Consider the following 144179-nt stretch of genomic DNA (forward strand, 5'->3'; position numbering starts at 1 on the left):
ATGGCTTTACTAAAATTTCCTTAGAACTGTACCACAGGCTGTTTTCCTCCCCAGCTTTCCTTCCTTCCCTCTTTTCTCTACTATGATTAAACCATTCCAATCTGGCATCTCCCCAAGCCTCCTCTGGCTCTGGCCTTCACCCACTCACCCTCACAGGAGTCTCCCCAGTGCATCTCTTGCACTCTTCTGCACATCTAACCCTGTCTTGGTGTCTGCTTCTCAGAGAGCCCTAACTAACCCAGAAATCCTCACTGGAGTATTAATTCAGGTGAGAGGCACCAATGGGTGCAGGTTTAAGCTTTGATGAGAAACATGACACTGACATAAGTCTTGGATTGTCTTCCTAAGTCGTTACTTGTCAAGCATAAAGGGAAAATGGTGCCTTTATAATGGAGGAGGCCGACAGACTTCAACCTGACCAGGTGATGAAGGTTAATGTCACCAGTGGTGGGACGGGTTGATGTGTGTTCTCTGATGTGTGAGAGGCGTGAAGAATCACTTCTGTGGTATTCCCATCCAGCATGGATGGTTTGAGTCTGGTCATGAGGGAACATTCATGGACCCCGTTTGGGGACATGCTACAGAAAAAAAGCATGAAGCTCACAAAAGGTAAGGAAAGACTGAGGGAAGGTTTCAGATTGAAGGAGATTAAAGGGACATGATCATTAAATGTAACATATATGATTCTGAATCGGATCCTTGACCGGAAGAAAAGAAACATGGTGAGACCAGTTGGGAAGATTTGAATGGGGCTGTGGAATGGATAACGGTGTTGAACCAATGTTGACTTCCCCTTTGGTAGGTTGTATACTAAAGAGGTGTCTGTGCTTTGGAAAATACACAGGGGAAGGCTTTCAAATAGTTCAGGAAGGGGATGGTCGTTAATAAAGGGTACAGACACACACACACACACACACACACACACACATGCTCACATAAGAGCAAATAAGGGGAGTGTTAATAATCAGGGGTATCTGGGTGAAGAGAACGAGGGAGCTCTTTATGCCGTTCTTGTATCTTTTCTGGAAACTTGAAATGATTTCAAAATAAATTATGAAAAATACATTAATAAAATATCAGTGGCCAGGCCCTGACCCAGGCCAGTTCAATCAGGAACTGCCAGACCACCCGGGGATTCTCTTTCAAACTCCCCTGAGGTCTCCAGCATGTGCGGAGGGGTGGGAACCACAGCCTCGCCACCTCAGCCGCCATCTACACTGACGTAATAGTTGTCTTCCATCTGGAAACTACGACGGGCCCAGGCTCTGCAACCAATTCAGTCTCCATCTGTGATGGTTTGAGGAGCTCTAGACCAGTGACTAAGTTTAGCAGTCCTGTTATCATCAGCCTTGTTCTGCCCTTGATGTTTGAAAGTGGGCTGGGCCTTGGCCATTATGATGTCCTCTTGCCTCGTATCCCAGTGACCAGCGCTTTACGTTGGCTTCCTCGGGCCCCATTTCCTAGTTCTCCCAGGGACTAGAATCCCATTCCTATTCTCCCCGAGAGGGCGAGGGACTGTACCACCAGCTGTCAAGGCCCTTGGATGACAAGTGTCTTCTGGCCTGCCCACTCCCTCACTCAGCCGGAAGTCTTTTGCTATTCTCCAGCCTGTTCTGGGGCACCCCTGCTTTCCCCTTCTGGGCCTCTGCATGCCACTGTCTAAGCTCCTCCATGCCACCTGTCACAGACACTGCCCACCACCTGCCACTGAGATCCCCTCCAGAACATCTGCCTCACAAAATTAGTTAATGCCCTGCACACATTCATTCCCACAGCACTCTGCATATTCACTGCCAGACGCGCCTCACATTTTAGTGTTTAATTGTCTGCTTTATGCAGTAGATTAAATTCCACGAGAGAAACAGCTACGTCCTACTTATTGCTACATGCCCAGTACCTATTTAGCATATGGCCCCAAGTCCATAGTAGGTACTTGGTAAATATTTGTGGAATGAATGAATGAATGAATGAATGTCTAGTGTCCAGATCCAGCCTGACCCTCTTTAGCATGATCAGTCTCATCACCAAATATCACCATTCGCATATACTTGGACACAAAGCACGATGGGACCACAGCAAGGTCAGCGGTTGGGGAAGCCTGGGGTTTAGTTCCCCACAAGGCAAGGATCTGCTGACTTTTTAGGCAGGCGTGGTGAGCCAGTCTTTCAGGAAGAATATGGCAAGGCGCCTTTAAAATCTCTCTTCTTGAAACCAAGAAGACAGTGACACCACTGGAGTGAGGGGGCATCCCACCATGACAGAGCATCTTCCGCAGCTGTAGAGATCTACAAAGGGTGTCTCAAGGATCTTAATTAAAATGCAGATTAGAGACTTCTCCTAAGGTGTGTTGAATCAGAATGTCTGACCCTGGGGTCCAGAGAGCTCTCTCTCTCTGTCTGTATCTCTGTCTCTGTCTCTGTCTCTGTCTCTCTCTCTCTCCATATATATATATATATATATATATATATATATATATATATTTAAGTAGGCTTCATGCCCAGTGTGGGCCTGAACTCATGATCCTTAGATCAAGACCTGAGCCCAGATCAAGAGTTGGACGCTTAACCAATGGAGCCACCCAGGTGCCCTAGGGCTCTATATTTTTAACAAGCTTTATGTTAAAGCTGCATTTGGAGAAATTCTGAGTAGAATGAAAGCAGAATCCACTTTTTTCAAGATGGGATTCTGGCATGAGCCAGGTTGGATAGCCAGACTCTAGCCATGAGTTGGGGGGGATTTGAGGTTGTTTGTGGAAAGCCTGATAAAGAATTTGAAAGCAGGAGGACTTTTTTTTTGTTTTTGGTATGCATATGTGTATTTTGATTTTCTTGAATGCTTTTATTTATTTTCACCTTGATTCTTTTTCCTTAAAAAAATTAATAGACTTTATTTTTTAGAAGAGTTTTAGATTAAAATATTTTTTTTAAATTTTATTTTTGAGAGAGAGAGAGACAGAACACGAATGGCGGAGGGGCAGAGAGAGAGAGGGAGACACAGAATCCGAAGCAGGCTCCAGGCTCTGAGCTGTCAGCCCCCGTGCGGGGCTCGAACCCACTAACCGTGAGATCATGACCTGAGCTAGCGTCAGAAGCTTAGCCGACTGAGCCACCCAGGAGCCCCTAGAAGAGCTTTAGATTTGCAGAACAATCGAACAGATAATATGAAGTTCCCATGTCCCCTTCCTCCCCATCACAGTTGCCCCTATTATTAACAATATGTGTCGCTGTGGTACACTGACTGTAACTAATAGTTGTAATTAACGAACCGTTATTAAAACATTATTATTAACTAAATTCCATAGTTTCCATCAAGGCTCACTCTTGGTGTTACACATTCTGTGGGTTTTGACAAATGCATAATCTCAGATATTCATCATGGTAGTATCGTGCAGAAATATTTTCACAGCCCTAAAAATCTGCTATGGTTCACCTACTTACCCCTCCTCCCTCCCCTGCAATCCCTGGTAACCACTGATCTTTTTACTATCTCTCTAGTTTGGCCTTTTCCAAAATGCCATATAGTTGGAATCATACAAAACATAGCCTTTCACTGAGGGTTGATGGGGGGTGGGAGGGAGGGGAGGGTGGGTGATGGGTATTGAGGAGGGCACCTTCTGGGATGAGCACTGGGTGTTGTATGGAAACCAATTTGACAATAAATTTCATATTAACAAACAAACAAAACATAGCCTTTCTAGATGGGCATCTTTCACTTAGTGATATACATAGAAGTTTCTTCCCTATCTTTTCATGACTTGATAGCTCATTTCTTTTTATCGCCGAATATTATTCCATTGTAAATATGTGGCAGTTTGCTTATCCGTTCATTTATTGAAGGACATCTTGGTTGCTTCTAGTTTTTGGCAATTATGAATAAAGCTGCTATAAACATTTGTGTGTAGGTTTTTGTATAATTATGTCTTCAACCATATTGGGTAAATACCGAGGGGAGTGATTGCTGGATTGTACAGGAAGACTATGTTTAGCTTTGTAAGAAAGTGCCAAACAGTCTTCCAAAGTGGCTGTACCATTTTGCGTTCCCACCAGAAATGAATGAGAGTTCCTGTTGGTCTGTAGCTTCACCAGCAATTGGTATGGTCAAGTTTTCAGATTTTTGCCATCCTAAGAGTTGTCCATGGACCGTTAGTGTTGACCTTTGTTTCATTTCTGTTACGAGTAATTTCACTGATTTTTCAAAGAAACAGCTTTTGTTTTCATTGATTCCTGTTTTCAATTGCATTGTTTCTGCTTTACTTTTTATTTATTTATTTTTTCCTTGGTCTCAAGTTTACATTGTTCTTCTTTCTCGACTTTTCTAAGATGAAAGCTTGGATAATTAATTTAGGTCTTTCTTCTTTCCCAATATAGACACTCAATACTATAGGCTTCCTGCATTTGCATTTAGTTCAAAATATTCTGAAATTTCTCTTTAGAGTTTTTCTTCGATTCATGTGATAATTGGATGTGTGTTGTTTAATCACCAACTATTTGGGGATCTTCCAGCTATTTTTATGTTATTGATTTGTAGTTTAGTTCCACTGTGGTCTAAGAGCACACTTTGTATGATTTATATTCTTTTAAATTCGTTAAGATGTGTTTTATGGCCCTGAAGGTGGTTTATCTTGAGAAATGTTCTACACAAGCTTGAGAAGAGTGTATATTCTGAGGTTGTTAGATGAAGTGTCCTATAAATGTCAGTGAGATCCAGGTGATGAACCTTGGAAATCAAGCCCACAAGACAAAGTCCCTGGCTGGTATGTGGAAACCACTCATGTCCTTCCTAGACCGAATTGAAAATTCATTGAAGGGGAAAGGAATGACAAAGACCCAAAGAGGTACCAGAATTGATAGTACCTTCTGGAATCCGGGCATCTTGGAATTGCCCCTGTCATTTGCCAAGCCCACTAGTAAACCCCAAACATTTCCTTTATCTTCTCTTATGTACTTGTGTATCTGGACATAGCCTTGCAAAACAAAAATTTTATGAGGGCAGAAGTCAGGCCACTCCACCCACAGGCTCAGAGTTGGCTTCGGTGAGGACAGCAGCTCCACGTCCTACAATGTTCTACTGCAATCTACCATGGAGATCTTGGGAGGCCTGTCTGAAGCTTCCAGACTGGCATACCTCAGCTCCCCGCCCCCCCCCCCCCCGCCCTGCACTGTAAAATCCTTGAAGCTGATGGCTGCTACCCCAAGGGGAGCAACCCTACTATTCTTTTGCAAGGGCAATAGCTGAATAGCATTGCATGAGAAGGAGGGGACTTAAATTCTTGCGGATGCAACGAGAAAGATGAAATACAAATGTAAACATTTTAAAAATATTCAGCATAAGAGTCAAGGAACCCTACCTTCAATTTACCTGCCTTAAAAACATGTATTCTGAAAAATGCTCAAATGGGCTTCTGGCCAAGATAGAATAATGGGGACCGGATTTCTCTTATCACCTGACATAACTAAAATCATGTGACACAACCAACTCACTCTATGTGCCTAAGAGGAATGAAATCATCTGTCCATACACATTCTGGAACACGAATGCTTGTATTAGCTTTGTTAGTAATGGCCTCCAAATGGAAACAACCCGAATGTCCACCAGGAGGTAAATGGATAAACAAATTGTGACACGTCTTTACAATGGAATACAACGCAGCAATGAAAAGGAATAGAAATATTGATCTCTGCAACAACATGGATCCATTTCAAAACATTTATGTGAAGTGAAGGAAGCTTGACAAGACTAGAGTTCATATTACATTTCTTTTAAATAAAATACATGAAAATGAAAACCAGTGTCTACCGACAGAAAACAGATCAGTGGTTGTCTGGAGAGCGTGGGTGGGATGGGAATGGGGAAATGAGACGGTGGGATTACAAAAGGGTTGGGGGAAACTTTGGTGGGTCAGGGTTATGTTCATTATCTTGATTAAGGTGGTGGTTTCACAGGGGCACCCATGTGTCAAAACTCACCTCTTTTCGCACTTAAAATCTATACAGTTTATCATAAGTCAACAGAGCTGCTTAAAAAATTGTTCTTATTCCACATTATCTTTTGTTGTTTTCCCCCTTAAAAAAAAATGTTCAGGGGCGCCTGTCTGGCTCAGTCGGTAGAGCATGCAACTCTTGATTGAGAGTTCGAGCCCCACACTGGGAGTAGAGTTTACTTTAAAAACAAACAAATAAATTGGGGCGCCTGGGTGGCGCAGTCGGTTAAGCGTCCGACTTTGGCTCAGGTCATGATCTCGCAGTTTGTGAGTTTGAGTCCCGTGTCGGGCTCCGTGCTGACAGCTCAGAGCCCGGAGTCTGCTTCGGATTCTGTGTCTCCCTCTCTCTCTGCCCCTCCCCTGCTCATGCTCTGTCTGTCTCTCTCTCAAAAACAAACATTAAAAAAATTAAAAACATTAAAAACATTAAAAATGTTTTTAAACATTAAAACAGGCAGAGAGGGAAAGATTAGGACCTGAGGCCCCTGGATGGGGAAAAACACATATTTTGGAACAATGCTGGGAGCCATCTCTCTCTGGCATAAAGTTCCTCTTGAGAATGTGCGGCACCTGGGTGGCTCAGTCAGTTATGTGTCCGACTTCGGCTCAGGTCATGATCTCATGGTTCGTGAGTTCAAGCCCCCCATCGGGCTCTGTGCTGACAGCTCAGAGCCTGGAGTCTGCTTCAGATTCTGTGTCCCCCTTACTTTACTTTACTTACTAGATTACCAGTTTCTCATAAAAGGATGTGATAAAGTTAATTTGTGTATCGAGACCCATAAAATGGAGGCTGCCCCAGTGGCCCTGCCCACATCACAAATCTAAACCCGAGTCAGCCTTCATGTATAGGATGCACCTATTAAGGAGTCCTGACATACACTAATCACAAGCCTCCAACTCAGCTTTAGCTAGTTTACCTTAACCTAGAAAGTAAAACCTGCTGGCCTTAGAAGGAAATGTCCGGCCTCCTAGCCAACCACACTCTGTTTCTGCACAGCCTCCCCTCTAATTCTATATAAAACTCACTCTTGACCCAAATCTTTCAGGAATAGTGCTTCACTGCTTGTGAGGCACTTACCCCTCCAATCTATGGATTGTTTTCCCTAAAACAAAGGATGTCAAACTCAGTACTAAGTTATTTTTCTCATTTGACAGATATATCTCAGGAATAGTCCAATGGACGGGATGCACAGGGCAAGGTATGGGGGACTAGGCGGGGAGCTTCCGTGCCTTATGTGAGGGCACCACCCTCTCAACACCTCCAACCGGGAAGCTCTCTAAACCCGTGGTTCAGGGATTTTTACGAAGGCTACATTATGTGGGCATGATTAATGGTATGATCATCCATTGGTGATTGACGACATCATCCTCCAACTTGATTGATGACATCATCCTCCAACTCTCCCTCTTCTCTCCCAAGGTCAAGGGATGGGACTGAAAATTCCAACCCTCTAATCACAAGGTTGGTTCCCCTGGCAACCAGTCCCATCCACTGGTCTTTCCAAAAGCCACCTCATTTTAACGTGAACTCAGGTGTCATTGAAATTTGTTATGAATAACAAAAGACACCCACTTCACCTTTATCCCTCTGAAGCTATTTCAGGAGCTGGGAACAAAATTAAATATAACCGAAGATATCACCGTAGCTCTCATACAGAAAATTATAAGGGTTTTAGATGCTGTGCGTCAGGAACTATGGACAAAGACCAAAATGTGTGTTTCTTATTATGTCACAATATCACAACCCTCATACACTTTTGGTGGGAGTAAGCAAGTGGCTCAACATTTCTGAGGGCAGTTTGACAATAAGTATCTAAAGCCTTAAAATGTGCCTAACCTTTTAAAACGTGCCAGTCTGTTTTAGGGATTCACTCTGTGGATACCTCCTGTCTTAGAACATGAGAGAGACATAGTTTCAAGGGTGCTGATTTCAGCCCTGTTTATATTTGCAAAAAAAGTTATAAACAACCCATATGTCAAACAACTGGAGATTGGCTAAATAGTTAATAATATGGTCACGCAAAAAATAGGTTCTCCAGAAACAGACATGGAAACGCCCTGGGGGTACATATGTGGGAGGGAAACAGAGATGGCAGGATTGGTGAAAAGATCAGGCATGTGGGCCCAGTAAAGCTTTGGCCGACCCGAGGAGGGGGCTCAGGCTGAAAAGGCCAGGGTGTTCGAACCTGCCCTCACTCAGCCACTGGATAATGAGCAAGGTGGCAGGCCAGGTGGCCCCGTGCAGCAGAGGTCTCCCTGAAGGAGCTGAAAGTTGGACGGGGTCTGCTGACTGCACACGGCAGGGCAGCGCGTCCTTCCTCCAGGGCATCTGGCCAGCAAGGATGTCCCTATGCACCACCGTCCTGCTTCTTTAATTCCGTATGGTCTGCTTCCTCTTCTCTTTTCTCTACTGACCTGCAGAGTCCATCTCTTTATGAAGTATTTGTTTCTTTTAGAAGTTCCTTGTAGAAGCGTCCGGAGCAAAAATGCTATTGAAATTAACGGGAAAGACTGTTAAGTAAAGGAGATTCTGGAGAGAATTCCGTGCAAAAAAATTATCGTTACACTCACTGTAACTTGAATCTGATGGACCGGACAAAGGACGGTGATGAATAACCATAGGAAAAGCAAACCTGAGAGTTCCCTCCTTTCCTAGCATTCCTGGGACGAGCCTTTGCTCATGAATGAAGAGCAGGGTTTCCCTCTCTGGGTTAGAAGTCATTGAATTGGCTTCCTACACTGTCATCCTCCTGTCTGGATGCAGCCAGAGGCCCAGGGTATGGATGTATTTGTTTGCATTGTGGCGGGGGTTGGCAGGGGGAGGGGGGTGCGGGTTGGGAGGTGTTTTTACCAGGACCAAGGACACAGGACAGCCTGTGTCTGCTCTCTGCCTGGGGAGAGATAGGGTGACACTGGGACCAGCCAGTAGACAGAGCGTAGAGCCCACCTGGGAAGAGAGAAGATTAGTCTTAATAACATCAGAATTCTGGGTCAGGCAATAAAAGCTAGAACTATTACAAAAGAGTACTGCTAATTATGGAAGGAGACATGGGCAGGTGGCTGTTTCTGTCTGAATCTCCATTAGAATCTTATTATCAGGCAATGAGTCAAATGCAGAGTAGTGGTTTGCTAAACATAAGATAAAAATAAACTAGAGTGAAGCAGTCTTTTCAAAAACTGGAAATTCTGACTACGCCAAATATTAGCAAGGATGTGGGTCAATGGTATCTTTATTTTGCTGGTGGGAGTCTTGCTGTTAAAATATACGGACGCCATTTGGGGTTCTCTCTCTCAGTGTTGGACATTTGCCTTCTCTGTATTTCAACAGCTTCACCCCAAGAATGTACCCTCGAGAAACTCTTGCACATGTGCCCAGGAAATAATGTGGTACGATGTTCATAACAACACTTAGAGCGCAAAGCTGTACACAATCAAAATGCCCACAAACTAGTGAATAGATAAATAAAATATGGAATATTATTTGGCAATAAAATGAAGTAGTGATTCATGCTACAACACAGATGAATCTTGAAAACATTTTGCTAAATGAAAGAAGCCAGGCGCCAAAGGCCACGTATTGTATGACTGTTTATACGATATGTTCAGAGTAGGCGGGTCTCTAGAAACAGAAAGTGGATTAGTGGTTGCCAGGGGCAGGGAGATTGAAGGGACTAGTAAGTAACTGCTAATGGATATAGAAAGTTCCTTCTTAGTGTAATATAAATGCTCTAAAATTGACTGTTGTGATGGTTTCACAACCCTGTGAATAAATGAAAAACCTTTAAAGTGCATAGTCTAAACAGATAACTTGTGGGTGTGTGAATTGCATCTCAATAAAACTGTTCACCAAAAAAACCCCCCAAAAAAACAAAAAAAAAACCCACCCAAATGTCCAAGAACAGGAGGATGAATCTGTACAGTGTATATTTCTGTAACAGAATATTGTACAACAATGAGAAAATGAATGAGCCCACAGTTACATGCGTCGGCATGGGTAGATGTTGGTAACATGGTTGTAACACCGCCTGGGAACCTCGAGTGAAAACAGTCAGTCCCGGAAACTATACAGAGCGCAATTCTCTTCTTAGAAAGTTCAAAAACAAAGTCAGACTAAGCTATCCATTATGTAGGTGAATATATATGTGATAAAACGGCAGTGAAAGTGAACGAAACAAGGCAATGCGTAAAATATGGTAGATACAAATGGGAGCGCTGGGGTCGGGAAGCAAGGGGGCAGGGATGCCGAAGGACCGATGGCAATGGTATATCATGACCGACAAGTGTTAATAAATCAAATAAATAGCATGCATGTCCCCGCATGCTATTCGTTAACCATGAATTAACGGCAACAGCGTTATGCGAAAGCTTGAAATGTGTTCATCGCTGTCGGTGCGGTCGGTATCTTATTTAATTTTCGTCAGGCCCTTACGAGTTAGGAAGTATTGCTATTCCCACTTCATAGACAGGCAACCGAGCTTTAGAGAGTTCACACGACTAACAGTAGTGGAGCCCGAATCCAACTCCCCCACCTGTCAGACTCCAGAGCCCTTGTGAGTTACTCTGTCCTCTACTGACCACCCGCTACCCCGACCGACCCGCCCCACAAGACAGCAGCTCAGACTGACTGGGTCCATCAGGCCCCTGAGCAGGATACCACCAGTGGGATCTGGGGGAGCCGTGGACACAGAGGGCTAAGGAATTTCCTGGCAGGATATTGCATCGAGACAAAAAAGAACGCCTATTAGTTTGGGAAACGAAAAGAGCAATGAATCATGGGCTAATTCAGGGTCGTTATTAGAAACCACTGCTGGAACAGAGAAACCTTCTAGGAAGCAGAAAATTAGGTGCAGAAAATTAGTGACGGCAAAGCCTCTGTGCCCAATTCGTGGGGCCGAGGGCGGACCGCCATGGACCGCCATTCAAAGAAGCTTCTGAGGGGCCCTTGTCTGTTTCTGTCAGAGCTAGCCTTATTCCATCCAGAATTAAGGTGAAGAGTTAAGTGGCAGTTATCGAGCTGTCCTCTGCATTGAAGCTCACTTCACTCACCTCACTCACCTCAGGCATCCTCTCCTTTCTGGTCTTCATTAGCCTAGAAGGTTCTCCGCTGACCTGAGTTTCTCATCCACACAGGGGAAGTGCCTTTGAAGGAGCCTCAGTGAGCTCTAGCGGCCTCCTCAGCACCAGTTAGGGGCTTTGTCAAATAAAACACTCAGGCCAGATTAGGGAAGGGCCAAGTAGGGAAGGGGAGCGGGGAGCGTGAGTGGAGTGAAGGAGTCTTTCCAGGCACCTGTTCGCCAATGCTTTTTGGATCAGTTCAGTGTTTCCTGCTCGTTGTCAGCCCACATGCCTCTTAATCTACTTGAATTTCTGTTTTGAAAAGAGGGCGGGAAGAGCTGTTGTGCAACACTTCAAGAGAGAAGCCCTGATAGACCCTGAGGGCATAGGCCCCCGGGGTGGTCTCTCTACTGTTCCACGCTGTGTCCGGAGTGCCGTCCACACTCTCTGAGAGCAGAGGGAACACGCACAGAGGGAAGGCAAGCCTTCAAGGGCACCGCGATACCAGATCACAATCCCAGAAGGGAAGAGGTTGACCCAGAGTCCGCACCACGTGTCACTGACTATATTGACCCATCAGTTCCCGGTAGGGAACGGTCCTTACGAGTGAAGGAGAAGTCCGAGTTCTTATCCTCAAGAAACTTGTATTACAGGTGGTGAAATGACACACGGCGAGGCGAGGTTCATTTCCGCATCACCAGCCAGGACTCGTTCGAGAATGCTACCATCCACCCAGAAAGCAGATACTCCGGGCTTCAGAGCGTAGGGAACATTCTCCCAGAATACCAGGCAATATGTTCTTCTTTGATAACCACATCCGTGCTGTCAAAGTTTGACTATTGTCTCTGTCTTTGCCACCTGAGTTTCAGAAGTTATAGTTCAGGAAGAGCTTGGTGTGAGTCTTCACGGCTTGGAACAGGGCTCCATTTAACTAGATGAGCGATTATTAGCACCGTGGAGGCCTCCTGCAAAGCAGCAGCAATGCCAACGGTCTTGCTAATTGGATTGCTTTTTAGGAGCAGAAATGGGCTCTGGATAGAGGCCCCGAGAGCTCCTCCTGCTTGTCTGGAGTCTGGAGGCCCAACGGAGTTTGTGCGCTCTGAGGGGCCAAGTCCTGCCAGCCAAAGCCAGATTAGTTTTGGGGGTGGCTCCCATATGTGAAAGCTTTGAACTGAAAAGGATTTGGTCTCAGGGAGACAGATGCTGCTCGCCTCGCCTCACTATCCGTTTTGGAAGACGGCATAGCATCTTCAGTCCTGAAAGACTTTCCGTGTGGACGAGACCCTCCCCCCGTTGTCCCCAGACACCCACAGGTGCCATCCAGAGGGCTCCCTGGCTCAACCCAAGGAGGCTGATGGTGCTCTTAAGCCATAAGTGGGTGTCACAGCCACAGGTCTCCATAGCAACCTTTCACGCAGAAAGAAGGACATTTGTAAATATGCATTTTGCAAGCCCCCTTTTTCGATTTTAAATATCAACCTTTGGAGAACAAGTTGCCTTGCCAGCTCTGTTCTGCTACTGGAAGAGTGAGAACGAGGAGGCTTCTCATTCGTCCTGTTTGCTCGCAACTCACTGCAATCAATTGGTAGATGCCCCCTCGAGCACACTTTGCGGGCCCAGGGCCTCGCAAGGCGACGTTGCGGACACAGCAGGGAGGGAACGTATACCCAGCCCGGGGCTCACTCAGCACACTGTGTCACCAGCAGCCACCGGACCACAGACCTCCAGGGGGCCGCCTGGGCCCTGGGGCCTCTGATCAGCAAAGCAAACTGCCTTGGCTGTTGCCCTTACGGGGCCCTCACCAGGGTGGGCAGTCGACTCACCAGTGGAGCTTTGGTAAGAAGATCCGTGGTGGCACAGGGTGGTAGGAAGTGGGGAGGGAGGGATGAATAGGTACAGCAGAGAGGATTTTTAGGGCGATGAAAATACCCCGTATAATACTTCATGCCTTTATACCTTTGTTCAAACCCACGTACAACACCAAGAGTGAACCCTAATGTACACTTTAGGCCATGGCTGGTTATGACGCATCAATGCAGGTTCATGAATTATAACAAATGTACCCCTGTGGTAGGGGATGTGGATAATGCGGGAGTCTTTGCATGTGGGGGGGGGGGCAAGGTATATGGAAATCCCTTTTCAATTCTTCTGTAAACCTAAAACTGTCCTGAAAAACCAGAGCTTTGTTTAAAAAAAAAAAAAAAAAAAAAAAAAAAGAGGATCACGTAGTATATGCTCAATAAATAACTTTGAAAAGGACAGCAGGAGGGCAGATGAAACTGGCATTTCCTCTTGATCTCTCTGAGCTATGAGCCTGCTGGCATTTCATTCGCTAGGCATGTGGCTAACTGGTTCTTTGAGTCTCTATCGAATCCATTTGATCAAAAGTATGTAATTTCATTCTGTCGTTAGCAATGAACAAATAACTTAAGAGCAAAGCGAGCAAGCACACAAACCGTCTCCCCCAAACGACAGACGCCTTGTCCTATCCCCAGACACGTTGATATGCCAGAGCTGAGGTGGTCATGGATATCTGCGTGTTAAAAAGCTCCTCAGGGGACTTGGCACATAGGCCTCCGTTAAAGCAATCAGGTAGGCACTCCTGGAAAAAAGAAAAGAGACCTAAAACTGCAGAGGCTCGAACAGATGGGGTTGCATTTTTCTCTCTTTTAATAATCCAGAGGTAGGTGGGCAATTCCAGGGCGGGCAGGTGAACACCCTTCGGGCTGTCCCGGAGGCAGGCTCATCTACAGCGTGGCTCGACCACCTAGAGGGAGCCCCTATTCTATGTCAGTCTCCGGCCTAAGGAAGGGGGGTCGGGAAAAAGGTAGCAATGACCCGGAAGAGGCATACCTTCCCCTCACTCAGAAATGACCACACAGCCGTACCTTGCTGTTAAGCGGGGTGGGTGGCTAGGAGATGCAGTATTTGTCTGGGCTCCACAAGCTAGCTGGAGGTTGGGGAGGAGAGGGTGGGGACTGGGGACACAGTCACAGCTGCTGTCTCAGGTGCCCAGGCCCTACCCCAGGCCAGCTAAGTCAGAGTCATTGCCAGTTCAACCCAGGTGTCAGGACTTTCAAAGTCCTTTCTACAAAGAACAGTTTTTGAGACCCGGAGGCCACAAACTTCGTTTCCCGGGAGAGCATACGGAGATTTCTGGAAAGCTGGCACAGAGCTGTTGGCTCCTGGAGGTCCCAGCTGTCCTGGGTGGTCCACAGATGCAGTAATTCTGTCATTTCCAATGTACAGCCAGCCTGGACATAGCTCGAGCTCTGGCCTGTCATCTCTGTCTGGGTCTAGGTGAGCAGAGGTGTTACAGCCCACGCTATAAAACCCACTCAGACAAATTACCAGCCGGTGGCCTAAGGTGATCAGCAAGCTTTGCACACGCTTCTAGGGGAGGTGATAATGACGATAAACCCAAAGAACAAACTCTCGGAGAATAAGCCTGTCTAGAGGTATTGCACCGTGATGTTCGAGGGAGCCCTGACTCTGAGCCCGGCTCCCCCTAGCCATGGCCTTTTTCCTCGTCAGTAAAACAGAAACAGTGATAATCACGGCTAACATTTACGGGGCACGTAGTGTGTGCCAATCATTTTTCTAGGTGCTTAATGGATAGCAACCAATTTAATCTTCCTCCCGATCTTATAAGGCAAACACTAGTGTCTCGTCCTATTGTATCCACGAAGGAACTGAGCCACAGAGAGGTCACATCCAAGGTTACACAGCTAATAAGTGGCCCAGGCAGGATTTGAGCCCTGGTGGTCTGGCTTCAGGGTCCATGCTCCCAGATCTGCTGATCCCCTGCCTAGAGAGTAGCTTTAGGTCACGGCTTTGTCGTGAGGAGTGAGTAGATTAACGGGGACCAGTCAAGTCTTGTCGCTCCTAGTAGATGTTCTTTAGAGGAGGCTACTCTTATTAAACTCACAAGTTGATCTGTAGCTCTTAAAATTAGGATGTCCGGGGGCGCCTGGGTGGCGCAGTCGGTTAAGCGTCCGACTTCAGCCAGGTCACGATCTCGCGGTCCGTGAGTTCGAGCCCCGCGTCGGGCTCTGGGCTGATGGCTCAGAGCCTGGAGCCTGTTTCCGATTCTGTGTCTCCCTCTCTCTCTGCCCCTCCCCCGTTCATGCTCTGTCTCTCTCTGTCCCAAAAATAAATAAACGTTGAAAAAAAAAATTAAAAAAAAAAAAAAAATTAGGACGTCCGTTGTCCCAGGACCTAGTGGAGTGCCTAGGACATGGTAGGCACTCAGTGAAAATGAATAAAATGTAGAATTGTCTTCAGAATCCCTCTCTCCCTCTGTCTGTCTCTGCCTCTCTCCCTCTCTGTGTCTCCCTGTCTCTCTCCTCTTCAGTGTCCTTGGCGTTTGGAGCCACACACGGTTCCTTTGTGCTTCTGGGCTGGGAGAGGCAGCCGTCAGGGGACGCTCTGATAACCACCGTCTGGGCTCCAGCTGGATCTCCCCTTGAGCTGTCGCTCAGCTCTCAGTGAAGGATTCCAGAGCAAACCTCCTCTCTCTGTGGTCCTGCCCACCCTTTCTGGGCACTCAATTTGGACACAGTCATTTATTTTGTCGCTTCTGTCTGAAACTTTACAAAATTACTCCCTTAGCTTCACCCAAAATACTATTTCTTGTCCTGAAATAGCATCTTACACGCTCACCAGGATTTTTTTTCTCTTTCCTTTTCCTGGGCTGTAAAGTCCAAAAAAAAAAAAAAAAAAAAAAAAGGCACAACGTCATAAACCGTGAGAGCATTTTTAGACATTGTCTGGGCCTCGCCCCTCATTTGCTGAGGAGTCATCGGAGCCAGAGACAAGGAACCTTCCTTAGGGTGTCACTAGGGCCTCAGGGAGGGGGCAGCCCTTGAATGCAGTGACCTGGACAATCAGTCCAGCCTCGTTTCTCCGACTCAGAAATTACGGGCGAGAGGCCCAGCCCGAGGGAAGTTGGTCTGCCCCTGTCCTCACGGCTGTGGCCCTTTGTCCCCCCCCCCCCAACCCCCATGCCTCATCTCAGTCCCATCTGAAATATTGGGGTCCTCTGTCCTCTTTCCCCAACTCAGAATCAAGCATGACTCCTCCAAAGAAGAGGTGGTCAAGGAAATAGAACGAGATGCGACGTTTTTCCAAGTAAACTGTTCCAGGAGGCTTTACTAAATCAGTGCTTTTTATTTGGTGTTTCAAATGTTGTTTCTCAGAGCCTCCCAGTGAGGGGTGTGGAAGCGGCTATCACCGCCTCCCCCACAAAGCACAAAGAATCCAAGCTGCCACCTTCCTGAAGCTATTTTTATTGTTGAAGCTTTTCTGGGCCTAACATTATACTCAGGGTTAGTCAGAAGCCGTGGAGAACGCCTCTCGCTGTGCAACCCTGGGCTGCCCCAGAGCACAGCTAGGCCGGAGGGGTCACTCCCCCTTCAGAGCACAGCTAGGCCGGAGGGGTTGCCCCACGGGGCCGGGAGGCCTGGGGTGGCTGAGAACCGAGGGACATGCTATGGGGCAGGCCAAGCAACATGCGGACAGGGTAATGCCCCTCAGGATGTTGTGAGGGGCTGCTCACACCCGGGTTTCCCCCCTCTTTGCTCCCAGTACTATTGTTCTGAGTGCAGAACAGTGAGGCGAGACAGAAGACGGGTAAGAAAACAGGATCCACACCAAAGTCAAACCCAGGCCTCCTGACCCACCACCCGGCCCCCTGCCGTCCCGCATGGCAGGGATCGGTGCCATCTCAGGCCTGCTGGGCACTGTCGGGACGGACTCAGGGGTGGGCAGGGGCTCTGGCAGAGTTTGGATGCATCGGGGATTAGGTTTGGGTAAAACTCACAGGATTGAAGCTTTACATACAACCTTTTGTTGATTTTCCAAACTGAATTGTTGTTATCTCCCACGAACCACGCTTCCGACAGAAGAGAGAAGATGCTTAACCCAGAGCACAGGAGCATAAGAAACAGTTTTCTGTTAACGAGAGAGAGGCATCCATGTCACGGGGGCTTATTCTCAAGCATCTGTTAGTTTGGGTGAGCCACCCTGCAAGGCAAGGGAGAGACCCGTGCTGTTCCCGACGGCGCTGGTCCATCCGTGCAGGCTCCAAATACATGAATTACGTTGAGACAGGTCACGTTCCCACGTCTTCTGCTCCTCTCTCTTTCTGCTTTAAGCAGAGGGCTTTGGAGCCATCCCGGTTTGTGGGAGAATCTTTCGCCCTTTGTTTCACTCACATCCTTAATAAAGGGAAAAAGCCAAATCAGTAGTGATACACAGAACCCTTTGCTACAACCCTCCTCCCTAAAGAAAAGCTTATTTGATTTTTGTTGCTGTTGTTGTTAATTTTATTTTTTTTTATTTTTAATTTTTTTTAATTTTTTTTTCAACGTTTTTATTTATTTTTGGGACAGAGAGAGACAGAGCATGAACGGGGGAGAGGCAGAGAGAGAGGGAGACACAGAATCAGAAACAGGCTCCAGGCTCTGAGCCATCAGCCCAGAGCCTGACGCGGGGCTCGAACTCACGGACCGCGAGATCGTGACCTGGCTGAAGTTGGACACCCAACCGACTGCGCCACCCAGGCGCCCCTAGTTGTTGTTAATTTTAAATCAGGTATTGCTCAAAGTTGCTGCCGTCTCGCACATTAGCAGAGCCTGGGGAATTTAAAATAATCCTTGCACCGTGGGCATTGAGACTTAAACATCAGTATTTTTTCTTAACTCTCTAGATGATTCCAAAAGACAACTGAGTAGAGAGCCAGTGACCTGAGCCAGTGTTTTCTCAGACTTCAGCGTGCAGACGAATCACCTCGGGACCCCAGTAAAGTAGACACGTTGATTCAGGAGGTCTGGGGGTGGGGTTCCAGAATCTGCAATTCCACCAGGCTCCCAGGCGATGCCAGTGAGGCCAGTCTACAGACCACACCTTGAACAGGTGAGGTCAAGGTATACTTGTTGGCCCCCAGTGTCAAGTGATTCATGAGGGAATAGAAAATATTGAAGCATCTCAGGCAAAAGGAAGGCTTCCTTATGGCATAGGAAGGGAAGACAGTTCCCTTGAGGAACTTCCCCCAAGTTGTTAAGAAATGATTTTTTGGGGCCTGGGGCACCTGGGTGGCTCAGTCGGTTAAGCGTCTGACTTCAGCTCAGGTCGTGATCTCATGGTTTGTGAGACAAGCCCCACAACAGGCTCCACACTGACAGTGTGGAACCTGCTTGGGATTCTCTCTCTCCCTCTCTCTCTGCCCCTCTCCAACTCACTCTCTCGCTCTCTCCCTCAAAATAAACAAACAAAACTTTCAAAAAAAAAAAAAAAAAAAAAACGATTTTTCGACTTTCTACATAGATGGTTTATAGAAGAATCTGGCCTTCCATAATCCAGAACGTTCTAGACCAGAGGGACCTGGTAGGTCACAGGGGTCAGTGTTTCCCCAATCCTAGTTAATTATCAGAATCACCCAGGGAAGCCATCTAAAAATTTAGATTCCTGGGATCTGCCTGAATAGCCTGTCACTAAACATATTATTATTATTATTATTATTAATGTTAATTTTTTTATTTTTGAGAGAGAGACAGAGAGTGCGAGCAGGGGAGGTGCAGAGAGAGAAAAGGGAATAGAAGATCCGAAGCGGGCTCCGTGCTGACAGCAGAGAGCCTGATACGGGGCTCGAACTCACGAACCATGAGATCGCGACCTGAGCCAAGGTCGAAGGCTTAACCGACTGAGCCCCCAGACGCCCCTAAACATATTTTTCAATAGCCAATCTAAGTTCTGACAGATTTGGGACCCCTGCTAGAGCAGGCCACCCTTCCTTCCTTCCTTCTTTCCTTCCTTCCTTCCACCCCAGGCCCCACTTCCTGCTTCCTCACACATCCACATTTTATGGGAGGTGGATGAGGCTGCCCCAGGCAAGGGCTTCTTTGCAACAATGTGGGTACTTCCTGCCACAAGAAGAAAAATCTGAGTGCTAGACAGACCTTCTTAAGGGTCACAGCCATTTGAGGACCCAGATTCTGGCTGATAAATCCAGGCTAGGAGTCCGCCTTTGCTTTTCTGGACAGACAGGTTAATTTTATGAGACAGTAAAGCCAACAGGCAGGTATATAGATAGCTCATAAAAAAGGCCGCTTGACCCGACTGGAGGAGAAGGAGATTTGTGCTGGTCAAGACAGCCATACCCACTTGGAGAAGAGGAACCTCATATCCCCTCTGGCTGGGCACCTACCCCTCCAGTTTACCTGGGTTCTGGCCCTGGTGGGGGTTTGCTCTCCTTATACAATTCTCCTGGGATCCTTAGGCCCGTTCAAAGACAGGGGGCAAAGATTTTCAAAGCCTCATGACAAATTATAGTCATGGTCCTAACCTATGAGTAGAAATGCTTCTGCGGGCCCCACTGGGACTTCCCCCAGCCTTCCAGCTTTGTGTCGTGAGGATCCTCTGGTTCTACGTGTCTGTGTCATGCCCGGCTCTGCTCACATGGAACATACAAGGGAGATGCTGACGCCACGTCTGTTTGGTACCTAACACCCAGACACGGTGCCTGGATGCCCCCACCCCGGCCAGGAACACCACCTGAGTAGGACTGAGATTGTGCCACAATTGCTCACTCGTGTGATTTTTTTTTAATGCTTACTTAGTTATTTTGAGAGAGAGAAAGAGAAAGAGAGAGAGAGAGCACGCACGTATGTAAGCGGGGGGAAGGGCAGAGAGAGAATCCCAAGCAGGCTCCTCGCTCAGTCAGGTGCTGGATGCCGGGCTCGATCTCACAAACTGTGAGATCATGACCTGAGCCGGAATCAAGAGTCAGACACCTAACCCACTGAACCATCCAGGGGCCCCTCATGTCACTTTTCTTAACCAATAGGCTTGGAGTGCCTGAGATTTTTTTTTTTTTCATTAAAAAATATTTATTAGGCATAAATACTCATTTTAAGTCTTAGTACATATTTAATCATTCATCCATATATTTATTTTCTGAGCACACACAATGTATCAGTAAACACGATGTATCTGTATGTTTCAATGCCATGATCCTATTAGGTGGGTATGATTGTCTTCATTTTTCATATAAAGAGTCTGAAATTCAGAGATTATGAGCTACTTTTTCAAGATCACACTTCCAGAAAGCCGTTTAACTGAGGTTTGAACCCCGATCTCTCAGGCTTCTGAACACCTTGTCCTTCCCTCACATCAGATTGCCTAAAAACAAGAGCCTCTCTCCTTTTGGAGATTGAGGAAGGTAGCTAATTGTAAAAATTTCTTGTAATTTTTTTTAATGTTTGTTTATTTTTGAGAGACAGAGAGAGAGAGAGAGAGAGAGAGAGACAGAGCATGAGTGGGGGAGGAGCAGAGAGAGAGGAAGGCACAGAATCCGAAGCAGGTTCCAGGCTCTGAGCCATCAGCACAGAGCCTGACGTGGGTTTGAACCCACGAACCTTAAGATCATGACCCGAGCTGAAGTCTGGTGCTTCATCGACGGAGGCAGCCAGGCATCCCCGTAATTTTTTTTTTTATTTTTTTATTAAAGATCCTTATTTGGCAAAGACATGGTCAAGCTGAAAGATATACCACCAATTGAAGCTAGTCTCAATGCATACCATCTTGCCATTTATAATTCACTGCACACTCATACATCGGTGAGTTAAAATCTGTGCGTATTATTTTTTCTGAAAAGCCTTCCTTGAGCCTCCAGTGAAAATCAGGGCCCACCTTCCATTATTACGTAGCCACTTTATTTCCTCCTCCCTGCACAGACTGCATCCCTGGCAGTGTGACACATGCTGGCAGGCACAGTGCTGCCTGTGGCCAACTTAGGGATGGACGGAGGGACGGGATGACAGGAGTCACTTGCTGTATACTCCTTTGGGAAGTATTTATACCTCCAGGTTGTGGGTCTATGTCTCTAAAATAAACTTATTCGGAATCATTTTAGATTTGTAGAGAAGTTGCAAAGATAGTAGAGTTCTCACTCAGTTTCCCCCACTGTTAACATCTACCTTACTATGGCTCATTACAATGTCAGGCTCATTACAATGTCAGGTACATTTAAAAAGCGAGGATTTGTCTTTTCCTATGCAGTGTGGGTAACCACCGGTCATGCAGCCAGAAGGCTCGAGTCTCGGGAGTGTTGGTCGGAGTTGACCTTCGTAATCTCCGTTTTCCCAGGGCACCAGGAGGATAATGGGATGACCTTGCCAGGGTTTCCAGGGAGGATTAAAAAAGACCATGTCCATGAAAGCCCCCAGGATGCTGCGTGGCACACTTTTGAATATGAACCTCTGAAATCTGCCTTGAAACAGAAGTTTCCATCAGGCTGTGTTTAAGGCATGCTGGGGTTTCCTATGCATGTTACTCTGCATGCCATCCCCCATGCAAGGCTGAGCCCTACTTGTGTTTGCTTGATATACTCTCTACGTTCGTCTCCCTCCTCCTTCCTTCCCTCGTGCTCTCGCAATAAATACTGTTTGACGAATTCAGGCCAAGAGCAGTGGCTCTCAACAGAGATATTGTTTCCTCTTCTGGATTGCATCCGTCAAAGTTGCTGGCCAACCCAGGTGGTCCCAGCCAAGCCGAAGGGTTGACACCGATGTGCGGCCCATGCATCCTGAATTCTTAAGCAGAAGAGAAACATTGAACCTGAAGAGATGGCCAAGGTGGTAGAGTTGAAATCATTTCCAAATCTGCCCTGTTACTGGTAGAGAGAGGAAGGGAAGGGGGGAGCAAGGGGGGCTGGGTAGGGGATAGAAGGCGCAAAAACAGACATAATTAGAAAATTTGGGCTCTGACATTTTCCTTACCCCCCACCCCCCACCCCCCGACTTACTTGACGTCCCCTGAGCTAGACGCCAAGCTGGCACATGTGTTTTCAGAAATGAGTAGGATACGTGAACACTTCAGAATGTAAAGGACAGTCTTGAAGTGCACGCTCGGTGACTGAGGCCGCCTGCGTCTGCTCTCACACAGATGCCCTCTGAAAGAGGTACCTCCTTTGGGCACATCTCACCTCGCCCACGAACGTCCTGGAAGCCAGCAGATGCCCGAAGAGAACATGGCTTGGGTCTGTGCCTGCGTAATGAGACTTCACTTTAAGGCATTCTTTCTTGTTTATCCCAGTCCATTAAGAAGATTCCACTCCAAATGAGTAGTTGCTGACCCCATTAAAAACTGTCCATATTCCTTAATTAGCACAAAAGAACTTGAAATAAAATATTTACATACTGCTCTTTCTTTCTTTTCTTTCCTTTTTTTTTTTTTTTTTTTTGTAAGGAGAATGGGGTTGTCCTTTGATGCCTGCTTTTCCTTGCGTGCCCAGATTTTTAATTGGACCACTCCCTGCATTTTGGGTCTTTGGCTGCAAGGCCATATGGGTGGAGGAAGTCTGGGGTGTCTCCTCAGCCAGGCAAAGCAGACGGCCAGAAGTCGTAGGAAAGCGATCTTTCTGAAACGGGAGAAATAAGACAGGGAAAAACTGTAAAACTCCCACTGGCAGCTGCCTTTCGAGTAGGGTGTAAAAAGAACTGCTCTCAGCCACCTTTGGAGGAAGAGAACAAAGAGCAAAAGGTTGCACGCCAGCGTTTTGAAGAGAACTATGGCTAATCTTAAAAAATTACCACACATAGAATGTTCTAGAATCTAGGTAGGTGCCCCGCCCCCCCACATTAAATACAGTTTGAAATAAACCAAGGTTTATGGAGGTTTATTGTGAACCAAGATGTTCCTACGTGCTACCTGTTGAAATGAGGGTTCGCCTATACTCGGGCAGAAGTAGAAAATAGAGCTGTTTCTTGGCACATCTAACTACCAGTAGGTAGGAAAGGGCTTTGAGCGTCAGCTGTACGTTGTGAAACGGTGTTTTGGGTGCTTGTTTCTTCATTCCTTCTGGGAGGATGCAAACTCTTGCGGACAGGCTCTCATGCGTTCACTGTGCTCTCTCCTTCCCCTTTCAGCTCTCATTTTCCCTCCTGTTGCCCTTTCATTTCTGGAAGGCCCCGTGCTCTACAGAGAAAGGTAAAAAGCAGGGATGGAGGGGCAGGGATGGTCAAGGGTCGAGGTTCAAAGGAAGGACACAGAAGAAAGTAGAGAGTTGGTAAGAACAGCTTTGGCCTAGGAGTTAAGAAAGTGAGCTTTAGGCTCAGGTCTGGCACTAAACGACAGCCACAATAACGATGGTAATTTAAAATATGAATAGCACTTACTACATATTGAGCATTTACTACCGCCCAGCATTATTTGAAGCACTTTTGTTTGTTTGTTTTGTTTTTGTTTTTAGAGGGGGGGGAGGGAGTGCAACCTGGAGAGAGGAGCAGAGGGAGAGAATCTTTTTTTTTTTTTCCTTAAGCTTTTATACCTTTTATTTTTTATTTTTTTAAATTTATTTTATTTTTTTTTGTTTATTTATTTATTTATTTATTTATTTATTTTCAGAGAGAGAGAATCCTAAGCAAGCTCCCCACTCAGCATGGAGCCTGATGCGGGGCTCGATCCCACAACCCTGGGATCATGACCAAGGCACCCAGGTGCCCCCTGAAGCACTTTATTTTTTTTAATATATTTTTCAACGTTTATTTATTTATTTTTTGGGGACAGAGAGAGACAGAGCATGAACGGGGGAGGGGCAGAGAGAGAGGGAGACACAGCATCGGAAACAGGCTCCAGGCTCTGAGCCATCAGCCCAGAGCCCGACGCGGAGCTCGAACTCCCGGACCGCGAGATCGGGACCTGGCTGAAGTCGGACGCTTAACCCACTGCGCCACCCAGGCGCCCCTCCTGAAGCACTTTAAATTAACCAGTGCGTATGAGGGAGGTGGATGCAATTGTGCCCATATTACAGATGAGGACACTATAGATCGGCCCTGTATTTTAGCAGAATGTAAGAACCACACTAAGGTGCCTGAAAAATAAGTCAGACGTGGGGGAACCTGGGAGGCATTATGCTAAATCAAATGAGCCAGACATGAAAGGAGGAGTGCTGTCTGGTTCCACTCGTATGAGGTAAGTGGAAAAGCCAAATTCACAGAGACGGAGGGTTGAATGGTAGTTGCCAGGGAACGGGGGCGGGGGAAATGGGAGTCGTCGTTGCATGGGTTACAGAGTCTATGTTTTGTAAGAGGAGACAGCTCTGGAGACGGGTGGCCGTGATGGTCACACAACACTGTGAATGTGCTCAATGCTGCTGAACAGCGCACCGAAGAATGGCTGAAATGGTAAGTTTTATGTTACGTCTTTTACCGCAATAGAAAAGGAAATGAATGAATAAATAGAAAAGATTCTTATTATTCATTTGTGACTTTGTAAGATATGCATGTGTTTGAAAATTAGATGCAGAGAAGAACAATCAAATTAAAATAATGCAATTCTGGGGGTGCCTGGGTGGCTCAGTTGGTTAAGCGTCAAGACTCTTGGTTTCAGCTCAGGTTATGACCTCATGGTTTGTGGGTTCAAGCCCTGCATCCAGCTCTATGCTGGCAGTGCGGAGCTTGCTGGAGATTCTCTCTCTGCCCTCTCCTCTCTCTCAAAAATAAAGACACTTTTTTTTAATGTTTATTTATTTTTGAGAGAGTGCAGGTAGGGGAGGGGTAGAGAGAGGGGGACAAAGAATCCCAAGCCGGCTCCTTGCTGACAGCAGTGAGCCCGACGTGGGGCTCAAACCCACAAACTTCGAGGTCATGACCTAAGCCTACGTCGGACGCTCAACTGACTGAGCCACCCAGGCACCCCTAAATAAACACTTTTTTAACGTTTATTTATTTATTTTTTTTATTTATTTTTGGGACAGAGAGAGACAGAGCATGAACCGGGGAGGGGCAGAGAGAGAGGGAGACACAGAATTGGAAACAGGCTCCAGGCTCTGAGCCATCAGCCCAGAGCCTGATGCGGGGCTCGAACTCACAGACCGCGAGATCGTGACCTGGCTGAAGTCGGACGCTTAACCGACTGTGCCACCCAGGCGCCCCTAAACACTTTTTTAAATGTTAAACGTTTTTTACCTGGAAGACCTGACTATAATTATGATTTCTATCCAATCTTTTTCTTTGTGTTCATCTACCTATCTGGCTCTCTCCTGTATATATAGCAATGCAAATGTTTGAGTTCACACTATAGAAGCAGTTATTCATTTTACTTTCTTTCTCTTGACATTATATGATGAGCATTTTCCAAGCAATTAAAATTTATCTCTAAACATAATGGTAATGGCCGCACACCAGCTCAGGCATGCTCTCATTTATTTAGCCCTCCTTCTGTTTTTGGACATTTAGGTTTTTGCAATTTTCTGCTTTGTAAATAGCTTTACAGCAGTCCTCCTAATGTGCTCATCTTGGCCCTGCCTCTGATTATTTCCTCAGCCCAGCCTTCTAGAAACAGAGCTACGGGGTCAAAGGACAAGTCAATATTCAAAAAGCCTTTTTACTAATTCTGCATATGTGTTGCGTGTGTGTGCGTGTGCGTGTTTGAACTAGTTTCAGAAGTCCTTCACCTGCCCTTTGTTCCTTTGGAGACCTGGACTGTCAACGTCTTTCCACCATTGCTGGCTGAGTGGTCCTCAGTTTCCTGCTCCCTGGAAACTACCTTTAGGGAACACATGTTGGAACTCTGCTCACCCCTTAGTCCAAAGCTAGAGATCTGAGCAAAGGAGGTCAGCTGGGCAAAGTGAATTATACAGGGTCTGAGGTTTTGTTTGGGTAAACAGGGCTGCTATCACAGAGGAAGGTGTGAGGTTAGGGCAGAGCTCAGTCCCCAGGGCTGTGCACTGAAGCATTCGGCAAGCTTCCTGCTTTGTAAGAGGGAAAGGAAAGCTTGCTCATGCTTCCTTGACTGCTGGAAACAAGTGGTTAAATGTAGCCTGGGCCACCCTGGCCTTTGGGCTTCTCTGCATTATGTCACTTACTCCTAAGTCATGCACCAGCCCCAACCCTCATAGGGGAAATGGTCAATCTCTGATCCCCCAGGCGATTTTTGGTTTCAGAAACCCTTCTTGCGGTTTTTCATCAGGGTCTGCTGACCTTTTTCTCATTGTTAACTGCACTTCTCCTATGTGACTCCTTTCCAACCCCTCAGATCTCCGCTCAAGTGTGATTTCCACGTGGAAGCTTTAGTGACCCTCTCAAACGAGATCAACACCCCAATGTGCTTTTTGTCACAGTGTGAGTCAAAGTTTGTTATTACGCTAAGTTGAGTACTCATTTGATTCACGTATCATTTAATGTTTTCATCCAACAAATATTTTCTAAGTGGCCTCTGTGTGCCAGGAACTGTTTGTGGGGATTGCAGAGATGAGCAAAACCAGATTTGGCTCCTTTCCTTGTGGAGTTTATAGTCCAGTGGGAAGAAAACAAATAAAAATCGGATTCCGATGTTCAATAAGTGTTATAAAAAAGGGAACGAAGCAGGTCCAACGACAAAGATTGGTGGAGGGCCCCAGTCAGACAGAGCAACCATGAAGACGGGAATGGTGAGAGCAGAGAATCGTGGGGAGAGCCCGGAAGAAAGAAGGAGGCACAGGAAAGGCACCGAACCCGGGCATCTGGGGCATCTGAGGAACTGGAGGGCATGGAGGGAAGTTTTTGTGTGTTAGGGGAGAGGGACACGAGACGGGGGAAGACAGGTGGACAGGATCGGAGTGGGCTGATGGAGAAGGGCAGGAAAGCAGGGCAAAGCAGCTGAGTGGCCGAAAAGTGTCCACGGGAGTTGACAACATGGCCGTTGGTAAGGACCTTAACAACATTTTCCGGCAGCAGCCAGATTGCGGGAGGTTGAGGAGGAAGTGGATGGTGAGAACTTAGAAACTATGCGCGTAAGAAGAGAAGTTAGAGCCGTGCAAAGGCATACAAAAGATTGGGTGGGCCAATGGAGTAAATGAAGTCAGTTTCCCTGATTTTCTTTTTTTCTTTTCTTTTTTTTTTTTTTTTTTTTTTGGATGGGAGATGGTAAAGCATGTTTATAAGCTGTGGGGATGACTCAGCTCTGAGAGGCAATAAATGGGGAGCTTAGTCCTTGAGAAGATAGGATGGGATGGGATCCAGAACAGAGATGAATAGATAAGGCTTTTAGAGGAGGCGAGCCACCTCATCCATTTTTTGCCACTTGATTATGGAAAATTTCAAACATATAAAAGTGTAATGAAACCCCAGGTACCCATCACCCCTGTGTCAACACATGGCCAAATGCATTTCGTCTATAATCTCACCCGGTTTATCACCCCTTTTCCCAGATTATTTGGAAACATATCCAAGACACTATAATTTTCCACCCATAAAGACCTCAGTTGTATGCCTACAAGATAAAGGCTTTGAAAAAATTACAACAAAACCTATCGCGTTGAGTAATTAGTAATGCCTTTCTTTCTTGTTTTAATAGTTAGTAATTTCTTAATGTCATCAAATATCCAGTCAGTGTTCCAATTTCTCTGTCTCTTGTATGTTTTTATCTTTTTTTTTTTTTTTTTTCCCAACGTTTATTTATTTTTGGGACAGAGAGAGACAGAGCATGAACGGGGGAGGGGCAGAGAGAGAGAGGGAGACACAGAATCAGAAACAGGCTCCAGGCTCTGAGCCATCAGCCCAGAGCCCGACGCGGGGCTCGAACCCACGGACCGCGAGATCGTGACCTGGCTGAAGTTGGACGCTTAACCGACTGCGCCACCCAGGCGCCCCTGTTTTTATCTTTTATCGCTGGCTCGTTCAAATCAAAACCAAAACGAAGTGCATATGCAGAATTGGGTTGACATCCCTTTTAAAGTCTCTATCTATAGGTTTCCCCCTCCCTTTCCCCCCACCCCTTAACATCTGTTAAGAAATCAGACTTTTGTCTTACAGAATTTCTCACATGTGGGATTTTGCTGATGTGGTAGCCAAGGTGTCATTTAACACTTTTTTTTCCTCACTTGTAAATTCTCTAAACTGTTGGTTTACGTCTTACCTCTAAAGGCTTGTTCAGATTCAGGTGTGGTGGGGGTTTTCTTGGGGTGGGGGAGGCAAGAGCACCTCCCAGGTGGTGCCATGCCCTTCCTGGGGCCTCAGGAAGCACTGTCATGCTGGGTTGCCCTGCATCTGGTGATGTCAAGCTTAGTCCCTCAGTCGGATGTTGCTGCCTGCTTCGCTCTCCAGAAAGCTCGTTGGCAGGTATTTGCTAACGGTTTTAGCAGTTACAGATGATCCGTTATTTCGTTAGGAATTACAAAATGATGCGATTCTAACCCTGTCATTGTGTCCTGGCTTGAATTATGACCCCTAGATTCATATGCTAAACTCCTGCCCCCATGACCTCAGAACCAGACTGTGTTTGGAAATAGGGTGTCTGCAGATGGAATTAAGTGGAGATAAAGTCAGACTGGAGTGAGGTGGGTCCCCTGCCCACTACGACTGGTGTCCTTAAAGGACATCGGGACACAAAGACAGACACACATGCGGGAAGAACGCCATCCGAAGGTTGGAATTATGCAGCCACAAGCCCAGGAACTCCCCAAAGCTGGGAGAGAGACCTGGAACTACTCTCTCCTGAGTGTCTTCAGAGAGAGCAGCGCGCCCTGCCGACACCTTGATCTTGGACTTCCAGCCTCCAGAACTATGAGGCAAAACATTTCTGTTGTTGAAGGTATTTGGTTTATGGTACTTTTGACAGCAGCCCTGGGCAACTAATGCACATTTCTTCTGCAGTTTTTGATAGGGCTTTACATCTTAAAGAGAGAGGGAGCGCTCTTCCCTCGTCAGGTATTTGGTTCTTCTGAGGTGCAATTCGTACAGGCAAGGCAGGATGTGTGCGTGGTTCGTTCCCCGTACTCGCTAGTTTTCAAAATATTGAATGGTTTCCTAGTATCCGCCAAAGGTGACCAGTGAGGTTTTATACGTATAAACTGTAAATCTGAAAATAATTGATATATCTCAAACTATTGAAGTTATTCATCTTATTGATGATCAAATTGCCTTATCTGTGACAGCACAGAGCCTGACAGGGGGCTCGAACTCACTAACTACGAGATCATGACCTGAGCGGAAGTCAAATGCTTTACGGACTGAGCCACCCAGGTGCCCCATGGCCTCTATTTCTTTTTTAATGGGAAATGATATTTAGAGACTACAATCTGGCTACTAGTGATACTCATTGCTACCAGGTTTATTCCTGTTTCCAGACCTTTCTGGTGGATAGAGCTAGAAAAAAAACTTAAGAGAAAATACATCATGAGGTTATGATACTTATTTCTTACACACTGGAATTCTTAGTTCTTAGTCATTCACTTTATTTTAATAAATTATTTGGTTTATTTCACATATGTGTCTGTATTCCAATTTTATTATATAGTTAAAATACAGAATAGTTGAGATATATGTATGTGTGTATATATATATATATATATACACATATGCATATCTATATACATAGATATATACACAAAGACACACACATATATATATATACTTCAAAATAACAATACCAATATGATTATTAACAATAATATTGTTGAAACAGCTTAAGATTTCTTTGTGACTCTTTTAGTCCTTGGGATATATGTATATATATGTGTGTGTGTATATAAGTATCTCCCACTAAAGATGTACAATCAAACTACTAGGTTTTAAAGTCATCTGACATAATTTTTGTCTGTATGGTTAAGCCACTAAATTTATATACATTTACATCGTTTTCTTTTGCTTTCAACATTGGGGGGGGTGCGGGGAATATGGTTTTGTTTTTGATTGAATTTTGTTTCCGAAGACATTCAGAGGACTCCTAAGTCAAGCCTATGAAATAAAGATCGCCTAGTTTATATTGTCTCCTTTGTTGTCTGGTTTCCTCCCTAGGTAACACACAGGTAACAATTTTGATTAGTTTTTTGGTTCCCCCTTTCATTAAAAATGTAAAGTTATAGGTTTGTAGGCAATTTTCCCCTGTCCTAAGATGTAAGGTAACATACCTTATATGCCATTTCTCCATTTTGCTTTTTTCACTTAACAACAGATCCTAAAGATCTTTTTTCTCAAAAAATTTTTGACATTAATTTATTTTTGAGAGAGAGAGAGAGAGACAGAGAGAGAGAGAGAGAGAGACACAGTACCCGAAGCAGACTCCAGACTCTGAGCTGTCAGCACAGAGCCCAACACGGGGCTCGAACCCACAACCGTGAGATCAGGACCTGAGCCAAAGTCAGACACTTGACCGACTGAGTCATCCGGGCATTGCCCTAAAGATTACTTTAGAGTAGGGTGTAATAGTATGTCTCATTCCTTTCTGAGATGCAAGGTTCTCCGTGGTATGGATTTGACGGGGCCACGCTTTCTTCAACTAGTCCCCTAGTGAGGCACATCTGGGTTGTTTTTTCCCGTCTTTAGCTGTTACAAGGAGTATTGTAACAAATAGCTTCGTGCGTAGACCTTAGCGTATTTTTGCCAGCCTATCTCAGGGATATTTTCCTGAGTGGGATTGCTAGGTCAAAGGATAGAGTGCATACGTAATTTGGTTGAATATTGCCAAATTCCCCTTCAGAGGAGCTGCGTTAGTCTGTGTTCCCACCAGCGGTGTATGAGAAGGCCTATTGTCCCACAGCCTCACCAACAAACTTCTGGATGTTTGCCAGCATAACAGATGAAAATGGTATTTTTATTCCATTCTAATTTGCATTGCTTTTTCTCATTTCACTAGTTTTAAAGGGAGAAGACACGGAGAAGTCTGAATACAAATTTGTACGTTTGGTGTTACGTGGATGTTTGCCCCTCTAAGCCCAAAGCTCCATAAAGGTAGGGCAGAGGCTGTTTGGCTCACTCTTGTATCTCTAGGGCCGAGCCCAGGGTCTGACACAGAGGAGGCACTCACCAGTGTGGAATGAAAAGGGTGAAGGAAGGAATGAATGAATGAATGAATGAATGAAAGACAGGAACTGCTTTTTGGCCCATCTCATAACCACACGAGGCTATCTTCAACACCTTACCTTCACCTTTTTCTTCTCACACCTATAATTAAGGGAGCCCTTTGGAAGTCCCAATTAAATGTGAGTTTCACACGAAAAATAAAGTCGCAGAATGGACTTGCCTCATACCCCGTCCATGAAGTTAATGAGTTGTGTGTTTTTAAGTAAGGGGTGGGATGGGGTACAGCAAGAAAATGTTACTACTGTTGACAGATACTGGGCAGACCAGCTTGGCCAGATGAGCACTGGCACAGGAATGACGAATTGCTGGCTTAAGGGAGGCGATAATCTCCATGCAAATTCCCTGCCTCTTCATTCCATCCCATTCACAGACTCCCAGAATTGAAAGCAACTTCAGGGCTCATTGGCTCTTGCCCCCTGGTCAAGGGCATTCAGGCACTCATCCAGCCTGTCCTTCCCTGTCCGTCTGGGAGAATGAGGAGCTCATCCCAGGGGGCGGTCCTTGCTACCTGCGGCTGGACTAAGTCTAAAGGCTCCTTGACATCTAGCCCTCCAGAAAAATTCGTTATCTTACCATTTGTATTTATCTCTCTCCTGCCCCCCACCCCCTCCCCGAAAATCTCAATTAGCTTTACCCTTTCCTTAAATAACATGGCCCTTCACATGAAAACTCACTCCTAAAACCTCCACCCCTTCTTCCCAGCTAGACACTATCCAAAGCTACATTTCCTTGACCCCATCAAAATTAAGGATTTCCACTTAATAAGAAAGTCATGGGGGCGCCTGGTGGCTCAGTCGGTTAAGCACCCGGCTTCAGCTCAGGTCATGATCTCGCGGTTCGTGAGTTCCAGCTCCGTGTTGGGCTCTGTGCGGACAGCTGGGAGCCTGGGGCCTGCTTCGGATTCTGTGTCTCCCTCTCTCTCTGCCCCTCCCCTGCTCGCACTCTGTCTCTCTCTCAAGAATAAATAAACATTAAAAAAAAATTAGGGGCACCTGGGTGGCTCAGTCGGTTGAGTGTCCGACTTCGACTCGGGTCATGATCTCACGGTTCGTGGGTTCGAGCCCCGCAACAGGCTCTGTGCTGACCTCTTGCTCAAAGCCTGGAGGCTGCTTCGGATTCTGTGTCTCCTTCTCTCTCTGCCCCTCCCCCGCTCACACTTTGTCTCACTCTGTGTCTCAAAAGTAAATAAATGTAAAAAAAAAAAAAAATTAAACAAAAATTAAACAAAAATCATAGATGCAATGAAAAGGCAAATGACACATCAGGACAACACATTTAAAATGTCTAAACCTGAGGCGCCTGGGTGGCTCAGTCGGTTAAGTGTCTGGCTTCGGCTCAGGTCACGATCTCACGGTTCGTGAGTTTGAGCCCCTCATCGGGCTCTGTGCTGACGGCTCAGAGCCTGGAGCCTGCTTCGGATTCTGTGTCTCCCTTTCTCTCTGCCCCTCCCCTGTTCATGCTCTGTCTCTCTCTGTCTCAAAAATAAATAAAACATTAAAAATAAAATTAAAATGTCTAAACCTGACACGGTACAAATATCTACAGTGTCTAAGGAATTTTTGCAAGTCAATTTTTCAAAACCTGAATAGATCAATAGGCCAAACACTGGTCAATTCACACAAGAGGAAACCCACAATGATAAGCAAATAAGAACTGTAATAAGCCATGACTTTATACCTATCTGGCTGGAAACAATGAGAAAGTTGGCCGATGACAGGTCATGGCAGGGCTGTAAGGAATACAGGACTGTCTTGTGATGCTGGTGGGAGTATAGATGGGGGGCAGCCCTTCTTTAGGACAATCCAGCGGCACTCGGGCACATGCACTTACCTAGGACCCGGAAACCATATTCCTGGGAATGCTGCCAGAGAAAGTCTCACACTGGTCTCTGAAGGAAGGTGCATGGAGATCCTTGTCGTGACCTTGATGGTGGGAACTGAGACTTGAAGGCACTCCAGCTGTCCATCACTAGGGGAATAAGGAAGGGACATGTGGTATGGAACAGAACACAGAAGCAAGGAGAAATGAAGCAGGGGTGCAGTCAGTTCTCATTAGTCGTGGCAGTTGCGCTGTATAAAGTCGCCACAAACATGGAATTAGCAAATATTCAACCTTTGCTCGTAGAGGAAATGCCGAGTTGGAGGTTCCTACAAGCCTCTAGTCACAACAATTTTTTTAAAAAGGGGTGTTTTTTTTTGATGTTTATTTATTTTTGAGAGAGAGAGAGAGAGAGAGACAGAGTGTGAGCAGGGGAGGGGCAGAGAGAGAGAGGGAAACACAGAATCTACAGAGCCTGATGCGGGGCTCGAACCCACAAACTGTGAGATCATAACCTGAGCCGAAGCCGGGTGCTTAACTGACTCAGCCACCCAGGTGCCCCGGTCACATTTTTGGCCAGCTCATCAACACAGAAACTTACTTTATGTGTGTGTGTGTTTTTTTTTTCTGTTTAAAGACACCTTATTTAATCCATATTGTTGATTCATTGAACAGCATTCAATGTTAACATTGAACTCATGGCTAACAGCTCTGTAACCCATGCCTGAAGGAAGCTTATCTCCGTGAATTTTCTGCAAGGCATATCGCAGGCTTCTGGCACTGAGGAACTCTAGACAGCCCTTCAGCACTATGTTTGGGACCATTTTATACAGCAAACCCATCAAAAATGCACAGAAATATGAAAAACTGAGCACCAAATACACCACCAAAGGGACTCTGGATTTCACAGCATGAGAGCTGAAACCGGAAAGCAGTGTCTTTGTTCTATCGCCGCTGAGAACGTATCTGTCGGTGACTCACATTTTTTTTCTTTACCCTGCTCATGTCCGTGACTGACCATGGGCATGCTCTCAAGCTCCTCAAGTATTGATTTGGGGGTTACAAATAAATTTTTGTGAGTAGGTGAATTTGCAAACACAGAATCTGAGAATAATGAGGATTGATTGTATACTTAGCAACCCTATTAGTTCTCACCATCTAGAATTGAATGAAAAAAGCCAGAGAGAGAATCAGATACACGGTACAGTACTATTTATGTAAAAATGTGTACAAAGCAGCATCACACGGTTTTCAAGAGCCCACACATCTCAAGGGATACACGTCACCCCCTTAAAATGGTTGCCTCCTGGGCGATGGAGAACAAAACAAGGAAATAAATGAATCAACAAATGAGAGACATCAGTGTGCCCAGAACGGAGTGTGACTAACTTACCGCCCTTTTACCCCCTTCCCTTTCTGCCACTTTGTGCTTTGCGATGGGCCCCGAATCCCCATATTGTTGGCCCTTCCCTTCTCCAGGCTGAGATTCTTGAGGACAGGGACTCTGTCTTTCCTGTCTGAATATCATCCTTCTAGAATAGTTTCTGGCATATTTTATTTATTTGCTCTTACTTATGTTTTGATTTATACCCCTACTCCATTTCCAAAAGGATTCAAGACTGCAGCCAATTAAGGCTGGATGCGTTTGCTGAGTGAATACAGGCACGAGTACCTGAATGAACAGATGAATGGGTGATTTCCAGGGCTTTTCCGTCACATTCTGATCTCCTCCTTAGAATAAGTCCCAACATTACAAAAGGAGATGGCTAGTGCGGAGGAAGGTCTTATGTCCATTGAAAGAGGCTCTCCCAAGTCGCAATAATGCAAACTCGCATTGCATTGGCATTTTGGACGCTTACTGATGATTCATATTCAGCTTGATGTGACTCAAACCTTCCAAGTCTTTTCCCCAGGAATCACATTTGTGTAGTTGGCTTTTTTCTTAACCTGCTGGATGTTATTCTTTTAGATAAAAGCTAGATGATAGATGGATGATAGATGATAGATAGATAGATAGATAGATTTCGCTTTAAACCATCAACGCAGAATATTAAATTGGTTTAAAATTTATTTCTGTTTTCCAGTATATTGGCCATTCCCTCCCCCCAAGTTCTGTGTCACCTAAGGTTTAAGTTGTTGATAAAGCCTAGGATGGGGCGCCTGGGTGGCGCAGTCGGTTAAGCGTCCGACTTCAGCCAGGTCACGATCTCGCGGTCCGTGAGTTCGAGCCCCGCGTCGGGCTCTGGGCTGATGGCTCAGAGCCTGGAGCCTGTTTCCGATTCTGTGTCTCCCTCTCTCTGCCCCTCCCCCGTTCATGCTCTGTCTCTCTCTGTCCCAAAAATAAATAAACGTTGAAAAAAAAAAAAAAAAAAAGCCTAGGATGACAGAACAGCCTTGTGACAGGACATGTGTCACCTCTGGGAATGCTGGCCTCTGTTATTTCTCGTAGACATGTTACACCAATCTTCCGTCACTTAGATTGAATTTCTCTTTCTCTCTTTCTCACATTACCCTTCAGGAGAAGGATAGTGTGAAAACTTTGTAAGATGCCCATCTGAAATCCAGGTATGGTCCCTCCACACCAATCCTCGGATCTATCAACATGATCCTATGCCATTGAGCCAGGGAGTGGGAAACACACGCTCCATTGTTGTACAACACAGCACATCACCAATAGGGAAACGAGGTGACACGAGCACTCACAGTGAGTATTTATGAGTACTCACCCAAGGACCTGAAGCATCCAGGTCAGGGAGATGGTCAGCGATAGTATCTGGACTCAAAGCTTGGGCTCCTGACTCCATGCACGAGGGACTCTACAAAATGTCCTGTCACTGCAAGAGAGATCGAGCTGACTCCTGGTGACTGCTCCTTGCTTTTCCTCTATCGTTTGATTTTTTTTAAGTTAACTTATTTATTTTGAGAGAGAGAGAGAGAGAGAGAGAGGGCACGCACAAGTGGGGGAGGGGCAGAGGGAGAGAGAGAGAGAGAGAGAGACAGAATCCCAAGCAGGCTCTGTGCCATTAGCCCAGAGCCCACCACGGGGCTTGGACTCACAAACTGTGAGATCATGACCTGAGTTGAGATCAAGAATCAGACGCTTAACCAACTGTACTACCTAGGTGCCCCTCAATCTTTTAAATAAATCTCCCCTAGAGTATTATGGGGGCTTCGTTTGATATCAGAAGAACTAAAGCCCAGGGAGTGTCCAGGGCTTTAAATAAACTAAGTCCCTAGACCAGACACATTGCATTCCAGAATACAAAAGCCACCTTTCTATGGGATCCTATTAACATGGTGGGCGAAGGCCATAGCCCGAGCACAATTTTTGGAGAAGATTGAAATTGAGTGGACTTCTTTGAGGAATGGGAAGATTTTGACAGAAAGAAAAGCCTTTAAAATGGAAAATTGGAATGGCAGTACAGAGCTGGGAACGCATGGTCTGGACAATTACAAGGGGCAAAGGGACAGATGGGTCCACCTAATTGGAAAGGACGGGGTTAATCAGAACAGCGGGCTCCAGAGGCTCTAACTCCAGGCATGTTTCTCTCTGTCTCTCATCTGTGCTTAGTTTGCCCTCTCCTTTTTCAGAAAGGTCGCCCCAGAGACTGGCAACCTCAGCTATCACAATCCTAGTGGAAAAAGAGTGGCTTTTTGCCGATAATTCCAGAAATGTCCCAAGAAGGGCTCTCATCGGCTCCCCTCAAGGGAGTATCTTGAGTTGCTGGATTTAGCAAGTGAAAATACAGGATGCCTCATTAAATCTGAATTTCAGATTAAAAAAATGAATAATTTCTTAGTAGAATTATATCCCCTGTAATATTTGGGACATATGGAAGAAATTACTTATTTACCTAAAATTCCAAATTTAAATTGGAATGCAATTAAATAAGCATCCTGTATTTTACCTGGCAGTCTTATCCATGCACCAGTCCCTGTGGCCAGACAGATGAGGCACTTAACTAGTCCACCCTGGGTCACATGCCCATACCTGGATCCTGGGTGTGGGTTCGGCCCCATCCATTTGTCCCGTCCCCATTGTTCCATTCTACATATAAGGGAGCTGAATCACCAGAGGCCGGTCATTCCCTCAAGACCACAAATAGAGTGGATAGAATCTGGCAGAGTTTGGGGAGTCCCTTTTTGGACCTGCTCACCATCTTCCTGAGAACTCTGTGTCTTTGGAATCGTATTATTAGCTCTCTATAACGCAGCATTTCAGCTTAGAGAGAGGGGACCAATTCCTACGGACACTCAGGGTGTATCTACATTTTTGTTTCTGGCAAAATCCCTAGTGAGGTGTTCTGTTGAAAGATAGGAATATTTTCTGAAGGTGGATTTAAATCACGAAGGAAGGGGAGCTGGAGGAGAAGTCGGCAGACTCGAGGTTCAGTCCTGGTCTTGCCTGTGACTTCACGTTCCCTGTTGAGACGGGCTGGGGACAAAGGCTGCCATGTCTGGTGAAAGCTGAGAGCCCCGTGTCCACCAGGCACTGTACAAAGTACCTCACCGCTATCCTAAGCGAAAGGCCTCCCTGAAATAAAGGAGCCACATCCCAGGGCCAGCTTTCAAACATAGTCACCACAGGTTATAATAATTTCCTGACAAATGGAAGTAAAACATCTTGAGGAGAAGACTTCCTGTTCTAATTTGCCTACTAACTTCTCACGTGCCCCAACGCCTTCCTTGTCCTCGTAAGGCAAGTGTTAGAATCCCCGTTTTCCAGAGGAGACAACTTTGACTCCGTAGTTTCTTACCCAAAGTAAAATCTATTCACTGGCACAACAGAGATTTAAAGCCAGAGGGGCCTGATACCAAAGTGCTATGTTCTTCTCCTGCACCGAACGTGCACCTCCAGGTGACGATGGGGAGGGAACCGAGATGGTGGGTGTTGACGTGGCGTGGGTCCCCTGCAACGCCACACAAACATGGGACCCACTGCTAAGCTTCACCACTCGGCGGGACAATTCGCCTTACTGACAATCTTCTCCTGATGGAGGACAAGCCATTGTGCTACGTGGCCTTTGGAAAGTATCCCGCCCTCCACAGCGGCCATGACAGGAGAGCACGCAGGGAGTCCAAAGATGGCGGAGAATTGGGGCCATGGCTGAATCAGATCAACTGACAGAGGAGAGCAGTAATGGCCAAACTTATTGTGTGCGTGAGCACCGCATCTCAGACAATCCTGTACGCATGTGCGATTCTTTTTCCTCCAGGCCTCACTGTGGGACAATAAAGCACTCAAGTGAAAGTTGCCCAGGCTTGTAGCTCTTCAGCCTCGTCTGCCCCCTGTCCCTCAAGGCCTCTCCTCCCCGGCAGCTTCTGTTCCTGCCCTTCTGTCCCCGTTATCCACACTCTAATGTTCCCGCCCCTGGCGTGCTCTGCCCGCCACAGGGGTGCTCCCAGCCTGTTCCCTAAGTGATTCTGGCTCTTTCGGATGAGGCTTAGAAACTCCACAGGTCTTTGACGTTTCTTTTGTGTGCAAGGAGTTCAAGCACGTAAGCAATCTTCCCTTATTTTCTCCTTAGTGACTCAGAAACAGAGGAGGGGGATGCTCTGAGCTCCAGCCCCCGCCACGCAACAGCACCGGGTGGCCCAGAGGTGGCTTAAAGGAGTAAACCACGCCTCTCCCCTACCCCCCGTGATTTCCATCATGCGCCCCCAGAACCAACCCCAGAAGCAACAATCGAAGCAGAAGTCGCATGCCTGCTGTGCACACTCAGAACCCCTTCCCCCGCCCCTTCCAAGCACACCACTGCCCTCCGCCCTCCCAGTTAGAAATCACCACTGCCAAAGTCACCCAGGCAGCTCCCCCAAAGCCCCTCCTTCCCAGCGTGCATCGGTTGCCCCCGTTAAAGGCCAGGTGTCATTTTACCTGCTTTCTGCACTAACCTGAGGGGAGCTCTTGTAGTCCCTCCACCCCTGTAAGCCACAGATGTGACATGACATCTCCTCTAGCAACTGAAGTGAGTGTCGCCGCCCAGCAGATTCTGATCGGCAGTAGTAAACGTTAGCAGGCTCCTGTAGGTCAGACCTGAAGAGCAGGCCAAGGGCAGGGCCGTGGGCCTGAGTATCGCACAGTCTGAGAGCGGGGCCCCACACCCGGCCCTGAGCAGAAAAGACCGCTGACCGGCCTCCCCCGGCCATGACCTTCCGGAGGCACGCCAGCGCCTGGCACATGGAGGTCATGTGATGAACGGCTGTGGAGTCGAACGCTCCAGAGGCATGAAAAGTGGGCCTGTTGTTAAAGGAAAATGAAGAAAATCGATCTCATCTAAGATGCCCTGATTTATACAACAACCACAAAAGGGAACCTAGTTTGAATTTTAGGGGCTATTTTTAGGAGCCAGGGAAGTTGAGAAAGAACAACACTGCGGAGCCCCGGCTGAACTCTGGCCCTGACCAGCCCCTTGGTCTCCTTCCTGGTAAGCTCTACGTGAACCCTAAGTGAATTCAGCCCTGCCATGCTGTAACGCTGATTTTGAAGTTGTTCGAAAAGATACACACACGTAGGTACATGGATTTTTTTTTTTTTTTCTTTCTCGTTGGTAAAGTAGGCCGATTTTAAATTTTTTTTTTTTTCAACGTTTATTCATTTTTGGGACAGAGAGAGACAGAGCATGAACGGGGGAGGGGCAGAGAGAGAGGGAGACACAGAATCGGAAACAGGCTCCAGGCTCTGAGCCATCAGCCCAGAGCCCGACGCGGGGCTCGAACTCACGGACCGCGAGATCGTGACCTGGCTGAAGTCGGATGCCCAACCGACTGCGCCACCCAGGCGCCCCTAAAGTAGGCCGATTTTAGTGCCTCAGGCCACTCTGACCAAAAGTACAAAACCTTCGTTTTAAGTGCCCATACGGTTTTTGACTTTGCAGGCTATAGCGGAGGCATTGTGGCCTGCCGGAAAGAGCCAGGAGCAAAGAACCCAGATATCTGCATCCTCGCCGCCTCTCTTAGACCAGCTGACTCCGAGCTACGGGGCAGTAACTTCGCATCTCTGAGTCCCATTTTCCTCGTCCACCAAATTTAAGAGGCTTGGATTACAGGAGCTTTGAGGTCAGTTACTACTGGCTTTCCCCATAAGTAGGACCCTCCCAAGTGGCGTGACTGGTGTTTTGAGATCACCTTCTCCTCCCTCTTCTCCATAGCCCTTCCTCCAAGGTTAGCAGCGGAGAGCAACCCCCCGCATGGGCACCGGGGCTGTGTAAGAACCGTGCCGAGGGCTGCGGAGGAACGAGGGCCCAGGGGTGGTGGCCGAAGGGGAGTCCCTACCCACCACCAGGAGCTGTTAATTTGCTTTTAGCGGTTGTATCTTATTTAGCTCATGTAAGAGCCACTTCCTGGATCAAAGCAAAGTGTCATCAGAGAAGGAACACACACCGTGGGGTGAAAGAAGGAAGAGGTTCAGCCTCCCTTGGCGCTTGCCAACACCTGCTACTCCAGCACAATGGAGAAAAGAGGTTGCTTCCCCGGACAAGCTCCTGGGAATCTGGAGGGAGCTGAAATTCTTTTTAAACTGTCATACTCCAATGAGGGAGATGCTGCTGCCGTAAATAAAATATCCAAAAGCCTGGGGACTAGGAACAGGGAAATTTAATGCATTGGTTTGAGATTCTTAAGTGAAATTCAGGGGAGAATAATCAGGGCAAGAAGGTGCGGGGGAGGCGGCGGGGGGGGGGTGGGGGTAGGGTAATGAGCTGGGAGCAGTCTTCCTGCCTCCAGCGAGATGGCCTGAGCCGGTAAGCTTTCTTGAAACCAGAAAGCAAGTGACAGGAGGAGGTGGGAATCTTGGGCTCCCTCCCCAGACACTGCTGCTGAGGTAGATCCAGGGCAGGGGCCGATGCCTGGCGTGCGGGGTGGGGTGCAGAGAGAACGTCAGCCTTCCCAGCTCCGTCACTCTCTCCTGATGCCTCCCTTGTCATCAGCTCTGATGTGGCATTATTATTTCTTGAAGACTTTAAAATACTATTTTTACCCCGAGCACACTTTTTTTCCCCCTTCCAGAAGGAACAAAAGGATCACAACCCACATGCTCCTCAAACTGGCAGTCCTGAGAAAAGGCAGGGCTCAGATTTACATGTTGAGGGAGCTCTAGCCCCACGTTCCACCCCCTCCTCATTCCCACGGAAACGCAACTGAAAGGAGTGCCACGGGCTTGGTATTGTGAGATACACAAGCAAAACTAGTACAAAATGATGAATGATGGGGCTTCACAGCCAGTGTGATTATCAGCAGCAATTTTGGCCGTTAACAATTAGTGTTATATTTCTGCTCATAGAAGAGGGGCATTCTCTCTTTCTTTGTGATCTCTCTCTTGCACCTGTTTCTTTCTCTCTCTTTCTCTCTCTCTCTCTCTTTCTCTCTCTCTCTCTCTCACACACACACACACACACACGCGCGCGCGCGCGCGCACACACACACACACATGGTTTGGTAGTCTGGTTTATTCCACCACAAAAACTCTGTTCTGCTTTTTCATAGTTCATATTCCCAACATCCCTTAAAATGTTCTGAGGCAACTAATTATTACGGGGTCATTGGGCAGTTTAGGAAAGTCTACAACTTGCACTCGCCATTTTTTCTTTTCCTTCATATAACAGGTGCTTAGGGATCTTGTTCAGAAACATCAACATGGTGTTTGTGTTTTCCTTGTTCCCCCACATGACTAGGCTGGAGTTTGATAGTGGAAGTATTTATCTCTGATGTGTACGTAAGAGAGGAAGAGATTTAAATATATGTATATATTTGTGTGTCTTTTTTTTTTTTTTCAGAAAAAAAGCTGCTGTAAACCACACAACAGCCCACAGTCTGTCTAAACTTTCTGAGTGTCTCTTAAAATGGAAAATATTAAGAGTATTACTCATACATTCATTTTAAAACTGGAAGGCAAAAGGAGAGGGGATGATTCATTCCAACCCCGGAGACAAAGAACAAATCAAAGCCAGAATGACTTCTTCTCCCAGGCCTTTGAACTCTGGATGAAGGACTTGGTGTTCCCTGTGGGAACTGCACTTGGGCCATCCCCCAGGCCCACTCAGGCCTCACTGCCCTCTCCCAAACCCTGGTCTCACCACTGCCACCCTCACCTGAGCCCAGTCCCTACTCCTCTGAGAGTTCTTGGATGGTAGCTGGCTGAGACTTCGCATGCGACAGACAGCATGTCTTGGCTCTTTACGAAGGGGCTCCCTGAGCACCTGCTTCCTGGTGCCCTGGGGAGAGCTGGAGCCAGGATCCCCTGCTGGGGGGTCATGCTCATCATTACTGCTTTCCTTCTGGCACTCTCCCTGATGCCCTGGAAATCGCCTATCAGTGGCTGTGGGGCCCAGTAGACGGTCTGGCTGAGCTCCTGAGACTTCCTGGCCCTCCAATCCACACAGCCATTAAGAAACAGAAACAAGAAAGGCCCTGAAGATGAATGAAAAAAAAAAAAAAAAAAAAAGAAAAAGTACAGACATGGCTTATGGAAAACCCATTATTGGATATTTGCTGTGAAGAAATAATAAATCAAGGTAATGATCCTTTGAGCAGACACCTGATAACGTTTTTTGGTAAAGATAAGCCAGTGTACCTTATAGAAGGATATTAAACAGATCCGTCAACCCCAGGCAAACTACGTTTGCTAATAAACTGACAATTAATAGATAGCCCAGAAGATAAACACCATTCAGGGATGGGCTGCTAAAAGGCTAGTGTTTAAAGGCAAGGAGAAAATGAAATTGAAGGGTCAAGTACCCGATAAGAAAGGGCTCCAGCCACAAGTATCAGACTCTGAATTCCCTTTACCAGAAAAACCCCAATTTCCTCTTGAAATGTCTGGCTTGTGAAGGGCTAATCCCGCTTCAGTGTTTTTGTTTTAAAGGAAACAACGTCCAGTTTGTTGTTGACTTTCTAAACACATAACGGCACCTGGAAAGATCGTATATTACTATAAAATAGCATGACTTAAGGCAACCTCCCAGGAGCATGCAGAGCCCATACATCTGAGGCACTTTCTCCTTGGTTCTTTGTTCACAGCCAGAAACAGTGTTGAGCCAGGGTTGGACTGCAAGCTCATCGGCGCATTTATTAACTGTGGTTTCGGTTTGTAAGTCTATGCCTCATGCTAATTGTTTAAGTAGGAGCTTCTTTTCGATCGCGTTCCATCAGGAACTACTGATTTTCACGATGCTCTGATTTCTACACGCGGGTTCCTTTTTCAGATGTGATGGGCAGCCAGGCAGGCAGGGGAGGGCCCTCCGTAAAGGAAGCGAGCGCATCCCCGGAACAGCATGGCTCATTGCCCCCATCCTTCCATTGGCCCAACCTCCTCCTCACTACAGCTGGGCCACAGCAGCCACTCTTGACATGAAATCACTCCTTGTCACCAGTGTTGCTAGAACGGTCTCCATGCCAACTCCTGCTCTCAGGCCCCTGGGAGTGCCACTGGAACGCTGCGGAAGGCAGGTGTGCGTTGTCTTTGTTGGCCTCGGCCTCCAACGCGTTTGCCAAACAGGCAGGTGATCAGCTGGTGCCCTTTGTCCGACCAGCACCTTCTTTCCGGCAGGCTTGCCCAGCAGGGGTGAGCCCGAGGAGGTAGCCTCTCCGTATCTCAGCTCCTCTCTTCTCTGGTCCTCAGTCCTTGCCCTCCTCTGCCTTCTCAGGAGGTATACATGCATCGCCCTCACCTGAGTCGTGGCCAGGCAAAGCGTTCCCTGTTTCCTCCACTTCTGCCCTCTCTGGAATCAAGGAGAGGCTTCCTGTGGGGTTACAGACAGGCCACTCCGTGTTGGCTGTGCCTTCACAATCCCGCCCCTACTTTGACTTTTGCGCCGCCCTTGGGTTTGGCCTACTGGCCCTATCTGGCACTCTGGGCCCCCGGCAACAGTCCCCTCTGCCTGACTCCCTCCCAGAGGAGGTTGCCCTGTCCTCTGCCCTCCGTCTGTCTAGCGTCACCTTTGCAGATGGTCCCCGGATGTCCTTGTCTGCCTGACATCCAGGTCCTGACCTCAGCTTGAGGTCTCTGTCGCTGTGTTCGTCCCTTTGAGGGGACTCCTTTTCTTTGTTCTAGACTTCCTAAGGCTAAGTATTTGGCCGAAGTACCCAGGGAAGGTGATCTTCCCTGCCCAGGCGTGCCTCTGAAGCTGGGTGGGTTCCCCTGACTCAGCTTGATGGGTGGCTTGTCTCGCTCCCTTCCTGTCTGCCCCGCGACTGGGCCGGAGCCACGACCTGGAGCTGGCCTTCCATGTGGACAACATTTCTGCAACAGCCATCTCCTGGAACGTTTCTGCAAATTTCTGCAACAGCCTCCAATTTTCTGCAACAGCCATCTCCTGGAACGTTCCCAGATCGGCCAACGAGGGGCTGAAGATGTGGCCGCCTGGCTAGCACAGGCCACTTGCCACGCTAGCCTGAATGTGCTCTCGTTCACAGCGTTAGCGTTCAGATGCGGTATCTGGGATGCCCCGATGCCATCGAGTCCTTTCATACCCGCTCCTCATTAGCACACGTTCTCCTTTCTCTCCATTGTAAGAGAGATAATATAGCCGCGTTCTGATTAATAGCGGAACAGCCACTGTTGTCCATGGCAACAGACTGCATTGGAAGGTGCTGTTTGGTAAACACAGTGAGTTTGAATTGTGTGGGTGTGGGCTCACTGTACCTGGGGTGGGGTGGCTCGGGGGGCGGGGGGGGGGTGGCCCCTTGTGGGATCTTCGCTAGATCTCTTCTCCGTGGAACTGAGGATCTACACGCAGACATGTCTTGCGTGCACAGAGAAAGAGCCTAGAACAGGTGCCCTGAGGCCATTTCCCACCATCAAAGGGGAAGACAGGGAACTGGCCATTGGGAGTATTTAGTAAGTGCCAAGGTAAGGTCTTTGCACGCATCCTCTGTGCAATCGCCTGGCTCTCCCAACAACCCTGTGCGGTAGCTATGGGAAGCCCATTTCCCAGATGAGAATCCCAGGGTTCGGGGAGGGTCCAGCAGCCGGCCCAAGGGTTTGCGTGCTGGCCCTGCACTAGCCAGCCATGTGACCCGGGGCAGCCCGATGGGTGCTACCTTGGGGATCAGAACCAGGCCCATCCGACCCGGGTCCATAACATCCCACTACATCATGAGCGGGGACGTTTTCTTGAGCCTGGCTTCTCTCGTCCCGACCTCTCCCACAGGCCCCAGTGTTCTAAGCAGCGTTGCCCTTCTCCTGGGGAACCTGGCTTCCAGTTCAGTTATTATCAAGGGTCGGTGGATACTTGAGTCCAGGAGGTTGCTCGCGGACACTGTAGCTTCTGTGGAGGCGGGGTGGAGAGTATCTAGAAGCGAAGGCTTTTTTTTTTTTTTTTTAATTTTTTTTTTTTTCAACGTTTATTTATTTTTGGGACAGAGAGAGACAGAGCATGAACGGGGGAGGGGCAGAGAGAGAGGGAGACACAGAATCGGAAACAGGCTCCAGGCTCTGAGCCATCAGCCCAGAGCCCGACGCGGGGCTCGAACTCACGGACCGCGAGATCGTGACCTGGCTGAAGTCGGACGCTTAACCGACTGCGCCACCCAGGCGCCCCTAGAAGCGAAGGCTTTTAAACAGACGTGGCCAAGGGCAGGTTGACAGGTGAGGAAGTAGGCACAGCCATGGAAGCCACGAGAAGCTGAGAGAACGTTGCTGGCCGCTGGAGCAGGTGGCTTCGCGCAGCGAGTCTGTGAGAAGTGCGGGAACCCACAGGAGTCGCACGGGAGAGTGCAGCCCACAGTGCCTGGACACGCCAGTCTGGGGCAAAAGCAATTAGGCCAGGAATGGCGGGACCCAGCGCAGTAAAAATACCGTGTGCTCCTTCTACCCTCAGCATCCGATTATGTCTGTTTTCAGGCGGAGCTACTCTGAGCAGACTTGTACCCCAGGAGGGGACCGGAGTGGGGCCAGTCCCGATGGACAGGGAAGCTGGCATCACGAGTCAGCTGCAGACCCGGGACGGCCGATGCGGGGAGAGGGCTGGGCCGGGGGCGGAAACAGGGTCACTGCTCCGAGTTCTCTGGTGCCTCCAACAGCCAGCAAGGCCCTGGGGGCTAAAGGAGAACTCACACAGTAGCCAGAGTTGTTTGGGGTCCACAAAGTGTTTCATTACATGCTTGGAAACATCTCTAAGTTCACTCTATAGGGAGACATCAGTTTTTTTTTTTTTTTCATTTTTTTTTTTAATTTATTTTTGAGAGAGAAAGAGAGAGAAAGAGAGGGAGAGGGAGGGGCAGAGAGAGAGGGAGACACAGAATCCGAAGCAGGCTCCAGGCTCTGAGCTGTCAGCACAGAGCGTGACGCGGGGCTCGAACCCACGGACTGAGAGATCATGACCTGAGCTGAAGTCGGACCCTCAACCGACTGAGCCACCCAGGGGTGCCCCGAGGTGTCGGTTCTTAACCAGTCACGGGGAACGGGGCTCGGGATTTCAGGACAGCATGAGGTAGCAAAGAGCATGTGGGCTTTAGAAGTCAACAGACTCAAGCTTGAACCATGGCTCAGTCCCCAGCCACCAGTATGAGCTGAGCCTTGGTTTCCTCAGCTGTAAAAAGGGAGTGGCTCATCTTTGAGTTATCCTTAATAGATCGCTTGGGGAAGGTCAAGGTGGCCATTCAAGTCAGTGCTGCGTAGCCCAGGAGCCTGGACTGGCTCGAATCCTTGGCAATTTCCCAGACCTATTCTAGACCCAGGGACTTCCCAGGAGAGTCTGGGGCCCAGCAAAACGCACAGGGTAACTCACTGCCCAGCCAACGACTCTGAAACAAAGTCTACAGAAACGAAAAATCAGAGAGAGTCATGGAGGGAGAAAAAAGGGAGGGGGGCCTCAGAGAAGAGCAGGTGGAAGGGACAAACCTGAAAGCTGGCAGGGGCTTGCCCGCTGATTCGCCCTTGCGTTCACAGGCCACCAACTCCACCTTGTGAGTTAAAATAGACCGACCCCCTAGAACAGGACGAACCCTGGTGGGTCAGCTTTCCAGCCGTAGAGGCCACTAGGGGATGCCTTGGGAACGCGTGGTTTTGTCTGGCACATCAGTCTTTGCACATCACTGAACTCCTCAAGTTACGTGTGGTTCAATGGTCATTTGGGTTTTTTTTTTTTTTTGAAAAATTTTTTAATGTTTATTTACTTTTGAGAGAGAGAGAGACAGAGCACGAGTTGAGGAGGGGCAGAGAGAGAGAGAGAGAGAGAGAGAGAGGGAGACACAGAATCCAAAGCAGGCTCCGGGCCCCGAGCTGTCGGCCCAGAGCCCGACGCGGGGCTCGAACTCACGACCCGTGAGATCGTGACCCGAGCCGAAGTCGGATGCTTCACTGACGGAGCCACCCGGGCGCCCCAGGTGTGGTCATTTGGGTTTTTCAACAATGTTTATTTATTTATTTTAAGAGAGAGAGGGAGAATGCAAGCGGGGAAGGGGCAGAGAGAGAGAGAATCCCAAGGAGGCTCCGCAGAGCCCAAAGCAGGGCTTGATCCCACAAACCCCACAGCGCGTGACCTGAGCCGAAATCAAAAGCCGGATGCTTCACTGACTGAGTGATCCAAGAGCCACAGTCATTCCGCTTTTATTGCACAGCTACTGTGTGCCAGAAAATGTGCTAAGCAGTGGGGCTAGCACAGCATGAGCGGACAGGTACAGGAGCAGACGGGGAAGGTAGAGAGGGAGGGCGGAGAGGAGGGAGGAAACAGTTTACCTAATGTCTTTGCTGGTCTATTGATTGAAGCCTCAAAAAGGAAAGAGGAGAATATACCTGAGGCAATAATGGCCCATAGCAATATTGGTATTGATGTCAGTTTTATTTTTAAATAACTGTACATGTAAATAGAATCCAGGATGTTTGTTTCTGGAATTTTCTATCTGAGCTGTCAGAGATGAAAGCAACTAGGGCATGGTTGATACCCAGAAAGGCATAGCTGAGATTTGGGGCTGAAAACATGTGCTGCCGTTAGCATAGGCTGACTTAAAACTGGGATAGCTTGGCTGTGGCTAGAATTCTGGGTTTTGTCGTCCGTTCTCAATAGTGATTTTTAAAATGTGACTTGAGAATTAGACAGAAAAAGCCTTTCAACCAAGGCTGCACATTTGATAAAGATGCCAAATCACTCTGTGGGGAGATTTATAATTCAGTCCACTACTGCTGTATGTCTAGAAGCAAACAAACTAAGTACTTTGTTGCTAAGGGGATTAATTAGTCAATATTTATAAAGGGCTTTAAAGGTTAAAAGTGCTCCATAAATGTAAAGTATTATTAATATCACTAGTAGTTCTACTGTTTTTATATCATGCGGGAAGACTTGTTCTTTAGCCTGGTTGTGGATTCTTATGGTAAAAACGAAAAGGAGAACGAGAACAGCAAGAATTCGCAAAAGAACGTGGCTTACTGGCTTTGTCTACTTTGAAGGAATTTCCATAACTGAAGGCTTTTTTTTTTTTTTTAATTTTTTTTTTCAACGTTTATTTATTTTTGGGACAGAGAGAGACAGAGCATGAACGGGGGAGGGGCAGATAGAGAGGGAGACACAGAATCGGAAGCAGGCTCCAGGCTCTGAGCCATCAGCCCAGAGCCCGACGCGGGGCTCGAACTCAGGGACCGCGAGATCGTGACCTGGCTGAAGTCGGACGCTTAACCGACTGCGCCACCCAGGCGCCCCGAAGGTTTTTTTTTTTTTAGGTTTATTTATTTTGAGAGAGACAGAGACAGTGAGAGTGGGGGAGGGTCAGAGAGAGAAAGAGAGAGAGAGAGAGAGAGAGAGAGAGAATCCCAAGCAGGCTCCACGCTGCCAGCACAGAGCCCGAGGCAGGGTTCGAACCCACGAAGCCGTGAAATCATGACCTGAGCCGAAACTAAGAGTTGCACGCTTAAGTGACAGAGCCACCCAGGTGCCCCATAAGAAGGCTTTCTTGACGTCTCATCCGACACAGAAATACACGGCCCACAGTTCTTTTTATTTGATACGTTGGTATTGTGCCACCCCCCGCCCCCCGCCCCCGCCCCGGCCTCTTCCATCAGTCTTGCTTTGTCTAGGCAAGCTGTTGGAGTTTTTGAAAATTGGGTCTTGCAGCAAGAGAAGGGGCTGTCTGTGGTCCCCTGCTGAATGCCAGACTGCCCAGAGAGGACACCCAAATTGTCCAGGCCCAAGGGGATCTGGCCTTCCCCACACAGCAGTCTGGTTGATGTGCAAATGATGTCTTGGTGGGCGGCTAGTGGGGGCAGCTTCCCTCACTGTCACATACAATGCACTGCGGGGCTTGGTGACAGCCTAGCCAGGTGTGACCGGGATAATCCCCAAGGCCTTTGGAACGTGAATTATTTTTTATTAACGTTAATACCTAAGGTGCGTTAAACAGACGAGGGAGGCCTTCTAGGGAGCCTCTGGTTACATCACGTGTAGGTTTAAAGAGTCAAGCACGAGTCCAGGGGCCCGAGGGCCTGAGTTGCACGGATGGGGAGAGAGTGGAGCCCTGGAACATTCTCAGGAAGGTCAGGAAAGTTTCTTTTCAGCCACCTGTAATTCTGGTGGATGGCCCAGGAACAGAGGCCAAAGGATGCATGGGCCTGGTGGGGACGGCGATCATCGGTCCCTCCTTCACCATGTGCCGGGACACTTCTTTGTTATCGAATGTATCATGTGCCCAGGTGTTACCTGCCAGCCGACACCCTTCATGAGACTCAGAGGGAGTGAGGGTGAGGAAGGCACATAAACAGGATCAGAAAGTAAGCACGGTGGGTAGGGATGGTGGAAAGCAGACATCGCAGAGCACGGGATCAGGTCTAGTATGGAACCGGCTTCTCTCAAGTTTCCAAACGAGGCTTCGGCTGCCAACAGGCCTGCGCACAAAATTCACTGACGAGGTATCGAGGATCCGTGTTGGCAACCGAGAAAAAAAAAAAAAAAAAACGCACGAGTACAGGAAACCATACGACCGAGCGCCAACCACCATTTTCCCGTGTCTTGCGGGATGCTGCACTTTGCCCGCATCCTGATCTTCTAGGTTTTACGTAGGCCAAGCGAAAGGTGCTATTTTGGGGAATGTGATGGAGCCTGAGGCAGATTCACAGACGAAACCATCTTTCAAATTACCAGGATCGTTCTGGTAGTCGCTGTCAGAGGCTTTCTTGCAGATGGCTGAACTCTCAGGCTGTCTCTTGAAGAAGGCTGAAACGAGAACGGGTAGGTTCTGGGCTTGGCATTCGTTGAAGGTTCGCTGGCCAGTGCTCCTTTCCTGCGATTCTCCGAGACTCCATCATTTCCTAACAGTCAGAAAGACCCACACGATGATCCCTGAAATCCTCTTGTCTTCGAATATTTAGCCATCACCCTTGACACGTGGTGTCCGTGCAATTTTAACATCTGCCTCATGGCAAAAATACTGCAGTCACGGCCGGTCCTAAGATGCTGGACTGAATGTCAGGAGAAGGAGATGGGAAGGGACATCCGGTGGCAAACATCTCACAGAGAAAGGAAAGTGGGGGCAAGCCAGTCACCCCCTCTCCCCTGTTGATGCGACTCTGTACCCTCCATCATGGGAAGATGGCCTCTAAGGTACGAAGAGGTAGAACCTGGAAGGGAATGCTAAATAGAGGTGTTTTCCATCGTCTGAGCCTTCCTTGTTCACGGCGCCCACTTTGGAGCGAGGCTGGAATTACCCATACCTTAGTTCCCAGACTGCCATCGTGTTCAGCGGGCTATGATAAAATAAATAAAATCACTAAGAATCCAGCAAGGCAGAGCCCCTTTATTCTCTTTTAAGACAACCCATGGGGCGCCTGGGCGGCTCAGTCGGTTAAGCGTCCGACTTCAGCTCAGCTCACGATCTCGCGGTCCGGGAGTTCGAGCCCCGCGTCGGGCTCTGGGCGGATGGCTCGGAGCCTGGAGGCTGCTTCCGATTCTGTGTCTCCCTCTCTCTCTGCTCCTCCCCCATTTATGCTTTGTCTTTCTCTGTCTCAAAAATAAATAAACGTTAAAAAAAAAAAAAAAAAAAAAAAGACAACCCAGAACCCAAAGGGACCTGGCTGTTGAACACAGAGCTCCGGCACCCCTAACAACGTGAATCTGTCAGTCTGTCACCTCCCCCTCGAGTTTTCACGTGTTCGCGTCAGCAAAGGCTGATGAAGAAGGCTGTCGCAAGTGACCACACAGCAGCGGAAATAGAGCTGATGTGTGTGTACGTGTGTGCGCCTGGGTGCCCGCAAGCGTGTGCACATGCCCTTCTGTGCGTGCAGGTGTGTGTGTGTGTGTGTGCACGCGCACGCACCTGTACAATAAGAACGACAGGCCCTCGCAGGCAGCGCAGGATGCCGTGACGTCTCTGACCGCCAGGCAGAGGAACGGGCTGCGTTTGCCACTATTAACTTCCTTGCTGCTGGGCCTCTTGCCTTGACCGTTTTTATTTCTGCTGCCCCAGTGGCAATCGTTTCTTATTTTTCTGTGGAGGTCTGCTCTCCCAAGTGAGACAATAAATTACTTGAGAAACCAAGATGGTGTCGTATGTGGGGTGCGATTATGAGACCGATCCAAGGCAGCGCTTCCTGATCTTTGTTCAGACGACCCCCGACTCCCAGGTCGCTGTACAATTCCTGCTTCATTGTGGCTCCTGGAGTAAGCCAGGCCGTGTCTGCAGACTGTCATGAAGGGTCCAGACCCCAACAGCCAGCTGTCAGTGTGAGAACAGTTTCCTCCCCTTGTCCCTTCTGGCTGGGGTGGTAATGGCTTCTGCTGTTACTGCCCTGGAGGCCTGAGCATCCTTCGCTGGCTCCCTTAAGCCTGCCCACCCTCAGTAAATAGTCAACCCAATTAACTTCCCTCGGATGAATCCTTTGAATGGGACGTCTCTTCTGCCCCCCCCTGCCTCCCCCAAGCTGAATGATAAAGCCATGAACTGGGAGCACCTTGAGGGCAAGGCTCTGCCTGATTCATTTTTGACCCCCAAAACTTAACAGGGTGTCTGGCCCATAATCAGATCAGCCACAGACGCTTGTTAAGCAAACACTGAATGAAAGAAGAATAAATAAATCGCATGAGTGGATGGTCTGGTAACCGCAACGGGGAATGAGTCAGTGATGTCTTACAGCACAGTAACGGAAACGCAGCCCCCCCCATTCCTGGAGGTGATGAGAATTTCAATAGGAAGGCAAGTGAAACGCTTCATTAAGATGGCTCTGGCATGTCCCATGGCCAAACCACATGGCAGCGAAGGCGTCTGTCAGTTTGCATCTGGAGCTCCTCATTCAAGCCTCAGGAAGAGTAGCACCGTGCTGGAAACATCCTCGAGCTTCCTGGCAGATAGAAGTCACACTATGTTTCTCTGGAATGCCAAGCGTGAAGTGAAAGGCAACTGGAGAGGCATGGCTCCCCTTGTGTAGGTAGAACAAGAAAGAAGGAGGAGGAGGGAGAGCAGGCCATCGGCTATGAGGTCAGAGAAGAGAAAGATGGCTGTCTAATCCGGAATGTACCATCTCCCTCTCTGATAGCTGCTGAGCATAGCCTACTCAAAGAGAGGGCAGATTTTAAGAGTGAATGAATCCCGTTCCTGACACGCACCTTTTCGTGTGTGTCCTCCATGGGTCCTGTCTAGGAGCAGAGCCACTGTCCAAGCAGGGATCTCCTTTGGGTAATCCTTTTTGTGCTGCGGCCTGGAAAAGAACTGCCCGTGCCAAGGCAATTCTCGAAAACGTCCTGTCCTTAGAGGCCTCCAGAGAAGGTGGAGGTTGGGGCACTATTGGCCATCACGCCGGAAAGAGAGTGCCCGGCTCTTACTCTGTAGGAAGGGGACTGAACCTCTGTGATACGTTGGGTCTCATCTCCCCCGAGCCTCGTTTCATCAGCCCCCACGGGCCCTTGGAGGGCAGTGGTGTCACGGTGGCCCCGCCCACTTGGCTGTGGGCCCTCTGTGCGCTGCCCCGCCCACTTCACCAGACCCCTGGGCTTCCATCACCAGTGGCTTGTTATGGGTGAAAACAACCCCATGGGTAACGAAGCTAATCAATGTGGGTCACAGCGTATTAGACTCTGTCAAATGATCTGTTTTGTCTTGATGCTTTAAAAGCTCTTTCCTGACCAGAGGCTGCCATCAGTTCCACCAGAGTCATGGGAGTGTTTGGATTCACAGCAATGGGACTGTCTAGCCATTTCTTTCTTTCTTTCTCTCTCTCTTTCTTTTGCACATTCACTTACCCTTTAGGGAACCGTCTTCTCGCGGCCTCTGTGGATCTTATGATGCTACCTTCTCAAGAAGAATCTCATCTATATCGAGCTGGACATTTGGGAACCAATCCTATTACAGATATACTCAAGGAAGATGATTTCATTATCTCCCTAAATAATACACATCATCTTAAAGAGCCTTCTTTATTACAGTGTCTTAACCCATTTATCAACCGATTGATCGATTTGCCAGGCACTATTCTAAGTGCTCTGCATGTTTTAACTCATTTCATCCTCAACAGCCGTGATTTGTATACTATTGTCATCTATGTTTTCAGACTAAGACTCTCTGAGGCTCAGAAAGATTAAGTAACTTGCCCCAAATCGCACAGCCAGGAAGTGTCACAGATGGCGTTCATACTCCGGGGTCCCAGCTCCACAGCCGATAAATAATGATCCATGATGCACTGTATTCTCCTGTTTTGGGAAACAAATCTTTTATTCGGTATGATTTTACTGGAAACAGAGAATCCACTGAATAGTGTATCCCTATACTACTTTTGTTTAGTACGATATCTTTATTTAAAAAAAGTGTTTAAAATGTGGTTGAAGGACACAGTAATCCATTCTAACAATGGAGGGAAAGTAGGCTGTGCTGTCTGTCAGGGGGATGGGCAAAGACAATTCTCCAGGACCACTGGATACTGCACCTCAAGCATCAAGGGCAGTCAGTGAATAGTTGTTAAACGAACGAATGGGTGCGTGGAGGAAAATAGCACACCGCCGAACTGAGGACACAGGTAGCAGCTAGGAATTCTTGCCTTCTAGGGAATGAATGCTCTCGGCTCTGCAGTGGCTTGGGGTAACTGGGACCCTAGGCTCCGGGGTTGGAGTAAAGATTGAGGCCTCAAGTTCAAGTCCAGGTTCTCACAATGTGCAAAGACACCTGCCCTAACTCTACCCTGAGACCATGTTGTGGTAAAAAAAAGATGGTGAGGGGTGCCTGGGTGGCTCAGTCGGTTAAGCGGCCGACTTCAGCTCAGGTCATGATCTCGCGGTCCGTGAGTTCGAGCCCCGCGTCGGGCTCTGGGCTGACAGCTCGGAGCCTGGAGCCTGTTTCCGATTCTGTGTCTCCCTCTCTCTGACCCTCCCCCGTTCGTGCTCTGTCTCAAAAATAAATAAACATTAAAAAAAAATTAAAAAAAAAAAAAGATGGTGAGGTTCTGAGACTTCGCAAAGTTAGTCTTTATGATGTTCGTGTGTTTACCCTTACTCGAGGAGGTACCTAGTGTCCTGGAGAAGCGGTCAGTGTCCAGCTTGTGACTTTAGTGACTCGTGTTGGAGCAACATAGCTCTTTGAAAAGGCACAGTAGGACAAATGTCATGTTTTCTGAAGCTAGATCGAGATCTTTCGCTTGTCAAACATAGATACGGAGTCAGCCGAGCTCCAAAATGGCATTTACCATCCTCCCCCCATCCCAACAAAGACCCCTCACAAAGCAATTAAAGCTGTAATGTTGACTTCACAACACTAAAAGATGGAGGCCACCCAAGTGTCCATCAACAGATGACGGATAAATAAAATGTGCTATGTGCGACAACATGGACGAAACCTGAGGGCATTCTACTACGTGAAATAAGTTTGGGAGACAAAAACGTTCCGCACGTTGGTGGCGTAACAACCTGCCTGTACTTAGCACCACTGAACTGCATACTGACAGATGGTTGAGACGGTAAGTTGTACGTTGCGAACGTTTTGCCACAACTAACATCAACGATTCCTGAATTCAAGTAAAATTGTCGTGAGATCCAGTATAATGTTCCTTCTCCCACCACCAAGAACCCAGGTCCCGCCCACACAGACCAGTGGGCTTCCCTGGGAGGGCTCGAGGACATTTTGGCCACCCTCATGTCCTTGAAACCTCATGTGCAGTGGCCTAAGGGAGTCTCGCAGTGATCCTTCGACTGCCCCACGCTGCGCGGACTACAAGCTGTAGAGCTGGCCTAGACTAAAGGGCTTGCTGTACGCAAAGCTCTTCAAACAGTGCCTGGCACGTAGGATTGACGGAAAGAAGAGGCTGCCTTGGGAGGAGCGACAACTTTATATTATAGTGCCTAAGGATTGAAAGAAAATTGATTTGTCTTTTCTTTTTTTTTTTTAAGGCAGACTGTCACAAGCAGCACCTCATTTGGATGTGTCTGGAGTCTTGGAAGCTTGACTGCCCCACATTCTCCTACAAATGGGCCTTGAGAGCTTGATTGAACGTTCTAGCAGGGGAGCGCAGAATTCAGATATGGTTGACCCGGCAACAGTCCTTCACCATCGGGGAAGGTCATTCCCTGTGACCTAGCATGCAGCTTAGGGAGGGACACACGTGGAACGGTGAGGGAGGAAGGGGACGCCCACCTGGCCAGCCAGGTCAGCCAAATCAACCCTGGAAATCAATGGTGTGACAGATGTCCCAGTCAGATAGGCCTCACCGCCTGATTGTTTTTTTTTTAAGTTGTGTTGACTTCAAAAACCCCAGACTTTCGCCCCATACCTCTTTGTCACGTCTAGGGGATACGAGCATTGTTTTGTTTATTGTTTCCATTTAAAACTGAGAAGCCGCATTGCCTCCACATTTCATATTAACAACTTACATTAAAATGTATTTATAATAAAACTCCAGGGGCGCCTGGGTGGCTCAATCGGTTGAGTGTCCGACTTCGGCTCAGGTCATGATCTTGCGGTCCGTGAGTTTGAGCCCCATGTTGGGCTCTGTGCTGACAGCTCAGAGCCTGGAGCCTGCTTCGGATCCTGTGTCTCCCTCTCTCTCTGTCCCTCTGCCCCTCACACTCTGTCTCTTTCTCTCAAAAATAAATAAACATTAAAAATTAAAAAAAAAAAAACAACTCTAACCAACAGGAACATAGCTACGAATCTTGAAAAGCTATACTCTGGGACGCAAGATGAAACACACACACACAGATAAAAATGTATATAAAAATTCTCCTTCCAGGGTTAAATTCCGAGACAGGTCCGTCTCCGGCCCACAGGCTTTCACCATAAGCCAGGAGGAGAAGAGAGAAATTTGGGTTCTGGCTCCAGCTAGATCACATGCAAGTCACTTTGCCCCCCTAGAATTCTCTTTCACTCTGGGTAAAACGGAATTATGAGATTCACTCCTGCCCCTTCTCAGTCTGATCATCTGTAACTCTGTGATGTCACCATGCTATTCTCTGTGTTTATGCAGCCAGAGATAAGATGGGATCCTCAGTTGTCAAAGCAAGATTAGGAGAGGCTCAAAGTTCTTTCCTCACTGGGCAAGAAAGTGGAATAGCCCAACAGTTTAGGAGGATTTTTAACAACAAGAGTTGAAATAAGGAGATATTTCTGTTTAATCGTCTTCCAGATGAAGTTTATATCTTCTGAGCATTTTTAAATTAAGCTTTCTTTTAAATCGTTTAAAATAGGGGTGCCTGGGTGGCTCAGTCGGTTAAGCGGCCTACTTCGGCTCAGGTCATGATCTCGCAGTCTGTGAGTTCGAGCCCCGCGTCGGGCTCTATGCTGACAGCTCAGAGCCTGGAGCCTGTTTCAGATTCTGTGTCTCCCTCTCTCTGACCCTCCCCCATTCATGCTCTGTCTCTCTCTGTCTCAAAAATAAATAAACGTTAAAAAAAAATTAAAAAAAAAATAGCTTTCACCAGTCTTCAATACTTTCTTTAAAGTGTACGTAATTTCCATACCATTTAAACAAATGAAGAGAAGTGCAAACAAATTGTTAATGTTTTGTTTATATACTGCTCACAAGGGTTCTCTTTCGGTCAATGTAATGACAATCTGTCTCCAATATTTATGGATGTTTTACGCTCAGGATTTGCGTTTGTCTCCCGTACTATGGGGACAGAAATCTTCTATGGGCACAAAGATTTGTAACCAGTTTCCTTGCCAGGTAGCGAGTTGTACTTACAAACTGGAGTTTAAAAGTTACCAAAGTGAAATAAATCGGGTTAGATTGAGTCCATTCGGAAACTTTATTTCATTTGAATCACAGACTCATTATGAAGTCAGAGCACTGCTCGTCTGATCTATGACAACTTCTAAGACCAGACTACCCTGGGGTCCTGCACCAGCTGAATGCAATGCTCTGTCCCCCTCTCCCAATGAAATAGGTTGTATGTGAGAAGTAGCAGCTAGGTGTGCAGGGGGTTATTAGAAGAAACAACTTACGCTGGCTCTGTAATGGAGGAAGGCTTCTAGAAGAGGTGGCAGCTGGGAGCATTCTTGGCAGCTGGGATCATTCTTTAAAGATGAATGGACTTGGTAACTGGAGAAGGCGGAAACGTCCAAAGCTGAGGAAACAGCATGAGCAGAGACCAGAGGTGTGGCCTTGTGCGTCTGTTTAGGCTCCTTTTGGAACCGTGGTGGAGCAAAGAGCGATGCGGAAAGATGGCCCTGGAAGAGTGAGAAAGAGAGAGAGAGAGCCGGAACGTAAGCAACCTTGAAGGCCACACTCAAGCGCTTGCTTTTCACTCGGTGGGTGATGGTGAGGTTTTGGAGAAAGGGAATGAGCTAAGCTTTAGGAAAGTAGCTCCAATGATGGTGTGAAATCAGAATAATTAAAGAGGAAAAAACTTCAGGGCACGTTACATTTGGTCCACAAGGTAAAAAGGAATCTTGCCTTATCAATCAATCCAAGTCAGGAAGAGAGTTCCAGCATGGAAAACTCCTTAGATTTCAAATGCTGTATCACCGTTTGGGCCTTTTCATTGTCTGGGAAGCAGGGTACTTGCTGGAATTTTCCAAGAATGTTCCTTTCATAAATGCTCATGTGATAGTATTGAAAGCAGAGGTCTGACTTGGAGGCCCAGAGCTTGTGAAATGCCTCTGCATGGTTTGCCTTCTCCTCTGGTTTCTAGCTTTATATTCATGGATTCCAGGAGCAGCTCTGGTATTATGAAAAAGCCATGATCAGCTGAAGTTGCCTGTGGCAGAGAGAAAGAAGACTAAGTTTCTGGGGTGATGCGTGCGGGGGTGTCTGTACCATGCTGGTCAGGTACAAATATACCTCCATCATCTCCATGAGCAATGGTTTTTGTCTCATTGGTTTTCATACCCACGGAGTCCTGTCTGCAAGGCTATCGGAACCCATTTCACTTCTTTTGATTAATTTATTATTATTATTATTTTTTAAGTCGTCTCTATACCCACCATGGGGCGTGAACTTACAACCCTGAGGTTGAAAGTCCAGTGCTCTGCTCACTGAGCCAGCCAGGCGCCCCCCCTATTATTATTATTATTATTTTTTTTTTTAAACTTTGTTGGTATTCCACTTCCTTGGTCATTAGGCACAAAGACCTCTCCGCGGTGGTTAGTTGAATATGATATGACTGCACGCACTCTGGGCACTAGCTTTGGGGTGGCTGGTATTGACGAGAGGAAGTTTCTTCTCTCATCTCAGGGGATGTCTCCTCCCTCCAGGAGTCAGGTGTGCCAGGACTGGGATGGACACGACCCTCTCCGCCTGCGTCCCACCCGTTCACCTCTTCATGGATTTATTCACCAAGTACTTACTGAGCCTTCACTGTATCAGGCACCACAGCAGGTACTCAGAGAGAGTGGGAGACAACCAGGCATGCTCCCTGCCTGCGAAGAAGTTCACTTTTAACCAATAATTCAGGCGTGGCTAGTGCGTACCGGGCGGGGGGAGGACAGAAGCCACGGTAGGGTGGGGACACGGCTCAGGGGAGGGACAGGAGTTTGCTACGTGAAGTAAGGATGGCGAAGGAAGGTCAGTTCTGGGCAGACGAGAGCAAAGCCAAGGGTCTGCAGGAGACAGAAAGCGGGTGGTGAGGACCCGAAAGATATTGGGGGGATGGGGGGCAGGGCAAGCAGGGACCGCAGAGGTGGTGGACAGGCAGGCAGGTACGTCACCGCTGTTGATATTAGTAACTGTATAACTCAACTCAGATCACGTTCCTTAGCCTCTCCAGCTTTCGTTTCCTCTCTGTATGATGAGATTAGGGGCAACAGACCTAGGCAGACCACCGATGGAACGCTGACATAAGCGGAATGCTTGGTAACCAATAAATAATATGAATAATAGACAAGGTAGCGCATGGAGTATGGTAAGTCCAAGTTATATAAGCTACATAGCGAAAGCTGTGTATAAGCTACATGGGCTCAGTTTCCCATGAATATCCCTCTGTCTCCCATTCGATTCTGTTCTTCGAGGGTGGAGGTCAATGGCCCATTCTTCATCGTTTCCCTCTCCGAAACTTTCCCCGGGCTTGGCAAATGGTGGCTGCCCAGTCAATGTGTGTTGAGTGAACTTTACTAAATTTTCACTCAGTCAGCCCAGGATGGGTAAGGCAATTCCCGCTGGCATAGGTCACCAGGGACGTTTTCGGACTCACAGGATGGGAAAGGATGCTGAGAGGTTACCTCATCTATCTCTGCCTCCAGGCAAGCTCAGCAAAGCCCGACAAGAAAGATGAGCCTTGTTCTGCTTGCTAAGGGAGGAGAGGGAGTCTAAGGTGAATCCTTAACACTCCTCGTCAGGAAATCTTCCTTACAATCCATCTTAAAGCTCATGTATTGGTCATTACCGTTATAGCAGCACTTTAGCTGCTGGTTTTTATTATTATGGGATTAACTGGGATTGCTGTGCATGTCCCTAGAGGCTTTTTAAAGCAACTGTTTTAAAAATTGAAAGCACCGTCAGAGAGCAGAGCTAATAAAATGTGCTTGGTGGGTGTATCCTCTTTAGCAAAGTTGCATACCTCCAGCCCCCAGGACTGGTAAAAATTAAAGATTCTCCCATGCTTCAGCACGGGAAGAAAAACCAGCTTTGATTTTATCGTCCACAATTATTTGGAATCACCTTGTCACGGTGAAAAGGGGGGGATGGGGAAGGAAGAACGTCTAGCCCTCCCCTCTGCCCCATTTTCTTTTACGTGGCTAATGGAACCATTTCTTGTAAAATGGCTTTTCTTCAACACTAACTCCCAGGCTATGGATCTTTACTGAAATGTGTGAGCGTTGGTGGGCTGGATTCATTTAGAGAATCTTTACATCATTAATTTAAATGATTGCCAAGCTAAATACATCGGACACATAACACAGAGGGTGTGGACCACCCAGTGGGAAAGTCGAAAGGGTGGTCTGGCCCTGGTCTCCGAATATGGCAGGAAATATTCCAATCCCCACCCCCATTTCCAGCCGCCACCCACCACTGACCCCCTATTCCTAGACCCCCAAGACCCTCCCTGCCAAACAAGCTCACTCTCTGCCCCAGAAGATTCTAAATGGACCTGCCTGTCAGGTAGAATGCACCTGACCGCTTAAAACCCGGGTCTTCACCTTGTCTAATCCCATAAAACAGTCATGATATTCGTGGATGTTGGCCACCTATCGGTCTAGACAGAATAGTGTGAAGAATGTTGACTTTGGTATTGGAAGGTCCAGGATTTGAATTCCACTCGGTGAACTTACTAGCTCTGTGACTCTAAGTTACCTACCACTTGAGCCTCGGTTTCCTCATCTGTAAAATGGGGATAAAATAATGACTTCACAGGGTTGTTGACCTGACTAGATGAGCCCATGTATATAAAGGCCTGAGCATGAGGGGCACCTGGGTGGCTCAGTTGGTTAAGCGACTCACTCGCGATTTCAGCTCAGGTCACGATCTCACAGTTGGTGAGTTTGAACCCCCCCTCCTTTTGGGATCTGTGCTGGCCGTGCAGAGCCTGCTGGGATTCTCTCTCTCTCTCTCTCTCTCTCTCCCCCACATCTCTCTTTTTTTTTCTCTCTGTCCCTCCCCCATGTTCTCTCACTCTCTCTCTCTCTCAAAATAAATAAATAAACCTAAAAAATAAACAAATAAAGCACGGAGCATGATACCTGGGCATGGTAGGTGCCCCCAAAACACCTACCCTTATTTAACTTACCCCAAATGTACATTTGCACACCGACACCACGGGCAATGGAATGAACCCCAAAGGGTGTGGCGTGGGGCACCCGGGTGGCTCAGTCAGTTAAGCGGCCGACTCTTCTCATGGTTTGTGGGATCGAGCCCTGCGTTGGGCTCCGCACGGTCAGTGCTTGAGATTCTCTGTCCCTCTCTCTCTGCCCCTCCCCTGCTCCCATGCATGCACTTTCTCTCTCTCAAAATAAACTTAAAAAAAAAAACAAAAAACAACGCAAAAGGGTGTGAGGTGATGTTTTCCCGTTCGAGGGGGCCACGCTGGGGAAACGAAGAAAGAGGTGCCCTCTTAGCACCTCTAAAACCCCTGCCCGTCGATTGCCACAGGCTCCTCTCTTAGACAACACACACCGATGCCCATCCTTCCTTAGGAGCATTCCTTCGCTTTCCCCTCCCTGGCATCCTGTGCCCCAAATGGGTTTCTGGGGCAGGTGAGGGCCGATTCCGTTGCCGCTCTGTTTTTTCGGCTTCAGCGTGCTTCTTTCCTACCCTCCTGTTCTGCTCGCTCCTTCCTCCCCCCAGACGTTGGCTCAGTGGGCCGGGGTGACAGCCGCAACTTAATTGGCTGGGGACACAGAGACATAGACCAGTCCCCCTCCTCAAAGATCTCCAATCATGCTCGGGTTGGTAAGAGTTCAAAGCCTGTAATGGCTTCCCATCTCATTCCGAGTTTAAATTGTTTGGGGTGCTCCTCTGCCAGCCCTCCTTATTTCGGGGACCTCTGCTCCTCCTACGCTGTCCTACCCTGCTCCACTGAGCTCACAGAGAGCCGCGAAGCCTTCCTTGCTTCCCCTAGAGCATGCCAGCACACCGTCTGCCTCAGGGACTTTGCATTAGCTGTTCCCCCTTCCCCTACAGGTCCACATGACTTGCTCCTTCTTCTCCTTGGGAGTCTCTTCAAACACCACCCTCTTGGCTAGCCACGTTATTTCAAGTTGCAATTCACTACCCCCTCTCTTGCTTTGTTTCTCTCCATAGCATAGCATCCCACTTCGCCCTCAGGCCATCCGCTCAAAGTTAATATCCCAACGGTAGGATCCCTCTGGTTTTTTAATACTTAAACATCAAAGAATATATGCATATCTCTCAAAGCAATATTTTCATCAGCTGCCGTTTATATGGGAGAAATGCATACGTCTATCCCACCGGCTTAATGTGACATCTTCAATAAAATGATTTACGGCAGAAGCTTGAGTTACCGTCCACACACGGTAGGTACAACGCCAGAAGCATGTGTACATGTTTTGAAAGGTATTCCAAGTGACAGCAGAAGGCTGTATATCTTGACATTTCCCTGCCCCTCCGGCCTCAAAATTCTTCCCTCGGTGACTAGCAACGCATCTCAGGAAATTGCCTTGTGTTTTTGACTCTAAAAATAAAAGTTTACTGCGAATTTCATCTTCATTTTTACCTAAAAAATTATTAATTGACGGTATTTGCCGTATTTATTTCCTATCGCCCATCTTCAAGGTAGTGCTTATGACATGGCAGGAAACCGTACGTGTTCAAGCACACAGGGTGACTGCTAACAACCTTATAACTGATGGGAGATCAAGGAGCAATGGTCTAAGCGTTCATAATCATGTACTTTGTAGGTGTTAACTGTGTTTGGGTTACATGGCAGGAAATTAACTGGAGGTTTTGGGGGGCTTGTAACAGATCATGACTTTCCCCATGTAACAGAGGGCACGGTCCTTAGTTCTTTTGCTTGCTGTCTATCTGCCCCTCACTAAAATGCAAGCTCCTTGTGAGCTTGGCCTTCAGTCCATCTTATGCCCTGCTGCCTCCTGGCACATAGTAGGAGCTCAGTAAGTACTTGGAGGAAATATTCTCTGGCCTCTTTGGGCTCTTGAAAAAAAATTTTTTTATTACTTTTTTTATTTTTGAAAGGCAGAGAGAAACAGAGTGTGAGTGGGGGAGGGGCAGGGAGAGAGGGAGACACAGAACCCATAGCAGGCTCCAAGCTGGGCGTGGAGCCCGGCGTGGGGCTCGAACCCTCGAACCGTGCGATCACGACCTGAGCCGAAGTCGGACGCTTAACCGGCTGAGCCACCCAGGCGCCCCTGGGCTCTTTGGACCTGCTCGCCTCTGGGCACACATCTCCCACAGGGGCCCACATTGTGGGGAGGGGGTTCTCCCTCGGGCAAGATTGCAAAATCTACGCAGCTCTGTATGGCCTGTGGAAGATTCCTAAGGACCATAGAATATACCTTATCCAAGTAGTGTCATTGCAAAGCTCCGGATGTCTATGTCAACTAGAGAAAGAAGGCTGCTACATTCACTGAGCACCAACCATGTGAAGAAATGATAACCACTCTCTGTATGCACCATGTGGCAGCCTGCTTCTCAAACGGCTTCCGACGATCTCTGCCTTCACACGTTGCACAAGCCCCTCCTTTTATGGGTGGGGTGGATCTTGGGTCGAGGTTTTTAACAAATAGCATACAGCAGAAGTGATGGGATGCCATTTCCAAGACTAGGTGGTAAACAACGGTGACTTCCTTGTTTCTGGCTCTGCTTCTTGTCCCTGACTTGGCCTGACGAGGCAAGCATCGGTGTAGCGGGCTGCCCCCCCCCCCCCCCCCCCCCCGGAGAGGCCCACAGAGCCAGGAACTGAGGGAGAGCCGAGTCAGCAGGGCTTGAGGACCTGAGGCCACAGTCCAACAGCCCGTGAGAAACTGAAGTCTGCCAACGGCCACGTGAGTGAGCTTGGAGGCAAATCTTTCCTCCGTTGAGCCTTGAGATGACCGCAGCCTGGCTGACGTCTGGATTGTTGTCTTACGAGACTCTCAGGGGACCCAGGTAGGCTGTGTCCTCGGATCCACAGACACTGCGAGGTAATACCTGCTGTTTTAAGTTCCTAAGTGTGGGGGTAACTTGTTACACGGCAGTAGGTGGCAAATACCTCACCTAATCTTCGCAAGGGCTCATTTTACAGGTGAGGACACTGAGCCCCAGAGGCAGAAAGCCAACCGCTAAAGGCCACACTACTGCTGGACCCAAGATGCAAACCAAAAATTATCTGGGTCCGACATTCCTGGTCTTTCCTACAATCTTGTGATTCCTCCAGAGGCTCCACCAGGGAGATGGAAATAAACCCCAGCCCAGGAAGGAGTCTGTTCTTGGGAGCATCTGTGCCGTCCTACCACTCATTTTCACAGATGCCTCGTTGTCTGTCTCTCTACAATATGCAACATAGAAACCCCATGTGCGTCTTCAGAGAGGATCTTTCAAATACTAGCTTCAGCCACCTCAACCGGGCTGCAAAACTTCAGGGGATCACATCTATTTTTATTTTCCGGATGCCATCTGCCTCCCTTCTAGCTTAGACATTTGACCGGAGCCGGAAAATAACACATAGATGTTTCGGGATTAGTGTTCGGTTTCTCTCTCTCACATCTGTAATCTTTTATGTTTTCAGAGGTCCACTACCCAGGATAAAGGATGACGGAAAGATCAGCGTATCACCAACTATCAACATCTAAAGGGTGAGCTGAGTGAAGCACACGTAAACGCGAGGCATGCGAGCCCCTCGGAAAACATGCCTGAGGTCTGATTAGACAGACATAAAGTGAAGTGAGCCACTCGGGCCCCTTTGGTGTTCACCTCTAGCTGAGGTCCCTTTTGCCTCCCTCACTTCTCAGGGGTGTATATTCCCCAGGACATCACTAAGGCATACCCCCTCCCTTCCAAGCATTGCAGCAAACTCAGCATCACCTAGTCAGAGGGCAAGCCTGGCCAGCGTTGGTCTATGTCCTCAAGAATGACTCAGTAGTTGGGTAGCTTCCTTCTGTGCCAAACAGTGGCCCTCCCTGCAGGCTGGTTCCTCATCCAGAATAAAATCCTGAACCAGATTGCTGCTGTTGTTTCTTAAGGAAAAATCTACATGAGTACATGACTGATTAGTCAACAATAATTATAATGTAGACTCAAAAAGGGTTTCGTCTCTTAAGGGTAGAAGCAGGGGCTGGAATCACCCACAAAATACTTCCTGCCTATGTGTTGCTTGGGTGCACGGTCCCTCCTATTCCACTTTCACTCCTGTACATTTTTTCTAGGTTGTAGAGAAGGGAGAGCAATGCTTTTTCCCCTGACTCACCTTCAGGGCCATGAACTCTTTCTGGAAATATCCCCAGCAAAGCGCAGATATGTTAGTGCCGACCAACATTACCTAGTTGGTTTTAGCTGTGGCTGAATAAATATGGTGAATCAATATATACTCAGGAAGCATGAGGTCATATAAGGTAGGGATTAGGGTGGCACATAAATAAAAATTAAAATTAATCTAACAAGGCTAACATGCTCTTTTACTCAAGAACAAACTTTTCATTGCATTAGGTGATAATCAGGTCGAAATTCAATTTATAAAAGTGTTGCCTGTACTAAGAAATATGGAATTGTCCTGCTTCAAGTGTTTATGAGTTTTCTTGTGTGTGATCAAACAAGATGGTCCCCATGCTCTCCATTAAAATATGCTCTCTCGTAATTAAACAAAAGGCAAAGGGATAGATGAACACTATAGACTGGGTCCCCTGTCCCCCACTCTCTCTCCATGGCCCTGTCTGGGGGTGGGGGTGGGGCAGAGAACTTACTGCAAAGGAAGAGCACATCTTCAAGGCCTGGGCTGGGAGAGAGATGACACTCTGGCAGGGAGTGGGGACGTCATGATCAGGGCCCTCAGGGACGTTGGAGACAGAAGGGGGCAGTTTGGGTTGACCAGGAGCCTAGACAAGAACAGGGACGCAGCTGGGACAGGTACCAGAAGTAGAAATGGGCAAACATTGAGCAGGGGAGCACCGGCACAAGGGTGTCGGAGGTGAACAACACCGGGACAAGGGCAAGTCAGGACCCGCCCCCGGTGGCCAGTGGAGCGGAGAGTGGAGACTGCGACCAAAACAAGTCACACAGGGAGGAATACGAAGAACAGTAGGAGTGAGCGTCTCAGGGAGGTGTCTGGGGTCCAAAAGTTTCTGCTCTGTTGCAAAATCACGGGCCACCAGCGGCTGGTATAATGGTCAGCAAGCAGTGTGTGCAGTGATCTCAAGCTTGGGCTTGCCGTGGGTCAACCCATAACCTGTCAGTAACTAGTTTGGTGACCGTAATTAACCTTAAGCTACTTAAGCTCTCTGAACCCCCGTTTCCTCATCTGTACAATGGAGGTAACAGCAGTAGCTAAGTTACCGATTTGTTGAGAGGATTGAAGAAGATTTCATGAATATGCTTAACGCAGTTTTCCACACGTAGTTGGTGCTCAGTAAACAGAAACAATGAATGGTATTACCGTTACTAAGAAACCCGAGCGTGACTTCCAACACTGGCCCAACGTAGGGGATGAGGCGACGCCCAGTCGGACATCTGTTGCCAGGTGTCAGGTGCCAGGAGATGCATCCACGATGCCATGGGCCGGAACCTTCTACAAGGAACTCTGAGAGTTGGCCACAGAGCAGAATTAGGTCATCCCCACAACGTCGCCAACATTCCTCACCCTTTTTATGATGTCAGTGGTTTCAGACTCGGAATGCCCAGCTCCTGCTCTGCGATGAAGCTTCCAGAACCTCTCCCATTTGTGGCCAGCTTCCTTAACTGTGCTCTGGAGTTACTGATACTGTCTCCTCTGCCAATTTGGAGCACCTTGGAGCATTTATGTCCCCAGGCCTGAGGTGATGGAAACCCTGGCCATAAGTCTGTGTGTGTGTGTGTGTGTGTGTGGTGGGGGGGGGGGGGCTTACGGTGGAATTACCAGCATGGTCACAATAGTACTTAGGCCACAGACCCACCAGACCATGGGTAGTAGCACAAAGCACAGTGAAGATGACTTCTGAATTTCAAACACCCAACATTTGAGGATCCGGGGAAAAAGTGGCAGGATGACAGATGGAGAAGGTGGCCTTCAACAGATAATGAATCAGGGAGAGCCATCCTAGGACAGGGCTGGAGTGGGGGTGTGGCTCCATTTCCAGCATACCCCTGGGAAAGCCAGTCACGTGTCTGCCTCGTAGGTCCCAGGACTCCCAGGAGAAGGTTTTCGGCAATAGTGGGGGGGCCCCTACTGGCTAACCCTAGAGAGGAGCTCTCTCTGAACACACCTGTCTTCAAAACACCTACACGTGACCCATGCTCTAGCCACAGCGGCTCCCTCCTGCAACAGACGTAGCGACCAAGTTGAAGATGCTGAACAGGCACACACTACCTCCCAGACAGTTGCTCTCCTGGATCACTGCATTTAATCCTCAAAATAGCTATGCAAACAAATACGATCTGCACTATACAGATGAGGCAGAGGAAGTACCCAGACTGGTACCCAGACTGGTAGTACCCAGCCTGGAGTCATGGCAGAGGAAGTACCCGGGCCATGGTCTGCACCCAGGCCGACCTTACACCCAGGGCCAAAGAGAACCCCTAGCCAGGCCTCTTCCCACCTCGATAAGCGGACTCGGCAAGTTAACACCGCAAGGGCTACAGAGACGACATCTTGCAAGTCAAGAAGGACAAGATCCAGGCATTCCTGAGGCCAAGGCCCATGCACTTGCTAGTTTTTAAAAATGTATCAGATGCATAATCATCTCAAAGTCTGAAAGCTTCATAAGAGTTAGCCCTTCAAATATATGCCGAATATATCGTCTTACTCTTGCAAGCCCTCCCAAGCACTGCCAGTAATTGAGGATTATTGAAAGCCTACTTGCCCTTCTTTGCTGACTGCTTGGGATCGTCCCACTGGTGACCTCCAGGGACACGGCCAAGGCAGTTCGAACTAAGCAGCCCTCAACCTAATCACAGGCTGGGCTTCCATTCATTTGTAAATAGGGTGCTTGGGTTCAGGGAGGCAGTTCACCACACAATGCTGGTTAGGTGCCACACTCGCCCACAGATGCGTATTAGCGCCCTCCGTAACTAGTACACAAACATCCGAAGAATCTACTGCAACCATGCTGTAGGACGTGACATAGCCTTGGAGTTGGGCTTTGCTCTGAATTTAGCGGGGAGCTGTGAATCAACTTTCTTTTTTTCATTTTTATTTGAACTTTTTAATTAAAAAAATGTAAGTTTATTTGTTTGTTTTTGAGAGAGATGGAGACAGCACAAATGGGGAAGGAGCAGAGACAGAGAGAGAGAGAATCCCAAGCAATCCCCGTGCTGCCAGCACAGAGCCCAATGAGGGGCTGGAACCCACAACGCTGTGAGATCATGACCTGAGCTGGAACAAAGAGTTGGACGCTTAAATGACTGAGCCACCCAGGTGCCCCTCAGCTTTCTTCTTAGGTGTTACCTGGTGGAAGATGGGTTTTTTGACAGTGAGTCTGGATATGTTATGCTGTGTAGGCTGAATTAGAGGCACCAGTGAGGGTAACACTGCAAACATCCAATTTTGAGCAGATAAAGGCTTGGATTACAAATGAAATATATAAAAACTTATTTACATTCATTAATTCAACCAACTCTTGTTGAAGATCTGCTTTGTACCCTTGAGACTCATTCATTCATTCTTCAGTTGTTAGACAAATATATTTATTGAACATCTATTATGTGGGGGGGAGGGGCTATGCTAAACTCTAGAGACACAGTGGTCCTTATCCTTATGGAAGTTTGAAGTCTAGAAGGAAATACAGATATTTAAACTAATAATCACCAGTGTCCTACGTGTGAGGAAGAGGAAGGGAAAATTGCAAAGCAATTGCACAGCAAGAGAAGACTGAGTGATATAAACAATTGGGAAAAGCATCTTTAAGGAATTAGGGCTCATAAACTGAGCCTGGAAGATTGAATTGGGGTCAGGCAGTTCAGGAAGCGGGGAGAGGAATATTCCACACCAAAGGAACAGTATGTGTAAAGTTCAGGAGGTGAGAGAGAGAGAGAGAGAATAAGGAAGTTTGAAGAATGAACAAAAATCTTAATATAGTGGGAGCAGAGGACACCAGAGAAGCTGGAAGCAGGTCCCAGACTTCAAAAGGCATTGCAAACCACAAAGGAGTTCTGCTTCAATAATGTGATGGGATCAGATCGAGGTGAGTTTTTATTTCTAAATTACTCTCAGTATAACCTGGAGAAGGGATGGGAGACAAGCAAGACTGGAGGCAAGAAGACCAGTTGGAAGGTGACTAAGAGAGTCCCAGTGTTTGTGCACAGTAGCCTACACTCGGTGGTGGTAGTGATGGGGGAGTAGGAGGTGAAGGAGAAAAGTCCGTTGATTCTAGGGATATCGAAGAGGCTGACTGCTTAAGGCTTGATGAGTAACGTGTGGGAGGTGAGGGAGAAAGAGAAACCAAGGATGACTCTTGGGCTTCTGGGTGTCAAGTGTGTAGCTCCTGGAGCTGATTCCTGAGGTAGGAATCATAAGGGGAGGAGCAGGTTGACAGAGAAAATGACGAGATCAAGTTGAACAGGTTTGTTTTAGCGCTTCCGAGATAAACAAGCAGAGATTTAAGTTGGGGTTGGAGAGCTGAGTCTGGAACTCAGGTCATCTGAGCCCCATAATAAGGATCTGGAAATTATCAGCACAGACCTGGAGATGGTGGTCAATGAAGAGAATGGGGTCACAGGGAAAGAAAGGGTGATGGGAGGGTGTTTAGAGCAAAAAAGGGTTATAGAGGCAAATTTGAGAACACTGGGTGGAAACTTATGTTCAACTAGCTGCAAAAGACAGAAGAAGGAGGTAAAGGTGGCTAGTTTGTCCTGGGTGACAGGGACAATTGGCAGGAAGGAGAAAGTGAGGGGTCATGGCTCATCAGTGCCAGCAAATCAGTGAGTGTTGATTTGTGTGACGACGCCCTCTACAACCCTGACATTTTTACCAGGCTCCTCCTGTGCTAAGGATAGAGAGACGATAAAGAAACAGATGACTGATTGGTCAACCGGCAGATAGAGTCGACATTTAGTGAACACCTGCCATGTGGCAGCCACTTTCTCTTCCTCCGAAAATCCAGAAATAAATAAGGCATAGTTAGTCCCCATAGAAGTCCAATTTAGAGGGAAACGTAGACGTGAAAACAGATAATGATCCGTATCGTGTGACTTGGTCAGTAATAGACATGTATGTCAGGAACATCGCTAAGGGCATCAAAGGGGGAGTGGCCCTTCCACTCATTAGAAGGGGTTCAACCTTGGTATCGGTATTCGTTTCCTAGGACTTCTGTAACAAGGTACCACAGGCTTGGTGGCAATAAGTCATTTGTGCCATAAACAACAGAAATTTCCTTTCTCAGGGTCCTGGAAGCCAGAAGTTTGAAATCAAGGTGTGGGTAGGGCCATGCTGCTCTACAGTGTCTAAGGAAGATTCCTTCCTTGCCTCTTCCTAGATTCTGGTGGGTCCTGGCAATCCTTAGCTTTCCTGGTCTGTGGTGGCATCTCATCATCTGTCTTCACGTGGCCTTCTCCCCTGTGCCTCTGTGTTGAAATCTCCTTCCCCTTTTTCTTATGAAGAAGCCAGTCATTGGGCATAGGCCCGCCCTAATCCAGTATGGCCTCATCTGAACTTGACTGCATCCACAAAGACTATTTCCAAATAAGGTATCAGAAATTAGGACTTTGAATGTATCTTTTGGGGGAACACAATTCAACCCATTACAGTACCCATTTTTTTCCAGCACTAACCCTAGTGCTGGATACCGAAGAGATGCTCAAAAGTTCAGCTTTAAAAAACATTTCAAAAATATTTATTTAATTTCATCCAGAGGCTATCCTGTCAGAAAGGGAGAGGTGAGGGTCTTTGCTAAAATGGATTATGGTTTGTATCTGATAAACAGTCCTAAGGCCAATTCTGGGGAAGGATTTTACAATTCATGATTCTCTGCATTTCTTTGATGAACCCCTTTCAATTAGTAAGCGAATCTTGTGTCTGGTTTTAGGGTCTGCTGAAGCCTTTCTCCTTCCAAAGGAGAAAAGCAAATTACTTCGCCAAGAGAAATTCTAAAACGGAGTTAAGCTTTTGATCATGTGTGTTCTAAAGCCTTAATATGGATGGCTTTTCCCCAGCACATTAAGAATTCTTCATAAATTGCTACCACTCTATGAGGAGACATTTAGCAATATCAACCAAAATTTAAAATATATGTAAGCGTTGACTGGGGTGGGGGGGGGGAGGTCAAATTTCTAGTTCTAGAAATCTGTCCTGTAGATATTCTCTCAAACGTGGAAACCAACATAGTTCTTCTTTTTTATATCACAGTATTTTTTTTCTCATCTAGAGAAGACTAATTGAATAAATAATGATATATCCAGACAATGAAATAGTGTCATACCATTAAGGATTAATTCTATTGCATGTAGCAGAAATATGACTTTGGGTTTAACAAATAAAAAGTTTCTTTTCCTGGATGAAAAGTCCAGAGGTTGGTAGAGCATGTATGATGGCTATACTTAGTCACCTTCTTCTCTCTGCTTGGTCATTTGATCATGAACTTTCTTCCTCAGGCCCACAAAATGGCTGCTATGCACTTAGGCCTCACAGCTGTATTTCAGGCAGGAAGAAGAAGGAGGAAAGACAAAAAGGCTGTCCCTTTTTATCTGGAAAGCAACAACTTTTCCAGAAAGTTCACCCAGCCAACTCCCGATTACATCTCACTGACCACAACCAGGTATGTGGCCACCCTGTGTACTAGAGAAGCTATGAACTGCAGCCCTCAATGAACTTGACGTTGAGTTGGTTTGGAAGAAGGAACAGCAACTTATAGTCATGAAGAAGAATAAGACGGCTCTGTTTATTTTGCTGTGGGTCTGTCACCAAGCTATATGAGGAACAGAGGACAGGACAACAAGTATAGTAGGTTACCACATGTATACTATAATATGTGCCATGTATATACTATATACACATATATACCATATGTATACACACATACAACATACTGTGTGTGTGTGTGTGTGTGTGTGCGCGCGCGCCTTTAAACACACAGAATATCTCTGTCTGCCTAAGGTATTTCTGACTGTGTCTAACCTCAGTTTCCTAAGATGGACACTCCAACTCGCTAGAGACCAGTGATCTCCTTAGCAGGTGAGAGATGCTCACTCTGAGAGAAGTCAGGATAAAGTATAGATATGATGAAGGAAAGCAGATTGACCTTTCTTTATGTAAGTTGAGGAATAATTTGTGTATAGGTGGTGTTTACAATATCAGTCATGTTTATGAGAAGCTGGTGTGTTGGAGTAGTTCATACATTAGCCTTGTGATTCCATTTGATATGTAATTGAGGGATTGACTTAAATGTAAGATTTTAAGTCACAAAGTGTGATAGAATAAAGCTAGCAATGAACACTGAAATGCCTAAGGGAATTTAAGTCACCATATTTATAAGTTCTAACTTATTTATAAGAATAAATTGGGGGGAAGGTTTTGTCCATCTATTTGGAATACTAAAACAAAAATAAAAGAGAACTCTTTATATATGTTTAAGGAAATTTAAGTTGTTAAAGGTTTTTGAAGGTAATTGTTAAAATTTACTAATTTTTATTTATTTTTTTTTTTAATTTTTTTTTTTCAACGTTTATTTATTCTGGGGACAGAGAGAGACAGAGCATGAACGGGGGTGGGGGGGGCAGAGAGAGAGGGAGACACAGAATCGGAAACAGGCTCCAGGCTCTGAGCCATCAGCCCAGAGCCTGACGCGGGGCTCGAACTCACGGACCTCGAGATCGTGACCTGGCTGAAGTCGGACGCATAACCGACTGCGCCACCCAGGCGCCCCAAAATTTACTAATTTTTAAAACAGAATTATAAGACTTATAATCTCAAAGCCCAAGGAAAGAATTTTTAAAACATTTATAGCTTAAAAAAAATATTAAACGAAATCACAAAGTAACCATAAACTACTTTTTTTTTCCATTCCCCAAAGTTGCTTTTCAAGGGTCTAAAAAATCCTCATTGTCACCTTCGAGGCCTAATAGCAGAAAACCTCAAATTCTTGCCAGGACTGGCCTTGCTGGCAGCTGGGTTTCACACAGGAATGGTCTGCCTTGATCAGTCAGTATTGAACCTTACAGTGGCCCCACCTGTACCCGTGCATAGACGTCACCCCCATCCCATCTTCCTTTCCCTCCTATGCCTATTTTTTTCTATAGCACCCATCACCTCTGAACATACTACATAATTCCTTTTACTAAAAACGTATCCATTTGCTTTTATTGTGGTAACATATACATAAACATCAAACTTACCGTTGTAACCGTGTTTAAGCGTGCAACTCAGTGGCATTAAGCACATTCGTAATGTGGTACAGCCATCGATTCACTGTTTTATGGTGCGTATTGTTTATTGTGTCTTTGCCCTCCAGAATGGAAGCACCTGGAGGGCAGGGATCTTGCTTTGTTCACCAATGTTCTCAAGCACCTGGAACGGTGTGCTCACCAGAGTGGTCAGTGCATTCTGGCCTGGATCTGACCATCTCCCTGTAAGGTCTCTCTGTGTTCAAAGCATAAGTCAGCTCCTGGGAACAAAGGAGAGACAGCTGCTCCCTTCTCTCTAGGGGAAATCAGGAAAAGTGCCAAGGAGAAAAAAGTAGAAGACATAGAAGACAGTAGACGTATAGTAGAAGACATAGAAGACAGAGGGCTCTCTGAATTCCCAGAGGTAGACTGGCCAGGCTGTGATACTCTCATGTGGGTCCCGGTACCTTGTTCTTCTGTCCTGGGGGAGGGAGGTATGAAAGGCAGGTTGCTGGTTTCTCTTTAAGCCACGGCCATGGCAGCTCTCCTTGACCTCTGGAAGAGTCCCCTGACTATTTAAAAATAGAGGAACTCTCCAACAATCTCCTATTAATCACTCCCCCCTCCCTTTACTTAACAATATCAGTAATGAGCATTCACTGCTTGTTAACCCTGAAGCTAGTCCCTCACAGAGGAATTTGCAAAGGCGCTGGTACTCCAAGCATGCTCTACGGGTCAGTGTCAGTCTGCAAACTGTTACCAGTGTGTTGCAAGAAATTGGGAGTAAACTGGTAGCCATCTGATGCAATAATTTTATATCTGTTCATCAATAGTAAAAGTTGGCACTGGGGCGCCTGAGTGGCTCAGTGAAACAGCGGACTCTTGATTTCAGCTCAGGTCATGATCTCGCAGTTTGTGAGATCAGGCCCCATGTCGGGCTCCACACTGAGCCTGCTTCTGATACTCTCTCTGTCCCTCTCTGCCCCTCCCCTGCCCATGCTTGCTCTCTCTCAAAATAAATAAATAAACAAACTGAAAAAAAAAATGGGCACTTATATTTTGTATGCTTTGGGGATTTTCTGTCTGCTGTTTCTATTTCATTCTTCCAGTAATTCAAGTTTATTATATCACGTATATAACCAAGTTCTCTTACTAATATTAGTGATTTTGGTGTCTCAGTTCCACTTTACTTCTGCATCAGGCTGCATTAGTAATCTTCCCTATTGATTCTCGTCGTTTCTACAGATTTTTTTTTCTTGGTGTCTTAGCAGCTCCTTGCTCCACTAGCCCCCCTCAGGATGGGGATGGTGGAGGGGGTGAGTAGGTGGCGTAAGACAGCCAGGGCAGTTGATAAGGAGTGCGTTTCTGGAGCCAGCTGCCATAATCAGTACTGATGCTTAGTCCTGCCGAGCAAACACCTGACCCAGAATCATCTTGACGAGGCGGGAGAGCTGGGATATTTCTACCCTCCCACCGTCAGTCGTTGGTTAGTGGCGGCTCTGGAGTGGGGTGTCCCCAGGCCTCCCGTGTTTTTCCACATAAGTACTTTCGAGGCAGTGGAGAATAAGCCTGAGCACTGACAGTCCCGTGCCCAGCCCAAAGCAACCACTACTGCAAGCTGGAAATTTCCTAGATGTCATGTGTTTCTCTTCAAACTTCACATGGGATTTTGCATTCAACTCCCTGTGTTTGCTTTACTCTAACAAATAATGATTTAATCTATCATTCAGTTCGTCATGAAATGATTTTATTACGAAGTGATTTAACGATAACGTAAATTGGCATAGATATCAGCAAACACTGCCATTCAGGGCTTTCCCTGCGAGAGCTCCTTGTTAAATATTTACCAGCACAAAAATGCCTCCACCCTGCCAGCGATATCATGCACCAAAACCATTTAAATTGTAAGTATTTGCGTGAGGTTTTATTGAGTGGAATAAGAAAAGTGTGCATAGAATCCAGTTTTGAAACCTAGTGAGAAAACCCCGGTAGAAATATGTATGGGTATAAATATTTGATGATTCTATGAACACGGAGGAAAGTATGAGGGCTCTATAGGGAAGGGCTAATGTCATTAGAAGTAGTGGGGGAAAGGAAAAGATTTTTTATATACATAATTTATTGTCAAGTTAGCTAAAATACAGTGTATACAGTGTGCTCTTGGCTTCCAGAGTAGATTTCCGTGATTCATCGTTTACGTACAACACCCAGTGCTCATCCCAACAAGTACCCTCCTCAGTGCCCATCACCCATTTTCCCCTGTCCCCTGCCCCTCCACTCCCTTCCCCCTCTCAGTTTGTTCTCTGTATTTAAAAGTCTCTTATGGGGGCGCCTGGGGGCTGGATCGATTAAACATCGTACTTCAGCTCCAGTCATGATCTCGCAGTTCGTGGGTTCAAGCCCTGTGTTGGTCTCTGTGTTGACAGCGTGGAACCTGGAGCCGGGAGCCTGTTGCGGATTCTGTGTCTCCTTCTCTCTCTCTCTGCCCCTCCCCTGCTCACACTCTCTATTTCTCTCTCTCTCAAAAATAAATAAATAAATAAATAAATAAACATTTAAAAACAAAAAGTCTCTGGGGCGCCTGGGTGGCGCAGTCGGTTAAGCGTCTGACTTCAGCCAGGTCACGATCTCGCGGTCCGTGAGTTCGAGCCCCGCGTCGGGCTCTGGGCTGATGGCTCAGAGCCTGGAGCCTGTTTCCGATTCTGTGTCTCCCTCTCTCTCTCTGCCCCTCCCCCGTTCATGCTCTGTCTCTCTCTGTCCCAAAAATAAATAAAAAAATGTTGAAAAAAAAAAATTTAAAAACAAAAAGTCTCTTATGGTTTGCCTCCCTCTCTGTTTGTGACTTTTTTTTCCCTTGAGGAAAAGATTTTTTTAAAAAATGATTCCATATAAAATTCATACACACGTGTGTGTGTGTGTGTGTGTGTGTGTGTGTATTCATAAGGAATTAAAGGAAACAAAGACCAAATTAAGTTTATATCCGCAGAGTTGCAGGAATGTCTATGACATATCATCAAATGGAAAAGTAAGTCACAGAGCCATATGTTTGGTATGATTCCACTTCAGTAAAACCAAATAAACAAAAACCTCAGCATCCATGTATATTCGCCTGCATATGGTTTCACAAGCAGCAATAATACAGAGATGGGTCAACTTTGGACATGTCAGGAGGGCAGGACTGGAAGTTAGTAATGGTGAGCTCTCTGCATATATCTTTTTTTTTTAAGTTTTTTAATGTTTATTTATTTCTGAGACAGAGGGACAGACCATGAGCAGGGGAGGGGCAGAGAGAGAGGGAGACACAGAATCCGAAGGAGGCTCCAGGCTCTGAGCTGTCAGCCCAGAGCCCGACGCGGGGCTCAAACTCACGAACCGTGAGATCATGACCTGAGCCGAAGTCGGTCGCTCAACCGACTGAGCCACCCAGGCGCCCCTCTCTGCATATGTCTTGCAACTGTTCGTCTATTATAATCAACGTGCTATACCCTGATAATCTCAAAACGAAATTGAAAAAGTTTCCAGAAGAAAAATGTCCTTTCAGATCGTCAATGCTCATTCACACCTGCGATCACCTTTGTACCTCTGAGCTGTGTAAGAAGAATAAACACTGTTATCTCCATTTACTGTGAAGGCAGCAGAGTTCAGAATGCAAACAGCCTTGCCCAAGACCACACAACTACGAAGGCAGGGACCTCCCTCCCCCACCCAGGCCTCTTGACCCTTGTGCAGAGGTCTGGGCAGACACGCCAGGGCACACGGTAGGAGAAAAGTGGCAGCAACACCAGAAAGGGACCAACGGTGTCCTTCCAGGCAAGGAATGAGCTCCGCCTGGGACAGAAAACATCTCTGAGTGTGCAATTATCAATATTTACCGTATATATCTAAGGAGGCTGTTTACCTACGCTTGCTTGAAACAGTCAGCATTTGTTAGTGATCTTATCACATCATCTGGAGCCTTCGGTGCTGGTTTCACAGGGTTACTCCAGGTCACGTGGCCAAAGGAATGTTCATAAACACCATCTACTGAGGGAGAGAGTGTGGGGCATAGCGTGTCCTTCCCAGGCCCTTTCTGCGGGCCCCACAAGAAGGGGGTCAAGGTGGAGCCCATGCGAGTCCTTGCCTACAGGAAGTCCTCCTTGGGGCACGGATGTGTGTGCCGTTCCTTTGCCATATCGGCATCTTTCACCCGCACACCCTGTGTTCGTTTCAGAGAGCCCCAAGCCCCTGAGAACGGAGGCGCATGCATTGTGACATCGGCCACATGAATCATAGTGGGAGCTCCGGGCAGCCCCCGGCCGGCTGGCGCTTACACACCCGTCCTAACCATCCTTGATGGCCGTCAGCACATTCTTGTCTCTGCTGCCAAGGCTTGCCTTTCAGAAGCAGGTTGGGAGATACGTTTAGAGATTCAGAAATATTCTTTCCGCGTCTACATTGATTCAGGTGTGTTTGCCCGAGACCAGTGAGCTTCAGGGGCTCTAGATCATGCGTTGGGGGGCAGAAGCCCGGACGGAAAGCCAGCAGGCCCGCAGACAGATTCGGCCCTGCTGGTAGCTGTGGGATCTCCAAGTCAGCACTTCTTTGTGGGTCAGTGTCTTCGTCCCCAAGATAGGATGGCGAAAGCCGCTGTGCCTCCCTGGTGGACGACTGTGAGAATCAAAGTAGAAAATGTATGAGAAAATGCTTTACAGATGGTAAAGCTCTTTAGATGCACCAGGTGTAATTATTGATCTGCTGTGTCCTAAGAAATGAGAAGTCTCCTCTGTAGAGTTCCTTACTTTCACACACACATGGGGAAAAAAGATTATATGTATATATATATGGCTTCAATTTGAAGTTGTTCGTGGCTAATCCGAGTTCCTGGTAAACCTTTTTATAATGTTGAATGAAATTCTCTCAAGAGATTCTGTTGATGTAAGCACAAGGGAAAAAAAAAAAAAAAAAAAGCAATGTTGGCCGTCAACAAATAGGAATTTTTAAAAAATGCTTTCTTCCCGACGTCGTTACTTCGCTTGGCACTCTCCAAACGCCTTTATTTCAAAAATGTTTTTCTCCTTGTTTCTTAAACGGGAGCTTTGGGAAGAGGCTCAGTACCAGACGACGTGTTGAAACTTTTAAAATGCAAATAAGTGTTTCAATTCAAAATTCAGAATATCCTTCTGAATTTAAGTGCTATCCACTCTCAATGTTTAGACAGCGACCTGGCCACGATTATTCAAATTAAAAATAATAACCCCTTTGGGCGCAAAGGTGACAGAGCTTGTGTGACAAAGCTAATGTTGGCTGAACGTCTCCTATGTGCCAGGCACACGGCTAAGTGTTTCAATCTCATGACTCGATGAGTAGGTATATCACCCCCATTTTGCAAATGGGGAAAACCCAGCTTGTTTGCGGACTTTCGCCGAGTCAAAAAGACTTCCCTTTCCCCTCTAACGTGCTCACGGAACTCTCGCTGTTTTAGTGGATAATAAATGGAGAACACCACAAGCCCTGACAGATGGGCAGAAAACACTAGAAGAGCCACCCTTGCTACCTATCAGGCAGGCACTGTGCTAGACCCTCATCGCAAAGTCTTGTTCAACCTCCCTGCCACCCCCTACCACTCCCAGAGGACAACGGGAGGCTTGGAAAGATGGCAAACTCCTATTTGTTGAGATGGTTCTTGACTGCCAGGCCTCATGCAGGGTGCTTTTCAGTAGTTTCCTCAATTAAACATGAACAGAACTCATACATAAGGAAAGTAAAAAAAAAAAAATTGCAGAAACAAACATGGGGAAAATGGTCAACATCCTTAGCAATACAAAATTACGACTTAGAGTGTCAACGAGGTACCAATTACACCTATCACGTTAGCCAAACGAAGTTAAACACCAATGGTAGTTGCTTCGTAGGGAAGCTAATTTATTTATATATTGCTAGTGGCGCTTTTATGATCAAACATTAAGCGAAGCAGAATCCCAATGTAAATGTACTCTAAGATCATCCATGTACATGAAGGGAGTACGGCAAAATGAAAACAGCTGTGTGTTAAAGTGGAAGGAAAATTTTGATCTCTTAAATTGTCTTGACTATTTAAACAATGTTTTTTACAATACATGAGATTGGGAGGAAACAGGGTTTTACCATCCCATTGCATCATTTTGTCGTTGACGGTTGCATTTCTGACTTAAAAAGATCAGGGATATCGCTAATACACGATAAAAAAAAAGGCAGGATTCAGTCATTTTAAACTTCTGCCTTCACTTGAGATATTGAAAGTAAGCTCTGTAGAATTTGACAATCTCCACTCAACCCCTTCCTTTTCTTGATGAAGAAACGGAAGCCCCGAAGGATGGGATCCCTTGTCGGGGTCACATAGTTGCCTGTGAAGATGCGGCTAGCACCTGTTGTTTCATTTTCTAAAAATCCCATAAAACGAAAATGCGTATATTTAAATTTTTTTTTTCAACGTTTATTTATTTTTGGGACAGAGAGAGACAGAGCATGAACAGGGGAGAGGGGCAGAGAGAGAGGGAGACACAGAATCAGAAACAGGCCCCAGGCTCTGAGCCATCAGCCCAGAGCCTGACGCGGGGCTCGAACTCACGGACCGCGAGATCGTGACCTGGCTGAAGTCGGACGCTTAACCGACTGCGCCACCCAGGCGCCCCAAAAATGCGTATATTTATATAAGACCACCATGAGGTGTTATAGCACTTTGGACACCTAATGGGTGTTGTTTTCCCCAACGCCAGCAAATTCTCCAGGTCTCTGGACACCAGCTGGGTGTTCTGCAGTTCCATTCGATGCTGACGCTAATGCCCTGCACTTGGCACAGACGTCACAGGGTAAGGGCTCAGTCCCACAAGACTGTCCCCACTTCAGACACCCGTTGCAAGTCCCAGGTCGCCACCTGTACTTCTGACCCACTGGCTATAGCTCTGGAGTTCCCATGACCCCCTCCTTAGGGTCAATAACTTGCTAGATCAGCTTAGAAAACACATGAAAATATTTTACTTACTATTACAGGGTTAGTATAAAGAATAAAAATGAACAGCCAGATGAAGAGATACACAGGGTAGGGTCTGGTTAAGGTCCCGCAGGGGGGCTTCTGTTCACATGGGATTTGGGCTGCACCACGTTCCCAGCCCATGGATACGCTCACCAACCTGCGAGCTCTCGAAACCCCATCAGTGAGGGGGTCTTGTGGAGGTTTCATTGATTAAACCATTGGCCTTCAGTGATTGAACTCAACTTCCAGTCCCATTCCGCTCCCTGGAGGTTTGGGGAGTAGGCCTGAAAGACTCCACCCTCTAATCATGCCTTGGTCTTTCTGGTCACCAGTCCCCATCCGGAAGCCATCCAGGAGCCCCCGGCCACCAGTCATCTCATTAGCACACAAAAGACACTCTTATGCAAAACCAAATATTTATATTTATTATTGTGTCATACACCAAAAACTCATCATTATTAAAATGGGTAGACCTCCGAATCCAAAAGCTGGCACAAGTATGTCCCCAAGGCCCATTCTAGGGCCTCTGGATGGGTACGTTGGCCACCAGTCTTGAGTTACGGGCTTACTCGCAGGAAGTGGTTCTCACTGTGGGTCTCTGGGCCAGCTGCATCGGCATCAGCTGGCAATTTGTCAGAAATGTACATTCTCAGGCCCCATCCACAGTGTCTCATGAATCATAAAGCCCGAGGATGCAGCAATCTGTCTTTTAATGAACTCTCCAGGTGCTTCTGGCGTGCGCTAAAGGTCGAGAACCAGGCTCTAAGGAAGTGCTTCTCCAACTTTAATGTGCATCGGAATCACCTAAGGATCTAGTGAAAAGTGCAGGTTCTGAATCAGTAGGTCTGAAAGGACGGATTCAGAGAGAAAGCATTTCCAATAAACTCTCAGGTTATGCCACTGCTGCTTCTTTGGGAACCACACTTTGAGTAGTAAGATTCTATTAAAGCCGTGCCCCCAGGTGAGCTCAGATATTGACTATCCTCTCTCCCTGTCCTTGTTATTCAGGGTCGTACAGGACCAGCAGGCCGGGCATCCACCGAAGCTTGTAAGAAAATTAGAATCTCAGCACCACCCCAGACCCATGAAATCAAATCTGCATTTTAATAAGATCCTCAGAGTTGCTGGCAATATTAAAGTTCGAGAAGTGCTTCTGAGGGTTGCTGGATGCCAACATCACTGAACCAGCCACCAGCCCAGGCAGTCTATAAGACTCTACCCCAGTGTGATTGACAAAGGTCACCATCTTCCACTTTTGAAAACGGCTGGTGGCGTGGGTATAAGAAGTGAAAAGCTTGGGGCTCACCAGTCTGAACAGCCGATAGGAGGTGCTGCAGAGACGATGGGGTCCGGTAGGCACGGAGAAGTATTTTTAAATGTGAGAGTTTAAGAAATAAGGACACTCCCTTCTCCCCCCCAGAAATCAATCGTCGTTGGTAGTTTTGACAAGCAGTACGACTTCCCTACAGATGGGTGGGTGGGTGGCACACACAGAGGTTACCTTCACCCCCTCCTAAACCTTCCCTCCCACCTGTGTCCCCGCTCCAGAAGCAAAGGAAGCAAAAAAGAAAATGGATGACGAAGAAAGGGTTTCAGTCAGAGCGTTTCAGAGCAATTGCGTACGGTACTAGTTTTCTGTGCCTGCTGTAACAAATTGCCCCCAAACTTAGTGCCTTAAAATAACACAGATTTATCATCTGACAGGTCTGGAGGTCAGAAGTCAGGCATTCGTTTCTCTGGACTGACTCGAGGGGCAGGCAGGCTAGTGTTCCTTCCAGAAGCTGTGGGAGAAAATACATCGTCTTGCCTCTTCCAACTTCTACAGGCTACCTGCCTTCCTCGCCTTCCTCCACCTTCAAAGCTAGCAGCGTAGCATTTTTGAAATTTTCTGTTTCTCCAACTGTGCTTCTGTCCTCGAATCTCCTCTGATTCTGACGCTGCGGCCTCTCCCTTTCCCGTATAAGGACCCCTGTGACGACACTGGGCCCACGTAGACAATCGAGGGAAACCTCTCCATCTCAAGGTCTCTAACTTGATCACATCTGCAACGTCCCTTCTGTCATGTAAGGGACCATATTCACAGGTCTCAGGGATTGGGATGTGGACATCTTTGAGGGCCTTTACTCTGCCTCCCACGCCGACTTTTTCAAGTTCCCCTGATGGGTCTGGTGCAGAAGGGTGCCACCTTGCCGGGGGCTGTGCTACGCTCCTGGGGTCCCCCTGTCTTTATCTCGGTGAAGATAATGTGTATGTCACTGCCTCATTCAGAGCTGGGAACAGTGCGATATTTCATGTGTCAGACTTCCCGCTGTCAGCAGGGCTCAGCTTCAGTTATTTATAGTGTCGATGGCTTGCCTTTTGCATTAATGGAGACTGTTTGCAGTAAATAAATGAAGATAGGACCTGCCCAGAGCCCAGCTGGGGAGTCTTTTCTGTTCTGTGGGACAGGAGGCTCACGGTGAGGACTGATATGGGACTCAAAGGGTATTTTTGTGTATCAGACCCAGCTGCCCCCACGCCAACCCCAACTATATCTGAAATACACTATCTCATGAAACCTCCACGGAGGACTGGCTTTTCTTTCTTGTTTTAAAGGACTAGAGCCAGTGAAGGGCACTTGGTGAGTGAACGGCCTCAAGCCCCCACTGCCATTTAGGAGTTCGTCAACAAAACCTCTGCTTCTCGTAAGGCTGTGACCTTGAACAGGAAGCCTGGGCATACGGAGACCCTTCCAGCCCCTGGCCCTTCCTTACTGATGCTCATGGAGTTCCTTCTGGAAACCACAGTGATGATGGAGGCTCTCCTTGCAGCTGGGGCTGGAAAGTTCCTTCCCTGGCCCTGTGTGTCTGGACATGCGAGATGCTGGGGATAAGACCAGGAAAGGTTTGGTGGCCCCACCCCAGGAGCTTGCTGAGAAAGAGGAAGACTGGCAGGTATCACATTACAATTAAGCACCGGTCACTAAGGGGGACAGAGCGGGAGCCCTGATCCAGCCTGGAAACAACACCTGAGAATGAGGAGTTAAGCAGGAGGAGCTGGGGCTGCTGGGAGAAGCAGGGCACAAAGCGGGAGGCAGTGGCTGCCTGTGAATATTTGTGTGATTATTATTATTAGTTTACTCTTGCCCTCATGCGACCCACAAAGGCAGCTGTAATCGTAATAACATTGAGCATTCGCCCTCCGCGTATCATTTGCCAAGTGCCGAGGACTTTCCACCCATCCACTCATTTAAGGCTCACGATCACCTTATAAAGCAGCGACAGTCGTTATACTGGAAGGGAACCCAAGCACAGAGATCGTAAAACAGAGATGACACCACCGGAAGCGGGATGCTCGAGTTCCGAGGACCTGGCTCCACAGCAGACGCAGGCCAGGGGAGGTGAGGGCAGCACCGTACTAGACAAAGAATTCCGGATCCTTCCAATCAAGAGCTCTGGGCCTCGGCCACGTTGACGGGGCTTGGTCGCCATTTGCAGAGCCTGGCACGCTACCAAAGGACAAGCGAGGAGGAGGTGGGCAGGTGAGGGATGGGGCAGAGAGGGGCCCCTCGTTAGCTGCTCCCCGCTGCAATGTGTGAAAGACACAGTCACGTGGAACCAGAGCCCCAGCAGAAACAGCAGCCCGCCCTTTAGCTCACAAATCTTGGGACCCAGAGGGCGTTGATCCGCTGTGTAGAGTGGCAGGTGCCTCGATACAGGCCAAGAGCAAGGACTCCCTGCGTTCTGTGGCTGGCAGGTCCAGGCCACACGGCCCAGCGTTGGTGGCTGATGTGGGATGGGTGAACAGACACAGCACCAAGGCCTGGGTCTCGGGAAACATCCGTGGATGCTGATAAAACCAGCCCGTATAGCTCCCCTCTGCCGCCTGTTACGAGCACGGCCAACCGACTACAGCCACTCTTTCAGCCCCAGTGGGTCCAGTACAATTTGGCAACAACTCTGTTCTGCCTTCCAACAACCCACCTGAGGATCCGCAGAACTCCACCTCACCCCTTCGGTCGTTTTGCTAGGAGGAGATGGGCCATGCAGGGGCTCCGCGGGCGGGCTTACTGTGCACATACTCAGGAAGTTCAAAATAAACATCGGCGATTTGCAGACGTGCTTGTTCCCAACAATCTGGGTGCTTCGAACAACTGGGGCCCAGCACACGGGCTGCAGCCAGACTGGGGAGGGAGCTGGGAGCTCTTCAAGCCATTGGAGGCCTCTCCACAAGCGAGTCTCTTCCGTTTAACTGACCCATAAAAGCAAGATTCCTGATGATACCTGAGGGAAAATTAAGCGCCTCGGGCAAATTATTCCAAGCGTCCTGCCAAGTATTACTAGCTTTTCTTTTCTTTTCTTTGTTGGTTTTAGTTTTCCTGATTAGACTTCAAGGCCAGAGACAATTGAGTTAATCAGATTCCCCAGTTCTTAGTTGACATCAGCAGTTGTGGTTAAGAGCTGACAGGTTCAGGGGGCGCCTGGGTGGCTCTGTCATCTAAGTTTCCAACGTCGGCTCAGGTCACGATCTCATGGTTGGCGAGTTGGAGCTCTGTGAGTTCTGTGCTGACAGCTCAGAACCTGGAGCCTGCTTCGGATTCTGTGTCTCCTTCTCTCTCTGCCCCTCTGCTGCTTGCCCTCTGTCTCTGTCTCTGTCTCTGTCCGTCTCTCAAAAATAAATAAAAATTTAAAAATACAGAAAAAGAGCTGACAGGTTCACGTCCTGGTCCTACCACTTAGCGGCCATGTGGCCTGGGGCAGTGTGCTCAACTTCTCTGTTAACTAGGAGTAAAAATGATGCCTACCACCATTATCCTATCATGACCAAAAAAAAAAAGGGTAATTGCATATAAAACACTGAGAGCTGTGACTGATGCATAGTAGATGCCCTGTGTTTCCTGTATTATTATTATTGTTTATTTTATTTTTCCCCCTTTCCCCTGACCTCTACTTCCTTTCCCCTCTCCAGGAAACCAGTCTAAAGTATCTGATATATGACCTGTTATCCTTGCATACAGGCTTTTCAAAGTCAGAATTAATTCCAAGCCACAAGTCACAGCTAACGGCCGATGATGCTTTGTTAACCATTCCCACAAGTGCTGTATGAATTACGACCAGCTACAGTGATCACCGTACCCGATCCTAACCATGTAATTTACCCATAAAATAAACTTTTTATAGGCACATACTTTTTACTGATGGTGTATAAGTCCAGATTCTTAATCGCAGGCAACAGGAATTGATCCCGGCTGAGGACCTCACGGAACACACAGCAGGTGGTTGGGGGAGATGTTTCTTTAATCCATGCCATTTTACAGGGACTAAGGCTGAAAAAGGCTTTCTCATCTTCAACATATGGCTTTGGAGGCTACCCAGGGCATCAGCATTCACAAAATGGAGAAGAAAGGGGGGGGGGGGAGTCAAGTATGGGAGGGGTCACGGCCAGGCCTGGAAGTGGCCCCATACCATAGACTGGAATTCAGTCACATGACCTAACTGCAAGGGAGGTGGGAAATGTGTTCTGGCCATGTGCCTCAGGGAGAAAAGGAAATAAATTTAGTGATTAGCTAAGGACAACAAGTACTTGGTCCTCACTGTCACCATGGCAGAAAACGGGATCTCCCTCCCACCCAGACCCATATAGGAAGGAATTCTGCAGGCTTATATAGAAGCTTCAGATGCTCAGCCATCCAAAAGATGACAAATGTTTAAAACGGGCATTATAAGACAGACCCAGTGTCTCTCTTGAGGGTGCAAATGAGATGTTGGCTGGGCTGCACTCATCTGAAGACTTGATTGGGGCGGGAGGGCCCATTTCTTCGGTGGTGGTGGGGAAGAAGTCGCAAAAGTTTCTCAGACAGATTTTCTATGAAGTGTTCCTCAATTCTGTTTAAATCACGGTGGATCTATGATTAACAGCATGATTTTAATCACCCAGTGGCTGGGCGGGGGGGCTGCCTTCTGGCATTGAAATTTTATATGTAGCTTCCACAAAATGATCCAAGATTTACAGTGGCAGACATGCTGGATTATCAGCATTAGATTCCTCCCACACCAGGCTTAAAGCCACGTGTTCACCCACAAGCAGTGAACAAGAGGACCCAGGACTGTGTATGTTCTTGCTTTGTCCCTAGAAAACCCAGCAGCTTAAAGCAACAACAAGCATTTATTATCTTGCACAGTTTTGTGGGTCAGGGTTTAGCTGTGTCTCTCCCAAGGTTGCCAATGAGACATCCGCTGGGGCGGCAGTCTCATCTGAAGACTTGACTGGGGCTGGAGGATCTACTTCTATGGTGGTTCATTCACATGGCTGGCCAGTTGGCACTGCTTGTTCCTAACTGGGGACTGTGCAAGGTGTGAACACCAGGAGACAAGGATCACCGGGGCTGCCTTGGATGCTGTTTCACAGGTGACATTATTCTTGGGCAGTGGGCAGTGGTGCCTTGGTACCAACATGCTCTTCTAGGTGGGCACTGCTCCCATGTGGTAAAGAGAAGAATAGGGGGAGGGCTGGGGGTGGGAGCCAGTGATTTATGTCTGTCCCAGTGCAGTTTCGGTCACAAGTAACTGCTCGAGCTGCTAAGAAGTGTCCCCGTTCTGGCAGGATCGGTGCCGGCATTGAAGAGGCTCAGCAGTGGTTGCCTCTTAGTAGAAGAAAAACTGAGGTCCCGGCAAAGTTCATGTTTGTATTTTAGGCACCCATGGGCAGTGGGGGAGGGAAGACACAAGGCCTGGAGTCAGACTGGGTGAGTGGTTGTGGGATGGAGTGTGAAGCAGGGGCCAATATCTGAAAATACACGTGGAGAAAATGGAAGGACCTTGGGCAGGCGTTCTGAGTTGTTAAAATGAGCACTCCGGGGCACATCTTTGGGAAACTGAGGGAAAAGCTGGATGTCAGATTAGAGTGGATGGCTCTGATAACTTCTAAGGAACTAGTTTTTATTGGACCCACCTGTGCCCGTTACTCCCGGGGGTCCTGCCTTCCAAGAGGCCCCCATAGAGAGTGTAGACACAGCATTTATTAATGCTCCTAAGCTCCACTGCCCATTTGCCCACTCTGCTCAGACTCCTCCTAGACAACCTTTACGGCTGCACAGTGGGCTCCCCTGCCCTCTGGCTTCTGGGGGATTCAGCCCATGGAAGACCAGAGGAGGTCAAAGCCCAGGTGTTTATGTCCCCAGTTCCCTTTCTCCAGGAAGACCACTGAGGACCACAGCACCTGCCAGGTGGCCGTGTCCTACAACTGTTATGACTACACTCTCCAGGCTCAGGACACTGTGCTCCACCCCCACCCCCACCCCCCCCCGCCCCACCTTGCCACTCCAGACATCAAACAGTGTGGCTCCCACTGTTGCTAGCCCTTGGGTACTTTACCACCCCCTCACTGGTTTCTCCTGACCTTGCCCACACCATCTGTGATTTATCTCTTTATGCAACTTTCCTTGATCTGCCCTGGTGCCATGTTCCCCCCGCCCCCTTCCAGGACACGGGGTTGTGTGTTACTAGGCTGTGAACTGCTCCAGCACTTTCTGGCTTCACTCAGGTGAGTTTTGAGCGGCACGCACCCTCAAGGGGAGCCTTCTTGCGGAACATTTGTGCTATGATGTCTTATCTGCAGCTGACATAGAAGTTAGTGTATCTAAACAATCTTCATAAGGGGTACAGGAGTGCTGATGCATAGGGGCACTTGTACCCCAATGTTTACAGCAGCACTTTCAATAATAGCCAAATTATGGAAAGAGCCTGAATGTCCATCAACTGACGAACGGATAAAGAAACTGTGGTCTATATACACAATGGAATACTACGGGGCAATGCGAAAGAACGAAGTCTGGCCTTTTGTAGCAACATGGATGGAACTGGAGGGTATTATGCTAAGTGAAATAAGTCAGACAGAGAAAGACAGATACTGTACGTTTTCACTCTTATGTGGACCCTGAGAAACTTAACAGAAGGCCATGGGGGAGGGGAAGGGAAAAAAAAAAGTTAGAGAGGGAGGGATCCAAACCATAAGAGACTCTTAAAAACTGAGAATAGGGGCGCCTGGGTGGTGCAGTCGGTTAAGCGTCCGACTTCAGCCAGGTCACGATCTCACGGTCCGTGAGTTCGAGCCCTGCGTCAGGCTCTGGGCTGATGGCTCATGATGTCTCATGATGGCTCAGAGCCTGGAGCCTGTTTCCGATTCTGTGTCTCCCTCTCTCTCTCTGACCCTCCCTCGTTCATGCTCTGTCTCTCTCTGTCCCAAAAATAAATAAACGTTGAAAAAAAAAATTTTTAAAAACTGAGAACAAACTGAGGGTTGATGGGTGGTGGGAGGGAGGGGAAAGTGGGTGATGGGCATCGAGGAGGGCACCTGTTGGGATGAGCACTGGGTGTTGTATGGAAACCAATTTGACAATAAATTTCATATTAAAATAAATAAATAAACAATCTTCAAAGACAGTGAAATGTAAGTTTCCCGTGAATGCTGACACCTGCCTTGATTGCAGAGGCTTCTCATTCATTAATTCATTCATTCAATAATCCTATTTATTAAGCGGTAGTTGCTTAATAAATACGTGTCAGGCATTATTCTAGGTGCTGGAAATACAACAGTAAGCAAAACCTCCAACCCTCTGCTTTCATAGACTTTGAATTCTCCTTTAATTTGGGGGACCCCTCCTGATGCAGTTTCATGGTTTTTAGCAATTTTTAAAAACCTTACTAAATTCATACGCTGGTGTGGTCAAGAGGGACCTCCTGTTATGAACCCTACAGATACACTGGAATCTAGAACGTGCATCTAGTTGATCCCGGAGTCACAGTATGATGGGGCAGGCAGCAGCCCACACTTGCTTCTGGCTCTGAGTCTGCTGATGAAACGTAAATGTCTGAAGAATGATGGGTGGTGCCAGTGAAAGGCAGCCTTTATTCATTTCCAAATGCACCAAACATTTTTGCAGAGGGGGAATGCATTCATTTCTTTCTTCATTCATTCAGCCATCGATGGCAGCAGACTGCCAGGGACAGACAGGATTCCCACCTCCATGGAGATTTCACATGACAGAGGATACCGGTCGTGACCAACATCCAAGCCCCTCCAGCTGTCAGAAAGACGCTCTCTTTGTTCAGCCCCCACCCCACCCCCCTCATCCTGTCTGTCTTATTAAGACTATGGAGGTGCTCAGCTTGGGAGGCCCACAGCGTGAAATGAAACAAGCCAGACTTGAGCAGGCCAAAGGCTCCTGTGAACACAGAGTCTCTTACCTCCAGCACGACCTGCATTTAGTTTATTTCCACAAGACTCCCCAAGTTGGATAACCACTAGCATCCTGTGAATTTGAAAGTTGCCTCCACAACTTGCTGATTATGTAACTTTGGACTGTTTATATGTTTAAGCTCCCAAAGTTCCCAACTTTTCTCATCTATACAATGGGCATGATGATAGTCCTGAATTTGTAAGGTTTGATATGTGACATGTCTAAAGCACCCAGCAAGGGCCAGCCACGTGATAGGCACAGACATAGACATTCTCTTCTTGATCCCTTCTAGTTTTAGGAGCCTTGGGCTGTGATCAAATTGTGAAACAGGCCAATGCTATCATTTTTTAAACTCAAGGATCACAGAATGCCTTGCCTCCAATGGCACTGGCGAAGCAAATGAGGGATAAATCTGGCTCAGAGCCCTGCAGCAAGACCCAACCCCTGTGCTTTGCCCAGACCGACTTCCTCCTTGTTTAAGTGACTTTTAAAAAAGATGTCCAGGGGCGCCTGGGTGGCACAGTCGGTTAAGCGTCCGACTTCAGCCAGGTCACGATCTGAGTTCGAGCCCCGCGTCGGGCTCTGGACTGATGGCTCAGAGCCTGGAGCCTGCTTCCGATTCTGTGTCTCCCTCTCTCTCTGCCCCTCCCCCGTTCATGCTCTGTCTCTCTCTGTCCCAAAAATAAATAAAAAATAAAACGTTGAAAAAAAAGAAAAAAAAAAAAAGAAAAAAAAAAAAAAGATGTCCAGGTCAGAGCCATAATTAGAAGTGACTGAGGGTCAAGGGTGGACCAGCAAGCTTTTGCTGATCAATAGCTGCCATTTATTTCAAAGACAGGAAAAGAGGACTTCGACAGGCAGTCTGGGTTGGAAGTGTACCTGGGGCCCTCAGCACTCTGGGTGCTGGAACTCAGAACAGGAACGCCCCTCTCCTCCCTCCCTCCCCACCGGGGAGAAGTCCCCATCAGTCAAACCTCTCCTCTTTGGGAATTCTCAGGATCTGCCCAGCCAGCGACCCTGGGTCCAGCTTTCTCGAGGAAATTTCCAGAATCTCAGTGATAAACCATCCTTCTTTTCTATTCTGGAAACGAAACCCTCTGATAAGACAGACGACTTTTTTTTTTTTGTCTTCCCACTCTTTCCTCGTAGAAAGCTACTTTGCAACCAAATAAATGTCCTATCCAAACATACTATCTTCCCAGCCTACGTTAATACCCTGTGGGATATAAAAAACAAAACAAAACAAAACACAACACAACAACAACAACAAAACGTTGTCAGAAGCCCAGAACTCCCAATGATAGGGATTTCCCTAATACTAAAACGAACGCACCCTCTCAAAGGGGCCCATGTGCTATCCAAACGCCTATAAATGTGCATGAATGTTTTTGTTTGCGTTTTTTGCATTTAGGCTCCATTCTGGTTTTCAGTTGGCCAGTGGGTTTCAGTTCCCTTATTTCCATACCTGTCCTCCAAACGAGGAACAGGAGTTACTTCAAAGGGAGAGATTTCAAATCTCTATCTCCAAAACTCTGAATTTTCTCAAGGCCACTTTTAAGTAGATGTTCGTCACAAACATTCTCGCACACACAAAAACACCTCGCCGGCTTTTCAGTACAACTGGGACATAGACGGCGCTCACGGGCCCGCCTCTGCACCTTGTAGCCCCGCCCCCTCAGTTCAATCAGTACCATGTGACCAGTGCTGGCCAATGACATGCGAACAGGAGCCGCTCCTTTAACTTCTAGGCGGAGCTGGTTAAGAATTGGTGTGAGTCCTGCCTTTTTTCTCTACCTGCCCTGCAGGACTTCATCTCTCTCACTTCCTGTGGAGGGTGTAACTGCAAGATGGAAAAGAGCCCCCGACCCTTGTTGGATTTTGTGAGTGAGATATAAATCTGAGATATGAAGATTGGTCTATTGTGGCTGCCAGCATCTGGAAACCAAATGAATATCAGATCAATTTTCACAGGTCACATTCACTAGGAGATTACTCACTTTCAGACCATTTCTTGTTTTTAGAAGTAGGTCGTTGGTGCATTTTATTATCCCAAGCTCATTTCTTTTTTCTAATGTTTATTTACTTTTGAGATAGAGAGACAGAGCGTGAGCAGAGGAGGGGCAGGGAGAGAGGGAGGCACAGAATCCGAAACAGGCTTCAGGCTCTGAGCTGTCAGCACAGATCCTTATGTGGGGCTCAAACTCACAAACCATGAGATCATGGCCTGAGCCGAAGTTGGACACTTAACTGACTGAGTCACCCAGGCACCCCTATCCCAAGCTCATTTCTTTCTTTTTTTTTTTTTTTTTTAATGTTTATTTATTATTGAGAGACAGAGAGAGACAGAGCATGAGCAGGGGAGGGGCAGAAAGAGAGGGAGACACAGAATCCAGAGCAGGCTCCGGGCTCTGAGCTGTCAGCACAAAGCCGGACGCAGGGCTCGAACCCACGAACCGTGAGATCATGACCTGAGCTGAAGTCAGCCGCTTAACTGACTGAGCCACCCAGGCACCCTTCCCAAGCTCATTTCTTAAGCTTGTGTGTAACCTCTGCTGTGGGCCAGGCACTTCTGGGCCTGGGGTTAGGGAGATCCGTGAACCCCTCCCCACACCTGCCCTAAAAAATATTATACCGTCTACTGGGCGAGACAGACAAACACAGTCAAAGAGCACTCTTGAACGCACCTGTCTAGATGCTATGAGCAAAATAATTATCGGAATTGTCTCAAAGCTCTTGTTTTAGCAAATTCAGACCAGTCACAGATGCTGACAGGAAATCTAGGAATCAAAGCACATACTTACTTTGATCAGACTTAATTGGCCAGATATTTCATTGAATCGCATTCAATTTAGTTATTAATTGAGTCTTTATTCTTTATCTAATGAGTACCCAGGAAGACCTCCGCCCCAGAAACCACCACCGTCAAGTAAAAGTACGTACAATAATCAAACAAACTCACAGGACAGTATCAATTCTCTTAAGTTATAAAATAAAAAATTAACACAGGTTTGAGGGGGCCTTTTGGTCCCACGAGGTTGTAAAAAAAAGAAAAAGCTTTTCTAGAAAACATCCACCTTAGTTTGCTCGGGCTGCCATGACAAAGTGCCACAGACTGGATGGCTTAAAACAACAGAAAGGCATTGTCTCACAGTTCTGGAGGCCACAAGTCCAAGATCAAGGTGTGGGCAGCGTCGGGTCTTTCTGAGGAGTTTGAGGGAGACTCTGTTCCTGGCCTCTCTCCCTGCTCCTGGTGATTTGCTGAAACCTTTGCTGGTTATTTTTTGGCATCTAGATGCTTCACCCTGATCTCTACTTTTGTCCGCACGTGACATCCTCCCACGCGTCTCTGTCCAAATTTCCTCCTTTTATAAGGACACTGGTCGTATTGGATGAGGGGCGAGCCTACTCCAGTCTGGCCTCATCTTGATCATCTAGGAAGACCCTACTTCCAGAGGAGATCACGCTGACAGGTCCTGGGGGTTAGGACTTCCACATCGTCCGGGGCAAACAATTCAACCTGTAACAGTCCCCAGCACTGGCAAAGTTGGGGCAAAACTGGTCTGCTTCTCCGATGACGTTTATAGCAGTGAAAGTAGCTGTAAATGTGAGGGAAGACATTTGGTAAGGGGCAGCAGCAGCGATCCCCATGGATAGCCTTCCGTCCACAGATTTCACTCTCAGGAATGTGTCTCACCCCTACTGGGTATGTCAGATCTGGGTCTTCTCCTTCCCAGGGATGTATAGAAGTGAGTCAGAAGCACTCGGTGCTATAAGTTACGAAACGTTTTGTGGATCCAAGTCATTTTAATTGCACGTAAGTATATTTACGTATTATAGCCACCATTTTATCCCTCACGTCTCCCAATGTGCCTTTTCTTCTGCTGTGAGAACTTCAGTGGGAAAGTTTGAAAAGATCTGTCTTCGGGAAGTAATTCACCAGAAGCCGAAGCCACTAGGTATCAAGATGATTGTTGTGGTATAATTGCCATTCCCAAACTAAAACAAAAAGCCATTATTTATTCAGCTGATATTTACCGAGTACCTTCTATCTGTAGGGCCTTGTGCTAGGGGCGAGCGAACGCAACGGTAAAAAATCATTCTAGTCCCTGTTTGCAAAGAGCCTACACTCCCAACTGGTGAAAGTCTTAACAAATTATATTCTTAACATGCTGGCATAACATGCGGTCATTAAATGGTAATTAAGAAAGATGCAAATACTATTTAAAATGCATAAAGATTAATTTCGAATGGCGAATACACTGTGGCATAACCATTCGCAACATGCACGCTTGTTGGCTTTTGTCTGTTTTTTCTTTCACTTCTGCATAGAACGTGCCCAATAAGAACTTGCCCAAACGAAAGAACGTATTGAGGACTGGAAGGTCATTTGCAAAATCAAAAAACTAAAACGAAAAACCAACCAACCAACAAGAAAGACCACTGTTGTACTTGGGTAATGAAATCATGAATACGTTTTCCAAAAATTTCTCGTGTATAGCTGGTACTACATTTTGTTGGAAGATATGCTAACAGATTGAAAAAGGGACTCCTAGGTGCTTCTAGAATTTATATGCCACGGGAATAAAAATCTTAAAGAAATTAAAAATAAAAGAACTTCGGCTCTGGGATGTCCCCAAGACTGAGAGGCTATGTGACCTGATTGCTCCCTCTCAGCTGAGTGTATTCTTCAGTCATGCCAGTGGTCCAGGCACTGGACAGGTAGGAGGCTACTGGAAAGGTCCAAGCGAAACCTGCTGAGGGTCCAAACTGAGAAGGGGATGGGGTGGTAAGGAGGAACTGATGGGGGGAAAATTTCTCATTTTCTATGCCCGATCTCTCCACTCCGACTTCCCTAATGTTGCACTGGCTGCCAGCCTTCCCCCACCCCTCCGGCCCCCGGATTTTCTAGAAGAGGAGTGGGGAGTGTTATCCCATATTTGGGTGACTCCTAGACGAGTTTAGGAAAGCTTATCTCGGGTGAGATCTGGTATAGGCAATCAGCGGAGACAGGAAGACAAAATCTCTACCTATCCTGGCAAAATATGTCCATGCAAATAAAACTCAGAATGAACTCTTGACATCCAATGGGCCTTTGCAAGTCCCTTGATCGATTTGATTTGACAGCTCCCTGCCTCTCACTCCCCTAACATGTACACAATCGATCTGTCTCAAAGCCGTATAGATTCTACCTAAAAATATATGTGGCAAATCCTTCCACCCTGTGCACCCGATAGCCATCATCTGACTCCAAGGCCCCAGAAACTCTTGCCTGCGTTCCTCCAACACCCCAATACTGGTATCATTGCTTCTACCCTTGGCCTTCCTGGTCCTCTCTCTATACAAGAGCCAAAGAGATCTTTTTAAAAGCACAGCTCAGATCAGGTTACTCCTGTGCCAAGTCACCCTTAGTGGTACCTATTTCACTGAGGATAAAATATAGAATCCTTAACATGGACTGCAAGGCTCCCCTTACACTGCCCCTGCCTATCTCTCCAGCCCTTCTCTTCGAAGTATCCTCACTCACTTCATGGACTACATTGGCCCTTCAAGCTCTCAGATGCGTCAAGCTGCCTCGTGCCTCAGGGCCTTTGCACATGTTGTCCTTCCTTCCTGGAATGTTCTCCTCTCCACTCTTTGCCTACTTAATAGCTATTCATTTTTTTTTTTTAGCTTTCAGCTTAAAGTCATCTCCTTAGAAGGGTCTTTTTCTAAACTCTTCACGTAGTTAGAACGCCCTGCTATGTTCTCCAATAGTGCCTCAGCACTTTTCTTTCATACAGTTATCTAAATATAAAAATTTCTTCTTTATCTGTGCGGTGACTGATTGGCTTAATGTCTACCTCCCCCATTAGCGTGTAACTTCTATGAGGGCAGAGACCGTATCTGCTCCTTTCGGGATCGTATGCCTACCCAGTGCCTTGCAAGATATGTGGTTCATGGTGAGCCCTCCACATGCATCTGCCGAATGAGTGTTTTATTCCCAGATATCAGTTAAATCACAAGAAGTATTTCCTGGTCATGCGCGTAATCTTGAATCCAATTTAAGAATTACATAATGAAGAGTAACTGAAACACATAGTAATTCTTTTGCGAATGTGGAGGGTGCATTCCAAGGACATACTTCTTGGTTTGACAGTTTATTTCTAGAGGTAGAAATATAGCAGGCAATCAGAGATGGCCCAGGATGCCAGATAAGGGATTGTCTTGGAAACATCATTAAATACTTTATAAATTAGGCAATTTCAGGCTGTGAGAGGATAAAGACACACTCAGTTTGTCTCAGTTAATGGAGGTCTATCAGCCGGGACTCTTAATATTGCATGTGACAGAGGACCCATCTCCAACTGCCTTAAACAACACAGAGGATTTATTGGCTTCATAACTGGAAAGTCTAGAGACAAGGTTGTCTTTCCTCAGGAGATACTTGATGTGATGGCCTGACGATGTCACGAAGGTTCCTTTGTGTCTTTGTCTCTGACCTACCACGCACGTGTTGCTTTGTCCTTGGTTGTTCACGGTCACCTTAGGGTCGGAAGCAAAAGGGCTACTGCCGTCCAGACCTCATGTCCTCACACATTTGAGCTACAGAAGAGTGCCTTTCTTCCAGAAGCTTCTGTAGTGATACTCAAACGTGACTGATCAGCAGAATCCCCTGACAAGCTGATTCCTGGCACCCTACCCAGCACCTCTGTCCCCAAACTTAGTCTCTCTGGTGGAGAGCCTGAAAAGCCGTGAGCTTTGAAATTTTTTGTAGAAGTCTATAAAGGAGAAACAAAAATTGTCCCATTATGCAACCTTCCAGAAAAGACTTCATGGAAGTTTTCCAATGAAAGTCATCAATACACAAAGGAAGAAAATCAAACAGTAGAGAATGAAATGTTAGCGTATTTCTCCCCATCCCTTGCCCCAAAGGTTGGTATATATCAACGCAATTCAGTTTTAGATTTTTTTTTTTTAATTAAGTAGGCTCCACGCCCAACGTGGGGTTTGAACTCACAACCCTGAGATCCGGGGTCACATACAGTACTGACTGAGCCAGCCAGGTGTCTGCTTTCCCCTAAAGGTGTCACTGTTATCAGTTTCTTATGTATTTTCCATTATGAAAGAATTTGTGCATTTACCAAAGTGTATAGTGTATCATTTTTTACATTTTATAAAAAAGGATCATACTACTTATATTCTTCTGCTTCTTGCTTTTTCTCACCAGAAAATATAACTCAGAGACCGTGCTCTATTTGCAAATGGAGTTCCTCTTCAGCATTTTTAGAAGATGTGAAACGGGAACGCCCGGGAGGCTCCGTCGGTTGAGCATCTGATTTTGGCTCAGGTCATGATCTCGCAGTTCCTGAGTTCGAGCCCCACATCGGGCTCGCTGCTGTCGGCAAGGAGCCCGCTTTGGATCCTCTGTCCCCTCGCTCTCCCCCCTTCCCCCACTTGTGCTCTCTTTCAAAAATAAACATTAAAGAAAAAAAAGATGTAAGACTGTAACCACAGTTTATGTAACCAGCTCTCTAGTGAGGGACGTTTGGGTTGTGTGTTACACAAAGCTGCAGTGAACTTCCTTCTCCATCTGTCTCGACCTTCTTTTGTGGCTGCTTACACAGAGGAGACTCCTAGCAGTGGGGTCGCTGGGTCAAGGGTCATTTAATAAAATGCCGATGAACGTTGACCTGATGTTGAGGTTCTGTAGTCTAGTCTATTACCCTTCGAAACTTCACCAATGCTGCTCTTCCTTGCACAGGGGCATATATGAGGATGCTGGGGTGGGGTTGGGGGGGGGGCGGGGAATGGGGAATCGATGTTTTTTAAAAGCTCATTATGTCATCCTGGAGGTCATCAAGGTGTGAGAGCCACTGCCCGCCGTGCCGCCAACGTTGCAATGGTGGGTCCCTCGGAAACCGTTAAGAGATGGCTCTCGCCCCCTGCCGCCCATACTCTTACCAGCAACGGACCTTAGAAAACTTGATAGATTTTGTCAACCAGATTCATGAAAACACGGTCTGGCATTGTTCCAATTCGCACGTCCTTACTTCTGAGTGTGGTTGAACAACTCTTCAGATGCTTTTGGGCCATAGGTATATATTTTTTCCTTGCTCTGCCAGGTTGGACCCTCTGTGCTGCCTTCATTAGGTTTGTTTGTATCATGTAGGGGCTCGTTGCAAAGTAGAGAAACGAGTGCCTGTTCATCTGTGTTCCAAATATTTTTTCTCTTGTTTATTATTTCTTTGGACGGGTTCGTGGCTCTCGTTATTTGCCTGTTGGTGTGGTTTTCAGCTCTAAAGAAGGCTTTTGTTTCGTTCTGTTCTAATGTGGTCAAATGTTAAAATCTTTTGCCTGTCTGGTTTTCTGGAGGAATCTATTTTTCAAAACCTCCCAGGTGACTGCCAAATTTGTGAGTTACAGCCCCGCAGGATATAAGTGAGGAACAGAATACAGCCCCTTCCCTCAGGGGGGTTGCAACCATGTGGGAGAGAGAGATCAGAGTGTAAAGGAGCATGCAGGCTCGAGGGCACCGTCTGAGAAGTTTCACATGAGCCGTGCGCTGGCCTGTCTACGATGCCTGCCCCGGCCACCGTCCCCTGCTGCGACGCTCTCACCCGCAGATCCGTGCTGCAGGGACTAGGAGATTCTGTAAGGTAGCAGAAGGCAGAGAAAAGCCAGCCACACGGAGTGGAGGAAGAGGTGACTTGGGCCACGGCACGGAATAGTACCGGCAACGACTATGGGCTGTCTCAACACATCCAGACGCCCCCTGGTCTCCGAAGTGCCCTGGATGTCATCAGTCCCCAACCTACCCTCCGGAGCCTGGACACCTGGGGTGAGGCTGTCCCCACCTTTTCTGGACATGCCATGGGCGGAACTTCCTCTCCTGTCTTGTCTAGCCTTAAACAATCAAGTAAACAAATAAGAACACTGCAGCTTGCCACTTAAAGACCCTGACTGATGTGGGGCTGTAGGACGTCAGAGAAAAGCCAGCTTTTCCTGGCCCGCGGGCCTGGGTGGGGAGTGGAACATAAAGTTCCATGAGCCGGAGAGATTTCTAGCGTGGGGCCTGTGGAGGGCAAGGGCTGGTTTTCACTCAACTCCATCCCTCAGAGTTTCTGGAACAGGATCCTAAGTGAGATATAACTTGAATGAATGAGGCAACCCATCAATCAATCATGGCGACAGGTTTTGAATTAGTCTTGGGAAGACTAGGTGAGGACCATTTTCTTTTCCAGCGGAAAGAATGCCTGCTTTGTAGGAAGCCCTCGGCAGTGTTGATCTGAACAGTGAGGTGGGGACGAGGGCGTGAACAAAGGGACAGAGGGGAGAATACCAAAGTAACATCCACAGGATGGCGACAGTAGCCTACGGAATGATTCTGTGAGGAAGGTACAAATGCAAGCGGGAGTCTCGAATGCCAGGCTGAGGAATATGGGCCTTCATCTGTTCACAGTGTGGAGTCATTGATGACTTGGTTCAGGAAAAGACGTGGTTCGAATCAGTGTGGCAGGAAGGCCATCTGAGGACAGTGAGCGGCGCGGATTCGAAGGTGGGAGGAAATTTGAAACCATCCAGACAAGAGAGGGTTACTCTTGGGGCCAAGGTTGGGAAGTGAAACCGGAAAAGAAAGGGTGGATTTAAGAAACTGGGCAAAGAGACCCTGAAGCCGCAGGTGACTGATCTGTCCTGGGAGGGGGCAGGGCAGGGGTGGGCCAGAGAGAGGGAGGAGACCCAGACAAAAATAATTTCAAAATGGATTAAAGACCTAAATGTAAGACCACTTTTGAAACCATAAAACTCCTAAATGAAAACGTGGGCAGTAAACTCTTAGACATCAGTCTTAGCAGTATTATTATTATTATTATTATCTATATTTTTTGATATGTCTCATCGGGCAAGGGCAAGAAAAGCAAGAATATAAACAGTTGGGACTACCTCAAACTGAAAAGCTCAGCGTTTGCAGGAAACAAACCATCAACAACATGGAAAGGCAACTACCATTTGCAAAGGATATGTCCGATAAAGGGTTAGTTATCCAAACTACGTAAAGAACTCATGCAACTCAGAAACAACACAAACAACTACAAAAAAAAAAAAAAAAAAAAAAAAAAAAGCAAAAACAAAACAAAACAAACAAAAACGCTCCAAAAAAAATCCTATTAAAAAATGGGCAGAGGACCTAAACAGACATGTTTACAAAAAAGACAGGTGGCCAACAGACCCATGAAAGTCGCTCAGCATCACTAATCATTAGGGAGATATCAATCAAAACCACAATAAGATACCACCTCAGGTGGCTTGACTACAGTGAAATAAGCCAGACAAACCCAAATATCGTATGATTCCACTCACAGAATGGAATGGGAAACAAAACAAAACAAAACAAACGAACAAACAAAACAAAACAGACTCAGAAAGGCACAGAACAAACTGGTGGTTGCCAGAGGGAAGGAGAGTAGGGAGAATGGGTAAAATAGTTCGTGGGATTAAGAGGTCCAAACTTCGTCACGGGCATGCAAAGCACAGCACAGGGAATATAGCCAATAATATTGTAATAATTTGTCTGATGACAGCTGTAGTTACAGCTACCAAGGTCAGGATTTCATGACGTATGTCAACACTATGTCGTACATCTGAAACTAATATCATATTGTACGTCAACTCACACCTCAGGAACAAGAGAGATGTATCTGGAATCTTGGTCGAAGACATTGCTTTTAGTTTAAATTTCTCACATAATATTACCAAGGAGGAAAAAGTCCTTTAGTCAGCATGGTGTAGGAGGCAATGGATGTTGCCCCTTAGTTAAACAAATCTGGCAACCCAGCACGAAATAGGGGAATGAATGTTAATAAATGTAAAAACTAAACAGATGAATCAAAAAAAAAAAAAAAAAAAAAGAACAGAGAAGAGGTATGGAACAATGAATAACAGAATTCTCAGAATTCTGAAACCAGTAAGTAGTTATCATACACTGTTTTAATTGTGGTGACTCATGCAGTTTTGGGTGTAATTAGCTTTTTATTCTTACTCATATTTTAATTTTGAAACAAATATGCAAATGTATGCGAATAGGATAGCTAAGCAAATCATCCATTGCATTTGAGGAACCACTCCGGCAAATTTTAAAATGGGATCGCAGTTCTGACAGAGAGTTCCAGAAACTCATTTAGAAACAGAATCCCCTAAATGCAGTGAACTTGGCCCTAGAGACACAGCTCTTTGGAGAGCTTTCGTGAACATGTGTTGAGAGGTTCAAGGGGAAATGAATGTTTCCCCTCAGATCCTTCTGGGCCTTCTGGATTCCGATCAAAGCCTGGATCCCTGGGCCTGCCTAGGATAACAGCGGGGCTGCTTATGGGCTGAAGCTCCCCAGGGTGTGGACTAAGCCAGGAGATCTTTATTCCCAGGCTCTCCAGAAAGACGAAGGAAGTTATGGCTGCTGTCCAAACTGTTAATTTTCATGTGCTTCCTTACACTGTTATTTCCACCACCCAATGGAAGCCACCATCCATGTGGCTCAGTCTCAGCCCAAAGTTGGAGTCGGGAAACACCATCCAGCACCCCCAGAGTGATTTCAAGATAATCGAAGTTCTTTGCACGCCTTTCTTAAACGCAGTAACAGAGACAGTTGGCCCACAGCACTACTTTGTGAATTCCCCTTTTTTCCATCTAGTCCCCTCACACCCCAGCACCTCTTTCCTCAAAAGTTCCTGATGGGCTGAGCCAGCCAAGAGGCGCTCGGACGATGGCAGAACCCTTCCCGGTGGACGGGGGCTGGGGGAGGAGAGGCGTCTGGGGAGCAAAGCCCTCTAAGACCCGCAAGGGCAAGAAAGCCCGGGGCACCGAGCTTTTCATCCCATCTCCCCTGTGTCCTTTCATGAACGGGTCAAATCTGGAGCCTCTGCAGCGGTGGGACCCTCGGCCTGCAGGTGGAGTTCTGGCCCTTGACTGTCAGGTTGGTTAGATCCGCGCTGTCTTGGAAGGGCAAGTCAGATGGCTGCGGGGCGCCCTGTGCTCAGCTCCAGCGATGACATCTTTCTGTCACCAGAGGTGTCGAGAATCATCACATCTCAGCGAGTGTCAAGGTCGCGAGTGCAAGCGTCACCGGCAGTTGTCACTGTTCCCAGACACGAGAAATACACCCTTCGGTCCCTAGCTCAGGGCCAAGACAGAGCTCTCTTCAGCTTGGGGCTATTTCCACCAGCCCCCCCCCCCCCCCACCGCTGCCTTCTCCCGCCTTGGGCCCCTCCCTCCCCATCGGGCCCCGTGAAAACCATTTTCTTTTTTTCAATTATTTTTTATTTTAGACAGAAAGAGAGCGTGCGAACAGGGGAGAGGGGCAGAGGGAGAGGGGGAGAGAGAGAGAGAATGCCATACAGGCTCCACGCTCAGGGCAGAGCCCTGGGATCATGACCCGAGCTGAAATCAAGAGTCGGATGCTCAACCTACTGGGCCAGCCAGGCGCCCCTGAAGACCATTTTCTATTGAGCCACCGAGGGAGGGCTCAGAATAAACCCGGAATCCGTCTTTTAAATGCGTAGGCGGCCTTTAAATCTGGGCCTTGACTCCTACCATCACGTCACTTTCCTGTACAGTTCTTACCCTCTACCCGTGTTTCCTGGGTCCATTTTAAGAGCTGGGGGCACAGAAGGAAAGCCCTGAGGCAATAAGGAAGGCGAAAGGGGGGTGAAGAGTCTCCTTCCTCCCCGCCAGGGATCTGAGCGCACCAGGTTGTTTTTTTCCCTCAAAGACAAACGACTCTGGCCTGGCTTCCCACATTGATCTAATCGAGAGTCCAAACACAATTTCGGGACTGTCAAAACAAGACCCGCAGACCTGACACAGACAATTAACAGAAGTCAAGGCAACCCACCCGCCACATCCTGTCTCTCCCCGATGTCTCATCAAGGCTCTGGAAAATCCCCGCGCCCTGCCCCGGGCTGAGCTATTGCCGCAAGCAGGTTGTTGTGCTGGGGACTCCTGACACTAGGCTGGAAGCTATAATTACCCGGTGTATAATTTGGTTGCTAAATGGATTGTTGACAAAGGTGCGCCTGATGAAATCACAGGCATTGCAGGGCATAGGGACGAAGCCGGTTGGAAGGAGGCAGGCTGTCGGTCATTAACAGCCGTGCCTCCCTCCCGGCTCCCCCGTGCCACTGCAGACCCTGACCTCCCCGAGCCACTTGGGCTTCGGGCTCCGTGACGTTTGGAAATACCCGGCCTGCCTTCCTCCCTCGGGTGTCATCAGGTAAGAAACCTCAGCGGCAGAGGACTCCCCTTGGCACAACACAGGAAACGCAGTTCTGTTAAGCCACGGCTCCCTCCCTTCCTCCCTCCTCCCCCCAGCCCCCAGGGTTAGCCTGGAAGGAAGGTGAGCATAGCAGTGGCCGCGAGGAGAGGTCCCTTCCAGGCAGCTGCTCTGGGGGTCCTTCCAGAGGGATCAGGTCTGAGACATGAGCTACTTGTCTTTTTACCCACAGTCTAAGTGATAGAATTGCAGACCCTCCCACTACAGGGCACCTAGAAAGGAGGGGAGAAGTAGGCGTTGCCTTCTCGGCACAGGGGCTGAGAGGTCAGAGACTTTCTGAGGTCAGAGAAATGGCTTGTCCCAACCAAGAAGACATCCCACAGGGACAAGGATGAGTGGCCCTTTTGGGAACCGGCAGAAAGCTCGGGACACAAAATACGAATAAAGGGTTAAACCTAAAAAGGCCTGGGAGGTCAGAGCATATATCAAGTCACATATATTTCTTTTTTTTTTAAACGTTTATTCATTTTTGAGAGACAGAGAGAGACAGAGCATGAGCGAGGAAGGGGCAGAAAGGGGGAGTCACAGAATCTGAAACAGGCTCCAGGCTCCAGGCTGTCAGCACAGAGCCCAATGCGGGGCTCGAACTCACGGACTGTGAGATCATAACCTGAGCTGAGGTTGGACGACCAACCGACTGAGCCGCCCAGGCGCCCCTCAAGTCACACATACTTCTGTAAGGAACTGCTCCTTTAAAACAAAACAAAGAGAAGTCCCAACATAGTCTATGAGCATTCGTGTCGAAAGAATGGAAGAGTGGAAGAATTTACCGGGACATAAGCCTTCTGGTGGCAAGGGTTTAAATTTGGGAAAGCCATGGGAAGATTAGAGAGGGTCTGGGAAGAGGAACCAGACAAGTTCAGGGGTGGGAAATCAAACTGACGGAAGGACAAAGAAGTCAAAAGCAATCACTCTACATAAAAGCGGGTGAGGGGCAGTTCGATACTCATGACACTCCGGTGTCCTCAGAATTCTAGGCACCGGGGTGCTGACTTCTGCCTGACACGGGCCTTTCTGGACCTTATCCCAAGAGATTCAGTTACCAAAGCACAAGTTGATTTTAACACAATTATATATTAACACAGGTTTCATCTGTACAGCCGTCCCGCTCCCCTGTCCGAAACCCACGAAAGGGTTACTGTCGCAACAGCTTTTCCACGCCGCACGCGGGAATGATGGCTAGGTTGCCCTGCCTTCTGTCCACCCGTCCCATCTGGCCTGTGTGCCGAGTCTGAGCTTGGGGTCTGGAAGCTTCCAGCCAGCTTTCTGATGAGGTGGGCAGTTTGCGCCCAGTCTAGCCCCTCGCAGGAGCTTGGGTCCCAAAGGGCCCTACCCCTCCAACCAGTGGCCAAGCCCAGCAGGGAGCAAGAAGACGAGTGAGCCGAGGGCATGGGGCTGGACACAGTCCATAGAGCACAACCTCTGGGGCACACAGAGTAGCAGAGAAAGGCTGAGAATGAATAGGGTGTGGGGGGGACAACAGGGAGTCACCCAGCACAGATGGTGAAAAAAAAAAAAAAAAAGGAGCCAGGATTGGAAATGACTGCAGCATGCAGCAGACTGCAGACCCAGCAGATTCACGTGGTCCAGGAGAATATTTTCTTTTCTTTCTTTCTTTTTTTTTTTAATTTTTAAAATGTTTATTCATCTTTGAGAGACAGAGACAGAGTGTGAACGGGAGAGGGGCAGAGAGGGAGGGAGACACAGAATCCCAAGCAGGCTCCAGGCTCCGAGCTGTCAGCACAGAGCCCGACCGCGGGGCTCGAACTCACGAACCCCGAGATCATGACCTGAGCCGAAGTCGGCCGCTTAACCGACTGAGCCACCCAGGTGCCCCTGGGAGCATATTTTCAAGTAACGCACAAGCCGCCTATTGTCCTGCTCCTGCCATCGCCCACCTAGACCTGAGGAGACACGGCTGTAATCCAGAGCCGCTCACCCCACAATAGCCTGGGAGAAAAAAACGAATGAGAATCTGGAGGAATCGTCTCTGTAGCAATATCCCGATGCCGCCCAGCTCCGATGCCGGCACTTCCAGCCCCGCAGTACGTGGCCCAGAGAATCTGACATAATAATCATTCCATTTCACAAACACCTTTTCATCCCCTTTCCCTACGGATACCTCCTCTTTTTCTGACATTATGCTATAAAATCTCAGTGACTTCAGTCCTCTGCTTGCAGACAAGCCCGTCTGTTTAGCAGAGACGGGAGACCCAGAGAGAGAGGGGCTGCACTTGAGAGGGAGGGAGGAACGACCGAGTGCGTTCACTTCCGAAGAGCACAGCCACTGAAGATGCCCGGCATCTCTAATGGAGCAGAAAGAGGTCCTAATATTAATAGTGACCATTTCAGCTTCATTTAAAGATGACCCCTAGATTGCAAATGGCTCATTACCGCCCCAAACCAAAACCAAACCGAAACAAAACGGGCTTTTCCATTAGAGCCAGAGCAATCAGTTTCATGTTAATTGAAGAAAGCCAACTTCAAGAATGACTGAATGTATTCATTCAAACCAAATCAGGAGCCTTAGCTCTGCCTGCGGACATATTGTCTCCTCCTGCCTCTGCCCGGGGCGCCATCTAGCGTCCTCCAGCCTGTACTACACTCTCCAGCCCGCTTGTGGAAAAAGCCTTGTCTTGTAAGGAACTGGTTTCATAGAAAATCACGAGACTTGATAGGGGGGAAAAAATTGGCCTCTATGATAGACATTTTTTTTCAAAAGTGGTTGAGCAACAAAGACTTCCCATTTATTGGACTTCACACATGATTTTGCTTGAGCCAAACCAAAGACTCGTGACTTTTAAAAACAATGAATAGGCAGTACAGAGTATTTGGGCAATTTTCTCACGGCTGGTTTTGGGAAAGACGTCTATGTTGCACACATAACAAGCGGGCTGATTTGCGTATTGGGTTAGCAGTGCACATTTTTCAGGGTGTGACATCTTACAGCTAAACCGTAACCGAGCACTGTTACGGGCTGAATTATGCGCCCCCCCCCCCCCCATTCAAATAAGTACCCTCCAGAACCTCAGACTCTGCAAGCCGAGGGAAGAGGCCTCATGAGACACCCACCCCTTGATACCTTGATCTTGGACTTCCAGCCTCCAGAGCTACAAGAAAATGAATTTCTCTTGTTTAAGCCCTGCAGTCTGTCCTATGTTATTACGGCAGCCCTAGCAAACTAATACAGCCCCTAAATGTGTTATGTCCCCACAAGCTGGGCAAGCGTCAGGACACTGGACACACTGAAGGTAAGGGCAACTGATACAAATCCTGCGTCCCTTCATTGTCTACACAATGAATGCATCCTGAGCCCTGAGGTGTCCGGCAGCGGTTTTAGGAACCCCTTGTACCCACTCCTCACCCCGGTCAGTTGGGGAGCTATTAAGAGTTAAAACTGTCCCCTAAGACCCGCGTTCCCAGATGGAGGTTCAAGGGAATCAACATCTTCCCTCGGTGGGGGAGGGGGGGGACTTAGGTGACAGATCTGCCTTTGGCCAACAGTTAGGTGGGTAAGCTCTGGCAAGTCTGTGAGCCCCGATTTTGTCCTCTGTAAAACGAGGGTGATCAGGTCGCTAGGAAAATCGTATATGCTCGTCCAGTAGGAGGCTTAGCACAGCCCGTGGCACAGCACCTGCTCAGCGCGCTCCCACTGGCCACGCCTACCCGGGGACGGGGACGTCAGAACGCCCAAACGTCCTACGGCCAAGGTGTGCACAACCCCCGAGCCCCACCCCCACCCCCATGTTCCAGGGGGAAGCCACAGGCGCTGCTTCCGCGGGTGTAGCCTGTGCTCCCCACCTCCTCCCCCGGTCACAGTCCCCAGAGGCCGGACGTCCCGGATAAAAAAGCCAAGTTCAGAAACTCGCTTCCAGTGACTTCTGATTGCCGTAACCTCAATGAAAGATATGAAAGCTACATCTATTGGGGATCGGAGCCTTCGGCTACACATTTTGAAACGGTTTTTTTTTTTTTTGCACCAAGGCTGCGGCGGCTGGACCAGGAAAGGCCGCGTGCTGCGAGGAGCCAGACTCCTCGGAACCGCAGCGCCGACTCAGCCACTTCCCGGCGAGATCAATCCCCCGGCAGGGCCATTTCCCCCGGCCGCGCGGGCCATTAGTGGCTCTGGGCCAGCCCTTCGCAGAGCGCGTCACCCGCGGGCGCGCACTGCCCGGCGCCGCGCCACCCACCGCGGGCCGGCCGGGGATCGCGGAGCCCGAGCCGGAAGGACGCAGCCCTGTCGCCCGTCGCCCGCATCCGCACGCCCCCGGCTGCATCCCGGCGCCGGGGCTGCGGAACCGAGGCGGGAGAGGCGCACTTCGCCCCGGCGAGCCCGAGTCCCTCCGCCAAGGCAGTAAATGCATCGGGTGCTGGCGCCCCCGCCCGCCCCGCGCTGTCCCCTAGCCGGACGCCACGGCTCCGCCTGGCGGGCACCAGCTCCCTCCAGCTTCCCGGGCCCTGGCACGGTTTTCATCGTCAGTGGGCCGGAGGGGCGATTTGCAGCTTCAAATGGGTGTCTCGGAGGTCTAGGTGGCAAGAGTCGCGCCGCTTAACGGAAATGCAATCAAAACGCAGAAAGGGTGAGGCCAGGAACGTCCTGCTGTGCAGCTCAATGCAGAGCAGTGCTGTGCGCGCAGCAACAGAGTACTCGGTATTTCATCGGGACCCCTGTGCCGGGCAAACAGCAGTGCTGGCCCTCTCCTGGAATCAGGGTGCTTTGGCAAAGATTGAGCGCCTTGCAAATGAAACCCGTTTTCTTAACTGTACCAAGGACAGAACACTGACTCTCCAAAGGCTTAGGGCTGTAAAAGGAATGCACACTGTAGGGTCCATGGATAAGACAATTAAAGCCCCCGTGTACTTTACACGTTTTTATTTAGCTGCTTGGATGGAAACAACAAGGAGAAGTAAAGTGTCCGCGTGCAAACAACTAAAACAGCTCACAACTCTAAACGGCAGGTCTCACCCAGCCTCGTGCTGGATTCCCTTCAGAGAAACCGTAAATGCGGAGAGCGGCCGAGAATGTCACCCGAACTGAAGTCAGGGAGTCAGTCCCTGTGAGACGGACCCTCTCTTGTAATTTGCTTTGCCAGAGGCCCTCTGTGCTGGCAGTTGTGCCCACGGAATCTCACAGAACCGGAAGCAGCAGTGAGCAGGACTCGGGCACTGGAAGAAGAGAGGAGACTGCAAAGGGAGAGAAATGTACATAATCGTTCACTTTGCAAATTACACTGGCAGACAGACACATCCCTTTGAGTGGTCTCACTCAACAAGATCAGGATGTCTGTCTGGGCCTTGGGTCCTTAACCCTCAGGAAGCCAGAAGGGACAGAGGAGCTGAGTGGGATAAAAGGTCCCTGGGAGGCCCAGGGCCAGGCTGCATGGGAAGAAGTCTCCGGTGGCATTTGACAAGGCCCCACGGTCTCCTGCCATTCCTGAGAGCCGCCAGCCAGTGTGGATGTCGGGGCTTTCTTTCCCTCCCTCAAGGTCAGAGCCGGGCTATGCTCCCTGCCTGCAGGGGGCCTGGCCCATTGGCTCTGCCCAAGGGCTTACCTCATAAGGACAGTCCTGGGGTCAGAGGAAAAACGGAAGTGTCCAGAGCTCTGATGGCTGAAATGGATCTAGGGAACAGACTCTCAGAGGTGAGGGGGGGGGGGGGGGGGGGGGGGAGGGGGGCTGAGCTTAAATCTACATAACTTGGATGCAAAATGGAATATATTCTGCTTCAACCTTTGTGTTAAGCTTTTAATTCAAGTCATCAGGTATTTAGAATGCATTTTAATTTGAGAGGACGTGGAATAATTGGAAGTCAAAGAACTAAAGAACGAAAGTGACTTGTGATCTGTATATTGGCGGAAGAATATATTCTCTCGCCCAGCGGAAGAATATATTCTCTCGCCCACCTGAGGTCCCGCAACACCAAAAATAGCCGCGTCATTCCATTATTATGTAACAAATAGTAAACACCTGCTGTGGCCAAACATTCTTAGAGGAAGCAATGGAAGTCCTGGCATCTTTCTTTCTTTCTTTCTTTTAATTTTTTAAAAATGTTTTTATTTATTTTTGAAGGAGAGCGAGCATGAGCTGGGGAGGGGCAGAGAGAGAGGGAGACACAGAATCCAAAGCAGGCTCCAGGCTCTGAGCTGTCAGCACAGAGCCTGATGCGGGGCTCAAACTCACGAACCGTGAGATCATGACCTGAGCCAAAGCTGGACGCTCAACTGGCTGAGCCACCCAGGCGCCCCCTGGCATCTTTATTTATACAGAGATGCCATGGAACCATACTTTCCATCAGCGGTTCTCCGCGTGTGTTCCCGGGCCAGCCGCATCAGCATCACTTGGGTATTCGTTAGACATGCAAATTCTCAGGCCTCTCCCTGGACCTACTGAGTCAGAAATTCTGAACCTGGGGTCCAGCACTCTGCGTTTTTTTTTTTTTTTTTTTAATTTTTTTTTTTTCAACGTTTATTCATTTTTGGGACAGAGAGAGACAGAGCATGAACGGGGGAGGGGCAGAGAGAGAGGGAGACGCAGAATCGGAAACAGGCTCCAGGCTCTGAGCCATCAGCCCAGAGCCCGACGCGGGGCTCGAACTCACGGACCGCGAGATCATGACCTGGCTGAAGTCGGACGCTTAACCGACTGCGCCACCCAGGCGCCCCAGCACTCTGCGTTTTAATAAGCCCCCCTGGTGATTCGGATGCCTCTTGAAATTTGAGAAGCCTGCTCTACATAGCACCTGCCTTTTGGAGTCAAGTATTTAACTTTGGTCTGAAAGTCAGAATAAATCCATGCTGTAGTGAATTTAAACTAGGGTTTGGAACATGGGAAATAAAACTTGGTAAATATACAATCGTCACCCCGTCTCCTACCCAGTGCAAGAAACCTCACATAAATCAGCAGAGGACCGAGGAGAAGAGACAGATAGGATTAAAGGGAAGGCCATAGGCTTCGTGGAACCTGGACAGACCTATCTGATCATGTGCCACAGGGCCATGTTTTCATCCAGGCTCACCGGGCATCTTAATCACCATTAAAACCAAACAAATGCAAGGGTGCCTGGGTGGCCCAGTCGGCTGAGCATCCGATTTTGGCTCAGGTGGTGATCTCACAGTCCATGAGTTCGAGTCCCATATCGGGCTCTCTGCTGTCAGCCCAAAGTCTGCTTTGGATCCTCTGTCCCTCCCCGGCTTGTTCTCTCTCTCTCAAAAATAAATAACCATTAAAAAAAAAAACAACAACAAACCTAAACTAGTGCATACCAAATTTAAAATTTACAGATTTTTTTTTAAAATTTTTTTTTTCAACGTTTATTTATTTTTGGGACAGAGAGAGACAGAGCATGAACGGGGGAGGGGCAGAGAGAGAGAGGGAGACACAGAATCGGAAACAGGCTCCAGGCTCTGAGCCATCAGCCCAGAGCCCGACGCGGGGCTCGAACTCACGGACCGCGAGATCGTGACCTGGCTGAAGTCGGACGCTTAACCGACTGCGCCACCCAGGTGCCCCTAAAATTTATAGATTTAATTAAGTTGGCAGAAATCCCCAAAGTTTGCCTGATAGATCCAAGAAGATATCAACAGTATTAGAACAATGGTTTACAGCTAAAAGCATGTCCTTTATCTAGGATAATGGGTTGTAGGTCAAGACCAAGCAACCAATAGCACCAATGAAAATTAATCAGGGTCTGTAAAGACCGTAGACTCAGTGTGAAAGTCAATAGTATGATGTGATCACAGGGGAAGCCGGGGAGGTACTGGGCCCTCTTCAAGCCAGTGTTGCCTTGCAAGGGGAGTGTGGCAGACTGAAAAATGCCCCTCCACGAAGACATCCACATCCTTATCCCTGGAACTAGCAGATGTTACCTTATACGGGTGGAAGGTGGCTTTTCAGGTGGGATTAAGTTAAGGGTCTTGAGGTGGGGAGATTTTCCTGAGTGACCCACGTGGACCCTAAACGCCATCACATGCATTCTGCTGAGAGGGAGGCAAAGGGAAATTTGGCCACACACAAAAGAGAAGGTGTTGTGAAGACGGAACGGAGAGAGAATTGAAGACACTGGCTGTGAAGACAGGAGCAATGTGGTCCCTGACCAAGGGGGGGCCGGCAGCCACCAGTAGCTGGAAGAGGCAAGGAACAGATTCTCACACGGAGGGAGCACGGCCCTGCCGACACCTTGATCTTGGCCCAGTGGTACTGATTTTGAATTCTGCCCTCTAGAACCAGGAGAGAAGAACATTTCTGTTGTTGTAAGCCACTGTGTTTGTGGTCCTTTGTTATAGCCGCTGCTGGAACCTAATACAGGGAGAAACAAGAGGGTTCTTTTCCATTCTTCACTTAGAAATACTGCCTTTGGTTCTCGGTACCACACGTTAGGGGATACATTTACTGAGAGAAGCATGAATAGTTGTTCTGCAGTTGTTCCTCCTGATCCCGAGAGGAAAAGTTAAGACCAACAGGTACAATCTACAGGACGACAGATTTCAGCTTAATATAAGGAAGCGCTGTCAGGGCAGAGAGGGAATGAACAGCCTCGCGCGGTAGTGAGATCACCGTGGCTGGCGGCATTCAAGCAGAGACCGAGCCGCCCTTTGTTAGGCATGCGGATACTGTAAAGAGAATGCAAGCCCCAGGGGCGGAGCGGACTCAAGGCTGTGTAAGGCCCCTTTAAACCCAGACATTCTGGGCCTGGGTGATTTTATAGCAATTCTCTGCTCTCACTGGAGACAAGGCAGACAGGAAGAAAGAAGGGACAAAAAGGTTGTAAAAGTCTGAGTGTGCAATGATTAAACCCAGGCACGGATGTGGCTTTGGAGATGGAGAGGAAGGAATGCATTTTTAAAGAGGTTTTGGAGGCTTAAGTAATCAGTCTTTGGCAGCAGCTTGAATTTGGAGAGAGAAGAGAATTTATTAGGTGCCTCCGAAGAACACTGAGCCCAGAGCTGTGGGCAAGATAAACACAGATGGACACCTGTCCCCGGGGAGAGAGCAGACAGAGCCCACGTGAAATAATTGGGGAGTAGGGTTCTAATAGTGAGGTGCCTTTGATAGGGGTACAAGTGTGAAAAGGAAGGGATTTGGAGAGGACTAGGTTCATCAGAGGTTTTGGGGTTTTGCGCTGGAGGAAGTGGGCTTTGAAGGATGGCCAGATCTAGGTAAGAGAAGAGAAAGAGGAGAAAATGTGAAGGCGGAGAAGTGGACGGGCCGGTGGGGACTCCGTTGCTGAAGGAGTACAACCCTCCCTGGTCTGGTTTGTGTGGCAAACGGGGAAGGGTTCACATGCGGCTGGATAAGCGGCCCAGACTCCAAGGCAAGGCTTGCAGCAAAGGCTGCGGTTCCAGAAAAAAGACAAAGGAAAAAGACAAAGAGGTCGTGAAGGTACGTTTAGCTGCTGGCGCCTTCCATTGGAGTGTGTTTGCAAGGTCTCCAGAGACGACCTTGGCGGCCTGGCTTGGGGAAAGTACTTCTTCAACAAAACTCGAAAGTGCAAAGCCAAAGACGGAAGCTTAATGGATTTGAATCCACCAAAATGCAAGGGTTCTATTCAGAGAAGGACCAGGTTATCCTGTGGCAGATTGGGAGAAGGTGCCTGCAATGTCAAAACTGACGAGGGACTGGGGATCCCTAGATCCCTAGGGATCTGGAATACGCAAGAACCCTGCAAATCAGCAGAAAAGTTAGAAACCCCCCCTCTCCAATGAACAAAGGATCAGAAGAGGCAGTTCACAGAAGAGGAAACCCTCCTGAATAACAGGTGTGCGAAGAGATGTCCCAACTCATCAGTAATTAGAGAAATACAAATTAAAATGACAATGAGTTACCACTGACACCCATCCAATTGGCAAAAACTAGAAAGCTGGATAGTGCCACGTGGTGACCGGGATGTGGGAACAGTGGAATTCCCTGGACCTGCCGGGGGTGTGCGGACTGGTACAGCCATGCCAGAGAGCGGTGCTTTGTCACATTCCATATTCGCGTGCGCTGTGACCCAACAATGCCACCCCAGGCAGGTTTCCCAGAGGAGCCCTCCTACAAGTCCTCAGGGGCCATGCATGAAGATGCTGGCTGCCTTTGTTCTTGGCAGTGGGTGTCCTTCTGTGGGGGGTGGATGGGTACAAGTGGAGGAGACACTCTCCAAGACACTCTGCCCAAGTCAGAAGTGTAGACCACGTGTACACGTGACGACATGAATAGATCGTTTAAAATATGGTGTGCGTCAAGAAAGCGAGAGACAACGGAGGCTATAAGGACATTCGTGTACATTTCATACTACACGCCTGTTCAACACCACACGTCTGATAGGGGACATGCTAGTAACCTACGTAGGTCACGTTGGAATGGTCGCCTACGAGAAGAAGGGAAATGGAAGCCGAGAGAACAAATGCATACATGCATGAATGAGATCGGGCAAAATAAAATTTTGCCTGGGGGCAAAATAAAGAGATCTCTTAAGCATTATATCAATTACTAATGCAATTCCATATCTACATATTGAACAGATGACTTACGAGCATTAGCAAGAAAGTGGTACCAAGAGGAGCCCATTATGGGCTATAAAGTGGAAGTCATGACACAAATTCGTTTAATGTGGAGAGCTACTAAACTAGTAGTCAAGGGATGTCACTAGAGATAGCACAGAAAGTCATTGTCGTGAACCCTGTGAAAAGCGAGAGGACGCATGGACAGAATAAATATTGAGTATGTCGTCTGAGCTGGCTGAGCAACGAAATCCAGTCGAGTTTGGGTCATCAACTTAACTCCATCTAGAGCTGTGGTTCCTACGAATTTTCAGGTTGCTGCACTTTGCGAACCTTATCGAAGTTTTGGCCCCTCGTCTCAGAAAAACAGACATGAGCAGATACAAGATTTTATATCCAATATCGGGGATTAGAGCAGGGTGAGACCTTAGAGCCATGGATTTCAGGCTGCGAACCAAGTTCAACCAAGTTTATAAGCGGGGATATCCACCACTGAGACCTGAATAAGGATATCTGTGTTTTTAAGTGTCCCCAGGTTGTCTTGGTATATATCCGTAACTCAAGTAGCAGATCAAACCTCACTGATCATGGGAATCATCTAAGGATCTTTTGTAAGAAGACAGATATCCAAGCCTCGTCGTTTAAGGGGTTCTGCTATATTAGAACCTAGAAATCTGTGAATTTTTGCTTTTCTCCAGGTTGATACAGGGGTGGGACCTAAGCTGGCCAATCACAGCCCTTCCTTGGGATGTTTCTAACTATTAGTAGTGTGGGACGTGCCGCCCATGTCTATTACCAGCCCCATTGGTGCTCATCAGCAGGTGCACCCATCCCCTACCCATTGCAGGTGCTTCTCCGAAGGCTTGCACCCATGACTTCAGGAGACTTGCCTTGGCTGGTGGCAGGCCCTTGACCTGAGACCCCCCTGGTGAGTCCATGGCCCACCCTCGGAGGGTGATGACTCAAAGACAGACAGCCTGAGTCTGGGGACTGGCTCCATTACTTACTAGCTCTTTGACTTTGGACAGGCTACTTAACACCTCTGTGCTCGGACATCCTGAGTTATGAATTTGAGCTAAAAGCAATGAACTCGGAGCGTAGCACAGAGGAGAACTCAACAAATGGTAGTGTTATGTCATAGCTTATTTTTATCATTATAAATTCCCATAGGATGACATCGGGAATCGGAGGTGTTTGGGGTATAAAGTACAAGTCTCTGGGGAAGGAGAAGAACCCTCCTCAAATGTGTGAAGAGACAGCAAGTGAGAGAGAAATTAGACGCTTGTAGACAGTTACTGGAAAGCAAACTACCTAGACCCAAGGGTGGAAGTTACAAGGAGGCAGGGATCACCCAAGTATACCCAGCAATGCAGTAGGCTTGCGCAAGAGACAAGGAGGGAAAAGAAAGTGGTAAGGACCTCCCAGCTCCCGGAAGTGTTTAAGCAGAGATTGAGTTGAGCCATTTCCAACTAGACGAGAAGTAGGCCTAACCTTTGATATCTCTTCTAGTTTAAATAACTTAAGATCCGTTAATCAGCTCTAGAATCTTAGGTTGCTTAAAGTTAACTCTAAGTGGCCACCTATACTAACTTTGTGTTTTGCTTGCTAACAAAAAATAATTTAAGGAAACTCAGTAATTGGGTAAGCATACCAAGATAGGTATACAAATGTATAGTAATACCTCAGCATTATTTATACTATGTAATGGGAATAACCCAAATATCTATCAATAGGGGATTGGTTAAATAAATTATACCGGTCTGTCTTGGTACATGCATAAAACAGACTGATCCATTGCCGTTAAACGTGATACTGCTAAACATGAAAAATGATTTTGTAGATCCAGGGTGATGTCTACAATGTTTAACAACTGGGAGGACGGAAGTGCTGACCAAGCAGAACAGATCCAGCCACAGCCAGAGAGCTCTGCCAGAACGTACCAGCAGAGTTATCGGTCCCGTGTAAGATCTGCGACTTCCATGCAAGGTCAGGTACAGACCATATGTACATAAAGGGGCATCTGGAAGGATGGGCACCAAAATCATCAGTGGGGGTGAGACTTGGGGTGATTTTTTAAACTTTCTCCTTTACATTTCCTGTATTGCTTGAATTTTCAAAATGAGTATACTGTGTTTGGATTTTAAAAATCAAGTGTTCCTTTACAGAATGAAGGTAAATCAATGAAGGACCCTCCTTCAGAGCATAGTAAGGAGTCCGAATCTTTCTTCTGCTTCCTGCTTTCCACACTCCTGCTGGGTACCCTCTAGCATTAGGGGCTGCAGTGGAGGGTGCTGTGGCCCAGGCCACGGGACCCTGGAGGATGTACTGATGTTGTCTGTGCCTCAGTTTCCTGTCTGTAAAATTGAGGTGATTTATTTAGACTGAATGGTCTTTCAGCTTTGTGGCTTATAAAATTTGCGTAAAATACCCTTAACCATTTTTTAAACAAGTTTTTTAAAGTTTATTTATTTATTTTGAGAGAGAGAGAGAGAGAGCGCACGCAGGGGAGGGGCAGAGAGAAAGGAGAGGGAGAGAATCCCAAGCAGGCTCCGCGCCGTCAGCACAGAGCCTGACATGGGGCTCGATCCCACAAACGGCGAGATCATGGTCTGAGCCAAGATCAAGAGTCAGACAATTAACTTACTGAGCCACCCAGGCGCCCCAGCCTTAAACTTTGGATAAGAGTCATAAACTATAAGCACAATTCAAACAACCCTTTTTGCTCCTGAATGATTTGAGGATAAGTAGCCATAGTTGACCTGATACTCAGCCCCTGCATATTTTTGTGTGTTTCCTCTGAACAAGGATATTCACCTACTTAACCACAATACAACCATCAAAATCAGGACATCAGCGTTGACGCACTCAAGTGTCGGCAATTGTCCCTTTCTAGAAAAAGATCCAGGTCTGAATCCCAAGCTGCATCTAGCTGTCCTGTTTTCCGAGTCCCCTTCAGCCTGGGACAGTCTTCGGTCTGTCCTTGACTTTCGGGACCTTCACGCTTCTGAAGATGACGGGCCAGTTATTTGGTAGAATGTCACTCGAGTTGGGACTGTCTGATATTTTTTCATGATTACACGCACGTTACGCACCTTCAGAAGGAGTGCCCCAAATGGATGCTGTGTTTTTCTCATTATCTCCTGTGAGGCGACACAAAGTTTTGATTTGTCCCATTACTGACAACGTTCACTCCAATCGCCTGATTAGTCTTCTCCTCTGTCAAATTACCATTTCCCCTTCACCGTCAATGACTATTTCATGGGGAATACCATGTTCCTCATCACTTTATTCTTTCATCTATTGACATGTATTATTATATATATTCTTTCAATGTATTCTTTCATTGATTTATATCTGTATATGCTTAGGGCTTCCTATTTTATTCAACAGGTTATCTGATTTTTATAGGTTTTATATTCTGAGGCTCCTACTATCCCTGGTTTGGCCATTGGGAGCCCCTTCCACCTGTCTTTTGTTATTTAAAGCCAAGATGTGGGCGTTAAGTGTGCCTTTTGCTCTTTGAATGTCACTGTGCCCAGACAGTCCCAGTGGACGCAGCCAGGAAATGTATGTACAGGTGTAGATGGAGATATAGATAGATACATACACACATATCCGGCTACATTTATTTAGCGATTCAACAGACACCTCCAGTTCTGAGTTCAAATACCTCCAATTCAAACCAACTAGAAACTCCAGTTTTCTCCTTCTCCATATTTGCACCTTCCTTCCCTGACGGGGGCAAAACTCCTTCTCATGATCCTTAATACGTGCACCTATGTGACCAATCTCCCTGCGAGTGGCCCGCCTCCTGTCTCTACTCCACCCCTCCTTGCCCTGCTCAGGCGCCGACACCCCACTTCGGCCACCTTCCCCGGTGACCTTTGCCCCCATCACCCTTCTGTGGCTCTGCGCCCCCCTCCACTGTGTCCCCAGGCTGTCCCTCCACCTTGAGGCCTCACCTAATTGCGTGCTTCTAAGCTAACAGAACTGCAAACGGTAAATGGCTCTCAAAACAATGCATTTTCACTTTACTTCTTACTTTCCCTGTTTTCAAACCATAGTTCCTACCACCCCTGTGGCCTAAGATGGTGAGAAATCCCCCCACTTCTGGACACACACATATAGATCGCAACCTATGCACGGCAGGTGAGTTCGTTGTTGCCAACGCTGACCCTCGGAGCTCCAGTCTCATGACCCCACTGTGTCCTTGATGTCCCCACGTGGATGCTTTGTGAGCACCTTAACTGAACACGCCCGAGGAGACCATGAGGCCCCCAGCATGCCCTTCCACGGACTTCCTGGTTTCCAGGCATGGAGTCTCCACGCGCTCAGTTTCCCCTTCTGGAAAGGAGTTATTCTCAACTACTCTCTTTCCCCAGTCCTCCTTTCCACACCTAACGTATTGACTCCACCTCCCCAAATGCTCCGCATCCATTTCTTGCCATCCACTTACACGCTCATCACCGGGCCGTGGCCACCGTCACCCACCCTTGAGCCACCAGGCGCCTCCTTGGGTGGGCTGTACAGTCACCACACCTCTGTCCACACACCTTTGGCCTGTGTGTGTGACTTGCCTCGGCCCATGGATGCGAGCAGAGATTTAAGCGTGAGCTCGGGGCTGGTTTCCGGTTTCTGCTGTGGGGGGGCACGATGGCCCTGTGTCCTGTCGGGGCCACCCCCGCCAGCCTGGTCCCTCCGTGAGAGGAAGCTGGGGCAGAGCAGTGACCTCCGGCATGTGAACAAGAAGCAAATGCCCTCATGGTGAGCCTGAGCAATTTGGGGGTCGCGCCTCGCCGCGGCGGAGCTTACTGGTAAGTTCCCTGAAGTCTCTTCTGCTCGGCAGCCATAAGCTGTCTTCCAAAAAACCCACGAAGTCACTCCCAGTGATTTCACCCCATCCCAGACCCTCCCGGGGCTTCCCATTGTGCTGTGAGTGAAATCCCAGCCCCTCAGGTGGTTTGCAAAGCCCCAAACCCCACCAGCTTCCAGTGGTCCTTTCTCCACCCCTGGTGCTCCCAGAACAACTTGCAGCCTGTCCTTCCTGGCCCTGGCTCTTCCCTCTGCCTAGAGGAAGCCCCCTTGTGTCCACAAGAAGGGCTGCTCCTCTGGGCTTAGATCTCAGATTGAACATCGCTCCATCAGAGAGGCGCCCCTGACCACAAGCGCCGAAGCATCACCAGCCGCCACGCCCTCCTCCTTCAGTGGTGTGGCTGGCCCTTGGCACGTCTCTGAGGTTTCCACGTCTCTGTGTTTTTACCTGCTGCTGTGTACCTCCTCCCACTGGAAGGAGAGCTCTGTGAGTGCACAGACCTGCCAGTCTTGGTGCCCGTGGGCCCCCCCCCCCATGCCCAGAACCGAACCTGACTCATACCCACAGCCGAATAAACGTTCAAGAAGTGGATGAATGATGGGTGGTCATTTTTCCATAGACAAGTATTGTCCTTCACCTGGTCTTGAAAAGGAGAGACTGTGGGGCAAAACGCAGGAGACCGGGTGGAATGAATACCAGCCTCTGGAAAGCGCGGGGCTGTCTTGGGGCTGCTGGGACCCCACCCCGGCCCCAGCTCTGCCAGCACGGGGCTCTGGGACGGCAGCGTGGCACCCACTTCTCCGGTTCCTGATCTTCTTTTCTTGAAAATGCAGCTTTGTAAAACAATGATCTCTAAAGCCTTCTCTGGTTTCGGGATGCCAAGGGCATTTCACACCCATGACAGCCAAATCGGGGCTCGGGCAGGAGGCGGCAGAAGACCCCTGGGTGCTCAGCCTGCTCTTTCCCCAGAAAGCGAGCAGAACTACAAGCCCCTGAAGATAAACGACAAGAACTCAGGCCTGAGCTGATCTGTGAACACTGAGCCACTTCCGGGGATGTTGAGGACCCTTCTGGGTGCACAGGCAAAGAACCATCCTGACGTGAGAGCACCTGCTTCTGAGCTCCGCTGAGCGCCCTGGGGAAGTTAACACGCGCTTCTGATCTTCACCTGATAAAGCAGGGCTGGCGTCACCAATTTCACAGGGATGCTGTGAAGATTAACAAAAAATAATACTACCATTTCCCGAGTGCGGAGTATGAACCAGCCTCCGTGCTGAATTCTTTGCATGCACCACCTTGTTTCTTTCAGTAGTCCTAGAAGGTTGGAATGATGGTCCCCCATATTTGATCGATGAGCCTGGGCATCAAGGAGTTACTCGGCTTGCCCCGGGCCCCACAGCCAGGGAGCCATAACCTGCACGACGCCTGTCACTTATCTTCCTGGGCGGGCAGGACTTTGCCTGCTTCTCTGTTCACTTATGTGACGGCAGCAGCACTGCCCGGCGTGGAGCACACTCCATAAATATTTATCTCGCACTTCCTGTCCACTCCTCAGCAGTGCATTAACTGGGTCCTCTAGAGAAATGCTTTTCTGCCTTCCATAAGTTAACGCTCGTAGCCAGCTGCTTTGGGTTGGGCGTGTGTGTGTGTGTATGCGTGTGTGCATGCCTGTGTGCAAATTTGCATGTGCGTGTGTGTGTTGAACTTCTAGCAGGTTTTCCGTTGCCGGTTGCTTCTATGACCCAAATAGAAGTCACTCTGGGGTCGTGGGCTGTGTGGTACCGAATGCTCCCAGAGCTCAGGAACTGTAAGCATCTGAGCCACACAAAAATTCTAATTGTATCTTAAAAAAATTTTTTTTTTCAACGTTTATTTATTTTTTTGGGGACAGAGAGAGACAGAGCATGAACGGGGGAGGGGCAGAGAGAGAGGGAGACACAGAATCGGAAACAGGCTCCAGGCTCTGAGCCATCAGCCCAGAGCCCGACGCGGGGCTCGAACTCACGGACCGCGAGATCGTGACCTGGCTGAAGTCGGACGCTTAACCGACTGCACCACCCAGGCGCCCCCGAATTGTATCTTTTAAAAAGTAAGTTTGGTGTCATCAAGGCTAGGAATAATACATAAATAAATTGGCCGAAATAGTTTATTGATTATTCTAAACATGTATTACCCAAAGATTTTCATGTTTTAATTTGAAAAAAAAAAAAACCCTCTTAAAGGGGCGCCTGGGTGACTCATTCGGTTAAGCCTCGGACTCTTAATTGCTGTTCAGGTCACCATCTCACGCTTCATGGGACGAAGCTTCACATCAGGCTCTGCACTGACAGCATGGAGTCTGCTTGGGATTCTCTCCCTCCCGCTCTCCCTGCCCCTCTTCTGCTTGTTCTAAATAAGTAAATAAATAAATAATCATTAAAAAAAACTTAAGAAAAATAGGGTTCTTACCTGGTTCTTGTTTTTCCGCTAGGCCCCGACACATGGTCAGGAGACGGGTAAAGTGGAAGGGACTGTATAAACCATCCACTGGGATGTTTTGCCTCCCTAGTCAATCCCTCCCTAGTAGAGCAAGAAAGCTCAGACCCCAAGACGCTAACTTTTGGCTAAAGAAAGGCACACAGTGAGGCAAAAGGATGCCAGTCTCTAGATGTCTTTAATCATAGCCTCTCGGGCTAGAAGGACTTTAAAGATCAAATTAGTCCAACCACTCCCAAAATTCATGTCTCTTTGACAGCCTGACCGCCCTCTGTGCTTGAGTCTGTCCAGTCTGGGAACTCACTAGTCTTCAGGGGCCTGTCCATCTTTACGGACTATTTAAAAGTGTTTATTGATCAGAGTTCGATCTGGCTTTCCCTCCGCCAATGTCTCTTATTTGCCTGCTCCTGGAACGTAGAGCTTTCCCAGTCTGGTGTTTCCGTGAGTCCCGTCCTACCTCTGGACAAAATGCCAGGCCTAGAAGAGGCAATGAAACATGTACCTTTTTTTTTTTTTTTTAATGTTTAGTTATTTACTTTTGAGAGAGAGAGAGAATGCAAGTAAGTGGTGGAGGGCAGAGAGAGAGGGGGACAGAGAATCCCAAGCAGGCTCTGCACTGTGAGTGCAGAGCCCGATGCAGGGCTCGAACCCACGCCCCATGAGATCATAACCTGAGCTGAAGTCGAGAGCTGGATGCTTACCTGACTGAGCCATCCAGGCGCCCCAAACACGTACCAGTTGAACCGCAAGCCCTACAGATGCCTGTACGATTTCCTGCTGATCACGACCTCCGAAAACAGTATCATCACCGGAGCTTGCCCCTTGTTTCGGCCACAGCTAACATCTTGTAAGCCTGGGCGGAGGGAACAACACAGGAGGAGAATTCTCTCTGCCCTCCCCGCCTGCTGCGTCCACACACGGCGTTGTTAGGCTCGTGGCTCCTGGCTGTGCTCCCTGAAGATTTCTTCCTGCGTGGCGACAAGCTGAGCATCTACCCAACCCATAAATCACAGCCAGCAAAAGGCTGAAAGTACTCCCCGAGAGCTTCTGCACGGCACTCCAGCTCAAGAACTCCTTGTCAAGGTCTTGACAGTTTATGCTCTCCGAGCCAGATCAGAACCCGATGGGGCACAGAAGCCTTCCTGATCTTTTCCAGCCGGCGGGGCTGAGTAGCCAGAGTTGACACAGGGGTCATAGCCAGCTGTCAGGCGAGTGGAGAAGCAAAGCCAGGTGGAAGGACATGGAATGGCAGGGAGAAGGAAGGTCATCATTAAGTAGACCATATCTTAAGGAAGTCAGTAATTGGCCCCATTTATTAATTACCGGGTGCCAGTCCCCATGCGAAGCCTCTTCTGTGTGTTATCTCATTAAATTGCAACTAACCTTCACTAGAACCTTTACGGGAGCTATCGTCATTCTATTTTCCCGGGAGGGATTGGAGGCACGGGGAGGTGGAATCGTTAGTAAAGGTCATATCATTAGTAAATGGCTGACACAGGATTTACACCTAGATTCTCTAAATTGAGACTCCGAACCACTACCCCATCGGGCCCCTTCCTGTGCAGACACTCCCTGAAGCCCAGGGAGGGTGCCTCTCCCTCCTCCCACCCCTGGGAACTGCAGCTGGGAAGTCCCCTCGGAGATAGCACGTGGCCATTTCTCATTCCCAGCCTGTCAGATCCCGCTGCAGGCTGGGACCCAGTTTATGGAGGAAAGTGCCAAGTCCCATGGCACGCCTAAGTCGTTCCCCTTCTCGACACTTCACCCTCCCCGGGGCCAAGCGGCCAGTCGCTGCTCATGAGGGACAAGAGGTCTCACTGAGTACTCAAACCACATCGGGAACCTCCAGGTATTTTAAGCGCCTCCAGGACAAATGCTTCTGGAGGCTTCCTGCAAGCAAACCTCTGAAGTGTTGGAATTCCAGTGAGGCTGCCCCAGCAGAAATCCCACCGCACATTAAAGCCGCTTCCTGAGCGTGGATGACTGGACCCCAGGGCCCAGGGTGATGCCAATCCATCCAGGGCAGCTGCGGGACCTCGCTCGCCGGATGTGGAAGTCAGCCAGCGCTCATGACAATCCTGCCCTTGCCCTCCTTAAAATCTTCAGCCTTGTTCTTGATTGTCAAAGGAACAGAGTCTGAACGCCTCCACACAGCAAGCATGGCCTTTTTACACCCTCCTTTACTGGCTTTCTTTTCTTTTTAAAAAATTTTTAATGTTTATTTATTTTTGAAAGAAAGAGAGAGAGAGAGAGAGAGAGAGAACTAGTGGGGGAGGGGCAGAAACAGAGGGAGACCCAGAATCTGAAAGCAGGTTCCAGGCTCTGAGCTGTCAGCACAGAGCCCGACGTGGGGCTCGAACTCACAAGCAGATCATGACCCGAACTGAAGCCAGACTCTCAACCGACTGAGCCACCCAGGCGCCCCTACTGGCTTTATTTTCTATCTGACTCCTGCACCCTCCCTTCTCTCCTTGTACATCAAACCCTTCACTCCCCCAGACCTGCCAAGTTCTTCCGAGATCTGAGCCTTCGCACACGCTGTTCCCCTTCTTTACCTCACAAACGCCTCCCTACTCTTCAAGACCCAGCCCAAAGGCCCCTCTTCTCCAGAACATTCCTTGGTCCCCAAGTCAATTGTTCAAACATCTCCTCATTCTACCAACGAATGACGCTGGACTCTTATTACGCATTTACAGAGATCTTCCCTGTCAGACCCCAAACTTCTCAAGGTAGCAATTGTCGTAATGATGACAATGACGATAATACGTAGCTGTACCTATGAAGTAGAACATCCTCATGATTATTGGTAAAGCATCACTGTGTCCACCCAACAGATGTCAGGTCTCGCTTGGCTTACGCTGTGGTCCACATCTGGGAGCGTCCAAGCCCATCCCACTCATTGACGGTCCCCACGAATCCTTCAGTTGTCACTGTCCTTCTTTCTGCTTATTCTCCTCTTCGCTCCATGCTTTGTCCTCACAGAGCTGTCGTTTTTCTCTCGTGGTCTCGGACTTCTTATACACCACCATTCAGCCATTTTTAATTGCTTCACGCTTTGACACCGCCGATTACGTGAATCTAGAAGGGAATACAATTCTTCGGGAGAATCGCCCAGAGTTCTTAGATCTTGGTAGCAAGATCCTAACTCATCACTGAAGGTGATCACCGATTCTTGATATCAGTAGGTAGCCTGGTCGTAGCGGCTCATCCGTCGCCGGTCCTCAGGGAGACAACCTACGCGTCGTTGGTGCAGGAAGGTGTTGTAATCGGCATCGAATTACATACAGAGATGCAGGTATGGCACGCAGGTGTGGTGATAACACTTAGAGTCCTCAGCACGTGCTGCTAGCGTCCCCCGAGACCTTCCCGTGCACAACATTGGTCACAGTAACCTCTGCAGACGCTGTCCGGACCGGACCACCGGGAAGGCTATCTGCACTCTTACCCTGGAGCCTGGCATGGTGTGTTGTCATAAACATGGGCAGAATGAATGATTGAGGGGAGACAATGCATGCATGACAGCCATGCATGTCACCAAGACTTGTACGCTTCGGGGCCTGATGGAGATCTGGCTGCCACTGGGATGTAGGGTGCTGGTGATTGTAGATAATAGAAGTCATGGCATCTCGGGGCGCCTGGGTGGCTCAGTCGGTTGAGCGTCCGACTTCGGCTCAGGTCATGATCTCATAGTTCGTGGGTTCGAGCCCCGTGTCGGGCTCTGTGCTGACAGCTCAGAGCCTGGAGCCTGTTTCAGATTCTGTGTCTCCCTCTCTCTCTGCCCCTCCCCCACTCGCACTCTGTCTCTCTCTGTCTCAAAAATAAATAAACATTTAAAAGAAAATTAAAAAAAAAAATAATGGCATCTAGGACCCAGAGTCATCTGACCCTTCCCAGACCCCGAAGACTTGGGATCTCCAAAGCAGACCTCCGAGAAAATCTACTGAGATGTGGGAAGCTGAAGCTAAAATTTTATTTATAATTATTTTAAGAATAAGAACTCGGGCTCTTATTTAATAGATACATATTTGGTATGTAGGTTGACAACAGAATATTTATGGGTGTACATATGCAACTTAAAATACACCTGTGTATGTTAGGGGATGTGTGCTCAGAAATTTTTCTTTTCTTTCCTTTTCTTTAGCGAGAGAGCAAGCATGAACAAGGGAGAGGGGCAGAGGGACAGAGAGAAAAAGCATCCTAGGCAGGCTCCACACTCAGCGTGGAACTGGACACGGGGCTTGATCCCGTGACCCTGGGGTCATGACCTGAGCCAAAATCAAGAGTTGGATGCTCACCCGGCTGAGCCACCCAGGCGCCCCCGGAAGTGGTTAATGTTAGGGAATCATACTCAGTACAGTTTGGAGACCACTGACTTGGGAGGGGTAGCCAATCCGATTTACGTTGGGCGGGGGGGGGAAGGGGGGGGGGTTGGAAGGCATGGGCCTGATAGAAGGCTCCAATTCCCCTGAAATGGTCATAGACTACCTTGTAGCAGAGTGGGATACAAGTGTCCCTCCGGAAAAGGAGCATCTCTCTAAGAGCCCCAATGGCCTATAACAATCGAGAAACGATTCTAGATTTGTTGGCCAACAGAAACCCAATCCTCTTGCGTGTGAGCATCTCTGGCACACAGAACGGATAGCGGTCAGATGTTATTAATAAAAATTGCTTCACCAGTTACTGTGGTGACCATCGCCTTTTCTAACGCTACATTGGATTCCCCCTACCTCAACTTTACAAAAGTGGGATAGGTTCAGAGAAGCTAAAGAAATGGCCGTAGTCCCAACTGGTAACTGGCAAAGCCAAGACTCCAACCAAGGCCCGTCTCTGACTGCAAAGCCCGCACTCTTTCCACCATGATGCCCTGATCATGCCTGAGCTGGGCCATGTGAAGAAAATCCTCCCCCACGACCGCTGTGACTCACCCCCCAGGGTCAGACTGCTCAGTTTGCAGAAGCAACTTTGCAGGGGCGCTTGAATGGCTCAGTCACATAAGCGGCCCACTTTGGCTCAGGTCATGATCTCATAGTCTGTGGGTTCGAGCACTGCCTCAGGCCCTCTGCTGTCAGCACAGAGCCCGCTTCGTGAGCCCACTTCGCATCATCAGTGCCCCCCTCTCTCTGCTCCTCCCCTGCTCTCTCTCTCCCTCAAAAACATTTAGAAAACAAACAAAAAAAGGAGCAACTTTGCCGAGCCAAGCTGAGGCTTTCCTCAGGTCAGCTTGGCACACGTTCTGGGTGCCCTTTGCAGTGTAAGTTATTTAACACGATCAGGATAAAATCCAGCCGTCAAAAACCTTCATCTGAATTCTGGAACTGAGCGTGAGGAGTAATTCCACATTCTCTGCAGCCTTGAAGCCTTCGGGGCTGTGCCCGCCACTTGGACCCAAACTGGCAGAGCAGACTTTTAGCAGAAAACCGAACTTTAACCAAACAGCCACAAACAGCACACACTTTCCATCAAATACAAGCTGTCAGCACACACAGTGACCTGCCTGTTGGAGAAGAAAGATGGTGCCCTCAAAGGAGAATTGTTTCACTGTTACATAAAGATAAATGATCAATTCTAAAAACTCCTAACTCCAGTGGTTTGAGTTTTGAGAGTTTCCCGGTAACTTCCTAGCTCCTCTCCTATAACGGTTAGCCTTTTTCTTATCTTGAGATGCATTTTTATCCAACAAGAGAGACAAAACGAACGAGCGGGGGAGGGGGAGAGAGAGAGAGAGAGAGAGAGAGAGACGCAGAATCTGAAGCAGGCTCCAGGCTCTGAGCTGTCAGCACGGAGCCCCCACGCAGGGCTCGAACTCACGAACCACGAGATCGAACTCACAAACCGTGAGATCATGACCTGAGCTGAAGTCAGACGCTCCACCGACGGAGCCCCCCAGGCGCCCCAAGAGCTTTTAAAACCTAAAGACTTGCGCACCGTCTACCAGGCCAGCCACTCCTTTGGGGATCTCGGGGTCATGGCCGACCGTGTGTGGCATTACCAGATATGACCAGCAGAGGGCGGCTCCTCCTTGTTTAAGGCAGAAAGCCTCGCACCAGGAGCTGCTATTTTCCCAGAGAAGGCAGACTTGGGGGGGAGCTTGCCTGAGCAAGCACCACGAATTGTAAATAAGCCTCCTCCTGGCCTCTGCCTCTGCTGAAAGGGCAAGAAAGGGCTGGTGAAGAAACAACCCGCTTGCCGGGGGCCTCGGCACACCACGTATTCATTCATTCATTATGCAGCCCTTGCGGAGTGCTCCCTGAGATTTGGGGAGGGCGGTTGAAGACAAATGAGCCTCCTCCCGGCTCGAAGGAGTTCGGTGTTGGTGGGGAGAGGCTCACGGACGGAGCAAGGGGAGCCCAGAGGCTGGTCAAACAGGAGAGTCAGACAGCACTTGGAGAGCATGCGAATCCAGGGTGAGCCAAAGACCCTAGCGGTCCTCTTCCCAGGACCCCCCCGCCCCCACAACAGTCTCTCCGCCCACCCCTTCCCCCAGATTTCTGTTTTTCCCTCCACCCCAAAGTCCTCGGGTGGGGATATGCGAGTTACCCTTCGTTCTTCTCTCCTTCTGTCCCGTGCCTTCCTTTCCCACTGGGAGGGCGTTTGCCATAATTCTGCTTCTCTTCTTCTAGGTATTTTTTTTTTTAACATTTATTTATTTTTTATTTTTTTTTTTTCAACGTTTATTTTTGGGACAGAAAGAGACAGAGCATGAACGGGGGAGGGGCAGAGAGAGAGGGAGACACAGAATCGGAAACAGGCTCCAGGCTCTGAGCCAACAGCCCAGAGCCCGACGCGGGGCTCGAACTCACGGACCGCGAGATCATGACCTGGCTGAAGTCGGACGCTTAACCGACTGCGCCACCCAGGCGCCCCACATTTATTTATTTTTTAGAGACACAGAGAGACAGAGCATGAGCAAAGGAGGGGCAGAGAGAGAGGGAGACACAGAATCCGAAGCCGGCTCCAGGCTCCGAGGCATCAGCCCAGAGCCCGACGCGGGGCTCGAACTCACGAACCGCGAGATCGGGACCTGAGCCGAAGTCGGGCGCCTAACCCACTGAGCCACCCAGGCGCCCCTCTGCTTCTCTTCTTTGCGCGGAGCTGGTCGGCGCACTGCGCGGCTGTCACCAGGCCGACGCCGGCAGTTTTGCCGCTAGGCTTCCGCGTGTGCTCTTCAACCCACCGGGGCCTCCCGCGGGTCCCCAGAGTCCCCGAGGGTCCCTGCCTCTGCCGGCCGCCTGGGCTGAGCGGGCCACTTCTTTTCATTTCATCACGCTGTGCGCAGGTCCCGGTCAAGGCGCATGGCCTTGTGGTTCCCCGGGCCCACGCTCGTATCCTGGAGAAGTAACTGGCCCTCATCCTCCCGCCGAAGCGGAAAGTCAGACTCACCTGCCGCCTCAATGGGACTGTCTACACTGCCTCCCCGCGAAGCCCCAGCGGCAGAGCAGCGAAGCCTTTCTTCCCCTTGAGAGGCAGCCCCTGACTGGCTGGCCTCCTCTTCTACCCCGCGGACACAGCACGGGACCAAACCATGCGCGACACCCGCCTGCCCTGCCTGCCCAGGGGCGGTGGCCCCAGCCCCTGCGCTTTGCGCCTCTGGAGTCCTCCCGCCGCCAGGGGGCTCTCCCCGTCGCAAGACCAAGGGCCCGTGTCCCGAAGGTGTCCCTGGAAAACTGGGACTGTTGTGGCCAAACAGGTTAATTCACTCCCTCGAATCACCTGAATCCGAGTGATGTGGCTGTCCCCGGGCCTTTCCCGGCTCCAGATCCTTGGGCTTGCCTTACCATGCAATTCCCTCCCTGGTGGGTTGTTTCTTCAATATTTTAGGTTGACTCGTCCTCTTTAAAAGGAAAAAAAAAAAAAAAAAAAAAAAAACTGGAAGAGCGAGAGAAAATAGGAAATACCAGGGTTGTTATGAAGCCAGAAATCTAAATATAGCTCCTATAAAGAGCAGCAGAACTCAGTTGTGGTTTCTCTGTATCTTGAAAATGCCGCAGCTAATGACCAAAAACAGGCCCGCTTCATCTAGGCTGGTGACCAGCGGCCGGGCACCGGTGGCATGGTAACCAGGGTCGCACAGCCTCCGAAGGACCTCATTGCTGCAACCAGATGCTTGTGCCAGCCACTCCTTCTGGCCAGAACCGGCGAGGAGCAGGGTCCCTGCAGCGCCCTGGGTTCCTCGGGGGGCCTTGGCTTCCTCAGCATCAGCAGAGAGCCCTGGGGGCAGAAGGTCAACCAGCGAAAATATTCTGGAACAGCGATCGCCAGTGCTTCAGCTGATTGCCCCAGGAAGCCGGTCGCCACCCCTCCTCTGCCCTTGTCGGGCAAAATCCCCCCCGCGCTTCTGGATGCCATTTACCCTGCGAACTGCTCAGTACATGTATCATTTTATGGAATCTCCCCGACTCTGTACGAGTCCCCATTTTACAACCAAGGAAGTGGTGGCTTCGAGAGGTTAAGTAACTTCCCCAAATTTGCAAGGCTAGTCAGTTGCAGAAGCTGAATTTAAACCCAGACGCAACTGTCTCCCAGACCCCAGCTGTCGTCTTAACCGCTACGCTGGGCTGCTCCGGCTGTAAGACCATGCAGTAAAAACAGATGAGAGCTCGGCCGAGCAGAGAAAATTCCCTAATCCGGAGGGTTATCAAGCCTTACAGCGGCTCCCGAAGGGAGACACCAAACCATTTTCTAAGACATGGTTCAGCCCCTGGGAGCAGGCCTCGGGCACATTTGCCCTTCCAGCTAACAACCCCCCCCCCCGACAGCAAACGTTTAATTGAGCACCTACTGTATGCCATCACCAGCAGCGAACAAGAACAAGGCCTTACTCTGGTGAGCTTAGGTTCCAGCAGGAGAGGAGCAGAGAATAAGTTAGTGAATAGATGAGCAAGACAGATCTTGTAAGTGTGAAATGTCATGAGAGCAGGGTGGCGTGTTGGCACGGGGCACGGTGGGGCCACCTTGGGTTGGGGGGGGGGCGCGATGGTGCCTTTGTGGGGAAGCGATTTACTGTTCAGAATGTGACCCAAGAAGGGTCAGCTGTTTCCCATCTGGAGGCAGGTCCTCTCCAGCCAAAGGACCAGCCAAGACCCCCAAGTGGGAACAGGCTTGAAACTGGGGATCAGCGGGGTCTGATTTGAGTTTTTAGGAGGCCACGCTGGCTGCCTTCTGGATGAGGGGCCACAGAGAGGCAGGACAGGAATCCAGAGGCCAGTGGTACCGTGGACAGCAGCGTGGCCGGAGCAAACGGGCCCTGTCCTCGCAGCTTGTCGGGGAAATGCTCTCCCCTCTCAAGCTGCCACACATGGGGTTTCCACTCCAGGCCCATGAGAGAACCAAGGGGAGGGCCCTGCTGACCCCTCCAGCCAAGGGGAACACTGATGAGACCGGGAAGAAGGGACAGTGGCCCCGCACAACTTCATCCTCGCCCTCCCCCCTCATGCCTCCTGGTCTCCCTCTAGGACATCTCTGTCCTCAGAGAGGGAACTTCCTGCTCAGTTCTCATCCTTCCCAGGACAGACTCTGCCGCCGGGGGTGAGGCCACATAGAGGGCTGTGCCGGGACCCGGGTCTGAGCCAGTGCTAATTCAGGAGAGAAGCTGGTTCAAGCCTGTTCTCCGGCCCAGCCAAGGGTCTGGCCCCTCGGCCTGACACTGCCTGGAGAGCAAGGCAGAGGGTCCCTAAACACTCACCAGAACGGACACACACAGAGCAGCCCTGGAGGCAGAGCCAGCCAGGCCCGGCTGATTGGTTCTTGGCTGTGAGGGAGGGCGAGGGAGGGGCTTAAGGGTGAGGTTGAGGTTCTAACCTAAACAGGTGAGTAGATGAGTCTTGGGGCAGTGGAGTGGGGGGCACCGGTTTGGAGAAGTCAAGAGTTCTGTTTATTTGTGTGGTGCCTGTCGACCTCCAAGTGGAGAGGTCAAGGAAGCAGCTGGAGAAAATACTCAAGGAGACGTGGCTGAGGACTGCCAGCCGTCCCCCCACCCCCACCCGCAGTGTCCCAGAGGTCATGGGTGACTCCTTCCCCCCACCACTGCCACTGCGGTCCTTTCTGCCCTTGGCTGTCTCTCCCTTGTGACAGCAACGAGTTACACAAGGGCACAGTGCAACTCCAAACTGCTTTCTCCCTTGAAGCCTAATTAAAAAGTAATTAATTTTTTTTAAAAGCCACTGGCTCTGTGATACGGGAGCCCACCTGATTAAGGGACACTGAGCCCAGCAAAGGCTGGCTGTGTTGTAATGGGTCTTCTTCCTGTCGTTCTTCTGGGGACACACCCTTAATGATGCGGTAAGAAAGTGGGAGGACATTAATTTGAGCATTTACAGTGAGTCAAGTCAGGCCCTATGCCAACCGTCTCATTTGTTATCTCGCATCCTCCCAGAGACCCTGGGAGGTGGGTAATACTCTTGCCCTCATTCCACAGATGAGGGAATTAAGGGATATTAGCGAGTAACTAACTTAACAGCACACAGATAATAAGGGACACGGGTGGGATTCAAACCCAAGTCTGTTGACCCCAACGTCATTGCTCCCAACCCTACAGTCCACAGCATGCCAGTCTTCCCGCTCAGATCTAAGCACCCCAAGGCCTCTGGAGCATCCCCAGAACGAAGAGGTCTTGCCTCAATATCTGTTCCCAGTCAAGGAGCCTTCTTAGCTGAGGCAACCCCACCCCTGCCATCAGCACATAGAGAAATCAGTCTTCCGATGTGTAGGTTTCTTTTTTTTTTTTTTTTTTAATTTTTTTTTTTTCAACGTTTATTTATTTTTGGGACAGAGAGACAGAGCATGAACGGGGGAGGGGCAGAGAGAGAGGGAGACACAGAATCGGAAACAGGCTCCAGGCTCTGAGCCATCAGCCCAGAGCCTGACGCGGGGCTCGAACTCACGGACCGCGAGATCGTGACCTGGCTGAAGTCGGACGCTTAACTGACTGCGCCACCCAGGCGCCCCCGGTGTGTAGGTTTCTTACCCGACAAGGCAACGTGTCTACCCTGGCTGCTCAACTCCCAGGCTCCTGCCTTCATCTTGCCCTGTCCGTGATTCCAGAAGGTGGGAGAAGCTGGGAAGGCAGTGTGGGGAAACCTAGGAGGGTGAGAGCAGGGCCTCGGGCACCGCCCCAGCCACACACACTCCTTCCAGAGCCCAAGTGGGTGCTGACATAAAGACCGGAGCTGGGAAGGGGAGGCAGGGCTGTCACCAGAATCCGTAACCTAGCGCTGTCTGAAGACCCATCATCTCACTAGTGAGACGGAGCCCAAAGTCGGGCTCTTTGTCGACGGTGAGGAGGCTGCTTGGGATTCTCTCTCTGCCCCTCCCCCACTCACGTTCACACGCGCACGTGCATGCGTGTGCACACGCGCTCTCACTCTCCCAAATATAAATAAGCTTGAAAACAGTTTAAAACAGAATGCTCCCCAAATCTTGACATTTTCCAAGGATCAGACCTGGGGGGGGGGTCCCCTCATCGCCACCCACTTTCCTTGGACAGTCTCACCTTCACACAGCCCTCCCCCCGCCACGTGCTGTCTCCCCCCACATCTGCATCTGTAGTCCCGTGCCCAACGTCCAGGCACGGCTCTCAGCTCTCTGTCGGACGTCTCCATCCACACCCCCTCCAGTCACCTGCAACCCAACAAACCCCAACTGATGAGACGCGCTGCCCATGACCTTTCTCATCTTTTCCTGGTTAATGGCCACTCTATCTAGCTGGTCTTCTGAAACCCAGGGGTCTCCCTGACTCTCCCACCTCACCCGTTCCCTAAATCCCACCAGAGACCAAATCCCGTTTATTCCACCTCCTGAGTACTTCTCCCATCCATCCCTCCTTGCCTGCCTTCGGGCGGACTCTTACTGGTTTCCCTGTGGACTACTGAGGCAGCTTGCAACTGGCCACAGGTTTCAGTCTTGCTTCCTCCAAAATAGCTCCCCGCTGCCCACACCGTGACCTTAGAATACAAGCCTGGCCCCGTGGCTTTGCTGTGGCGCACAAGGCCCTTCTACACTCAGACTCGGGATCTGGTATTTCTCTTATTCTGGCCATAATGGTCACGTTCACAGAACTCCAATGTGATAGTGTGATTTAGAAGAAGAAATGTACATTTAGCCTTTGCCCATTCCTGACGGAATTCTCAGACCTTCGGAATTCCTAAGCGATCAGAGTGACGGAGGCCGTCTTTCGCCGTGCTAACGATGTGACTTCGGAAAGCCCGGGGGTCAACCAAGGGTGGAGGCTGGTCCTCAGAGGAACCGACCTTGTCACTAGAGTGTTGAACTTTCGGTCCCACCCTCAACTCCTGGTAAGGGCAGAGGGGCTGAAGGTTGACTCCATCACCAAGGGCCAATGATCAACCATGCCTGTCAGTGATTTAATGGAAAATGCTTATGTAATGAAACCTCCATAAAAACTCAAACGGGCAGGTTTTGGAGAGCTTGCAGGTTGGGGACCAGGATGCAGCCACATGCTGCCATCCCAAGGCCCCAAACTCCACTTTGTTCAGGATCCCCTGTGTCTGTCTTCATCTGTCTTAATTCGTACCTTTTATTTTCCTTTCTAACAACCCAGTGATCTAGCGAGGTAACCAGTTGCCTGAGTTCTGTGAGACACGCTAGAAAATCAACTGAACCCCACGGGGCGGGGGGGGGGGGGAGGGGGCGGTCCAAGGAACCTTTGATTGATAACCAGTTAATCAGAAGCACGAGTAACAACCTGAATTTGTGACTGGTATCTGCAGTGGGGGGCCGTCTTCTGGGACTGAGCCCAGAACCTGTAGGGCCAGATGTCATCTCTAGGTAGATGGCGTCAGGACCGAGTGGAACATGGCTGGGGGAGAATTGCTTGGTGAGGGGAAAACCCCCCGTGCGAATTGGGGTCAGAATCTTGTGCAAACATCTCTCCCGCCTCCCGGCTCTCCCTGTGTTTCCTTCTGTCTACTGTGCTCACAGCTGCAAGGATGCCTGCCCATCCTTCCAGACACATCCAGCACACATGTCCTGCCCCAACAGCGTCCAAGCCAGCTGGACCCCGTCTTTGCAGCGCTCCCAGAGCAACTTGGATGTAATTCTAGTACATCCCGTGCTGCACAGTATTCGAAGAATTCACTTCTATGTCTGCTTCTCCGCTGGGCTCGCCAGAAGCAGGGACGGTCTCCTCCTCACTGTCTCCAGGGCCTGTGACCGTGCTTGACTTTGTAAGGACTTAATTGTTTCCAGAAATCAATCTGCGAAACTCTTGGAGTCCTAAAACATTTAGAGCTGGAAGGGCAGCCCGCAGGACACCGCGTCAAACACCTTCCTTTTCACCCAAAAAAGCTGCGAGCCTGAGCTGTAGGTGGCTGGACATAGCTCACTGCTGCTACAGCTGGGCCTACCTTTTGCCCCCCGTCTGTAAAACCTGGGGTGCGGATACGACAGGGGGCGTGCCTGGCACCTCCGGGCTCGTGCCCACCGCACACATGAGCATCTCCCAGTCGCGGAGCTCCTTGGGTTTCCGGGAAGAGCAGGGATCCATCACCACCTCTCCCCCTTCTCGTCCGCATCCCGGGTTGCACGCACACCGGGCTCCAGCTGGCCTCTGACTTCTGGCCTGGCCTGGTTGCTTTCACACCCTTGCTTCTTAGCGGGCGGCCGGCTGGCGTGTGCAATGAAGCCCGCGCTCACCCGTGAGACCTTCCGCCGGGCGCGGGGGCATCTCCAGGACGGACGTTCCTTTTGATCATTGTTTTATACGCTCTCGGCCTTATCAGGGTTATTAAGCCGTTTGGTATCCCGGGCAACCTGAGAGCAGCTCCCCGATGCTTTAACCCCAAAAAAGGCAGTTCCAAGGGAAGAAGAGGGCAATCCTCACCAAGTGCCACTGTCGCGGGCTTAGCCTCTCAAGGGACTTTTCTGCACGCGACTGGGTCATCTCCAGGTAGTGCTTGGGCTTTGGCAGGAGAGAAGGGAAAGACTAAGGAGGGTGCCGGCTATGTAAGAATAGACCCTTTTTCCTAGCCGTGAAAATAGATGTCTGTGGTCTGAAACCATTTTCCTGCCGCGTGCTTCTGCAGGAACATCTGCATGTTTTCCTCCGTCGGCCCAGATTCAGGTTAATCTTTTTTAAACAATTTTTAAAAAATTTTTTTTTCAACGTTTATTTATTCTTTTTGGGACAGAGAGAGACAGAGCATGAACGGGGGAGGGGCAGAGAGAGAGGGAGACACAGAATCGGAAACAGGCTCCAGGCTCTGAGCCATCAGCCCAGAGCCCGACGCGGGGCTCGAACTCACGGACCCCGAGATCGTGACCTGGCTGAAGTCGGACGCTTAACCGACTGCGCCACCCAGGCGCCCCTCAGGTTAATCTTGAAGTTGCTCAGCCAAAGAGCCGGGAGGTACGGTCAGTGATTTTTTGACATGTTCAGAGAAGCCCCCCACCCCCTTTCCGGAGGTCAACGTCGGCCCACCGCCTTGGCTCAGAGCCACAGAGGCACTACCTCCCAGGCCAGCTGCTCGCAAAGCCCCCCTCTGCCGTAGCAGCCTCTTTCTGTGGCTTCTTTTGAAAGCTCGCCCTTGAATTCGGGTTCAGGATTCCTGGAAGTCCCTGGAGAGAGGACATCAGAAGTTAAGGTTTCGTAGGGCCCCCATTCATAAAACACTGGGCCATTTCCATGGGGGGCCTTGTTCCTCACGTGAAAAGAAACAAAGGAAGCTGCCAAGAGACATGTGTCTCCACGAGTCACATCCCCCTGGAGGACAGTGGGGCTCTGCTGCCCCCCGAGGTCTGTACGCACGCAGAGGGGAAGGAAAAGGATGTTCTCAGCCTCCAGGGTAAGCAGGGCGTGTGATACACAGGCGTGTTCTTCAGGCCAGAGAGGAGCCTTGGGAACTATTTGCCGCGTTGAAGTGTGTCGTCGGCAAGGAGGTGCTTGGTGAGCAGCGGTCCCCCCAACGCGGCACTGCAGCAGGGACAAAGCTTGGTGTCACATGCCCTCTGGGGGGGGGGGCTCCCAGCTGCGGTGTCGCACACAAGGTCCCTGCCCGACAGAAGGTCCCTACAAGATTTCTCATGCCGCCACACTCCGTGGCCCGGTCCGTGGGGCTCAGGTGTCTCCCTGGCTTTGGTTCCCCACCCCCGTATTTTCCAGGACCCGGGAGGGCTTCACGCCATTACTTCTGGGGTGTCCCTGCTCACTTCGAGCCCTCCGGGTGGCCTGCGGTCCTTCCTTCTCTGCTTAGGCTTCCTTCCTGTGGTTGCTGAGGCTGTTGTCCCGAGGCTACGACCGAATGTCAAGGGCACAGGCCCTTGTTGCCCCTGTGGAGGGCACGGCCCCCATTAGCAGAGGAAGCTGTATCCTTGTGGATGCGTGCACGAAAACCTCATCACACCCGGAGCCAACTGCCTAGAGTTGGCTCACCTTCCCCACCGCTCCTTGTAGCTTGTCTTTTTTGAATGTTTATTTATTTATTTTGAGGGAGGAGAGAGAGAGTGCACCCATGAGTGGGGAAGGGGCAGAGAGAGAGGGAGAGAGAGAATCCCAAGCAGGTGCCAAGCTGTCAGTGTGGAGTCCAATGTGGGGCTCCCACTCACGAACCGTGAGATCATGACCTGAGCCGAAATCAAGAGTTGGAGGCTTAACCAACTGAGCCACCCAGGCGCCCCATAGCTTGTTTTCCTATTTGTGCCTTCTCCACCCTTCACCCTCCTCCCGACGAAGGCTCTGCCCTGGCCCTAAGGTGTGTAAGGGGGGGGAGTGTGGCCAGGGGACGCTGGAGCAGCACAAACTTTTCCCCCCTGGGGTGCTGGAGAGCCACCTCAGGCCCTCCTGGCAGGGCGGGTCTCCTGACGGTGCTAGATCCCCGCTTGAATGCTGCTTCGGGCTCAGGGGTGGGCTAAACGTCAGGGCAATCTGCCTTGTCAATTTCTTGGTAGTAACAATCTGGTTTTACATGTTTTTTGTGGGTCTTTCTGTATGGAATAGCAACCTCAACTCGCCTAATTAAAACTACTTTCTCGGAGCTCCCTGTTTTACCCCAAACCCAGAGGAAATAAGGCTAAGCCATGGAGCACACTTACAAGCACCATCTGATCATCTGACCCCAGATGATCAGAAAGTACCCGGAAGTCTCGGCAGAGGTGAAGTGATGGGCTCTTCCCTGCCTTTGGATGATGATGAAGGCCAGGGGGCGCTGGATGAGACACGAAAGCTCAGGGGTCCTGCCCCGGCTGTGCTGTTGGAATCCTCTAGAAAAGTACGGATACCTGGGTCCTCCCGCAAAGATTCTGATTCCATTGGTCTGCAGTGCCGCCTGGGCACTGGTGTTTTTTAAATCCCCCTCGGTGATTCCAAACCTCCGCTGCATCTCCTCCCAACAGCTCCTTCCAGCCCACCTTTATTCTGGCATCTTCTAGCTCCAGGGAGAAGGCTTGGGTGATTCATCGCCAAGCAAAACCATTCACTACCCCTTAATAAGATGAATTTGTGTCACCAACAATAAGTCATCCTGTCTCTGGCCCTCTTCTGCTCCTGAAAAATCTCCATGTGCCATGGCTTCCTTCCCTTCAAACTGATATTCTGATAAGTCTCCATTTTTTTTAAAGGCATCCTGGTCATCAGAATGGGTGGTGTGTGTGTGTGTGTGTGTGTGTGTGTGTGTGTGTGTTTGGGGAGTGGGGAGGCTGCTGTTGGGGAGAGAATGAATAGCCAATAAATTATATTTTGCAGAACTGAAGCTGCTGGTCCAGGTCCTCCCTCTGGGCAGGACAGCCCCCCAGGGCCAGGGACAGAGTGTGGGCACTGGTGTTTGTAAAGTCCAAGGAAGGCACTGCTTCGACTCTTAAGAAATTGCCATTTGTGATGGGGCAACCTGAGTGCCTTTTCTTTCGTGTTTTTTTTTTTTTTAACATTTATTTATTTTTGAAGGACAGAGAGAGACAGAGTACTAGTTGGAGAGGGGCAGAGAGAAAGGGAGACACAGAATCCGAAGCAGGACCCAGGCTCTGAGTTGTCAGCACACAGCCCGATGCGGGGCTCAAACCCATGAACCGATGCAGGGTTTGAACCCAGGAACCGTGAGATCGTGACCTGAGCCGAAGTCGGACGCCGAACCAACAGAGCCACCCAGGCACCCCAGGAGTACCTTCTCGTTAAGGCCATGTACCTCCACCCAGCTATAAAGTTACTTCCCTTTGTTTTGTGTTCGATGTCGATTAAAAACAATTGTTAACACCTGTTATGGAGTGGATTATGTCCCTTCCAAATAGATACGTTCAAGTCCTAACCCTCAGTGCTTTTGAATGTGACCTTATTTGGCAATAGGATCGTTACGGATGTAATTAGCTCAGTTAAGAAATGGTCATGGGAGCAGTGTGATATGACTGTGTCCTCATGAGACAGATGGCCCTATGAAGACAGACACACGTGGGGAGATGTCAGGTCAAGATGGAGGCTAGAAGCCAAGAAGCACCAAGGATTTCTGGCAACCCCAGAAGCTAAGAGAGAGAGAGGCATGGGCACATTCTCCCCTGGAGCCGTTGAGGGAGCCTGGCCCTGCAGACCTCCTGATTTGGGTCCTCCAGCCTCCAGAACTGTAAGAGCATAAATGCCTCTTGTCGGCCGGCCAGCTTGTAGCACCTGTTACAGCGGCCCTGAGAGACTCACGCAAACCAAGCTATAAAGCCCACGTTTGTTTGCCTAAGAGAGGCGGTAGACTGTGAGAGCTGAGATCACGGGCGTCAGCGTCCAGGAGCCCCGGGTCCCACTCCCTCCTACGACGAGCTGCGTGACCTGGGTAAATCCTTTAACAGCTCTGAGCCTCAGTTTCCTCATCTGTATACTGGCGAGGCTAACACCCTATTTCACGGAGCCCTTAGGAAACTTGAAACAGATTGGGAGAAAGAGGTGCTTACCCGGGGCCCAGCAGCTGCCAGCACCCTCCAGGGCACAGGTGAGGCCGCACAGCGGGGACCCGGGGGTGTCTCTCCCGACCTGTGCAGGCGCCCTCTGAATGAGGCCTGGGCTCCGTGTGGCAGGGCTCTCTCCCTGGGTAAAAGAGGGCAGAGGTCGGGCCGAGCCCCTGCCTCCCCGGGATGCTGTCGGGGTAAAAGCGACGATGCGTGGAAGCCCTTGCCGTGAGCCGCCGTGTAAACATCAAGTCGCCATCGTTAGTTTTGCGTCTGTCCATCACCCCGACTAGTTCAGCGTTTCAGCGAGACGCCCGTGCCGTGTGCTGGGCCTCAGCTCGCACCCCAGGCATCTGGCTGGCACGCGGCAACGGCAAACCCGTTCGCTCGGGTCTTACTGCTTCATTATTGCAAGTTGGCACGGCTCCGGGTACCTTGGGAGCCCTTGGACACACACCATACGTTCCGGGCAGGAAGGCTGTCCTGGCACAGAGACGCTGCCTGTCACTCCTGCGGCTCCCTTCCGCCAAGTGGTAGATCCTCTCCAAACTCGCGGGTCCAAATGCACAGGAAGCAAAAGCCTGGCACTCACAGGTGCCAGAGCCGCACTCCCCCGGGACCAGCTCAGCGGCCGCGCGCCCAGCGCTTGTCACCAGTGGCAGTTTCCAGCCTGGCAATGGAAAGAGGCAAGGAGGTGGGGAGCCGGGCAACGGTCTCGCGTCTCATATGTAAGCGGGACGCGTATAAGGTATGTGGAACCCAGCCCCCCAGGCCCGCGCGAAGAGCTGTGTCCCTGCCTGTCTGGGTTGTCCGCTGACTATGGACACCGAGCAAAGGAGAGCTTGACCAGCACCGACTTCACTCGCTCACTCATTCATTCCTTCAATTAATCAAGCAGTGCGGGGGCTCCTGGGTGGCTCAATCAGTGAAGCGTCTGACTTCGGCTCAGGTCGTGATCTCACAGTGCATGAGTTCGAGCCCCGCCTCGGACTCTGTGCTGACAGCTCAGGGCCTGGAGTCTGTGTCTTTGGATTCTTGAGCTCTGGGATGACGAGCCGGTCCCCTGAGGTGAGGCGAGGGGCTGGTGTGCCTGAGCCACCCTGTGCGGAAGGAGGAGCCTTGGTGAGAGCACCCTCAGGAGGCTCCACGGGGAGCTGTTCCAGGAGTAGCTTATTAACAACACTCAGTTCGACCAGGGTTTATCAAGCCTCTATGACAGGCTGGGCACAGATCTGGGAGCTTGAGTTTCACGGATGAGTTTTAGAAAGATCTCGCCCTCGTGGAACTTACATTAAGACCCCAGGAAATCGGAAATCTGCAACCTGAATATTTTCGAATCCTCCTTGACCTGGGAGTGTTCCAGTGAAACTGAGGTTCTAGTTCATTTCTATATAAGTTTATTCATTTTTGAGAGAGAGAGAGACAGTGCATACACAAGTAGGGGAGGGGCAGAGAGAGAAGGCGAGAGAGAGAGAATCCCAAACAGGCTCCACACCATCCGTGCAGAGCCCGATGTGGGGCTCGAACTCACGAAGCTGATCAGACCATGACCTGATCGGCTCAAGTCGGACACTTAACTGACTGAGCCACCCAAGCGCCCCTGGGTTCTGGTTCTGTCACCAATTGGCCATCGGGCAAACCACTCTGTCGGCCCCATCACTGAGGACACTGAAATGCCCGCTCCCCTTATCTACCAGCGGCACGGGGTTGGTCAGAGGTCGGAGGAGTAGGCGTCGAGAGCTGTCGTGAAAGTATGCAGGCGAGGGTAAGGAGCAGGGGGGAGGGTTATTTTCCAAAGCCTGAGGCCGGGAAGTCCTGGCCCCAGGTGTTCTCTAAGGAAAATAGCCTAAGGAAGCCCGCTTGACTTCTCAAATTCCCGACATCCCCAAAAGACACGCGCAGAATGCTCTTTCTTTCATAGAGCCTGCTCACCTCCGCCAGAGGCCACGGGCCTGGGAAGAAGGGGACGGTGGCCCCTCGGGAAGACCCCGTTGGCCGGTCCAGGTGGGCACGGCACGTCCCGGTGCTGAGGGTGGGGCCCAGTTCCAGAGGAGGAGGGGCCAAGCATCGATCATTAGGTGTGATCGAAAGGATATTCTTCCCCAGGAATGGAAGTGGAAACAGAAGGCAAGTGACATTTCAGATGATTTGGCAACTAAAGACGAAGAAACTAGTCCAAGGTACCTTAACCTTGGCACTCTGGACATTTCCGAACAGAGAGTTCTGAACCGTCCTGCACGTCGTGGACGGTTTAGCAACGTCCCTGGCCTCTATCCATTAGATGATAGTAGCATTGCCCACCCCGGACTTTGCAACCCAAAATGTCTCTGGATAACACCAAATGTCCCGTGGGGGTCAAAAATCATTCCCGGCTGAGAACCACGGATCTAGCTGTTTTCCTGGAATCATCTTCTCCCGTGTCCGCTCGGCCAACTCTTAGGTCAGCCACCTCTTCCCAGTTTGCCCAGAACTTTCTGGGTCTTAGCACTGCAACTCCCACATTCTCTCAGCCTCAGGCAAACGGGGACAGCTGGGAAGTGGGCCAGCTCCTTCCCTGTCTTCTTCACGAGGTCTTTCCTGATCAACCCATGGATACAGAAGCCTGAAAGCACTTCCCACCTTCTACTGTACTATTCACGTAGAGCGTTGTTTATTGTCTGTCCCTCCCCCTGTCTTTTCCCCCACACCCCCCACCATAATCTGTGTTAGGGTTGGAGCTTTGCTTTTTTCACTGATGTGTCCCAAGTGGCCGTAACGGCGCCTGGCACGTGGTAGATGCTCAGTAGATAGTGTTGCATGAGGATCAGGAACCTCAAAACATTGTGAGCATCTGTGACCCCTGTAATGAATTTCGCCACTGCCTGTTCTCTTCGCTTCCCTTGCGTGTTGTGCAACAGTGTTTAGCAAGAAACCTTTCAAACTGGTGCAGCCGCTCTGGAAAACACTATGGAGGTTCCTCAAAAAAATTTAAAATAGAACGGCCCTACGACCCAGCGATCGCACTACTAGGTATCTATCCAAGGGGTACAGGTGTGCTGTTTCGAAGGGGCGCACGCACCCCAGTGTTTATAGCAGCACTATCGACAATGGCCAAAGTATGGAAAGAGCCCAAATGTCCATCAAGGGATGAGCGGAGAAAGAAGATGTGGTATATATACACAATGGAATAGTACTCGGCAATCAAAAAGAATGACACAAGATTCACACCCCGAGGCCTGGCAGCGTGCCGGACAGAACAGAACCTCAACAAATATTTCCTGGACGGAGCATTGACAAGGAAATAATGGTGTCGTGGTTAAGAGCTTGGGCTTTGGGGTCAGGCGACGTTGGGTTCCAATCCTGGCACCACCACAGATACAGACCTGTCTGATCTTGGTCCAACGCCTTTCCCTCCCTAGGCCCCCATGTCCCCATGGAGGGGGATAAAAAGGAGACTTATCTTGTGAGCATCACAGCCTGGCCGTTGGGACGACTGTGAATGCAGGTCCCTCAGCCTACCCAGCGCCTCGTAAAAAATACTCTACAAAAGGGAGCCGATGTGGGATTTCTTCCCAGGAGAGTAACAAGAGGTACGGAATTTTCTACCTACTTCTACATAGCCAATCACCCTGACTTCGTGGCTGCAAAACAGCCAGCCGTCGCGGTGTCTGGGGTCGGGAAAGGCAGGACCGGCTTGGCTCCGGGGTCTGGCTCTTGCACGAGGTTGGCCAGGGGTGCGGGCTCCCCAGAAGCCTCCCTGGGACTGAAGGCTCCTATCCTCAGGATGATTCCGTCATGGCTGATGAGCTGGTGCTGCTTGGTGACACCGAGGTTCTTCTCCATGTGGGACTCTCCATATGGCTCCCCGAGCGTCCACAAGACATGTTGCTGGCTTTCCTCAGAGTGACTAATCCAAGAGAACACCGTGGAAGCCCTCAACACCCTTTACGCCCAGTCTTGGAAAGTCACACATCACCAGTTCTGCCGAGCCGTTGGTGTCACAGACCAGCCTTGACTCCGCGTGGGAAGACGCTACATGAGGTGTGAATACCAGGGGGCTGGATCGCTGGGGGCCCTCGGAGAGGCTGACTCCCCCCAGATGTCACGTGATATTTCGCCTCGAAACCGGGAGTGGCTTCATCCAGCCCCTGGCGATCACGTTGCCTTTCCGCCTCCCCCTGCTTATGCGCAACAACGAAGTGCGCGGCCGGGCAAGGTCTACCTAGTTGACTTAAGGGTCCGTTTTCAGGGTCGTTTGCTCCTTAAGCGTAGAACTACAGCTTCCCCTTCGCGATGCCTCGGTAGATGTTAGGCGATTGGACTGAAAGATTCAATGTTGTCTGGCGAGGAAAATTTGTCGGTTTCTGCTTTGTCCCTGAGTCCTAACGGGCCGAAGCCCAGACGGATTCAGAACCTCAAGGGTCGACACACAGCTCAACGCAGGGCAGAGGTCTGCAGCTGGAGGGGTGGGGGGGACATGGATGAAACCCAGAAGTGTCTGCAGCCGACCAAGAAGGGGCCACTGAGGCAGGGTGAGGCCTCTGCACCCGTCCTGCCCTGGTCACACCCGTGGCCGAGCCCGCGTGTATGAGGACGGCACAACTATCAATCCTATCCTTAGTTTCCTCATTATTAGGATTCAATCCAGGTATTAGATGGTGGATGAGTTTTGCATTTCTTTTGGGGCTTTGCTGTATTTTTCAGACGTACCACGATCAACATGCATTGGTTCGGCAAAGAGAGAAAAACAGGAAACCACGTAAACATCACTCGGTTTGGAATTTTCAGCGCGGCTAGTCCAAACAGGGGTCCCCCGCTGAGGGGTGCCTGACAGCCACGCCCCTTGAGTTTCCTCCCAGTCTGTTGAGGGACTCCATGAGCCATCTGTGAAATGGCGTGGTGACTTCTCGTTTCTCATGGAGTCGTTTGCAAGGATTAGTGAGACATCCTGGGCAGATGGTTGAGATCCAGGGAGGGGAGAAAGGTCGCTGCAAGGCCGGACGGCCCGTGGCAAAGGGGCAGAGAATGAGCTTGTTAGTAGGGTAACACTGACCACCCCCCAAAACTGAGTTGCTACCTGTACTGCCTGAATAATTCATCGTACCCATTCTCGTTCATGGATGATGCCAGAGGGCACCTGACTTCGCGGCTCGCGTTTAATTAGTGTTATCGCTATTCGCTCTTCCTGTAATTAGCAATATCTGATGGATTCTGGACGTACTTCTTTGCTGCGACATAACAGCAAAGCTCCCGGCAGCTGGCTGGTAGAGGACAGAAATTCTCATTTTTCCCGACAGACCGCTGTCCAACACGCCGACACCATCGAGAGCCTGGGATTCGCGAGGCCTGACGGTAATAAGCCTTTCTTCCCCTGCTTCGTTTCCTGCTCCCGCTCCAGAAACAGCTTCTCAGTGTGAATTGTCATGACAACCTGAAGAGGGGACACACCACAGCAAGCCGAGCGCGGGGACGCAGGGCCCGCGCGTCACGATGAAAGGGGGCTGACCGGCGCGTCTTCACTTGGCAGAGAGTCCGGCAGTATAAAACCACGGTGGATTTTGAAGGTCACCCTTGGCCTTATAAATGGAAGGTGGGGTTAGAGGCTTCGCCGGGCAGATGCTTCTCGGCCTGCCGTGAGGTCTGGAGGATGAACAGCCTGTTTCGCTCAGGGCCCGCGTGGGGCTGTTACCACCTGCCGGCTCCCCCCGACCTGCCCACTGCCCCGACCAGTGGGTTTGTGGTTTCATTGTGCTTGACCACCGAGGTGAGCCTTGGGCAGAGAGATGGGGGGCGGGGGCAGCTCCCCCTTGATTCTTCCCACCCAGAGCCATTGGAGAGAGCAGGAGCTGGGGCAGCGGCCTGACGCCTTCTCTCTCTGGCTACGTGGGCGATCCACTTAACCTCTATATTCTCTGTCACTGTCTGTGAAATGGAGAGTCTCCTGCCAGAAGGCAGAAGGCTCCGTAGACGCTCTCCAGGGTCCCTGGGATCAGAAGACACCCGATCCAGGAAGCTGGCTTGTGCAGTGGAAGGGACGGGGCCTCTGTTGTCGGGATGACCCGGGTCTTCTGAATCCCAGACCTGCCACCCATGCCCTGGGTGACCTTAAGCGGGTTACACAAACCTCCCCTGAC

Source organism: Leopardus geoffroyi, chromosome A1 (genome assembly GCF_018350155.1).
Source record: "Leopardus geoffroyi isolate Oge1 chromosome A1, O.geoffroyi_Oge1_pat1.0, whole genome shotgun sequence".
Classification (NCBI taxonomy): Eukaryota; Metazoa; Chordata; class Mammalia; order Carnivora; family Felidae; genus Leopardus; species Leopardus geoffroyi.